Below are 127,859 nucleotides of genomic sequence, written 5' to 3'. Positions count from 1 at the left end.
CTTCAGTTAGTAGAAGTGTGTAAGCATAAGGAGTGTGACCTGTGGGAGGCTTGCCTCATTTGCTGAGGTGTGTCACTCTAGGTGGACCTGAAGGTTTCAAAAGCAGAGCCAGGCAGGTGTTTCTTTATGCTTGTCTGCCTGTGGATGAGAATGTAACACTCAGCCCCATGCCTGCTCACCATGATGCTTCCTTTCAAGATGACAGTGTACTGCCACTGTAATCAGTCCCAACAGTATTCTATTCTAAGAGTTTCCTTGGTCATATTGCATTTCACAGCCATAGAACCATCACTAAGACAGGTTGGTTGTATCATATTTTGACATATTTTCTCCTTGTTCTGTCCTGTGAAATCAAGGCAAAATGAACAGATAATGGACTGATAAAGCTCTAGACAAAATATTTAGTCTGTGGCACAGTTATTATTCCTGACTCCTAGGTTCATAGAGAAAAAGAGAATCAACAGGGACAGGAATTGATGTCACCTGTGTGGTTTGGAAAGAAAAATTCAGATGGCAGGCATGTGCTGAAACAGATTCAGAAATTATCAGTGAGACTAGGGCCCTTAAAGAAAATGCACATGCTCTTCTTTGCACATAGAGAAAATGTGTTGTGAGGGTGCTGTACCAAACAGCAAACTGTTTAATTATGGAAGGTATGTTATTCACCCTCCTTACAGATTCTCTCCCTATATAATGGAAGGTAAAATAGAAGCAATTGCTATCTGTTGAGAAGCCATTTTTCGAATCTGATATTTTTGTGTTATATTTCTGTCTTATGTTTTTCTACATGTCTTAACATTTGTTATGATTCCGAGCTTTTCCCAAATCTTGACTTTTAAACTTTGGAGGAGGCTATAATTTTTCACACCAGAATGGCATGCAGGACATTAATGCTGATCTCCAGAAACTGAAGTGCATGTTTATGGCAATCCATATGTTTGTTTTTTTGTTTTTTGTTTTTTTTTAATTTTAAAATATGCGCCCGAGTCTTTTTTCTGTATTTATGGATGTGAGCCATGTGAAACCTGATGTTCACTGAAGTCATTTAACTCTTTGGAGGAATTTTGTATGAGCTCCTATGTGCTTTCTATCATTTTGTGTGTGTGTATCTTTGGGACAGGGTCATTTTATATACCTTTGCTGTCCTGAAGATCACTCTGTAGACCAGGTTGGCCTGGAAATCATAGAGATTTACCTGCCTCTGCCACCTGAGGCTGGGATTAAAGGTGAGTTTGTGAGGCTTGAATTGGACTTCTACTTGGACCTCCTGAAATGAGACTCACAAAAGCAAAAGGAATTTTATTGTTCCAACATGATGGGGCCATCCTACTTTAAGGGGGAGAGGACTCTGAGCAGATTCTAATGGGATTATATACCTTGCAAACATTGGGGCAGAGCTTGAACAATGGTAACTAGGCAGGGTACTATGTACTTTTAATAGAGTGAAGCAACTTTCAGACTGACTCAGTGTAATCATTCAGGACATGACTTTCCAGGGGGGTTGGTTGGGAGTCATAGGTAGCTTTGTTTGACAACTGTTTTGTTTTCAACTGTTCTTGGAACTAAAATAGCTTTTTTTTTTTCTTTCTGGAAAGGAGGGGCCCTTGTATTTGGAGGTTTTGGTGGAATTTTTCCCACTGGCCTCAGATTCACCCCAACCCTGGCACTTCCAAGTGCCACCACACTAGCCCATGTATTCCCCTTGTTTTAGAAGTTAATAATTTTGATATAATTTTGCTGATGTATTTTCAATTATGCTGCTCTGTTTGTATCTCTTTCTACATGTTAGTAGGCATTTTTCCTGAAATGCAGTCTCTTACTCGGTGTGAACAGAAATGAGAGGTGTGGTTCTCCTTTACTGTTTCCTTCTAAAATGAATTGGTGATTGCATTTGAAAATCTCTGACACAGAATTAATATGTTAAACACATAGAATTACATAGATATTTAATAATGTATACATTAAAATGTACATTTAAAATGTAGTCAGCTTCACAATTTCATATATATATATATATCCTGTATACATATACATATACATGGTATACTTTAGGATGCTGTGACCTATGAGGATGTGCATGTGAACTTCTCTCGGGAAGAGTGGGCTTTGCTGGATCCTTCTCAGAAGAGTCTCTACAAAGACGTGATGCTGGAAACCTACTGGAACCTTACTTGTATAGGTAATAATGTGACTTTTCCTTCACTTTTTAAGTTAAAAAGTTCTAACAGGCATCTCTAAGCCTCTGTAAGAGATGGGTGCTCTTCTGTGATTTTGTTTGTGAAAGAGGAAGAAAACAAATCAGGCATTGTTCTAAAGTTCAATAAAAATAACAATTTAATTTTGCATAATTTCCAGTAATATACGTTTCTGTTACTGTATTTTAGGCTACAAGTGGGAAGAATGTAATATTGAAGATCATTGTCAAAGTTCTCAAAGTCATGGAAGGTAATTTTTGTGTGTAAATTGATAGATATGTTCTTCTGAAGGAATTTTAAGTTATCCTGGAATTTTAATGAAAAAAGAAAAGTTTAACCAAGCACAGCTTTGTGAGTTTTATTAAATTCTCACAACACCATTCATATACCTCAGTGTTTAGGTAGCTGATCAGTGTTCACAAATTATTCCTTTAAGAAGCAGGAAAGGACATAAAGCCTGAACAGATGTCACAGTTGTAATCACAGCCACTTGAGAACCATGTTGTAGTACTGTCCTTTGTTGCAGGATTTGATCACATTCTGAAGCCAAGATTGTGAACTGGAAAAACCAGTTTGTTGTGGTATGGTTAAGCTTGAGCACAAACCTTCTTAACCCAAGAGCTTTCTGTAAACAAGTCTTAAATAAAGTGAATGATAGGTCAAGAGGCAGAGCAATTGACCAGTGAACAGGGAGAAAACCCAGGAAAGGAAAAGGCTCTTTGAGTTCAAGGTATTTAAGATAGTATGGAGCAGGAGGAGCTTTTTACCTTCTGGGACACGGGTAGAGCAGGAAGGTCAGCTGGGTGTTTTCTCTGCCTTGAGCTAGCAGGGTTTCACCACAGCATCTGGCTCCTGAGTCTTTTTTTGTTTTAAAAACAAGTGCATCCACTTAGTTTTACACCATTCAAGTATTGGAAAATGTAAACACATTGGCTAGGGGATTAATGTATGTCTAAGACCTGTTTTAAGCAAATCCTCCATAGTAAAACTGGTGTTACTCATACACTTACAGGACGTATCTTAGTATAGTGAGAGAGGTAGTATATGTGAGTCAAGAAGGCATGGTAGTGGAGAAACTTGAATCCCTAAACCACATGTCTATGAGGAACAAAAAGTTATGTGAATGCAATGTGAACACCATACTTTTATTTGTTATTCTTCCTTTAATAGGTATATCAACTGTCCCTCTGGATATGGAAAGAAGCAGTGTACAGATCTCTTTCCTAGAACAATTAGAAGATATGTAGTCATCCCCTTTGTGAAAAGAGGAGGTGAATATGATACAAGTTTACAAGTACTTGGTTTTCCAGCTTCAGTGGGAATCTATCAAAATATTGTCATTGGAGAGAAGCCCTATGAGTACAAGGAAAGTGTAAAGTCTTCTGTCTGTCCTGGTTCACTTTGCACATGTAGTGTGACTCACACTATAGGAAAATGTTATGAATGCAGTCACTGTGGTAAAACTCTGAGTTCTTCCAGTTCTCTTCAGAGTCATGACCAAACTCATATAGGAAAAGGAAGTGATAAATGTGAGCTAAGCAGTAAAAGCTTGACCCATCACAGGTATCTTCAAATACAGAAGACACCCTATAGTGAAGAGGACCTCTATGAATGGAACCAAAGTGGTAAATCCTCTTTACAATTACACAAAAGAACTCATTTGGAAATGAAATGCTGTGAACATAATCAAGAAGATAAACTCATTACACATCAGAACTGTAATCAAGTAGGTAGAACTAATACTGGAGACACAAAGCATGACTATCATCAATGGGGTAAAGCCTTTGCATGTCCCAGTTATTTTCAAATACATGAAAGAATTCATGCTGGAGAGAATCTCTATGAATGTAGTCAATGTGGTAGAGCCTTTACATGTCACAGTACTCTGCAAATCCATGAACGAATTCATACTGGAGAGAAACCCTATAAATGTAATCAATGTGGTAAAACCTTTGCATGTAAGAGGTATCTTCAAATCCATGAAAGAATTCATACTGGAGAGAAACCCTATAAATGTAATCAATGTGGTAAAGCGTTTGCATGTAATAGTTATCTTCAAATTCATGAAAGAATTCATACTGGAGAGAAACCCTATAAATGTAATCAATGTGGTAAAGCGTTTGCATGTAATAGTTATCTTCAAATGCATGAAAGAATTCATACTGGGGAGAAACCCTATAAATGTAATCAGTGTGGTAAAGCGTTTGCATGTAACAGTAATCTTCAAAAGCATGAAAGAACACATACTGGAGAGAAACCCTATAAATGTAATCAATGTGGTAAAGCCTTTACATGTCACAGTAGTCTTCAAATCCATGAAAGAATTCATACTGGAGAGAAACCCTATAAGTGTAATCAATGTGATAAAGCCTTTGCACGTAAAAGATATCTTCAAATCCATGAAAGAATTCATACTGGAGAGAAACCCTATGAATGTAATCAGTGTGGTAAAGCCTTTGCATATAGCAGTAGTCTCAACAAGCATGAAAGAACTCACACTGAAAAAAATTCCCCAGCCATCTAAGAAATGAGGTGTAGCCCTACACACTACATGATTTTCCCATCTGAGTTTTCTCAGTGGTGTTTGATTAAGATTAGTAGATCCATTCCTTCTTTAGAATATTGTCTCCTTTCAAATTTTAGACATATTGTCACTCCAAAATACAGGAATACCAAACAATTTGAATAATAAAATCTATTTGTGAATGAAAATATTTACTTTGTCAAAATTTTTTAGAGTATTAGTTTATTCTAAGGCTTAAGCTTTGTCCTTAACAGAAGTAAACAGACGTTAATTCCAGAGAATTGTCTCAGGGAGTAAACATTGTTTCTTTTAAGGTTAAGATCGAGTTCATTCTGTTGGACATCCTTGTGGCTCATTCATATTTTCTCTGAATACTACACTTGGTTTGTATGTACACCCACATACCAGTACATAATACAAATATTGTTGACCAGCTGAGTTTGATGTCTAGTACTCACATAGGCTACAAAATCCATTCCTCCACATTGTCACTGGTTCATGCATGTCATTGCAGAGGAATACACACAGTTAAAAAGTTTAAAAGAAATGAAGTTAACCACTCAAAGAAATTAACCAAAAATAATGGGAACATGGATCACAACTCAAAATTTCAAGCAACAGTACCATTTAAAACTTTCAGTGTTCCTGTTTAAATTTTATATTGTCATTTTGTTCTTTTGTTTATAGATAGTTCATTATTATTTTGTTCTCTGGTTTATAGATAGTTCATTTTGAAAATATATTTCAGCTGGATGGAATGATGTACACATGTAATCCTAGCACTTGTGAGAGAGGCTAGTGGATCTCTTTGAATCTGAGGCTAGCCTGGTCCACATAGTGAGTTCCAGCATGCTTATAGCTACATAGAGAGTTCCTGTCTCAAAACAACACAAAGCAATAATATACAAAGCAAACAAAACAGAAAACCAACAAAAGGGGTTGGGGAAGATGACTCAGAGATTAAGAACCTGGGTATTCTTTCCGGGGACCCAGTTCAATTTCCTACTCTCACATGGAAAGGTAGAACTCGTTTGTAACTCCATTTCCAGAAGTTCCAACATCCTCACAAGAGATATTCATGCAGGCAAAATACCTATGTATGTACAATGAAATTAATGAGTCCTAAGGAAAATATATCATATTATGGAACTTTCTTTGACATAATCTGGACTCATCTCTACCTAAGTTAAGCCTTTCATTTCTCTTGGTTCCCATTCAGAGAACTGTAAACATTGACCATGTGAAAGAGTGTGCAGAGTCCATTCACAGTGATAGACATGGACTGTCACCTGCAGGTGACAGAAGGAGTAACTGGGCATCTTCATCTCCATTATAATAACATTTGGGGGCTCAGGGTTGGATTCAGTAATACTGCTGTTGTTGTGTACCCAAATTTTGATTCTCATCAGATGGCTGAGATGTATCTTTTTTCTTTAAGACTTATTTATGTTATGTATATGAGTACACTGTAGCTGTCTTCAGACACACCGGAAGAGGGCATTGGATCCCATTACAGATGTTTGTGAGCTACCAGGTGGTTGTTGGGAATTGAACTCAGGACCTCTGGAAGAGCAGTCAGTGCTCTTAACCACTGAGCCATCTCTCCAGCCCCAAGATGTATCTGTTAATCCTGGGCAAAAATTTCTTATTAACCTTTCTTTCTTAGGCACCGGGTTTGCTAATGGTGTAGATGTGTGTGCGTGCGTGTGTATGTGACTCATTTATTAAAAAGGGCTTTCTTCATGTCTATGTTACTTTTTAAAATAAAATAAATTCATATGCAGTGCTTTAAGATAGTCTAGGAATCAAGTCATGTGAATTCTGAGTCCTTGTGAGAACACTCCAAGAGAACCCTAACTAAAGTTAGGGTTTTACTGCTGTGAACAAAACCATGACCAAGGCAAGTCTTATAAAAGGACAATGTTTAATTGGGGCTGGCTTACAGGTTCAGAGGTTCAGTCCATTATCATCAAGGTGGGAACATGGCTGCATCCAGGCAGGCATGGTGCAGGAGGAGTTGAGAGGTCTACATCTTCATCTGGAGGCTGCTAGTGGAAGACTGACTTCCAGGCAGCTAGGATGAGGTTCTTAAGCCTACACCCACAGTGACACACCTACTCCAACAAGGCCACACCTCCTAATAGTACCACACCCTGGGTCAAGCATATAGAAGCTCTCATGACCTAAGTGTTTTCAAAACACAGAATTCTTCTTGGAATGTATTTTCATGTCCATCTCAGGTGTTGCAAATAGGAGTAAGTTTACTTTGAATCACTGTTTAATGTTGTTATTCAATTGTTTAAATTATCTTTTATATGTCTTGTTTAGCTCTGTGAGTTTATATCCCTTGACTCATTAGAATTATACTTGTCTTCATGGCTCTACAACTCCATTGCCCTGTTCTCTTCCTTTTGTTTAGGTATAGTCTCTGAAGACACTTTGGAATTCATCTTCCATGGGTAGAGTAAGCCTTCCAGGTATCTACAAAGGCTTTTTAGTACCCTGAGGAATAACAGGAACAGAGCCTTGGCTCCAGTGAATTACTGGATCTGGGCCATTTTATTGACCTGATTTCATAACATCTCTCATAAGGATTGTGACTGTAAATTTTCAAGGAGGGGTCCCAAAATGTTCTGCATCAGTGAGGCTTTCCTTGCCCATTAAAAAAAAAAAAGTCTTTAAACTAGAGGATAAAGTACTGTGAGGAAGCCATACCCCTTCTCTTTTACTCTTCCTTATTGTTTAATAAGCATCTCTTTTAAGATACAGTTGGCTCTTGTAACTAGTAAGATTTCAATGCATACTATCAAACCTTAAAAAAATAAAGTACTGACAAAAATATATTCATATAGTTTTAAGCCAATATGCTTTTAAAAACCTATACATGTATCTCTGTTTTTTAAAAATAAAGTTGTAAAAAAAATTGGCTCTCTCTATAACTGCTTGTCCTGTGGGATTGTGTAGCATACCAGCAATATGCTTTATATTTGTGATGGTTTAAATATGCTTGGACTAGGGAGTGGCACTATTAGGAGGTGTGACCTTGTTGGTGTAGGTTTGGTCTTGTTGAAGGAAGTATGTCATTGTAGGTGTGGGCTTTAAGACCCTCATCCTAGGTCCCTGGAAGCCAGTCTTCTCCTGTTTGCCTTTGGAACAAGATGTAGAACTCTCAGCTCCTACACCATGCCTGCCTAGACACTACCATGCTCTTGTCTTGATGATAATGGACTGAACCTCTGAACCTGTAAGCCAGCCCCAATTAAATGTATTCCTTATAAGATGTGCCTTGGTCATGGTTTCTGTTCATAGCAGTAAAACCCTATCCGTTTTAATTTGTAAGAAGTTGCCATTATTTCCAATAAGTGTATAATTATACAATCAGCCTGTAGTAATAATATTTCATAAATCCTGGTGTGGTATTACTACCTGCATCAATAGTTTCTATTTCTGAATGAAACACACACACACACAGCCTTTGTATTTTAATATGCCTTAGGCAGTACAATAGCTAGACAACTGCTTAATATTCATACTGTTAGAATCTACTTCCCACTAGTAATTCTGAGTTACTATCAACTAATTTTTATGTTTCATCTTGGCTGCTCAGACCCTCTGGGCCTTGTCCTCTTGGCCCTCTTACATGGCGGCGCTGCTTCTCTGTCCTGCACACTCCTCTGGCATGGTGTTTCCCTTTTTCTCCTTCTTGTAGCCCCTAGTCCATGAATCATAAAACCTACATCTGTCTCTCCTCCCCAGTTATTGGTGGCTAGCATCTTTATTTACTAATCAGAATTAACTGGGGACAGGTCATCAGAAGCTACATGCAGATCCTCTCATGCAAACTCTTTTGGAGGACTCAATTAGCATTAGAATACAAGCAGCTACATTTTTCCCTTTTAGTCCAATTAAAAAGGCTCTTTTCTCTCAGATATACATTGAACACAATTATCCTAACTTAAAGAGTTCACAATTCTGCACCTCACTCATGTTCAATTTCAACTTTTATTACCATCTGAAAACCATTCTTTCAAATCTTGAACATTTTCCTTAATGTTATACAACTTAAGTTCAATTATAAAACTATAATTAGTCTTCAACCCTGTCAGAGATCTGAGGAGTTAAATATTACCTGAAATGTAGGAAGCACAAAGACATAGTTTCCAAAATGTATACAATTTGTAGAGATATCTGAATATCTGAATAGTCACCAATATTCCTTATAATATTGGAGCATCTGTCTTCAGCCTTCTGGCCGAGAACAATCTGACAGGCCTTAAGTAAAGCAGAAATTATGAAGGGACTAGCTTATCCTGTCTTTGCAGAGCATGGCAGTCCACTATCCTGCATCCATTTGCCCTTTCTGGACAGTATTCTGTCTGCAGATAAAATCAGGGCATTTCTTGCTTAGTGGGTATTTTTCACAACAAGAGCAACTTCACCTGTATGTAATGATGCTCAAAATCTTCTTTGAACTGTGATGGGGGTTCTGTCCGGAGTAGGCATGTCTTCTGGTCAAAAGATCTATTAATTATGAATGCCATATTCTGTGGACCTCTGATGCTTTTGGAGACCATCTATATATAGTATAACTAAGATGTTAAACATTGATTACTCTTAACTATTTACTATTTGAGTTATTTTGAAAACACTTTATTGTAATTAAATTAGAATCTAATATTACCATGAATTTACTATCTGATCATGACTATACTTTCATTACTTAATTATCATAAACAGTTTGTAATAGCAGCTATTAAAAGGACTGGATTTAAGCCTTGTATTATTAAATGAATTGCATAGGCACAATGCCTATCTAAGAGTAACAATGTTAAGTTTCAATTTTGTATCAATATAGAAATATTTATACCAATAAAAATCTTAAACCTGTATCAATATATAAATTCTGTACCAAATGTAAGAAAATACAATTTCAATTCTGCATCAAAATATAAAGACTTCTACCAATGTAAGATTATGGCTATAAAGTGCTTTAAGAATAAAGTTAATAATTCATCTCCATATATCTAATTTTTTATATTATGTTATCCCCCTTTTTTTCTTTTCAACCCCCTTCTCTTTACTTAAAAAAAGAAAGAATAGATAAGAGGAAAGGAAAGATAGAAATCCTCAAGTGTAAGCTTGATATTTAGTTTCGTTCCTGTTCAAAATTATACCATTTCCAAATTATCCCTTAAAATGACAACTTATCTATAATTTATAACCAGACATCCCAAACCCAAGGGATCAGGATGATGACTCTCCACAACTTCTTCTTGCTGAATTGAGTTAAAGCATTCATTTTTGGGGACCCAAAAGGAAATAAGAAAAATGGTTTTGTTAAAAGGAAGGCTAGTTGTCATCATTTGCTCTCCACTCTCTGTATGCTTAAAACGTTTAGGGTTTAACTGAAGTCTTGACTGGAACGACGATCCAGAAGGCTGGATGAGCCATGATCATTGTGAATCAGCAGCGACCACTGAAGCTACTCTAGAAGCAAGTCTCTGGAGAGAGCATCAGGTGAGGCAGGATCAGACAGGAAGCTGGAACAGCAGGTCTTCTCAGTATCCCAGAGGGTTAATCTTGTCAGAGCTGCATCTTGGTGTTTCATTCTGTAATATATGAATCTTACAATCAAAGTTTTAGTTCTATAAAGATATCTGTATGGATTGTTTAAGGTGCACAGATCAGTTAAGGATGAATCTTTGCTTCTTATTTGAGCACATGAAAGCTAACTTTATTTCTTATGGGTTAGTTTGACCCCTAACTAGTTCTAACACATGCCATTTGAAGGATGGCATGATGAATTCTAAGAATTCTGTGATCAACAAAATTAATTGACTATGGTTAGCTGAAGTTTTGGGAGTAGGTTTATGTTAAGGCGATACATGATTGGACAGTGGTGACGTAGGTGGAAAAAGAGTCGGGAGGAGTGGAAGAGAGAGGAGGCGGAGGTTGAGGGAGGGAAAAAAATGGGATCCGACATGTATGTTTCTCTTGGAGAATCTCTAGCTATGATAAGGTTATTATGATTATTTCTAAGGGTTTCTATGGGTCTAATTTATCTCATATAGATGGGAAGTTTATATCTTTGTCCATTGGTTGTAAGCCTATTGTATTTGTGGATTGAGAATTTAACATATAAACCTGTTTGATAAGTTAATGAATGTGAAGTTATGTTTGTACCAGGTGGTGGAGGAAAATGAGTGAAATCAACATGCTGGGGAGGCTGTGGGTCACCAGGGACAGAAGCAGCAGGGGTGGTGGAGTGAACCCTTCCTGAGTTCTTAGAGGAGACATGGAGTGCCAAGTTAGAGATCTACATAGTGCTAGATGGCCCCATGGGAGTTGGCACTAGAGCAGGAAAAATGTTAACCACTTTTAAATATTTACTGCAATAGGCTGCTCCAGAAATTTTTATGTCTGGGCCAGTTTTAGGGTTGTTCCCCTGTGGAGGGTCAGCAGTTCACGTTACCTGTTGTATTTGGTCTTCTTGAAATTTTCTATCCTGTCTGTAGCCAAGGTCTTCGAGGGGTCTTTTCTAATCATGTCTGATCCATATTGCTTTGAAAGGAGTTCAAAGCCCTTTCTCCTTTTCTGTTAACACAAATACAGAGCCTCTCTCCCAAAATAGCATGTCCTTGGTCTGGCAACCGGAAGTTGATTCAATTCATCAGCCTCTTTTTCTTTAGGCATGTTCTACTCCGATCTCTCTCCCAGAGATTAGTAATATCATCAATACCATCAAACTTATAAATATCTTTATTTTGATAATTAAAACAACTCAAAACAATTAAAACAATTTTAAACAATTATTATTATCGGCTGAGATAGGATTTCTCTCTATTTCTGTGCCTTATTTCCTACATTTGAGATCAAATGCCTGATTTCTTTATTCTTTCATGTATACTTAAACATTTACTATTATTTCTACCTTCTCTCCTTAAAACAATGTAATTTTCCTTTATTCCTCCATTCTAAGGAGATTAATATCTGTGAATATATAATTATATCCCCTTTCTCTTTATATAATTTGAATTAACATCCTTTCTTATGTATTTCACTTTAGTTAAATTCCCTTCTATTTTCTGTATGAGCCTATTTTTAGGCTAATTTATGGATGAATGCCACATTAAGCTATCTTAGAATCCCCACAGAACCACATTCTAAGGATCAGTTGCTTGAGAACAGTGAATTCTTAAGTTTCCATTAATTTTTCTCTTTTCATCTCCTTAGGCCACTCTCCTATAGCAGGACTTACCCCACCAGGTGCTCTCAGCATCAGTGGCTTAAGCTTTGTAGCTTAGACGCATATGAGGAAGCCTTGCTGAATCCCTACCTTTCCACCCAGCTTGGATGTGCAACTGTGTTTTAATTTTAACACATGAACCCCAGAATTATGTGTGCCAATTTAGCACGAAATTTTTCCTAGTTCAGAATCTATGTGGCTTGGGGAGGGACCATGTAACTCAGCTTGGCTGAGAAAACAATTCTCTTTCCTTCCTAATTAAAAAAAATGTACGTATGTATGTATGTATATGTATATATATATGTAAATTTTTTAAATTAAAAAAATAATTGTTCTCCCACCTATATCCTCTCTCTGTCTTTTGTGATTATTTTCTTTCCCCCTTCTAAGTGGGATTGAAGTATCCTCATTTTGTCCTTTCTGCAGTTAAACTTTTTGCAGTCCGTTTGTTGTATCTTAGGTATTCTGTACTTTTTGGCTAATATCCACTTATTAGTAAGTACATACCATGCATGTGCTTTTGGATCTGGGTTACCTCACTCAAGAGGATATTTTCTTTTTTTTTTTTTTTTAAATATTTATTTATTTATTTTATGTAGACACACCAGAAGATGACATCAGATAACATTTTAGGTGGTTGTGAGCCACCATGTGGTTGCTGGGAATTGAACTCAGGACCTCTGGAAGAGTAGTCTTAAGTAGCTCTTAAGCACTGAGCCATCTCTCCAGCCCAGGAGGATATTTTCTACTTTGATCCAATTGCCTGAAAAATTCATGATGTTTTCCTTCTTAATAGCTGAATGATATTCCATTCCATTGTGTAAATGAACAGATCTGTATCCATTCTTTAGTTGAGAGACATCTGGGTTTTTTCCAGCTTCTGGTTATTACAAATATGGCTGCTATGAACATAGTGGAGCATGTGTCCTTGTGTATGGTGAAGCATTATATGCTCAAGAGTGATATAGCTGGGTCTTCCAATTTTCTGAGGACCCTCCAGATTGATTTCGAGTTGTATCAGTTTACAATCTCACCAACAATAAAGGAATATTCCTCTGTTTCCACATTCTCGCCAGCATCTGCTGTCACTTGAGTTTTTGATCTTAGTCATTCTGACTGGTGTGAGGTAGAATCTCAGGGTTGTTTTGATTTGCTTTTTCCTGATCACTGAGGACTTTGAACATATCTTTAAGTGTTTCTTGGCTCGTTGAGATTTTTCTTTTCTTTCTTTTTTTTTGAATTTACTCAAAGTGATTTTATTACTTGTGTACACAACAGCATTTATGCCACTAGAGCAGAGGCTGTAGATGACTCATATTTTCAGTTGGGTGGAAGCACCCGCTTAGTCTTATAGTAGCGAGCCAACTGGTGAATTCTGCTCTCTATCAGAATCAGGTGGAATTTAGCATCCTTATCCTTTCTGCTCCTCTCAAGCTGCTTTCAGACAGCAACTGCTTTCTTAATCAAACGGTAGAGATCCTCAGGGAGATCCGGGGCAAGGCCTTTAGACTTAAGGATTCTCAAGATCTTATTTCCAGTCACAAAACGGACCTGTACCACACCATGTGAGTCCCTCAGGATCACACCTATCTGAGAGGGAGTCAGGCCTTTCTTGGCCAACTTGTAAATTTGCTCCTTCACGTTGTCAGACGTCAACTTCAGTCACGTGGGGACACTACAGCGGTAGGGCAGCGCCGACTAGGACTGGCCTTTCCCGGGAGTATGCATGCGATCCATGATGGCGGAGGTCTGGCAGCAAAGAGAAGTCGAGATTTTTCTATTGTGAATTCTCTGTTTAGCTCTGTACCCCATAGCTCTGTACCCCATTTTAAAATTGGATTATTTAGTTTTTGGAAGTAACTTCTTGAGTTCTTTACATATTTTTGATATTAAGCCCTTTATTGGATGTGGTGTTAGTGAAGATTTTTTCCCAATTGGTAGGTTGCTGATTTGTCCTATTGACTGTGTCTTTTGCCTTACAGAAGCTTTTAAGTTTCATGAGGTCCCATTCATCAATTACTGATCTTAGAACCTAAGCCACTGAGCCACTGGAGGAGTTCTGTTCAGGAAATTTACTGCTGTATCAATAAGTTTGAGGCTCTTTCTAATTTTCTCTCCTATTCAATTCACTGTAGCTGGTTTTATGTTGAGGTTGAGGTCTATGATCCATTAGAGTTAAGCTTTATGTGATAGATATGGACCTATTTTCATTCTTCTACATACTGACTGCCATTTAAACCAGCACCATTTATGAAGATGCTTTCTTTTGTCCATTGTGGTTTTGGCTTCTTCGTCATAGATCAAGTGTCTATTACTGTGTGGGCTTATTTCTGGGTCTTCAGTTCTATTCCATTGTTCTATTTGTCTGTCTCTGTACCAATACCATGCAGTTCTAAAATCACGATTGCTTTGTGGTACAGCTTGAGATCAGGGATGGTGATTCCTCCAGAAGTTCTTTCATTGTTGAGAATGGTTTTGGATATTGTGGATTTTTTGTTTTTCCATATAAATTTGAGAATTTCTCTTTCCATATCTGTGATGAATTGTGTTGAAATTTTAATGAGGATTGTGTTAAATCTGTAGATTGCTTTTGGTAGGATGGTCATTTTACTTGCTTGATTAGAGTCACACCAAGATATTTTATATTTTTTTTTGTGACTATTGTGAAGGGTGTTGTTTTCCTGCTTTCTTTCTCAGTTCATTTATTATTTGTATAAAGAAAGGCTACTGATTCGTTTGAGTTAATTTTATATTCTGCCAGTTTACTGAAATTGTTTATCAGCTGAAGAAGTTCTCTGGTAGAATTTTTAATCATATCAACTTCAAATAGTGATACCTTGACTTTTTCTTTTTAAATTATTATCACCTTGTTCTCCTTTTGTTGTCTTAGTGTTCTAGCTAGAATTTCGAATACTACATTAAATAGATACAAAGAGAGTGGGCATCCTTCTTGTCTTGTCCTTGATTTTAGTGGGATTGTTTCAAGTTGGTTTGGTATATATTGCTTTTTTAATGTTCAGGTATGGGAATTCATGATCTTTCCAATACTTTTAATGAAAAGGTGTTTTATTTTGCCAAATGCTTTTTCAGCATCTAATGAGATGATCATGTGATTTTTTTTTGTTTATACAGTGGATTGCATTGATGGATTTTCATATATTGAACCAATCTTGCATCCCTGGGATGAAGCCTACTTGATCATGGAGAATGATGATTTTGATGTGTCCTTAGATTCAGTTTGCAAGAACTTTACTGAATATCTTTGCATCAATATTCATAAGCAAGGTTTGTCTGAAGTTCTTTTTTGTTATTGGGTCTTTATGTGGTTTAGGTATAACAGTGGCTTATTAGGATGGATTAGGTAGTGTTACTTCTGTTACTATTTGATGGGTATTGATATTATCTCTTCTTTGAAGGTCTGGTAGAATTCTGCATTAAAACCATCTGGCCCTGAGCTTTTTCGGTTGGAAGACTTCTCATGACTTCTTCAATTTCCTTAGGGGATATGGGACTGTATAGATAGTTTACCTGCTCTTGATTTAACTTTGATACGTGGTATTTGTCTAAAAAAATCATCCATAAATGGAATTAACAGATTAATAGAACATCTCACCCTAAAACAAAAAAACTCTTCTCAGCACCTCATGGCACCTTCTCAAAACTCAACCACAAAACAGGCTTCAACAGACACTGCCAAGTCTTCTAAAGGACACATATTCAATTCCCAGAAACTACAGGTAAACTTATAACTATCTCTAAATCCAGTTTGAGGGGAATAATGCCCTTCCACATAGAGCATACATATTTGGACGTATACAAGATCCTCATACACATAAAATAAAAAATTAAAGTATGTCTAGTGGAGAACTGGTTATAGAAATGACTGTGTGTGTGAAATATAGTAGCAGAGTAGTGAGGGGGCTAAGAATTCTCTCATCTTCTGAAACTATTTGTATTTGTTTAGGTGAGTCCAATTACAGTAAATCCATAGAGCATTTTGGAGTGTTTGAAAAAAAAAAAAAAAGAATCAGTGAAAGGTAAAAGTGAAACAAAATACTTTAAAATAAATGAATTTTTATTTCCTAATTAATGGGGTTTCTCAAGAATGTTAATGCATACTTATCAATTTCAAACAAAAATAATAAATAACATTTGGACATAAGCATACATGTGTATATCACTAACAATATCTGTTATGGTGCTTTGAAATTTGAAAATTATTTAACCACAGCAAATTAAATTATAAGAACTAAACATTTGTCAATAATATTTTACAAATTATAAATCGACTTAACTCACAGAGGAATGTAAAGTGCCTTTACCATATGCTTAAACTTACTTTTAAAATAACTTCTAGCAAATGTAATAGTCCCTTAAAATAATCTTGCCTAGTATCAAAATCTCTAAATGGAGGAGCATAATGCTAAGTGACTCATTTATTTATTGTTTATACCATATACCAGGCACTACATGATAATAACAACTATTCAATTATTGGTCAGTAACCATTAGGTGGCAGAACTAGGCTCAGGCAACGTCCTTCAACTTTTGTCTAAATGTTTTGCAACCTCCTCCCTGCTTCTCTCGGTCAACCCAGGATGCTTGGGTCATCACTGGGATACACTTTCAAGTGGAGTTATAAGCCAAACGTATTACTCGGCTACTCCAAGGTGTGGGTCATGGTATGTAAAAACCTGTGCAGGACCACAAAAGACAACAATTATACTTAGGCAGGCACAGGCCTGACCTAAAGAGAGGGCCAAAGCTCTAAAACACTTTCAGCAAATAACCTAGGGACAGTAAGACCTATACCATGATCAAATCCCTTCATGTCCCAAATAATACAGGTGTTGTCATTATCATAGTAATTACCTGCCAAAAAAATCAGTGGGCAAGTTTTTGCAGGTTAATAGATATCAGGGATTTGGATGAGTCCCAAAAATACATTGTTGTGCCTTAGATCCTTATATGCTCCCCTGCCAAGGTTTATGTGGTAAAGGACTGGCCCCAAGCTTGGGACTAAGGAGGAGGATTAAGACCTTTAAGAGGTAGAGCTTGTGGTAAACCCTACTGTGTCATCATCTCCCATTTTTGATTATGTTTCCTAGACAGTTCTGTTCCTTCAGCTGGGCATGAAGACTTAAGAGTATCTAGATTCAGAACTTCCAAACCACCCAGAATGGAGATGTAGCATTAATGAGAAATATGCTTTATATCACAGAAACTTGATTTCACATGTTTCTACAGATATACTGTAAAACTTAAAAATTGAAGTCTAATATCCTTGTACCATAAAAAACTTAAATCAAGGTTTCCATCTACTAACAGGAGCTAACCCTATGCTACAGCCCTCTGCACCCCACTCCTGCCAGAGACAATCTCCAATCAGAGACAGTAAGGTCAGCTAATGCCAAAGATAACCAGATGGTAAGAGGCAAGTTTCAGTGCTAATAAAGGATGTTAGGCATTAAAGTTACCGTTCAACTGTCTCTATAGAAATGTGTGATACAAACAGCTAGTATATAAGTATACCAGAAATCATGTCCTTTAAATCTTCAAGGATGTGATATAGCATCAGATGTCACCTTACAACTGTAGAAAAGGAATCTTAATTTTTTCCATGTTACCAGAATGCCATTTACTTTCTGTATCCAGCTCAAGATATCAGCTACTAAGGCAGTATGCAAATTCCCTAGCTCCTTGGTGGAAGAGACACCCCCTGGGTCTAACTTGTAACCTCCTGCAATATTAACAGGAATGAGGTCTGAGTCATCTGCTTGTGACTAGGTGGATCTAAACTTCAAAGGAGGGCATGTTGTATTCCCAATGTCTAGGTATACAAGCGGGCAGTTCCGGGGTGTGGTTGGGGAGTGGGCATCGATCCCAACAGCTCCCCCAAAATTATTTTATAAACTAGTGCCTGACTTAGGCAACACACAGATGTGAGCGCTTGCCTTACCTGTCTTTGAGAAACCCATGCGGAACCCTCAGGGCCCCATGGCTCCTCTGGCTTAGGTTGGCAAGCATCCCCGTGGTCTTTTCAGTCTCCGGCTGCCTAATTTATTCATGCTTCATGAGCTATGGGGTTGCTTACTGCCATATTCTGTCACCTGACAGCTTGGCTCTGGCCTTGTCTTCTGCCTAAGTGACATAAAGGGAAGATACACACCAAAGCTGCTCCAAGGGATAATATGCCTAGAGCTGTGGTATTAGCCCAATCTTATGAGCCTACCAAAACATATCGAGTTGTTCCTGCAACAGCGCCATCTGTTGATTCAAATTTAAAATTCCCAATTGAATGCTTTTCCAATTAAATGAATGATTTCAATTTAATTTAAGTGGAGTGGGCTTCAGCCACTTCTCCAGAAAATTCTACTGTGCAGCTGTGGCAATAAAGTGGAAAAGGGCAACCCCAAAAACTGCAGCTGCAGTAGCAGCTGCTGTACCAACACTAATAATGGCTGCAGTAATGTCAAAATTCCCCTGGTGCAAGAATCAGTTGATTCTCTCCAGTGCACTCTACAGGCACAGGTACCATTCCTAGGATCTTCTCTCTTCCAGCAACTTCTTGGATGACATTCCTGTTGAGACCAACTAAGACTATCCCCTTCATTAGTATCAATAGTATGGGAATCTTAATTTTTTAAAAATGTGGGAGACACCACAAAAAACTTGGAAAATCATTTTTTAAATCCTGATGTTTTGTTGTTACAATAAACAGTTCTATTCTAGGCACTCACCCAGTAGGCATTCATATTCCTAGCGGTGGGCCCAACACAGTGAGGTAAAAAGTACAGCAGGCAAACCATGAAAAAAAGAACTTGTTTTCAGCAGTGACTTATTTTGTAACCCATGGCCTTCAGAGTCTTTTTTTTTTTTTTTTTTTTTTTTTTTTTTTTTTTTTTTTTTTTGTGAAATAAAGTGGTGGGGCCATGGCTCAGGCAAAGCTGCAAATCAATGCATTCTGCCACTGCATGTTTAATGGTGAACATTTCTGGAGAGTTTGCTATTCTTTTTCCTTTACTGTTGAAGTGTTTTCCAAGTTTTTTCTTAAAGGAAATCAAACACAGTTGGAAATAAGGAAATCATTAACCTTGTTCCTTTTCCCTCACCACCAAGAGTAAAACTCTTTCAACCCTTAAGGATGGAAAAAAGAGTAATTAGGAATTACTGAGGACACTAGAACAAAGTTTGAAGAGTCAATGGAACACTAATGTTTGAAAAAAAAATGGCATACAAGGGATTCTATGAACCTCCCTCTTAAACTGGAGACCCCCAAAATGCACAGGATCTATGATTGTATCAAAATTTATTTTCATCCCCCAAATTTTCTTAATTATGAACATAAGCAACCCGTTACTGATTAATCTGTGAAGGTATATTCAAATATCATTTACGATTGCTTTTCAATTTAAAAATCCTGTTAGTTTACTAGACTTGACGATGACTATGTTGTTTAATTTAAAAAAGATAATATATGTAATTATTTACATATATGAAGCCATTGCAATACAACAAAAATTGAGTTCTTACAACTATTCCAACCGTTTGTTTCCTATATAATCCTATAGGTTTCATCGTATGCATTTTAAAACATCTCAGTGAATAAGGCTCTTGAGTTTTGTCAATGGGCCAATTAAGATTAACCTGGGCACCTTCAGGCTGCGTGGACGACCAGAATGAACACAACAGTCGCTGCCACTAAGGATGAGAATTACCACACTTACGCCTGGTTCTGCGATCAGAATTTCAGAGGCCTCTAGGCAGACTGCAGACTGAAAAAAGGTGCAGAATTTCTCATTGGTATGGAGTGGATTTGTCACAAATTTACCCCACCGAGAATTCCATATAGTGTTTCAGTCTAGACTTGAAGATCATGAAAATACGGCGGGGACCCCAGAACCCTCAAAAAACTGCACACAACAAGACATGTAAAGAGGCGTCCATATTGGGAAAAATATGATCAAGATGGTCGGACTACAGAAGCTCACCACCCTCATATTCACAAGAACATACCGTCAGTGAAGTTAAAGCATACATAGAAAACATTTAATAGCAAAAAATTATTTTCATCCCCCCAATTTTCTTAACTATTAATGTAGGCAAACTTTGTTACTGGTTAATCTGTGTAGTTTAAGTTTCAAATGTCATTTGCGTGTGGCAAACAAGAACTTCACTGGAGAAAAGGCAGGTATTTTTCATTACTCTGGATGCAAAGAGTAAGCTATGAAGACATAAAACGGGACCCGTTTTAGTCATGTGCTTTGCTTTGGGGACTCTGGCGACAAAATAACCAACAACCCACTTCCTGTTGACTAAACAGCACCTCCCTGCTAGAAAGCGCCTGACCGAGAGCCTCCACCACTAAATCTGAGACTTCTGAGCTCGACTTTACAGGTTTCCGGTCCGCAGTGGGTTAAGCCAACATCCGCGGTGTCGCGAGGATCATCCCACGTCTCGGGCAGAGGGTCTGTTCCTCTCGCGACTTCTCAGGGAGAGTGACAGCTCGGAAGGCATGCCCCGGCTTCTTCGCACCCCAAACAGAGACCCTTTAAGAACCTCCCTCTAGTGCGTTGTCATTTGCATCAGCGCAAACTCCACCCCCGCTCTGCCGCCTGGGTAACATTCCTGTGTGGTTCCTTGTAGCGGCGCCGTTAGCTTACGTTGAAGCATATGATTGGCTAACTATCTCTGACCGCATGCGATTGGGTACCGGTGGCCAGGCTCCGCCCCCCTACGCCTCCGTCCCGCGGTAGCTGGGTGTCCTCGCGCCGCTCGTCCGCGCGCTGCCTGGCAGTTTGCCTCTTTCTCGTCCGTCCTCCAGCTTGCGTCCATGGCCACCGCTGCGACCGAGGAGCCCTTCCCTTTCCACGGTCTTCTACCAAAGAAAGAGACCGGGGCCTCCTCCTTCCTGTGCCGCTACCCGGAGTATGACGGGCGCGGGGTGCTCATCGCTGTCCTGGACACAGGGGTTGATCCGGGGGCCCCGGGCATGCAGGTGAGGCGGCTCCGAGGGCCCGTAGCCGAGAGGGCGGAGCCTGGACCAAGCCAGGGACCGGACGGACCGGGGTGGGCCGGACAGCTCTGGGCGACCGCCGGGGCCCGTTCCCTCTCCACACAAAAGCGGCGTGGTCAGCGTGAATGTTTCGGATCGGGGGGCCGCGGGGAAGCTCTGCTGGTTAGCCGGGATGTTCCAGGCCCCACACCCCTTCAGGGTCCGCGCCCGACCTCGGCAAGGGAAAATTTTACAGTTTTGAGTTCTAAGGGGCGCGGAAGCGTGGGGGCGCCACAGATAGGGGTAACAGTCTTGAACTCCTTAGTGCTGTTTTGAGGTACTGGGGTTTGGCAAGACCAGCAAAGCTGAGTTCCCAGAATACGACCCAGTCCGCTTCCGGAATGGATCCTTCTGATACTTTTGTTCTATTTTTAAGTTATCTGCAATGTTCAGAGTCCTTGAAATCAAAAGGCCCGACTAATTTGTTTCGGGAGAACTTTTCAGGCCTTATGACCTTATGAAAATAGGCGTTTTAAACGCCTCTAAACATAGAAGAACATACTTTGATTATGGCTTCCCAAAAATGACTTCATTTTTCTTCCTGCAAGTTAGAAATCTTTAAAGAGCAGGGACCTTACTGAAAAGTAGTGTTAAAAAAAATGTCAGAGTAAAATGTATTCTGTTTTTAAGCTAAACTAGCCTCTCACTAAAACTCACTTATCAGTACTCTCTAACCTTTGTTGAAGATCTTCCTGACTAATTCTAGCGCTTATTTTCTTTCTTTTCAGTCCACCGTCAGTTTATCTATCAAATAGATATATTGGATTGCCCTGATACCATCTTATCCTTGTTCCTCACAGAAGAGGGATACTTAATAATTCCTCTTCTCCTAGCCCTTGATTTTTCCTCCAATCTTTATTTCTTTGATTATGCTGCCTGATAACTGGATAGGAAGAGAATTGACATAAAAGTTAGAGATTATTGGGGAGGATAGTAAAGAAGCCACTCTCTGGGACTCTCAGGGAGTCCTGCTTCTAAGTGTTTGTTACTTCGTCCCCTTTTTGGTGCACACCTTTGCCCTGAAGCACACGGTGGCAGAGTCTCTGATTAGAAGTTCAAGTATGAGTGCCCTTCTGGTACTACAGTTGTTCTTTTATTAATAGTAATTGCTAAGGTTTAAAACTTGGTAACAGCAATGCCACACTGAGAATTTATTATACAACGGAAATGCTTCCCAATACACAGGAGTGTATGTTTACTTTTTGTAGGGTGTGAGAGCTAGTGGCTCACTTTTTGTTGGATTGTCAGAAAACTTTGACGATTTTGGAGTAGAACTTGTGGACATTTGTGGAATTTTCAGATCTGGTTATCAGAGTGCTTTGTTACTGTAAAGTAAAAGTTTTTACCCCATAGAATTACTTGATAATCGAGAGGGTCAACTACAGGTGACGTTACAGTGCTAAAGTGTTAAATACTATTTTTTAAAGTTTTGAATAAATACTAAATGCTAGCAGAAGGAGTTCATGCTAGGTCATGGAGAGAAAATATGCTTGATATTTACATAGACATTAACATTTAGTCAATAAAACATTGAACCAAAAGAAAACATGAGATAAGATCATCAAGCATTTATTCTCAGATTCTAAACATGATCTTTTGTTTAAATTCAGCAAGGAACTTACACGAGTGACTTTAATTTTTTTCTTACCTGAGGGAATTATTTTGTGGCTCTTTATATACATCATTAAGGTGAAAAAGCAAATAGAAATAAAAAGAGAATAGAAAAGGATGCCTACGTGGCTGGCTATTTGAGTTGCCAAAAGGGATATAAGTAAAGGACTAGAGGTTACAAATGAGAACTCGGAGGAAACAACTAGTTGTCTCCTCCTTTAACTTCCTTAGACCAAGTTCTTTTTTGTCACAGCTTCTGGTGTTTCCAAAGTAGAGGGCAGAGTTAGGTGTGATAGCATACTCCTATATACGGACAGCCTGAGGAGAGTAATAATTATATAAATATTTGATATTCTCTCAGCAAGCATTCAAGCACCTGGTAGGTGCCTACAATTGCATTAAGTAATAAAGTCCCGCATACTGTGACTGTTAGAGATGCAGAGGTAAGATGACAGGATGGTTAGCTGAGATGAATGGGTTTCCTGACAAGATAAAATTTGGTCTGAGCCATATATATACACCAAAGCAGTTCTCACTGCCACTAATCTCACCATTGATCCATGGTTTGCTTTTCCAAACTTAACCATTTCATCAAAAGCAAGCCAGGTGTCAACATCTTTGTTCAAAACAAAGTCAGCTTGCTTTTGAGTAAACCTCCAATGTTATAAGGCCTTCTGACTCTAGCCTTAGAGTGCAGCCTCAGCATCACTCTTCACTTGTGTGTTTCTGTCTTTCCCAGACACCCAGATGTCTCAGGTCCTAATACATGTGTTTTCATGTGGTGTTTAATTTGCCCAACAGTTTTCGATCATTACTTGAAAACTGCTGCTTCATTTTAAGACATTGCTGATTTCATTCAGCCTTTTGCCAGCTCTACTGTAAAGGTCTGTGGCTTCAGAGATGTAAGGTCCATTCAGTCCCTGCTAACAGTGATTTCACTTTTACTCCTTTTTGATTTCCTCAAGTTGTAACTGTCCCAAAATGACTTTTTAAAATTTCATTTTATTACTTCCACTTACATTTTTCTTGAAATGTGTATATCAAGTTTATTTGATGTGAAATCTGCTAGTAATACTCATTTTTTGTTGAAAAACAGGTCTGTATAACAGGGAAATACAATTTTCTCTTGGAGAAAAACAGTTTGGGGTAAAAGGATGCAAATAACTCCTTAAAGTCTATTTTAATATGCTAATTTAGTAAAATATTAGTAACCAAATATTTATGTATATTTATACATATATACATTTATATATTTACATATTCTTATTAACTGTCTATTACTTAGGTTTAGTTTCTGCAGATTGAGCCTTGAGTTCTTAAGGAATTTTTTGTCTACATCCTTACCTCTTGGTTCCTGCTTCATAATAGGTACAGTTGAAAAACAAGTAACTTGGATTCCTGACATTTAGGATAAATATTTAGGCAATTTCTCTTTTTAGCTAGCATAGCTAGGAAGTATCTACCAGTTTCCCCCTAGGGAACAGAGGGCTTATTACTGTGGCTTTCCCCATAATTCCATTTTCCAGGTTAGCCAATCCTCACCTACGGATCTCTCCTTCAAGGACTGAGATTATATTTTCACTATTACCATATTTCCTTCTTATTCTAAAGCTCTACTGCAAAATTTACATACGATTTTGCCTTTATGTTCTTTTCTATTCCTCAATTCTGTGGTCTCTTTGAAAAATCTCCAGTGGAGTGGACAAGAAATTTAAAATTTATGCATATGTAGTTTGTTTGCTGTGTGTGTGTGTGTGTGTGTGTGTGTGTGTGTGTGTGTGTGTGTGTGTGTGTGTCTTGAGAGAGAGAGAGAGAGAGAGAGAGAGAGAGGTGGGGTTTATTTCTTATCAGTAAAACTTAAGGAAATAATACATGGTAAATAAATCATTAAATCCCATTTGGCTTTTTTTCCTCTTACTTTCTTTGCTCACATACTGATAAGAAGGATTTATTTTACTAGTTTTAATATTGACTTTTTTGTGAATTGTGATATTGAGCCTTTTGGTTATCAGCATTCTTCTAGTATAAATACCTAAAAAAAAAACCCTAAAGAATTGTTCATAAAAAGAATAGCTGAGCCTGTCAGGCCCTTTGGAGCTTCATACCATCATGATCTCAGTTTTTTTAAGGCAACATGACAAGAGTTTGATGTGGGATCCACAAGTTGTACCTTTTTTGCCCTATCAAGAAAAAAAAAATTCTCCCTTGTTTCCTATAAGAGCCACTTCTTGACTATATGTTAAATGCAAAGCTTTTCATATACTGTAGAGGAAATACTATGAGATGGAGAAAAGATTTATAGTGGTAAAAACGATTCAGTAGTAGTTGCCATTAACCATGGTTTTAAAGATTTACAAATTTTCTAGGTGGAAGAAAAGTCTAAAGAGTTTGTGGTTGTTAATTTTTGACATTTGGTATATATTTTTTTCAGACTTTGTGTTTTCATGCCTAATTCCAGCTTAGTTTGTGTGTGTGTGTACATGTATGTGTACACACAAATACAATTTTTTTTCAAGCTGTGACTGTTTATTAACTGACCAGATTATAAAAATCCATGGGCAACACCTTAGTTCATACGTCTGATAAGCCTGTTTATCTGGTCTTCCCTGTTGCCAGCATCTCCACCTTCTACAAAGTGAGTTGTCTTTTTCTTCATTCCACCTCGTTGGGAGGATAATTTGAAGGGCCACAGGAAGTTATTTGCTTCCTTGAAGTGTTTCCCAACTGTATAGATCTCATGAATTAGATCCTCCATGCAAATGATGCCAAATTTACCAAGAGATCGAGCAATCAAGGAATTATCTGTCAAGGCAATCCGCTTTTTATTAATTTTGCCATAGCCTCACTTGTAGATGAGCTCATTTACTGACTTCAGGTTGGGATACCCCCATGCAATGTATGGTTCCACAATCCTCAGCATGTTAATTGAGGCCTTGTTGAGCTTAACAAAGGTGCCTTTGAAGATCTGTCGAAGACGAAGAAGCTGCAACACCTTGCACACCTTTGGGCTCACTCCATTGATACCCCGGATTCTGATGACAAACGCCAATTTTGGTTCTGCAGGAACATAGAAGTTTCCAGCCTTCCTTGCCATCCTAGCCATCCGAATCTCAGTGCGGTACAACTGCCTGTTCTCCTTGTGACAGTGCTTTGCCTTCTCCTAGATGAGCTTCCTCCTTGCCTTCCGCAGTGTCTTCAGGGCAAACTTCTTCCTCAGGCGCTTCACCTTCAACTCTGCGAAATTCCTTCGCTTTTTCTTAAGGGTTTCTGGCACAGCCGGAACCTTTTTCTTGAGGGTTTTTGGCACAGAAGTACCCTTTTTCTTAAGGGTTTCCACAACAGCAACCTTCTTTTTCTTCTCTGGAACAGCCTCCATGGTTGCAGCCAGAAAAGGAGACACAAATACGATTTTTAATTAGTATATATATATATATATCTTCATTGTACAAAATGATGTGTTATGTATGTATATCCCAAAAGACATCAAATAATAAATGGGAAAATAAATTAGCTCTCAAAAGAACAGGGCTTGTGAGTTTGTTCAGTGGATAATATATGTCAATCCCGACAGCCTGAGTTGAATCTCCATGACCCACATGGTGGAAAGAGAGAACCAACTCCTACAAGTTGTCATTTGGCTTCTACTCAAAATCTGTGACATGCTTGTACTCACATTATATCCATGTGTACAAAATAAATAAAATGTGATTTTTAAAATGTTTGACTATTCAATAAATACATGAAAAACTATTTAGCATCCTTAGCCATCAGAGCACCAAATACTGTGTAGAGATTTCACCTTATTCAACTCAATTTCTGTCATCAAGAAAACAACAGACCCTGATGAATTGAGGACTGCAAAGAAGATCCTTGTGGAAATATATATTAGAACAGCCACTATGGAAATTAGTATTGAGGTTCCTTAAGAATTGTGTTTTCTTTAAGTATATATTGAATGTAACAACTTGCCTTTTCAAAATAACCCCCAAAGAGCCCATCAATTAATTCCTCCATGAAAATATATTACTACTGTTACCTATAGCAATAGTATTGTGTCTCTCATAAAAGTTTACAGCTAATAAAGGAATATACCTTACCAAACTTAGAGCTAATGCTAATTATTATTATTCAAGTTGGATTGAATGGAGATACCACCTGTGCCCTTAGAACCTAAACTCTAATAGAAAAACTAATGAGAGCCACCTAATGTGTGTGTCATTACAGGTTGGATTTTGTCCCGTTAAGTGAAGAGCGTGTAGTATGATGATCAAGTTTAGGACACATTGTGATCATTGGAGAGGTTTTTTCTGAAGGGGTGATAAAATTTTAACTTGATGTTTATATGCTGAGGAATGATGAAAAATACTAAAAGTTTTATTTTTTGGAATTAAACCATTAGGTTTTTAAAATAGTAGAAAATTTCATGCAGTAAAAAATACTCGAGTCTATAGAATACAATAGGATCAAGTCAGCCTGAAGTATTTCAGATATTCAGTGCACTTTGTGGTTCAATGGCATGCACAGAACAAAGCATGCGTGGTGAATGTTTAAAACCAGGTCCACAGTGTTTATACAGTGCAGCTGGCATTAAGTGTTGCCACAAACACTTTGGATTCATTACACATGTAGTTTTGAATTAAGGTTTAATTGTTGTAACCTTTTACTGTTGCCAGGTTTTTTTTTTTTTTTTTTTGTTATACCACATGAGGTTCAGTTACAAGACTCTCACAAAGAGTGAGTTTCAACTCAATTTAAGAAGCTGATAGAAACATGCAGTACAAAAGGAAAAGATGCTATTAGTTTGGCAAGTTGGCACAATGGTGATCAAAAGTAGAAAAATGGTCTTAAATTCTATGTTAGAGGAAGTACGTCCTCATAGCTGTGATGTAAGCTGTAAGCTAGATAATCAGAGAAACTTTTCTGTTTCTGGGATGATACCTAATAAGATCATTAGGAGAAAAATTTGGGAGTGTGCTACCTTTGAACTTGGAACTTTGTAAATTTCAAGTACTTGTGTGACATTCAGTAATGAAATAGTATTTACTATCCATCCCAGAGTCACTTTCCCCAGATATTTGCTCAGGTGTCACCTTCTCAGCAAAGCCTTCTTTGGCCAACCAACTTAAAATAGAAAAATCCATACCACGTTTGTCTTCTTGCTTAATTTCTCTCAGCATATCACATCTTTATATATTGTGTACTTCTCACTGCAGTATATTGCGGTATATAAAGAATTTTTGTGTCCTGACAATTGCTATATCCAGCACCTAAAAGGTAGTAAATATTAAAGAAATAAATGAAACCACTTGAAGAGTTGTACATTGTTTCCATGACTGATTCTTTTCATTAGTGTTTATTTGTTATACTTCAATTACGTTTTTAATATAAACTTTTCTCAGAGGCAATTTCTTTATATGTACATATGGATTTATATTACTTTCTTTAAAAACAATAATCAATATTTTATTTGCCTTAATTTTTAGGTTACAACTGATGGAAAACCAAAAATCATTGATATCATTGATACAACAGGAAGTGGTGATGTGAACACTGCTACAGAAGTGGAACCAAAGGATGGCGAAGTTATTGGTCTTTCTGGAAGAGTGCTTAAGGTTGGGACACTTACCTTCTTGTTGAGTGTGGTTTTGGTTTTTGTTTTTCATCTGTTTTTTTACTCCTTCCTCCTCTTTGTAATGTTGCCTCAAAACATATTTCTTTTTTAAACCTAAGCAATACAGTAGTCATTACCTGTTACTTGTAAAGTGAATTATTCCCAAACCCCATAGTTTAAAATAAGATGTTCCATTACTGTATTCCAAGAACCTAGGTGTGATCTTGATGGATGTGTATAGTTTTGGATTTATAATAAAATTGTAAATTGTTGCCCAAGGCTATGCTTTTATTTAAAGGCTTAGTTAGCTTAGGTGCATTGGGAAGTTAGCTGTTGCATGGATGTTTTGTTTTGTTTTGGGACAGGCATTCTGAAATTCTAGGTAGACCAGGCTGGCCTCAGATCAGCAGAAGTCTGTCTGCTTTTGCCTCCCAAGTGCTGGGGTTAAAGCTGCACCACTCTTCTTGTTCCTTTGACACATGGCCTCCACACAGCTGTAGTGTAGTATGGCAGCTGTCTTCTCCCAGGGCAGAGCTATGAGAAAGCAACTAAGAATGTCTTGGTCTTTTATAAGGTTAGCTTACAAGTGACAGTTCATTTGGTCAGTAAACAGGCACACACATATGGAAGAGGTATCTCATGACTGCATGCATGCATACAGTAAGATGTGGATTATGAGGGTCACTTTGGAAGTTACTTTTTCAGTAGAATATTTACAATTGGGGATTGTTTTCTTTAATTGAAGTCAACGAGTGGTTTTAAATTTAAATAGAAAACCAGAAAGTAACCACCTATATAGTTTTGCCTTCATTATTTTCTCAGTGAACCTGACCATGAAGAAATATTTAGATCCTAATACTGACCAGTTTAAATGACTGGCTTTGTTTTTATTTTGACCTTGGTAGAAAGGCATGGGTAAGCGAAGCATGAGACAGTAGCTATAAAACAATCACGGAGCTATTCATGAGTTATTGGTTAATAGATTTAGAGGATGACAATAAATAGATTTAGAAGTGATTTTTAATCTTTTAAAACAAGCAGACTTAGTTTGAAATGCATTAGTTTATTCTAGGACAATAAATCACATTTCTAGTGAGCCTTGCAGATTTAGATCTACATAATTATTCTTAGTTGCTTATTTTTGGATGGCTATAAAACCTAAACTTTAAGCCATAGGAATTGTTGTCACTAGTGCTCAATTAAAGGTAGAAATTATGTGTAAATATTCTTACTAAATAAGATAAAACAATTAAGACGGATAATTTTGCCTTTTACCCACATGCAGACTGATACCCAGTGTGTTTCGTTGCTTCATTTGCTATGCACATTCTCCCAAAAGTTGGCTTCTAGACCATCTTCTCAGTCCACATAGGGTGTGTGTGTGTGGGGGGAGAAATAGATGGTGGAAAACTAACTTCATTTCATACAAACTTTTCTGCCAGCCTTTCCCTTCTTCATCCATGCATACAGTGTACTCACAGAGCTATCCAGATGGTTTTCAGTAGTCAGGGAGGAATAATTATTAGTTACTGGTACCATGGCTACTTGGATCTCCTTAGCTCTTTAGGATACCTAGAGAGTTTACTGAAAGTAGCACAGTTTCTTTGACAACCATGTTACAGTGAAGTAATTATCTGTCTCTTTTTCTCCTTCTTCCAAATACCCTTAAACAACCAACAGAATCTCATTCTTCTGGTTTAAGACCAGGTACAAGGTAATACTTTGAACACATTGGTAACCATTGTCTACAGATGATAATGCTCTGTATAGTCTTTACTCATTTCTCCAGATCATAACCTATTTAAACTTTTGTGATAATCATTTCTTTGTTTTCTTCTATTGTACAGTTACATAAAATACATTATTTGGTTTAACCGTCTTTTCATGAATGTTCTCATTTCTATATCAGTTGTTGATGCTTCCAAGATTTGAGATTCTTAAGACTGGCCTCTATCATTATTGTAACAATAATCTTGTTTAGTTTCACTGCTGAGTAATATGCTATGGTTTCTATACAGCATATTTTATCTGCTCTGCTGTATTAAACTGTTTCTTATGTTTTGGAACTGTTAGCTAACAGTTACTTCAAAAGCATTAGGCACAGTTCTGTACCTGTGAACAGATGTTTCCAGGATGTATGCCAGAAATAGAATTGCTGAGTCATGGAGATACAGGTTTACTAGGTCGTGTGTGATAGATAGCTTTATCATTTAGCTAGCCTCCACCTCCCAAACGCTGGGATTATAGGTATATTACACCATGCCCAGCCAACTTTTAACTTCAAATACTTGGAATTTTTAGACCTTTTTTTAATTTTTAAAAACAATAATAGTAATATGTGTATCATTTTATAGGTTTAACTTGCATTTGTATAGTGAAAATTCTTTCACAGATTTAGGCTTTTAGATTACCTTGTAGTGCTATTAAAGTGCATTTGCCTTTTTCATTTTTCTGTTTTTTTTTAAAATACTCTAAGTTGTACATTGCTTTTTGACTGGTGAGTTTTTTATATATTCATTTTCTATTTTATACTTGAAATTTTTAATTTTTACATATCAATTTTATATACACATACACATTTAATCAGTGAAGACTCTTTAATTAAATTTATAACTGTATTCCTAGAAAATCGTGTTTTTTTTTCCTTACTAATTCTAGAGAATTTGACCAGAAGTGATTTTATGCTTAGTTTGAAGAAGTTGTCCTATTTTTCCCATAAGAATACCCATTGTGCCAACATCACACATTAACATTCCATTAGTTCCCAGTAGTCTTTGTGTCTTTTTACATTGCAACCTTCAAAGTGAGTTAGCAGGTTTGTCCAACCTGAGGCTCACAGGAAGCATTTGTGTAAAGCATCCAGTGAGGTCTGGGGGTAGGGTGGATTTTGGGTTGTGAAATTTGTATATGACAGTGCTATGTTAGCGATATCAGAAGGTTGGACACACCGGTATGAAGTGGAAACTTAAGGGTTCTTTGTAAAGTTGGTTGGATAGTGTTTTTCTGGGGAAAACATGTGAAGGCAAGTTTAGTTAAAGTGGACACAGGTATGGAAGGCTAAAGCTGGCTCATGAAGGAACATGTCACTGAAGCAGACACAGGAGAGAGGATGTTCTAGTAAAGCAAACACGTGAAGGATTCTTTGCTAACATGCATGTATTAGTCTGCCTTACACTGTGTAGCTGAGCGTCATTTGTTAGGACTCCTTGGATTCAAGCTGATTGGATGCATGTGTTAAGGCAAGACACATACTGAAAACACATGATATTTGGAGGATCTGAATATGATTTGATGGAGTGACAGAGATGAGCTTAGCTCCTTGTGCATTGTGGGTCTCTCGTCTTCTCTGGCACAGCCAAGAACTCATGGTCCCTCCTGCTGACTCAAGCTGTGGCTGAGGCCTGGCTGTTTTCGCTACGTTGTGTTTAAGCTGACTATATCGAACTGGACTGCTGCTGTATCCATGAAGTGTTTGTGAGTGGATCGAGCTGCTGCTTTTAACTTGTAAACTGAACTGCTGATTTCCAGACAACACAGATGGGAATTGCTCCCAAGAACTTTTCTGAACAGGTTCACCTCCTGCCCCTTCCCCCATGCTTTCTTTCCTACTACCTTTGGTGGGTGGTGGGTTACAAGGGAGGTTAAAGAACCATCATTAAAAGTAAAGGTTGAAAAAAACTAAAGTTACACCTGTAAGTCTTAATTTTTAGTTCTCTTTGTCTTCTGGTTTTCCAGTAGTTTCTCTACTCCATTCTAATTTTAGAAGCACTTTGGAAGGGAACACCATGCTATTTTCACTTTACCACATTTAAGTTAAACTTTTTTTAAGTCATCTATATTTAGTCTCAAATATTGAAGTTTTTTAAAAAGCTAGTAGTGGGAGTAGATACAGTACAGCCAGAGCAGATAGCATCTAAATATACAAAGATGTGCTTGCTATAAAGCTGGCAAGACTGAAATAACATTATGGTCATGGTATACTTGATTCATTGAGAAAATTGTCCCATTTATTAGGAACATGGAACATTTCTTTAATAGTTTCAGTAGTGAACTGTAATTTGTAATTAAAGAGATTATATACTCCAGACATAGGGAATTTGAGTTCCAGGAAAAGTGGTTTTACATATATAACAATATTCTATCTTTAAGAGACAGAGATGGGACCTATGGAGATAGCTCAGTAGATGAATCTGCCATGTGACTATGAAGACTCGAGGTCACGTCCTAGCACCTATGTAAAGTTGAACTGTGGTAACATACACTTGGAATGTCAGCACTTGAAGGTAGAATTAGTAGGATTACCTGGGTCTCAGTGGTCAGCTAATCAGTGAGCTTCAGTTTACTCAGAGACCGTCATAAAACAGTATGGAGAGCAGTAGAGGAATTCTACATCAACCTTTAGCTCTCATGTGTTCCATGTGTGCAACATAGGCATAACCCACACAGACATACATTAAAAACAGAAGAAAAATCATTGTAATTATTATATGTAGTTTGTACTATTTTAAAGATTTCTTAAAATGGTGAAAATGTAAACCTTTGCTTCTTAAAGATATCACACATAACTTCAAAATGTGAACTAAATACATGAAATGACATTCCATAATTGCCTGTTTAGACTGTATGACTTTTAATTCTCTGAGATTTTTGTATACTTTTTATATGTAGTCTACCATTAAGAAAACATATAGTTATAAATTTTGAGATGTATATGATTCCATGGACCCCAAACATTTTTTGTTTTTTATAGTTAAATTAAATCGACAACTGGATTATTTTTGTTGTGTCATATATATGCTAGCTCGTGTGATTGAACATGTCTAATGGCTTGAGAGTTTTTCTTTGTTAGCATTTCAGGGCCTTTGAATATTTTGAAGTTGTCCCTAGGCAGCACTTACAAAGGTACTCATACAGTGGGGAGTTTTGTTGCCTGATAGTGGCAGTTTGTGGCAACACTCTTTTTGTTATGTCAAGAGCACTACAAGACTATCAAGAACATGTTTTCTGAAGAAGATGAATTGGGTTCTTTAGACAGCCAGTGGATACAGAAACTTTTAGTTAAAACAAGGCCTCTAATAATTTTCATACTTCTAATTGTATGACATTTTCACCCAAAAGTTTCTACCTGACAAATAATCCCAGTGGAACATGGGAATGAGCCGGAGAGTGATGTCATACAAGTGAGACAAGTGAAGATTCTTTTGTTTATTTTTCTTTTTGGTTTTTAAAAACAGGGTCTCTGTCTATGTAGTCCTGGCTGTTCTGGAACTCATGTAAACCAGGCTGGCCTCAAACTCAGAGATTCACCTACCTCTGCTTTCAAGTGTGGAATTAAAAGTGTAAGATAGCCAGGTGTGAGTTATTAGTAATTCAACCTTGTATTTAGTACATAGATAACAGGGTTTTTTTTTTTTTAAATAATTAAGATGAATAGGAATAGTTTTTGAAATTTTAAATTGGTTGGTGCTCATTGCTTTTATTCATATGAATTATAGAGTTGGGACTCCTAGCTTCACTGTTTGGTAGAAGAGAGACATGAGTGGTAGAGCTAGACAGCCTGGGTGATGTTCTTTGAGCAGCAAATCCTAGTTTTCATGATGCATTAAGCTTTAAATAACAGGTGATCTTAATCCTGGAGAGATAGAATGTATCAACCAACAGAGACTATGAGAACAGTCGTGAACATTTGAGCCAGTCTCAAAAGTAGTTAACCAAGAAACTATGGATGTATCTTGAATTTTTATAATGCTGTTTGTGGTTAAATGACCTTGAGGCTGCTGATAGATTAGTTGTTCCCACTGTGATGGATAGGTTGTTCTCAGTATATCAGAAGCTAAGGTGCATGCACTTATATTTTCCTGTGCATGCACTAATGAAGACTAGCTTCATCATTTCACTTACTTCCTGTTTTTGTGTTTCCATGATTTATCTCTTTACATTATGAATATGCAACCCACCTCATAAATATTCATCGAAACTTCTCAAAGGCATATATGTTAGAACTGCCTTTATTATTATTATTATTAATCATTTTATTTGTTTACATTTTAAATGATATTCTTTTTCCAGTTACCCCTCACAACTCCCCTATCCCAACCGCCCTCTCCACCCTTTCCCTTTGCATCTATGAGGGGAGCTCCTCCACCTACTCACACATTCCCCACTTCACTGCTCTTGCATCCTCCTACGCTGGGGTATAAAGCATTCACAGGACCTAGGGCCTCCCATTGATGCCAGATAAGGCCATCCTTTGTTATATGTATCTGGAGCCATATTACATGTATGTAGTGATCGCCTATCTCGCCGGTAAGGAAGACGCGCCACAATAGGATCCTTCTACAGGCGTTTATTGCAGGCTTGATTGAAGTAGCGAAAGACCCCGAGCCCAGAAACCAGCCCTCCTTATATATGCTTAGGAGGACAGTGCCACCACCTGATTGGTGCATTCTGTGCGCCCTAATTAGCATACTCAGAGTCACCATGATTCAGCAAAAACAGGCAGGCATGCATGCGCACTTAGGTTGTTTATCTCAAAACTGGCCACTCTCCCTTCGGGCTGGGTGCCATCTTGTAATGGCGAATGCGGTGGCTTCCCACACATGTATACTCTTTGGAGGTTTATTCTCTGGGAGCTCTGGGTGGTTTGATTAATTGATATTGTTCTTCCTATGGGGTTACAATTCCCTTTGGCTCCTTCAGTCCTTCCCCTAGCTCTTCCATTCGGATCCTGGGCTCAGTCCCATGGTTGGCTGTGAGTATCTGTATCTGTATTGGTCAGGTGCTGGTAGAACCTCTCAGGGAACAGCCATACTAGGCTCCTTTCAGCATGTGCATTAGCAATATTGTTGGGGTTTTCCAACTCACTTTTGAGACAGCCCAGTCTCCCCTCTTCTTTTGAGTGCTTGCTTGCTTTGGCGTATCAACTTTCCTTAAACTGTGTCTTGGAACTGGTGTATTTGCTTCCAAAAACATTAGAGAGACCACATACATGCACCCCCTCCAAATAAATAGTCATAAGTCTTGGATTAGGAATATTTTCCCTTGTACACAGAAGGAAATATATCTCCTCTCACCCAACTAGAGGTGAAGTTTAGAATAGTAGCCACATTTATTTGGTTTAACATCTCATACCCTTTGAACTGAATTTTTTGGTTTTCATGATGTAATTAGATTCCAATTTTTATCTTCCTATTGTTTAAGTAATTTAATTTTATCTTTCTATTAAAATTATTTTTAAATACTATGAGATAATTTGAGAGAGTGTTACAGATCTTATGTGAAATTAACATGATTTTTATAGTGCTTTGTCTACAAGGATTTAATGAGCTTTGTTTTATATCTGTATATTATTTGTATGGTGCTGTTATAGAAGAATGACACTCTAAATAGGAAATCAGAGTGTGGAGAAAGTGCTAAGTATTGCTTTTCCTCCCCGCTACTTAATTCAAACAAGTGTGGTGAAAGGAGAGAGGAAATGTCAACAGTGTAAAGAACTGTTAAATAATTATGGTGGTTTAATGACATAATACCTTTTTAGAGGATTTTATAAACTATGAAACCACAGTTTCACTTAATTGACCACTTAGAATATTAAAAGTATTTCTCATATCCATAAGCCTGTTTACCCAGTGGGAGCCATCAGCAGATGAGATGTGAAATAGTTTGTTCTTACAGTGGTGTGTCATTGGCATTGGAAAATGAGTGAACAATTTGCTTTACCTACAGATTCCTGCAAACTGGACAAATCCTTCAGGAAAATATCATATTGGCATTAAAAATGGTTATGACTTCTATCCAAAGGCTCTCAAGGAAAGGATACAGGTAATGACAAACTCAGTATCAGCTTGCAAATGTATATGCTTAGATTGGATTTCTAACTGATACTCTCATGAGGTCTTAATCTTTGAGGGACTGAGACTTTTGAAAGACTGTTCAAGAGTATGTGTTTTACTTAAAGTGATTTCTTTTAGTCTTGGGTACATGGACTAGCTTAAGGAAGATTAAAGCAAGACCAAGCTAGAGCTCAAGCTTTTGCCTTTCGAGGCAGAGTGCAGTTGGGTAGATGATGTAAACTGAACTTTAGATTTTTTAAAGGACTTCCTTAAAGTATAGACCTCTATTTTTGTTTTTTTATTATCTAGTCTTCTTGTTCTGAGTTTGTCATCATTTAGTATTATTCTGTTAATCAGATGTAAAGCTATTGAAGTTAGTGTATAAGAAACACAAGTATGGAGCTGGAGAAATAGCTTAGCAGTTCAGAGGTCTTATTGCCTTTGCATCAAACCATGGTTCAGTTCCCAATATGCACATCAGGTGACTCATAACCACCTATAACTCCATCCACTTCAAGGGGATCTTATGCCCTCTTCTGGCTTCAATGGGTACCACCATGCATATAGTGCACAAAAAGTAACACAGAAACACATACATGCACATAGACAAAACGTGTCTATAGTTAAAGAAGACCTAAATGTGGTTAGGAGTCTGCTATGAAGTTTCTATTCAGTGGAACTTCCTTTGATGATGCAAATGTTTGAAGTTTGAAATACCTGCCCTATTAAGGGAACTGCAGTGGCTTACTATTGTATTACATAGCATTATTGGAACACTATGACACTAACCACTGATGTGAGGTCAGTACTTCAACTGTGAAACATGGTGTCATTCTTGAAGGTAATCCTGATGTGTGGATATTATCATCTAATCACAGTGTATTCTCCCTTTGATATCTAATGAACCAGGACTTATTTTAATGCACATAGCTTTGATTGAATATGAACACATAAATATAATGGCATTTTAAATTTGGTATGTTATACTCAGTTTTGGTAAAAAAAATTTCAACAGCGTGACTATAGCAGATTCTTCCTAGATAGTCCAATTTTTTAATTTAATGAAAGGGTTCTCTTATCTAGCAGACTTTTGTTAGGAGATACTATGTGATGAAGAATGGAGATAATGGTTAAGACCAATTTCAGAAGCATGGAGCCCTGTCCAATGAGAGAGGATGAAGCATGGACAGAACTGAGATATCTACCCTTCCAGCAAAGCTGAGCCTTCCTTTAGTTATCTTATCACCTTGTACTTACCTATCTGCCTTTTCTAATTTTGTGTGGGTCCAGGGTCTGTATTTGTACTTTAAGTGACAGGGAATTGAGTTTGTTTCCTGATATGATGCGCTACATTTTGGAGAAGGGTGGATATAAATTGAGGAATAACAATATAAAAGTATTTTGGTATGACTTGATAAAACTTGTTCTCCCAAACAACCTCATTAGTTAATTCGCTACTTTTATCTTCACTGCTAACAAGGCACAAACATAGCCATGTAGGTTTACCAGATTATTTTGTCTGCAGAAAGAACGAAAGGAAAAAATCTGGGATCCAATTCACAGAATTGCGCTTGCAGAAGCTTGTAGAAAACAAGAAGAGTTTGATATTGCCAACAATGGCTCTTCCCAGGTTGGTGTTACTCACTTTTATTTTTATTTCACAGAGTTATCTTAGTATTCTAAAGGATCTAGGAGACTGCTTTACATAGTGCTCTTCCCTTGACAGCCTTTTCTCAGTGGGTTAAAATGACCAGTTGACACCATTATTTATACTACGCCAATGTACATATGCACTAATGAATGTTTAAACATGGGCATGATGTCTCTCCTACCAGCTCACAGAGAAATTCCTCTACTTCTTCATAGCCACCATCTTAGTTGTCCTTCAGATAGTCATGATTCTGTTTTCTAACAGTCTAGAATGGTTTTTCTCTCTGAAGTTGTGGAATGGAACCATACAAAGTTTTTATGCAATCTCTTCTGCCAAGAACGTTATGCTGTCTTTTGTAGCCTGGGTATTACAGTTCAGTTTACTTTTATTTTCATAGATATACTACAGTATGTTCATCTTGCCCACAGGTATAGGCTTTGGATTTTTTTTTTTTTGACTATTATGAATAATGTTATTTTAGGGATTAAAGAGATTGTTCAGGAATTAAGAACACTTGCTACTTTTGAGGAATACCCAAAAGTTAGTCTGTTAATATAGTTTCAGGAGAGCCAATGTATTGTGGCCTCTACAAATATCAGACATGCAGGTGGTACAAATACAACACTATATACATAGAATTAAAATAAATCATTTAAAAAATTTATTATTGGATAGTTTAATGTATTTACATTTCAAATGTTATCCCTTTTCTCAGTTCCCCCTCTCCCATCCCCCTCTGCCAGTTTCTATGAGGATGCTCCCCGTCAACCATCCCCACTCCCACCTCAGCACCCTGGCAGTCCACTACAGTGGGGACGTGAGCCGTCACAGGACGAAGAGCTTCTCCTATTGATGCCAGACAATGCCATCCTCTGCTACATATATGGCGGGGCCATGGGTTCCCCCCCCCCCATGTGTATTTGGTTGGTGGTTCTGGAAGCACTGGGGATCTGGTTGATGGATATTGTTCTTTTTATGAGGTTGCAAACTCCTTCATTGCCTTTGGTCCTTTCTCTAACTGTGCCATTGGGATCTCCGTGCTCAGTCTGATGGTTAGCTACAAGCATCGTGATCTGTATCATTAAGGCTTTGGCAGAACCTCTCAGGAGACATCCATATCAGGCTCCTGTCAGCAAACACTTCTTGGTATCAATAATAGTGACTGGGTTTGGTGGCTGCATATTAGATGGATCCCCAGATCCAGTCTCTGGATGGCATTTCCTTCAGTTTCTGCTCTACTCTCTTGCTGTATTTCCTCCTTTGAGTATTTTGTTCCCCTTTCTAAGGACTGAAGCACTGATATTTTGGTCTTGAAAATTGCATCTTGGGTGTTCCAAGCTTTTGGGTTAATATCCACTTATCAGTGGTGCATACCATGTATGTTCTTTTGTGTCTGGGTTACCTCACACGGGATATTTTCTAGTTCAACCATTTGCCTAAGAATTTCATGAAGTCACTGTTTTTAATAGTGGAGTAGTATTCTATTGTGTAAATGTACCACATTTTCTGTATTCATTGTTGGCATTAGGATAGTCCCTTTCCTCAGCGATGGCTCCACCCACAGGTGACAGGAACCTAGCACATCAATTGCCATGGAAACAGCCAAAGCATTCCCTGAAGACATCAGTTCAAAATCCCACCTCCCCCTGGGAGCAAGTGACATCACTACTCCTACAAAAGACTGAAACCCCTCCTCCTCTCTCTCTCTCTCTTTTCTTTCTTCTCTTGACCCTGACCCCTGCCCCATCCCCGTTCTATTAAACCTCTCCACGTGGACCGGTGTTCGCTTGGTGTGGTCTGTCTGGGCAAGGCTGAGAAATCTAATTAACAGCATCCATTCCTCTATTGAAGGACATCTGGGTTCTTTCCAGCTTTTGGCTTTTATAAATAAGGCTGCTATGAACGTGGTGGAACATGTGTCCTTGTTAGATATTGGAGCTTCTTTTGGGTATATGCCCAGGATTGGGTCCTCAGTCACCTTAGTTTTTGGTCTTAGCCATTTTGACTGGTATGAGGTGTAATCTCAGAGTTGTTTCAATTTGCATTTCCCTGATGACTAAGAATGAACATGTCTTCAGGTGCTTCTTGGCCATTCAGTATTCCTCAGTTGAAAATTCTTTGTTTAGCTCTGTACCCTATTTTTAAATAGGCTTATTTGGTTCTCTAGAGTCTTAACTTCTTTTTTTTTTTTTTTTTTTTTTAAACGATTTATTTGTTATATATGAGTACACTGTAGCTGTCTTCAGACACACCAGAAGAGGGCATCAGATCTCATTACTGATGGTTGCTGGGATTTGAACTCAGGACCTCTGGAAGAGCAGTCAGTGCTCTTAACCGCTGAGCCATCTCTCCAGCCCCCAGAGTCTTAACTTCTTGAGTTGTTTCTATATATTAGATACTAGCTTTTATTTATGAGGTCCCATTTTTCAATTGTTGATTTTAGAGCATAAGCCATTGGTGTTCTGTTCAGGAAAATTTCCCCTGTGCCTTTGTGTTTGAGGCCTTTCCCTACTTTGTCTTCTATTAGATTGAGTTTATCTGGTTTTATGTGAGGGTCCTTGATCCACTTGAATTTTAGTTTTGTACAAGGAGATAAGAATGGATCAACTTGCTTTCTCTACATGCTAACTGCCAGGTGAACTAGCATTGTTCGTTGAAAATGTTTTTTCCCCCCACTGCATGTTTTAGCTTTTTTTGTCAAAGATCAAGTGACCATAGCTGTGTTGGTTCATTTCTGTGTCTTGAATATCATTCCATTGATCTACCTGCATGTCTCTCTCTGTACCAATACCATGCAGTTTTTAATCACGATTGCTCTGTAATTCCATTGAGGTTAGGGATGGTGATTTCCCCAGATGTTCTTGAGAATAGTTTTCTCTATGCTGGGTTTTTTGCTATTCCAAAAGAATTTGCAAATTGTTCTAACTGTATGAAGAATTGAGTTGGAATTTTGATAGGGATTACATTGAATCTGTTGATTGGTTTTGAAAAGATTCCCATTTTTATTATATTAATCCTGACAATACAAAATATTTTTTTTAAAAGAAAAATCATTTAAAATATTGTTGGTTGTAGTTTTTCATAGTCCATAATGATTATGCCAATTTATATTCCCACCATAGGCATATGGACTTTTTTATTTTTGTTTTATATGTATGAATAGTTTGTAGATGAAAATAATGTTCTTTTAGATATTTTTGGTTTTATGCTCTTTCTTTAAAAAGAAAAACCAAGGCTTGACAGTTTTACCATTTAGAACTACAACATTGAAAAAGCAAACAAGCTTCTTAGTGTTTTTAACTTCCCAGATTTAACTCTGAGATTCAGCGACAATAAATCCAAGGTTATTTTCATGGTTTTCAAAACGATATTTTAAAGAGTTTTGGCAGTTGTATGCTATAATTTGTATGCTATAATTTGATAGCTATAATTCTTCAAAGAATAAAATAACCTAACATTTAGTTTGACTTACAAAGAGCCCGACCCTATGGAAATAGTCAAAACATAATTTAAAGTTCTGGTCTCCAAGTGATATAACAGCTACTCATGGTACCAGAGGTAGAACTGGTGATTTAGGGACTTTGTACTGAAAATTATTTAAATCTGAGGATGAACTCTAGGGACTTCCATGGAACACATTACATATGTGAAGTCATTAATAGTAAGCATTTTGTCTTCAGTGTGAAAATAATGCGTTAATTGCAGCAACTTCGGACAACACAGGCGTGTAAATAAGTAACAAATAAAAAGTTTTTGAATTGTTCTTTTATTATGAATATATAATTTTCTTAATCAAAAGTGGAATTGTGGACTGAGGATCTAACTCGGCACTTGCCTTACATAACCAATTCCCTATATTCAGTCTCCAGTGCTGCAGAAACATTTGTTTCCTTATCGTTTTTTCAAAGTGGTTTCTGTTTGTTCAACACTGTCTTTTTTCATATGTTAATACAACTTTCAGGTATACAAAATTTTATCTAATATTAATCTGTTTTCTGACTAATAGGTCAATAAACTAATCAAAGAAGAATTGCAAAGTCAAGTGGAATTACTTAATTCTTTTGAGAAAAAGTATAGTGATCCGGGCCCTGTATATGACTGCTTGGTGTGGCATGATGGTGAGACCTGGAGGTAATCTCAAATCTTCTGTAGAGCTCTGTATTAAAAATGTTCTTACCTACACTAAAAAACTTTAATCTCTTGGAGCTGTACAGAGTTCTGGTTTATATAACCATATCACTTAGCAGCTCTGTGTGAATACCATTATCAACTTTTGTTAGTTGTGGACAAGCTTCTTAAACTTACCTACTTTTCACAGTAAATATTATACTTAGCTATTTTTCAAAAACTTACTTTATTAGCCACATTTGGCAGATTGATCACTGGGATATATAGAAATGCTCCTTGTTAAAACTGGACAATTTGGAAAGTAACCACAAACATTGCAGGACATTTACTAAAAACATGTTGAACCTGCAAAAAAGAAAATTTGGGTTTAGATGTTTTAAATAGAAATAGAATAGCTAAGTTAACTTGGCAAAATAACATGTTCTGGGTTAGGAAAAATAACTCACGTGCAACCTTACTACTTGGTAGGCTAGGCTTAGTGAATATCAGTTCATGAGGGGCTGTTAGCAAAACTATCAGTAATCACCCAAACATGCAAATACAAGCATATAAAAACAGTGTTAACCTTTATATAACATGCATTTCATTTGTGACTTTTAAATTTATTTTAACAGTATGATAATGTGCTTAAAATATGTATCTTTTAATTTTAACAGTAATAAAATGGGTAAAGAGCAGGTAGGAAGAAAGCCATAAAATTAGGTGGTAATTTTATTTTGTTTAAATATTATGTTTTTCCTAAAGTTCTGTATGACTACAAGTTTATAGTCATGTGAAGTCAGAAAGCTCTAAAGGCTGTGGGATTTACTGTGGTAGCACTAAAAATGGTAGTAAGATCCTTCATGTTTGAACCATCCTAAAACTAGTCTACACTCCAACCCAAGCTTTAGAATAACTTTTCACCTGCCCAGATGATTTTTGTATACCATCTGTGACCATCAGTGTCCTGGTGTGTGGTTTTATCATTGGCTTTTGAGAAGTTTCTGACATAAGCCTAGCTGCTTCCTCTGTGAGACAAAGGAATCTAGTCATTGGATTTGAGTGGTGGGAGAAGTGAGCAGTGAGGTGACTGAGAAACTGTAGTGTGTGATCTTAAGAAAGAGGAGTGGAATGATAAATTTTAATGCCTATTTCTCCTTCCCAACAGAGCCTGTGTTGATTCTAATGAAAACGGGGATTTGAGTAAATCTACTGTATTGAGAAACTACAAAGAGGCGCAAGAATACGGTTCTTTTGGCACAGCTGAGATGCTGAATTATTCTGTTAATATTTATGATGATGGAAACCTGCTCTCCATTGTGACCAGTGGAGGTATCTGTCTCAACTTTACTAGTGTAAGAGTCACACATGCACAGAGTGAGAGAGTGAGGCTCTATTGAACTCATTATGGAAATTTTTATTGAAGGACCAAGCCTAGAATTTTGTTTTTTAACTTATACAGTGTGTAGAAGTAGTTCATGAATAAAAACAGATGTGAAAATTCATGAATAAATATGAAATAATTTTACTTGCAAATATTAACCTTTGAGAATTGCACCTCTAGCTACAGATACTATCTCACGATAGTATTTTATGTAAGTTTTTAAAAATTTGCTACTAGATATTCATACTACTAGGTAGCTATCCAAGATAGATTCTGCATACTTATTATGATGTAAAATATTACATAATCAAAAAATATTTACAAAATGCCAAATACATGAGTTTTAGTGAAAATATATCCATCATCAAATGCTTGTACCAAGTGCAAGAGCATACTGGACGATATTGTGGGTTGCAGATAGGCTTGGGTGTTTCTGTTGCTAAAACTAAAAACAAGCGGAAGCAGCATGCTGCCTTTGGGATTGGGCAGGTGAGGAGACAGGAGAATGTAGTAAGTTATGGGCTGTGTTAAGAAAAAGATATAAGAGTTCAAAAGAAGATAATGATTACACGGTGTAACTAAAATATGATAAACATATACAAATATCATAGTGATAGTTATAATTTTGTGTGCTAACATTAGAAAACCCAATAACCTAATTTCATTCAAGGTAATTATCTTCATTTTCATTACTACATTCTTTGTCCCATATGGGATATTTGTTAAGTCACAAGTGATAAAATAGTATCAGTTTCCTCGATTTACTCGTTTTTGAATTTCATAAGTGGAATAAACTCAGTTTTTATATGAGACTAACTCAACCTTATAAACTTCATTTTAGTGCATATCAATTCATAATGATCGTCACCTCTATGGGTTAATGTATAATAGCCATTTACTTACAGTGAGCCCTAAGTTATTAGTAGTTTTGAATTATATAAATAATGCAGCCATGAACATTATTGTGAATATCTTGGTAAACATGTTTACACATGTCTGTTGGATATTGGGACAAAGGTGAGACTGCTAAACTCGTAAGTATGCCTCTGTTCAGATTCTCTAACTAGAACAGTGTGTGGTATATTCTAAACTTGTCAATCTTCAACAGCTTAGGTATGTTGGAAAGTGCATAGCGATGCTTCATTGTGACAGTAATTTGTAATTCTAAGATGACTGTTGAAGCAAAGCATGTTTTCATGTTTTGTATGCCTCGTGGACATCCTTCTTTTTTTTTAAAGATTAATTTATTCATTTAATGTATATGAGTACACTGTATCTGTTCTCAGAAACACCAGAAGAGGGCATCAGATGTCATTACAGATGGTTGTGAGCCACCATGTGGTTGCTGGGAATTGAACTCAGGACCTCTGGAAGAGCAGTCAGTGCTCTTAACCACTGAGCCATCATCTCTCCAGCCCATGGACATCCTTTTTGTGAGATGCCTTTTTACATGTTTTACCCAGTTTACTTGGTGGACAGGTGTCTCCACTCATTTCTTTCTTGGTTGTATTTAGAAGATTATTCTATATACTTTGGATAACATGTTATTTGTGAACTCTATGTATTAAACTTGTTATCTTTTGTGGCTTACATTTTTTTTCTTTACTACAGAGTTGTATCCAGAGTAGAGGAAAAAATAAACATGTAATTGAAAATTATTTTGTTTTACTTATATGAATATATTTGAGATAATATTAGATATATAATCAGGTTATATTTTTATTAAATTATTTTGTCATAATACACATGTTGAGGTGGCTAAAACTTTCACATGCGATGGTATTTTTGTCATCTTATGCACAAACATCCTGTTTCTGTCTGCAGGAGCTCATGGAACCCATGTAGCGAGTATAGCTGCTGGGCATTTTCCAGAAGAGCCCGAACGGAATGGAGTCGCTCCTGGTGCTCAGATTCTCTCCATTAAGATTGGTGACACAAGGCTGAGCACCATGGAGACAGGCACAGGCCTCATCAGAGCTGTGAGTGTCGAGGACTTCTTGATGTAGATTAATAATTTAGGAGATTAGAAATGTAAGTTTATGAAATGCTGCTTGTTTATCAAGAGTATATTTAACAGTATTTTGGTGAACAGAACAGTGTTTTTTAACCAATGCTGATTAATTCACCTTGAAGTTTTTTTAAATCTGCTAAGTATGGTGGCACTTGCCTTTTATCTCAGCACTTGGGAGGCAAAGACAGGCAGATCTCTTGAGTTCTAAGCTAGTCAGATCTGCAGTGAGTTTCTTGACAGCCAAGGCTACATAAGGAAACACTGTCTCAAAAAAAAAAAAAAAAAAAAAAAAAACCCAGCAAAATTGAAAGTTAAAAATTGCCAGGAAAAAGTTTCTTGAGTTAAAGTCTTTATAGAAAAAAATACTTTATACTCATTGTACAAAATCTCTTAGCAAACATTTTAAGATCAGTTTTAAAAATATATAATTTGATCCAATACTCAAAAAAATTAAAGCCCTTAGTAATGTAATATTCTGTATGTTTGTCATGTAACTTTAATACCTTTAAGATCTAATCAGAATCATTGTATCGCCTCTACCCATTTTCATCTTTAGTTCTTACATTCTAAAAAGAATAGTTTCACTTTTAGCTGGCAGTTCACTGAATTTGTTTTCCTGCTACCTTTTATCCTTAATTACTGTATGCCTAGAAATACCTTATAAATTAGGATTTGATTAGTCTAGACACTGTAGGATTATACTTTATTTCCTGGTTAATCTGTTTCTAAAAATGACTTCCTAAACTAGATTCTTAATCTTTTAATAGATGATTGAAGTTATAAATCATAAGTGTGATCTTGTCAACTACAGTTATGGAGAAGCAACTCATTGGCCAAATTCTGGGTAAGTTTTTTTTCCTTTTTGGCAGTTGTTACATCATAGAACTTAGCTAATGAAGATGATCAAATGTTTTAAGTAAGTGGACTGAGTTACAATAAAATATAGCCATGATTGGCAGAAGTTGTGTCTTATAAGTTAGACTCTAACTCTATTATGTCTTTGTTGTCAGGTCTCATCACTGTACCTTCCAGACCATTCCTGTCATGGTCAGTCCTCCATAATGGTCGTTCCGAGACTCAACACTTTCCAAGCCCTTTGGCATTGGTCATTACTTCTGCATTTTCCTTCCCTTCCAAACAGTTTGGATTTGTTGGGCCATCCATCACCAAAATAGCTCATTCACAGAGAGGTCCTGGGATTTCTGGGTGGTACTTACCTGACAAATGCCCAGATGTGCTCCTTGCTATTCCCTTCAGTTGCTTGACTTTACCTACAAACCTTTCTGTTGTTAGACATACTGGCTCCACTTGTTAAGCTGTTCTATCTCCTTACTATGCCACATTCTGTCCTGCATTCCCTTCTTTCTTGTTTTCTAGGGAGATGACACACATAAGACAAAAATTCAAACACCATCAAAGTGCACCTTGGTGAAGCAGTGAGTTTAACTGGAGTTATTTACAGGAGTGTAGGTGATAGGTATTTACAGGAACAGAAATGCTCCAAGACAGCTGCATCGCAAAAGCCCAGTCTAGCATGGGTGACAACTCAGAAAAGCTGGGAATTGGGAGCACACTCCATAGCATCTGGGTTCTTTCCAGCTCCTGCTTATTATAAATAAGACTGCTATGGACGTGGTGGAAAATGTGTGCTTATTGTATGTTGGAGCAATGTTGGGATGTATGTCCAGGAGTGGTATAGGTGGGTCTTCAGGTAGGACTATGTCCAGTTATCTAAGAAAGCACCAGACTGATTTCTAGTATGTTTGTGCCAGCTTGGAATCCCACCAACAATGGAGGAGTGTTCCTCTTTCTCCACATCTCGCTATCATCTATTATCACCTGAGTTTTTTATCTTAGCCATTCTGACTGGTGTGAGGTGGAATCTCAGGATTGTTTTGATTTGCGTTTCCCTGATGACTAGGGATGTTGAACATTTCTTTAGGTGCTTCTTGGCCATTGGATATTTTTCAGTTGAGATTTCTTTGTTTAGTTCTGTATCCCATTTTTAATAGGATTATTTGATTCTCTAGAGTCTAACTTCTTGAGTTCTTTCTATATATTGGATTTAGTTCTCTATCAGATGTAGGATTGGTAAAGATCTTTTTACAATCTGTTGGTTACCTTTTTGTCCTAATGACAGTATCCAAAAGCCTTACAGAAGCTTTGAAATTTCATGAGGTCCCATTTGTCAATTATTGATCTTAGAGCATAAGCCATTGTTGGTGCTCTGTTCAGGAAAATTTCCCCAGTGGCGATATGTTCAAGGCTTTTCCCCACTTTCTCTTCTGTTAGATTGAGTGTATCTGGTTTTATGTGGAAATCCCTGATCCATTTGGGCTTGAGCTTTGTACAGGGAGATAAGAACGGATCAATTTGCATACTTCTACATGCTGACCGCAAGTTGAACTAGAACCATTTGTTGAAGATGCTGTCTCCCCCCCCCCACTGGATGGTTTTAGTTCCTTTGTCAAAAGATCAAGTGACTGTAGGTGTGTGGGTTCATTTCTGCATCTTCAATTCTATTCCATTGATCCACCTTCCTGTCTCTGTACCAGTCAGTACCATACAGTTTTTATGACTTTTGCTCTGTAATACAGCTTTAGGTCAGGGATAGTGATTCCACTAGAAGTTCTTTTATTGTTGAGGATAGTTTTTGTTATCCTGGGTTTTTTGTTATTCCAAATGAGTTTGAACATTTCTCTTTCTAACTCTATGAAAAATTAAGTTGGGATTTTGATAGGGATTGCATTGAATCTGTAGATTGCATTCTGTAAGATTCCCGTTTTTATTATATTAATCCTGCCAATCCATGAGCATGGGGGATCTTTTCATCTTTTAAGATACTTCTTCAATTTCTTTCTTCAGAGACTTGAAATTCTTGTAATACAGATCTTTCACTTACTTGGTTAGTCACACCAAGGTATTTTATATTATTTGGAACTGTTGCTAAGGGTGTCATTTTTCTAATTTCTTTGTCAGCCTGTTTATCCTTTGATTAGAGGAAGGCTACTGATTTGTTTGAGTTAATTTTATATCTAGGCACTTTGCTGAAGTTTTTTTTTATCAGATCTAGGAGTTCTCTGGTGGAATTTTTGGAGTCACTTAAGTATCCTATCATATCATTGGCAAACAGTGATATTTTGACTTCTTCCTTTCCAATTTTAACTCTTTGACCTCTTTTTGTTGCCTAATTGCTTTTGCTAGGACTTCGAGTACTATATTGAATAGTTAGGGAGAGAGCGGGCAGCTTTGTTCAGTCCCTGATTTTATTGGAATTGCTTCAAGTTTCTCTCCATTTAGTTTGATGTTGTCTACAGGTTTGATGTATATTGCTTTTACTACATTTGGTATGAGCCTTGAATTCCTGATCTTTCCAAGACTGTTAACATGAAGGGGTGTTGAATTTTATCAATAGCCTTCTCAGTGTCTAATGAGATGATCATGTGAGGTTTTTTTTTTTTTTTTCCTAAGGGTTTCTGTTTTCCTGTATTGTCCTGTATTTCTTTAAGGGAGTTATTTATGACTTTCCTAAAGCCTTTTAACATCATAATAAGTTATGATTTTAAATCAGAATATTATTGCTTTTCTGGTGTGTTGGGCTATCTAGGACTTGCTGTGGAGGAAGAACTTGGTTCTGAAGATGCCAGGTAGCCTTGGTTTCTGTTGTTTAGGTTCTTGCCATCTGCTTATCTCTGGAGTTAGTTGGTTGCTGATTCTGACAGTGGCTTGACCCTCCTGTAAGCCTGTGTCAGCACTACTGGGCGACCAGTTCTGTCCCAGCAGGGTCTAGGTAGAGAGAGCTGTGGCACAGTGTCAGCACAGGGCATAGACAGAAACCTGAAGGATCCTGTCCCAGACCTTTCCTTGGTTCCTGTGTTCTTAGGGTTTCGGGCAGGACTCTCAGAGCAGAAGTGGTGGTCTTACCTGTGCTCTCATGTATTTCAGCACTTATGGGGGACCAGTTCTCTCTAAGTGGGGTTTGGGAATGGAGAGCTGTAGCTGCTGGATGATTCATAATCTCCAATTTCTTCATTAATCTAACATCAACTCCCTTAACTAATACTAGTAAACTTTCTTGTTTGTTGTCAATCTTTAACTAGATTTCTTTGATTTTAAATTTCTTACCTTTTCTACTAGTCTTTCCCCATCCCACCGCCCATGTAACTTTGTCACAAAACATAGCTAACTTTTTTAGTCAAATAATCCCTAGTCAGAATGCATGCAAGAGTCACCTCAATGTTTTTCCTTCCCTTTGTTTTTTTCTCTCAAATGTTACCACTTCATAACCCCTGTTAATATTTTAATGCTGTGTAGGTCCCCCCCCCCCCATTAAGATTTGTTTGTTTGCTTGCTTGCTTATTTTGAGAAAGGGTCCCACTATTTACCCTTGGCTGATCTCTATGTAAACCATATCAAACTTAAATTTGTAAAGCTATTTTTCTTACTGTTTCTGTAGGGCTGAACTAAAGGTGTGCACCATCACCCAGGCTACATGTTATGTTATTCTTGCATTTAATCTGATTGTTCCACTCTCATGAACTCAATTAGGGTATACCAGTTGTAATAGCATTGTGTCCTACTAAAAGCATACCTGTTCATGTATAGGAATCACATTACTGAATGCAGCTGATACTCATCTTCTCATTTAAAAACATGGCTTGGGATCAGTGTGATTTGTCTGGTTATAAATTAAATGGAAGTTGTATTTGCTCAAAGTAATTCTTTGTTTTTCAGGAGAATTTGTGAAGTAATTAATGAAGCAGTATGGAAACATAACACAATTTATGTTTCAAGTGCTGGAAACAATGGTCCATGCCTTTCTACAGTGGGTTGTCCAGGAGGAACTACATCTAGTGTGATAGGTTAGTAAGCTTTACAATTTGAGAAACAGGTTTAAATACAAGCAAAACAAGAGACTAAAGGAGGAAAAGCACAGGTTTGAGGTTAGCCCATGATACTAGAGAGACCCTGTATCTAAAAACACATACATTAAACAATAAACCACTGTTTAACCATGTAATATATCCTATCCGTGTCTAAAACACTGGAGGCCTAGGTATTTTCAGTTATTTTCTATTGTCATAGGAAGTTTTCATCTATAGAGTCAAGTTATGTAGACAAACCTTCATTATTGTTTTAAGTATGCTCACAGTTTTGTGGGCTGCCTTTGTCCTTTGAGCTGTGGGTTGGACATACCTTCACGTAGACCTTAAATGTGTCCTAGGAAAGTCTGAGGAACTGTATTACCTAGAATTCATTGTAAATTAGGAAAAGTAATTTAATAGAAATATGTGCACGCTTTTTTGCAGTTTTTTAAATGAGCATAATCATCCTGGAAGTTATTTTATGTGTGCAATAGCAGTATACATAGTGTAACATAAATTTTCTTTGTTTTTGTATTAAAGAGTTTCTCCTTACATTTATAAGAGAGAGAGTTCTAATGTACATATTAAACACAGTGTATTTCACTGGGAAAAATTAGGATGCGTGAGATGAATTGTGTTCCCCTTTGTTAATGACAAAACCGTCCTAATAGGTGTTGGAGCTTATGTTTCTCCTGATATGATGGTTGCAGAGTATTCACTGAGAGAGAAACTACCTGCAAATCAATACACATGGTCTTCTAGAGGTCCAAGGTAAGTACAAGTAATTATTGGAAGTAATACATATATTTGATTAAATTTTATACTTTTGGGAAGGGGGGCTTGTAGATAATAAATATTGATAGCCTTGTTTTGAGCAAATTTGATGTTAAACTTTGGTGAAACAAATGTTGTGCATTTATTACAGATCACAGTAACAGATCCCATGTTCATTTTCAAGTTATACACTACTTTGATCATTTTTGGTTAGATCTATAAGCAAGAAAATTCTGATTGACATGTTCTGGTTCTCTAACTGCACTATCTGTATGTGATTCTAGGAATATTTTTTTATTAAGATATTATATGTCTTAATTTTTAGTAATACCTCATTAGGACATCAGTGGGTACTGGTACCTGATAAAGTCCACTTTAATTTGTCTCTTTATTTCTTTGGAAATAATTTAAAAGAATTTTGATTTTGATTCAGCAACTGACATTGTCAGCTGGTAGGGCAGTAGGAGTAAGGTCGGTTCATTGAACCCATTCTAGAGGAGGTGGTCATAGTCTTGGAGGACTGATTGGATGTTAAGATAGGAAGAAGTTCTATATGGAGCAGTGTATGGAGTCTGAGATAAGCATGCTTTGGGGCAAAACTAATTTACTATACTAAGCTAACTTCTTATGTATCAGGAAAGTTTGTCTTGTACTACCATAGGCTGCCCTCCTCTATCCACTTGATGACAGTAACAGTAGTTATAGATGAGAATCCAAAGTAGGAGCTGAGGAGATGGCTCAGTAGCTAAGAGTACATGGTAAGAACTCTAACAGAAGACCTGAGTTCAGTTTCTCACACTTAATGTCAGGCAGCTAACAACTAGCTGCAACTCACCAGAGAACCTAATACCTCTGCCTGACAGACAGATAGACAGTTATACACACACACACTTAAAATAATAAAAAATTTTAAATTTTTCAAAAAAAAAATCCTAAGTTCACAAAGGTTGTATGTTTAGTTATTACAAAAAGTTTGTTAATACAAAAATTATTAAATTCTAAATCTGATTCTAAGTTACAAGTTTTATGTTGAAATTTAAAATGAAATCATATTTAAAATAAAAACAAAGTATTAAGGACATTATTTAAGCCAGCCTTTGCAAATATCACTTGCTGTAGAAAATGTCAGGATTTTGTTCGGGTGACTAGGGTATAGTGCGGTGATAAAATGTATGCTTAGTGTATGTGAGGACTTAGAGTTGATCTCTAGCACCAGAACCAAAACTAATGCTCAAAGAATTATTTTAGTAAAATCTATAATAAACTAATTGATCTAAGAATTAACTTTTTAAAAAAATCCGGCATATAACACATGAAATACCTTAGCAGATACTTGGTTAAATTAACAAAGTATAAAGTACAAGATGTGGGCTAATAATTACTATGAAAAACATGTTTGCTAGTGCTCTCTGAAAAACTGTCCTACCTCTTTCTCAGCATTTAAGATCAGATATAAAGATCTGTTTTTGATTTCTTGGGTTCTCTATTGCAACCGAAATTTCAAACAGTGACATATGAAAGTCTGTTTGCAGGAATTCAACCCCTACCACAGTGTCTGGTGTCTGTTGTTTGTTGTTGTTCTTTATTATTATTATTAGTAGTATTTTATTTTCTTAATGCAATTGTATTATTTATTTACATTCCAAAATACCTCTATCACTCCTCCCCTTTGCATCAAAACTTTACAGGATTAGGGAAATTCTCTCCCACTGAGGCTCGACAAGGCAGTCCTCTCCTACATATGTGCCAGGGGCCTCAGACCAGCCCATGTATGTTCTTTGGTTGGTGCCTTAGTCTCTGGCAGCTCCCAAGGGTCCAGGTTAGTGAACACTCTTGGTCTGCTGTTGGTCTACTGTTGCCATCCTGTTCAGTTTCTTCAGTCTTCCATAGGGGTCTTTGACTTCAGTCAAATTTTTGGCTGTGAATTTCTGCATCTGCCTCACTAGCTGCTGGTAGAGCCTCTCAGAGGACAGAGGGTCCTGTGTTTAAGCACAACATAGCATCTGGAATAAGCGTTAGAAGAAATTTTGTAGTGTTCCTTCTGATTTTAGCTTGTGGAATAGTTTGAAGAGTATTGGTAATAGGTATTCTCTGAAGGTCTCATAGAGTTCTGCACTGAATCCATCTGTTCTTGGGTTGTTTTGTTTGTTTTGTTTTGTTTTTGGTTGAGGGACTTAAAATAATGACTGCTTCTATTTTTTTCTTTCTTTCTTTTTTCTTTTTCTTTGCATTTATTTATTTATTTACTTATTTTTAGGGGTATGGAATGTTTTAGATGGTTTATCTGATCTTGATTTAACTTTGATACCTAGTATCCATCTTGAAAATTGTTCATTTTCTCCAGATTTTTCAGTGTTGTAGATTATAGGCTTTTTTAGTAGGATCTGATAATCTTTTGAATTTCCTCAATTTTTTTGTTTTGTCTCCCTTTTTATTTCTGAATTTGTTAATTTGGATTCTGTGTCTGTGCCCTTTAGCTAAGGGTTTATCTATCATGTTGATTTTCCAGCTCTTTGTTTTATTGTTTCTCTCTATAGTTCTCTTTGTGTTTACTTGGTTGATTTTAGCCCTGAATTTGATTATTTTCTGCCCTCTATTCCTCTTGTGTGTATCTGCTTCTTTTTGTTCTAGAGCTTCCACGTGTGCTGTCAAGCTGTTAGTATATACTCTCTTTAGGTTCTTTTTAGAGGCACTCAGAGCTATGTGTTTTCCTGTTAGCATTATTCAGTGTATCCCCTGATTATGGGTATATTGTGATTTCATTATTATTGAATTCTAGAAAGTTTTTATTTTTTATTTCTACCTTGACTGAGTTATCATTGAGTAGAGCATTGTTCAGCTTCCATGTATATGTGGGTTTCTTGTTGTTTTTGTTGTTATTGAAGACCAGCCTTAGTCAGTGGTGATCTGATAGAATGCATGTGATTATTTCAATCTTCTTGTATCTGTTGAGGCCTGTTTTGTGACCGATTATATGGTCAGTTTTTGGAAAGGTACCATGAAGTTCTGAGGAGAAGCTATTTTGTTTTAGGATGAAATGTTCTATAAATATCTGGTAAATCCATTTGGTTCATTACTTCTGTTTGTTTTACTGTGTCTTTGTTTAGTTTGTTTCCATTATCTGTCTATTGATGAGAGTGGGGTATTGAAGTCTCCACTATTATTATTGAGTTGCAGTGTATGCTTTGAGCTTTAGTAAGGTTTATTTTATGAATGTAGGTGTCCATGCCTTTGGAGCATAGATTTTCAGGATTGAAAGTTCATCTTGGTGGATTTTTTTTTTTAAATGAGTATCAAGTCTCCTTCCATATCTTTTTTTATAACTTTTGGTTGAAAGTCCATTTTATTCGATATTAGAATGGCTATTTCAGCTTGTTTTTTGGGACCATTTGCTTAGAAATTTTTTTTTTCAGCCTTTTACTCCGAGGTAGTGTCTGTCTTTGTCACTGAGGTGTGCTTCCTGTATGCAGCAAAATGCTGGGTCTTGCTTCCATATTCAGTCTGTTAGTAATTTTTTTTTTTTTTTTAAAATTGGGAATTGAGTCCCTTGATGCTAAGATCTATTAAAGGATAGTGATTGTTGCTTCATGTCATTTTTGTTGTTCAAGGTGAAATTATGTTTGTCTGGGTATTTTCTTTTAGGTTAGTTGAAAAAAGATTACTTTCTTTTTCTAGGTTGCAGTTTCTCTCCTTGTGTTGGGAGTTTTTCATGTATTTTTTGTATAGCTCTATTTGTGGAAAGATAATGTGTAAATTCGGTTTTGTCATAGAATATCTTGGTTTCTCAATCTATGCTAATTGAGTGTTTTGCTGGATATAGTAGTTTGGACTGGCATTTGTGTCCTTTTAGGATTTGTATGACATCTGTCCAGGATTTTCTGGCTTTCATAGTTGCTGTTGAGAAGTCGTGTGATTCTGATAGGTCTGCCTTTATATGTTACTTGACCTTTTTTCCTTACTGCTTTAAATATATATATATATATATATATATATATATATATATTGTTTTTGGTACATTTGGTGTTTTGATTATTATGTGGCAGCAGGAGTTTCTTTCCTGGTCCAGTCAATTTTGAGTTCTGTAGGCTTCTTTTATGTTCATGGGCATCTCTTTCTTTAGGTTAAAGAAGTTTTCTTCTATAATTTTGTTGAAGATATCTTCTGCTCCTTTAAGTTGGGAATCTTCGCTCTGTTCTATACCTATTATCCTTAGGTTTGGTCTTCTCATTGTGTTTTGTATTTCCTGGATGTTTTGGGTTAGGAGCTTTTTGTTTTTTGCATTTTTTGTTGTGTCATTGTTTTCTATGGTATCTTGCCTCTGCAGTTGTCTCTTGTATCTCTTGTATCCTTTGATGTTTGCATGTATAGCTCCCGATCTCTTTTTTTTTCTTACAACTTTATTTAAAAAAGAGAGATACATGTACAGATTTTTAAAAGCATTTCGACATAACACTATATGAATATATTTTTGTCAGTACTTAATTCTGTTAGAGGCTTGATAGTTTGCATTGAAATCTTACTAGTTACCGTAAGCATAAAGTACATGTAGAACAGAACGTAAAATGGAAACAGAGTTTTTTGGTGTGTATAGATTAAACATAATGGTTTTTCAATACCAAAAATTGCCACAAGGCTATATTCTTAGCTCTTGGATTATGAATGATTTAATGTCCAGGTGTACCACACTCTTGAGAGGGTGCTATACACTTATTTTTTTTTTTCCTAAGAAGGACTGAGGCTTTCACTTTTTGGCCTTTGTTTTTTCTTGAGCTTCATATAGTTTGTGAGTTGTTTCTGGGGTATTCAGAGCTTTCTGGGGCTAGTATTCAACTATCAGTTATGTCTGTTCTTTTGTGACTGGGTTACCTCACTCAGGATGATATTCTCTAGATGCATCCATTTTCTTAGGAATTTCATAAAGTCATTGTTTCTAATAGCTGAGTAGTGCTCCATTGTGTAAATATACCAAAATTTTTGTATCCATTCATCTACTGAAGGACATCTGGGTTCTTTCCAGCTTCTGGCTATTATAAATAGGGCTGCTATGAACATGGTGGAACATGTGCCCTTATTGTATGTTGGAGCATCTCTGGTGTATATGCCCAGAAGTGGAATAACTGGGTCTTTAGGTAGGACTATGTCCAATTTTCTGAGGAATCGCCAGACTGATTTCCAGAGTGGTTGTACTAGCTTACAACCCCACCAACAGTGGAGGACTATTCCTCTTTCTCCGCATCCTCACCAGCATCTACTGTCATCTGAGTTTTTGATCTCACCTATTCTGACTGGTGTGAAGTGGAATCTCAGGGTTGTTTTGATTTGCATTTCCCTGATGACTACGGATGTCAAACACTTCCTTAGGTGCTTCTCAGCCATTTGATATTCCTCATTTGAGAATTTTTTTTTGTTTAGCTCTGTACCCCATTTTTTAATAGGATTGTTTGATTCCCTGGCGTCTAACTTCTTGAGTTCTTTGTATATATTGGATATTAGACCTCTATCAGATGTGGGGTTGGTAAAGATCTTTTCCCAATCTGTAGGCTCCCGTTTTGTTTTCTTGACAGTGTCCTTAGCCTTACAGAAACTTTGCAATCTCATTCAGTCCCATTTCTTTTTTTTTTTTTAAACGACTTTATTTTGCAAAACAAAGATAAATGTACAGATTTTAAACATTTTTTGCTTAAAATTATACATTTTTGTCAGTACTGTTTTTTCAGACATTAAAATAAATTTTACATAAAACCATGTGAATATATTTTTTAGTCAGTACTTGATTTTTTTCAAGGGCTTTACAGTATGCATTGAAAACCTACTAGTTACAATAAGCGTAAAGTACATGTAAAACAAAACGCAACATGGAGATAGTCAAAGTCTTCTTGTTTTGTGAATATATGTATATTTTTTGTTTTCTTTATTTCTTGGACTTCATACAGTCTGTGAGTTGTTTCTGGGGGAGTGCAAGCCTCTGGGGTTAGCATCCCACTATCAGTGACTGCATATTATGTCTGTTCTTTTGTGACTGGGTTATCTCACTCAGGATGATCTTCTCTAGATGCAGCCATTTTCTTAAGAATTTGGTTAAGTCATTGTTTCTGGTGGCTGAGTAGTATTCCATTGTGTATATGTACCACAATTTTTGTATCCATTCGTCTTCTGAAGGACATCTGGGATCCTTCCTCAGTCCCATTTCTTGATCCTTGGTCTTAGAGCACAAGCCATTGGTGTTTTGTTCAGGAAAATTTCCCCTGTGCCTACGTGTTCTAAGGTTTTCCCTACTTTCTCTTCTAATAGTTTCAGTGTACATGGTTTAATGTGGAGGTCTTTGATCCACTTGCACTTGAGCTTTGTACAAGGATATAAGAAAGGGTCTATTTTCATTCTTCTGCATGCTGAGTGCCAGTTGAGTCAACACCATTTGTTGAAGAGGCTATCATTTTTCCATTTAATGTTTTTAGCTTCTTTTTCAAAAACCAAGTGACCATTGTATGAGGGTCCATTTCTGGATCTTCTATTCTGTTTCATTGATCAATCTGCCTATCTCTGTACCAGTACCATGTGGTTTTTAACACAATTGCCTTGTAATACAGCTTGAGGTCAGGGATAGTGATTCCCGCAGTTGTTTTCTTGTTGAGGATGGATTTCAATATTCTAGGTTTTTTGTTATTCCAGATGAATTTGCAAATTGCTCTTTCCAACTCTGAAGAATCGAGTTGGAATTTTGATGGGGATTGCATTGAATCTGTAGATTCCTTTTGGTAAGATGGCCATTTTTACAGTGTTGATCTATCCAGTCCATGAGCATGGGAGATCTTTCCATCTTCTGAGATCTTCTTCCGATCTCTTTTTAGGTTGTCTATCATCAGTTTTGTCTCTGTGATTTCTTTATTGTTTCTATTTCAATTTTTAGGTCCTGGATGGTTTTGTTCAGTTCCTTCCCTTATTAGGTTATGTTTTCCTGTAATTCCTTCAGGGATTTTTGTGTTTCCTCTTTTAGGACTTCTACTTATTTACCCGAGTTTTCCTGTATTTCTTTAGTGGAGTTATTTATGTCCTTCTTAAAGTCCTTTATCATCATCATGAAATTTGCTTTTAAATCCAAATCTTGCTTCTACAGTGTGTTGGGGTATCAAGGAATTGCTTTGGGAGAAATGGATTCTTATGATGTCAAGTAGTAGCTTTGGTTTCTGTTACTTAGATTCTTGCCCTTGCCTATTTTTTTCTGGTTATCTCTGGTGTTAGTTGGTCTTGCTGTCTCTGCCTGGAGCTTGTCCCTCCTGTGGGCCTGTGAGCCTGTGATTTTAGCTGTGAGAGCACTCCTGGGAGACCAGCTCTTTCCAGGTAGGACTTGGGTATGGAGGGCTGTTGGATAGCCTTAGATCTGGGCGCAGTAGAAGATCAGAAGAAGGGCCTTTCCCAGGCTGCTGTGTGGTTCTTGTGCCCTGTATGATTCTGGCAGGCCCCTCTTTGGGCAGTTACTGATTGAAAGCAGGGTCTCACCTGTGGGCTTAGGAATGAGAGCACACCTGGAAGACCAGCTCTCTCCAGGCAGGATTTGGGTATTAAGGGCTGTGAGACAGCTTTAGCTTTGGGTACAATTGGAGATTGAAAGGCTCGGTACTAGTTTCTTTGTTTCCTTTTCTGTTGATGGGTAAAAGACCCTGACAGAAGCCACCTAGGAGGGAAAGGGTTTATTTTAGCTCTCAGTTCCAATTCAGGTCCATCAGACCAGGGAAGTCAAGGGTCCAGAATCTTGGGAGAAGAGAAGGGAATACATGCTTCTTTGTAGTACTCAGTTCACTATTTAATTCCAGGGCTTTGCCACAGGAAATGGCGCCACCCACCTTCAGGCTGGCTCTTGTATTAGTCCCCTACAAACATTCCAACAGTCCAACCCCATATAAACAGTTACTCATGATTCTAACCAAATGATTCTAGATGTCAAATTGACAATTAAAAGTAACCACAGAAAATATTTTCCCAAAATTTACACATTTGTTGGTTCTTCATTAAACTCTTATTTTAGATTAGCAATTTAAGCAATTAAAGGTACTTTATGATTAGATACTTTACAGGATAGTGAGAAATTAGTTAAAAGAACAATAGGAAATCATTACATTTTTGTATCTTTTGTAATTACTTTCTTCTAGTTGCTAAACACCTAGCATTGTGACTGTTGGTTGATTCCACAGATATTGTGAGCAAAAATGTGAAAAAATTCACTATATATTCACATCTTGTATATGAATTTATGGATGACATTTTGAAGAACATAGGGTTATTTTTGATATTATCCAAACACTGTTTTGTTTCAATAAGTGAGTGGTTTTTAACAGACTAACTGGTACCTAGTCTAATCATATTTCAAATAGGTTCTGAAAGCATAGCCACCAACCTGTTTGTGTATAGGTTGAGTGCCTTCCACTTTCTGCAGAACTGAAATCAAATCACCTTACTGGTCTTACCTAGCAGTTTAAAAAAAAAACAAAACAATAACAACAACAAATCACTCACTTTGGGGAAGATCCAACAACCTCTGTGGGGAAATAGCATGTCCCTCATATCTTTTCTTAGGACAGAGAATAGAGCTGTGCTGGGTGCTGCATGGTGAGATGAAAGGTACTCACTGCTAAGACATACCCCTGGAGTTTAGTCCCCAGGTCCTGCACTATGGAGAGAGCTAAACTTGTATGTTGTCTTCTGACTTACACAGGTATACCATGACTCCAGCTTATGGCCTGCTCCCAACAGCATGTCTTTCTATTTATTTTTCTGTATCTCTTCTTTCTCTCACCATCCCTCCCTTCTTTCCTTCTCCTCTGTGAGCGTATACACACACACATACACACACACACACACACACACACACACACACACACACACACACACACACACTTGTGCGCATGCGTGCGTGAGCTTGAGAGAGAGAGAGAGAGAGAGAGAGAGAGGGAGGGAGGGAGGGAGGGAGGGAGGGAGGGAGAGAGGGGGAGAGAGGGAGGGAGAGGGAGAGAGAGAGGGAGGGAGGGAGAGGGAGAGAGAGAGAGGGAGGGAGGGAGAGGGAGGGAGAGGGAGGAAGGAAGAGATGGAGGGAGGGAGAGAGAGGGAGAGAGAGGGAGAGAGAGAGGGAGGGAGGGAGGGAGAGGGAGAGAGAGAAAAGGAGGGAGGGAAAGAGGGAGGGAGAGGGAGAGAGAGAGGAAGAGAGGGAGAGAGGGAGAGAGAGGGAGGGAGGGAGAGAGAGGGAGGGAGAGAGAGGGAGGGAGGAAGAGATGGAGGGAGAGAGAGAAGAGAGGGAGAGAGAGAGGGAGAGAGAGAGAGGGAGGGAGAGGGAGAGAGGGAGGGAGGAAGAGATGGAGGGAGAGAGAGAGAGGGAGGGAGAGGGAGAGAGGGAGGGAGAGAAGAGAGGGAGAGAGGGAGGGAGAGAGGGAGGGAGGGAGGGAGAGGGAGAGAGGGAGGGAGAGAAGAGAGGGAGAGAGAGAGGGAGAGAGAGAGAGGGAGGGAGGGAGAGAGAGGGAGGGAGGGAGAGAGAGGGAGGGAGGGAGATAATGTGCCAGGTGGTGGTGTTGCTTACCTTTAATCCCAATACACAGGAGGTATAGACAGATCTCTGTGAAGTCAAGACAAGTCTGGTCTGTACAACAAGTTCCACAATAGCCAGGGTTATACAGAAAAACCCTCTCTCAAACTTAAATTTTAGAAAATTTAAAATTACACCTAAGACAATGTTATGTTTCTATTAGACAAAGTGAAATTTTTCTGGTATAACTAAAGAAATACCCTCATTAAGGGGTTAAAGCATTCAAATAGCTGACCCCTATGCCTTTCTCCTATAAAAATAGATATATAGCACAGACATTTCACTTAAAAGGAAAAAAGTTAAGTGTATTAAGAAATTATCAATGTTTGGTCATTTTCCTTCTATTATTGCCTCATAATATCTTTGTTTTTTTTTCCAGTCTTTTTTTCTTTCATAATAACTGCAATTATGATATCACTTAGGACTTTAGTTGGGACTCTTTAAAGATTGTTTATGCTCAGCTATCCTCACCTTTTTTCTCTTTAGTGCTGATGGGGCCCTTGGTGTGAGCATCAGTGCACCGGGAGGTGCTATTGCTTCTGTGCCTAACTGGACATTGAGGGGGACTCAGCTAATGAATGGGACATCAATGTCTTCCCCTAATGCCTGTGGGGGCATTGCCCTGGTACTTTCAGGTAAAGATATTACATTACATATAGGCTGTGCTTTCTGAAGTTCTCATGGTGAAAGTTGGAGAAGAGAAATATCCTGGATGCAGAATAAAATGTAAAGTAGAAAATAAATTATGAGATAATAATCTTTTAAGTGTGTATTCAATCATTCAGGAAAAAATGTATTGGCTATTATTAATGATGATCAAATAATATTTTAGTTCTTTAGCTAAATCAATGGCTAGAACATCAAAAGTACTTTGATATGGATTTTATTGAACAAGGTAGACTATAAACAAATTCAAAATGTTTATACTACATTACTAGGTGTTGAATGCTGTGCAGCATTAAATAGGGTGTCACCAGGTCACTTAGAATTCAGACTTCTGCCTCAAACTTGTCCTCTTCAAGTCTTACCTTCTACCTGTCTCTTCTAGTCCACTCCTTTTCTGACTCTTGTACCTTTCTCCTCTGGCCAGTATAGAGGAGCCACACTGGGGAGAAGTAGTCTGCCTCCAATCCCCAGTCAGTAATCACCTGATGGTGAATTTGACCTCAAGGACAAATCCTATACTCTACTTATTTCTACTCCTGCAAACTCACCAAATATTTCAAGGTCATATGTCTCTGCATATTTAGCTCTCTTGGCTGCAAATCCTTTCTACCATGTTTCAGGTTTGAAAACTCCTACATTCTACAAGAATTAGCTCATCTACCAGTTGTTCCTAGTGGACTTTCATCTTTTCTGGATTCACATGAATGTGATTATAGCTTCCTTAGTTTGCATCATGGAGTACTTACTTGTTTTTTTGTTTTTTGTTTTTTGTTTTTTTTTTTGCATATTACAATATCTTACTGGTAAATAGTTGAAGGATTTGGGGACAAAAATAGTATATTAATTTATTAACAGTGAGTAATATGTTGGCAAGAGCCTTCTGTGTTTGAAATCTGGCTATATACACTGTAATCACATGGTATATAGTCATTGAAAATTCTGATCTGCCATAAAACATGTCAGGTGTTTTAGAATTAAGGTCCACTGGTGATTATGAAATATAATTGAGGTGAAGATTGCTGCCACCAACCACAGTGCTGAATCTGATATTTTAAAGAAAATGCCATTAGAATGCCCTAAGATGCCTGCTTGATACATCCGTGATATATCTACATAGCCTGCCTGCATTGATATAATTGCAGATTGGCATGCAGTGAATTTTTTTCTTAAGTATTTGTGTTGATGCAAGCAGTTTAATTTTTAAGAAAACAATTAGAAATGGATGTTAAAAGAAGGCAGCAGAAGAGTGTACATGTTAACTTCTTGGTGAGTGGGTTGTGTTCTAACTAGTGAGTTCATTTCTTAGGTTTTTGTTTGTTTTTAGGGCTGAAAGCAAATAATGTTGAGTACACTGTTCACTCAGTCCGAAGAGCTCTAGAAAATACTGCAATAAAAGCTGACAATATAGAAGTATTTGCCCAAGGACATGGAATTATTCAGGTACCGTTGTCTGTGTACAGAAGTAACTAGAAAGCATTGAGATAACGTAAATATTGCTCTGTAATGGTGATTCATCATGTCTAAACTCTAGCTGTAGCCATTATAGAACTATAATAAAAAAGGGCACAGAGACTCTTTGTAGGTAAAAGAGATGAACTTCATTTAAGCCAAAGAAATATTGAGGGTGTGTAGAGATTAGAAATTGAAAGTGGTAAAAGTCAGTATTGGTTTGGTCAGCCATAAGTTACTGAGTGAGCTCAGAGTGAGCATGACTGAATGCAGACTGAAGTGGAAAGTCTTCAGAAGGTGTTGTCTTAACAGTGTAACTGTTTCCATCCTCCCTTTCTTGAAAGGGTTTCAATGTAGCCCTGGCTATCCTGGAACTAGCTCTTAGACAAGGCTGGCTTCTATACATAGAAATCTTCCTGTCTCTGTCCCACATGCTGGGATTAAAGGCATGGGCTACCACCATACAGCAGGTTTGCCATCTTAACTGTGGTACTGATTTAGTTTAGAGCAGTGAATATAGAAATTAGCTTTGTTACAGCTGAAATTTAACAGATTCGTAATTTATAATAAAATATTTTCTTCACCTAGCCATTTACATGTTACCATTTATTTTCTTTTAGGTTGACAAAGCTTATGACTACCTCATCCAGAATACATCATTTACTAACAGATTGGGTTTTACAGTTACGGTTGGAAATAATCGTGGCATCTACCTCCGAGATCCTGTTCAGGTGGCTGCTCCTTCAGACCATGGTGTTGGCATTGAGCCTGTATTTCCAGAGAACACAGGTAAGTACTAGGCTGGCAGTAGACAGAAGCATTTGTATTTGTGTTTTAAATGAATGGTAAATAAAAGGAGAATGTTCCTTGTCTAATGTTCTAAAGCAATGGTTATCCATGTTCCTAATACTGTTGCCCTTTAATACAGTTCCTCGAGTTGTGGTGACCCTCAACCATAAAACTAAAACTGTAATTTTCTTCTGAATTGTAAAATAAATATCTGTGTTTTCTGGTGGTTTTAGGTAACCCCCGTGAAAGATTTGTCATGACCTAAACCACTCACTGTCCTTAGGAGAAGGTACAAATTAACAAGTGATTATTATAAAATATTAGAGATCTCAGTACCAGGGCAGTTTTCAGTCAGCATCTTCACAATGGAGGAAAAGCGTGGACCCAGGCCTTCAGTGGGCCATAATTTTATTAAGCCAGTAATAAAATTACAGATTAATTTTTTGCCCATATCTCATTCCTTGGACAGAAAACAGAGCTTTAAGTGCTTGTTGGAAGTAAACTGTGGGGAGGTGATTTGGTATCTTATTTTAGTCAGTTGCTTGATCTCTATGTGCAGTGACAAAAGGATCCACTAAATTGTTTATAAGGCTTAGAAGTGTTGGATGAAAATATTTGTGAATCACAAGATGATTCTACATTTTTGTTTAAGTTGTAATTTGGGTGTCTTGTCTAATGCATATTACAGCTGACCTAACTAAATTTTCTTGATAGAAGATAGAATTTACCAGGAAAAAGTGGAAATGCTGAGTTTAATTTTTTTTTTTTTTAATGCCAGAAAACTCTGAAAAAATATCCTTTCAGCTTCATTTAGCTTTAACTTCAAATTCATCTTGGGTTCAGTGTCCCAGCCATTTGGAACTCATGAATCAGTGTCGGCACATAAACATACGTGTGGACCCCAGGGGCTTAAGAGAAGGGTTACATTATACAGAGGTATTGTTAAATCTATTGTTTTTTATTTATTTTTTTCAAAATGTTTTAAGAGGTAAAAGTGAACAATCCCTGATGTATTTTTCTCTCATTAAAAACAATAACAACAAAACAGCTATATACCTTTTCACTTGCTAGATTTTTTAAAGTTTTTCTGTATACATTGTAGCAGTTATATAGTGGTGCATCCTTCTGTGAAGAAGGCTAGGGGCAGATATAGCAAAGCCTTTTTGATCAGACCTCTACTTTGTTAATTATGCAGTGTAGCTAAACTTGTGCTGTGGTTAACCTTTTACTATTCAGAGGAAACATTTGTTAAACCTGGCAACTGTAAATAAACACAGATTAGTATCATATACCTAGTCTTTCTACAAAAGTATTTATAATACTAAGTTTTAATTTAGGTAGAGAGTAATTAAAATGTTATTTTTTAAACTTGATACCTTATTACCTGTTTAACTCAGTCATGATTTGCTATGTGATTGTTGGGACTTTTGGGTTATTATGTGAACTTTTTTCATGAATGTTGATTCTTTTTTTAAGGTTTGTGGCTATGATATAGCATCCCCCAATGCTGGTCCTCTATTCAGAGTTCCAATCACTGCAGTTATAGCAGCAAAGTAAGTAAGAGGTTTAGTTTATGATTATGTATAAATTGTTAATGCCTATATGTTCTATAGTGTTGATTTTGGAGGATTGCCCAGAAGCAAGTAACTAGAAAGATTAGGACAGAAGCAGGTTCTACTCCTAGCTAGCTAGCATTAATGTTTCTATTAATAATTAGTTGAGGGCATCTGGCATCTGCCCATCCACTATTGAAATGTCTTTGCTCATACTACCACTGGCTCCATTGTGCCCAATTGAGAGTCTGTTTCCACCTTCATTTTACCTCTTTTCTTACTTCTCAGTAGTGATTCGTCATCCTCTTCCTTTGCTCTGCTTTATACTTCTGTGTCTGTGATTATGCTTCTGGTACTTTGTACTTCAGCCTTATTCTTTCCATCTCTCACATCCTGGAATCAGGGACGTTATCTTTGATAATATTCAAACACATCAGGAGCCTTCCATAAGGATCAGGTTTACATTCCTTAAAAAAGCCCACAAGAATAACTTACAATTACAGTCCCAGATGGCTTCCTATCACTGAGTAACCAAAGTACACATTTTTAGCCAGCTCCCTCTCCTGACGCTCATGGTTTCCTCCATATTTATGCATTTGTACTCTTGGTTTCTTTGCCTCATTTGCCTGTCTGTTAAATAGCCAGATGTATTTTTGGTCATTCTAGGTGAGGGGAGTTCCTTCTATACTTTTAACACTTTACAAGCTCCTGGACACTTCAGCTAATGTGTTTCTTTTTTTTTTCTTTTAATTTAATAAATATTATTTGATTGTAAGTCCTCTGAGGATATAAGTTGTATTTATACATTCTAAATAAATAAATACTTTGGGAGGCACTGAGTTAAATGTTAAAATTGATGAGATTAAAATATGGCATGCATACTCATGGTTAAATTGAAATTCTTCATTATATGTTCTGTGTAAGTTCAGTGGGAATTTGGACAAGATTTTCAACAATCTGTAGGCTCACTTTCAGGATCTAATCATTTTTCTATTTTTCTCTTAACAATTTTTTTTCTGGAGCCTGCTCTACTAAATGTTTTCTCTGTCCCTACCAGCTGTCAGAGTAAAGAAAGGGTTATAATTTACTCATTAGATGACTCCTAGTTACAAATAACAGTACCTCATACATAGTAGGTATTCATTTCTTATTTGTAAAATTAAAGACAATAGAATTGCAACCTGCGTTTTATTTTTATAGCACATAGTTACCCATTTGATGTTTACATTTTTTGTATTGCTGTGGAAGTAGTTTGTCTTGGAGGATTTTGCAACTTCAAGTGGAGACTTTATTATGTTTTACTCAGACATCTGTAAAACTATTACTCACACAAAATATAATTTGATTTTAACATTAAAAAACCATAGTTGGGTGTGGTGAACACCCCTTTAATTCCAGCACTTGGGAGGCAGAGTTAGGCAGATCTCCTGTGAATACAGGACAGCTAGGGGATACACAGAGAAATCCTGTCTCAGAAAAAATTTATCTTTTAGAAATCAGAGTTAAGAGTCTGAATTTTGTAAAATTCCTTTAAAGAACAGGAGACAGCATAAGCTTTTTACTGTTGTGTTACAAGGTCTGAAAGCAGGTGAACAGATGATGTGGTGCTGCTGTAGGGGTTATGTCCACTGCTGTGCCACGGAAGGAGGCAGTATTGATTTACAGTGCTCTCCTACCTCTGTTGGAAAGTGTCTAGGGTGTTGATGAGTTTTAGAGTATCATGTTTAATTTTTTTTTTAAATTTTCAGAGTAAATGAATCATCACACTACGATCTAGCCTTTACAGATGTACATTTTAAACCTGGTCAGATTCGAAGACATTTTGTTGAGGTTCCTGAGGGGGCAACCTGGGCTGGTAAGTAAAATTTGTCTGTGATCTTTTTATTTTTTAAATCTATTAGAGAGTTTGTAAACTGGTGCTGATGTGTTATTGCTGTGTTGATTTTCTGCTAAGAGTACTCAGGAGTTACTCTTTGTATATTCTATTTCTATGATTGGCCATTAGGAGGGCTGCTTCTAGAGGGCTTTCTATAGAATATCAACAGAGCTCTGACTGACTTGTTGAAAAAGAGGTAGAATGAAGTTGTGGGAAGACCCTGCTTTGGGGAACGAGTCTTGGCTCAGGTGTAGGCTACTACTGAACTTGGAAGACCTAGTTTTACATAGCTGAATTTCTATCTTAGGTGATACTGCTTACCCTCTTCTGTAAGAATAGACAACTACAAAGCGTTTCATCTATGTCAAGGTCACCTTCATGCTCCTAACAGTTCTGTGTATTCAGTGTCAGAAAGCTATTGATAGCTGTAATTGTTAGCTATCATTGTAGACTGTTTTACGGTCACATTGTGGAATTCCCTGTACCACACTATTTACATAGGGCCTCTTGGGGTTGTATAGCTCACGGCTTTGATAAAATTCACTAATATTAGTACTTAAAGAGTCTTACTCACAGAAATTACTTGTTTCAGCCCAGTACTTGCAGTTTATCCAGAGTCTGTTTTCTTTAATTAAAAAAAAAACACTTTGTTATTGATAAGAGGCAGTAAATATAATTCTCTTATGATACATAGTTGTTGAGAACATGTAGGATTTGAGACGGTGGTTGTTATAAAACATTGAATGGTATAGAATGGACATGTTGCCACATCACTTCACAGCTTAGATTACAGATGTTCTGATGGCTTCTATTTCATATCATTCAAAATATTATCAAAACATTATATATGTACTCTTAGCAGTTGATCTCCCCTCTGCTCCCTGGTCTGTAAGAACCAAAAAACAACCAAACCTTACTTTGGTGCCCTTAAGTAAGAACAGTGCTCCTTAAGTAATCACCTCTCCATGACTTTGTTTACCTCTGCCCACGCAGTACAGTGCAGCTAAGCAGCTGTGTTTCTGATGGTGCTAATGCGGGGAAAGAAATAGAAATATATACAAGAGTAAGCTAGGACAAAAATGTAGGCATGACAAACAGGGATCTATAGGTTTATATTATTTTATTGTGAATTAATTTGCTTCCAGTTAAAACTAGAGAAAGGAGAGTTTTTTTTTTTTTTTTTTTTTTTTCAAAGTCCTGGTTATAATTGTGTATAGATCCAGAACAGTTTTGTTCTTTCCTAATGTCTGTAGTAAGGGTTGTTGCTTACTCAATAATGGTTTATTTCTTATGAATATCATCTATACACATACTTGTTCTTTGTTTCATGAAGCTTTTCTTTAAAAATACCAGTTGAGGGAGTGGAGGGAAGAATGGTTAAGAGCACTTGCTGCTTCTCCAGAGAGAACTGGATTTGATTCTCAGCATCCACACAGAGGCTCTCAACCATTTGTAACTCCAGTTTCAGAGAATCCAATGAACTCTTCAGCAAGCACCAGATCTGCACATGTTGTACAGACATACATGAATATAAACACCCACATATATAAAATATAAATAAATCTACAACATAATAAAGAAGATATTTTACTTTTTATTATTACATAAACAGGTGGAATTTTAATAATTTTATAAGCATTTTCATTCTAACCAGTTTAAAATTTAATTTCTTTATTTTAGAAGTTACCGTGTGTTCATGTTCTTCTGAGGTATCAGCAAAATTTGTTCTTCATGCAGTACAGCTTGTGAAGCAGAGAGCATATCGAAGTCATGAATTTTATAAGTTTTGTTCACTTCCAGAAAAAGGAACACTGATTGAAGCCTTTCCTGTTCTGGTAAGTTTATCTAACACTCCCAAGACATTATAGGTTGTATCTAAACCATGTTAGAGATTCAGATTCTGTTTCTAGCTATCAGATAAGGTAGGATGATTGGTGATTTAATGAAGAATACTGAAATCCAGGGAGGAGAGAAGACTCAGGGCTTACGAGTCCCAGCTGTCCTTGTGGAGTGTGCTTCAGTTCATAGCACCCACGGGGCAGCCTACAGCCATCTGTAACTGCAGTTCCAAGGGTCCTATGTCTCTCTGATCTCCTCATGCACTGGGAAATGCAAGCAACAATTTATATCCATAAAATAAGAATAAATCATCTTTTAAAAAATACACTGAAAACCAAACCACTTATCACAGTTCTTAACTAATCCTAGCATTTGGGAGGCAGGAGAAGTAGGAAGAGCTCCAAGACCAGCCTGATTTACATAGTGAGAATCTGTGCTAATAAATAAAATTGAAGCTATGATTCAGAAACAAACGTTCCTACTCTATTCTCCCCTTAAAGTTCTATGGTGGAACTCAGGGTCTGTGCATCTAAGGCAAGTAGATGGATTGTACCCCAAACAATACTTGTATCTCTTTAATTCTGATACCTCTGTCAAAGAAAAGTTCTAATCTTGAACCTTCATTTACATTGGCACTTGTTATCTTACTTAAAGTCCTACTGTTAAGAATAAAGTAGTTTAATTTGCAGGCAACATTGTTGTGAGGTCTCTATTTTTTACATGTGTTTGTGGGACGATTAGTCTCTTCTGCATGAAAGGTAAATGTGCTTCTGACCTTGCCATGATTGGTCCTCTGGGTTTTCACTTTCTTCTATCACATCATTATGTCTCTTACGTCTGTTTCTTTCAAATGGGGTGATGTTAGCTTTACTTATCTTAAATGTACTGGTACAACAGGGCTTTAGGATACTCATTTAAAATTGATCCTTAAGAGAAGGATATGACTGTAACTATTGATACTTAAGTTGCCAGGTGGCTTTGAAACCAAAATATATTCTATCCATGCCTATTGAGTATGCCTTATAAATTTTGTAATATTTCTTCTCATTATGAATCTTAGTTATGTTTAAATTGGTCCTAGGGTTTTTATTATTAATGTGTATAAATATAAGTAGATAATGAATGATAAAATATTTTGTTTCTTGCTATAAATAAAAATTTTGTTTTGAAACAGGTAATATTTGGTGATATGAGGAAGAATTGAAAAACAAATTTATTCTTTAACATTCTTTTATTTCCAGGGCGGGAAAGCAATTGAATTTTGTATTGCTCGTTGGTGGGCAAGTCTCAGTGATGTCAATATTGATTATACCATATCATTCCATGGCATAGTGTGCACTGCGCCACAGTTGAACATTGTAAGTACTAGAACATTCTCATTATATAGTTTTATACTTTAGTTTTTTAAAGATTTATTTTATGTATGAGTACATTGTACCTGTCTTCAGACAGCACCAGAAAAGGGCATCAGATCCCATGTGATTGCTGGGATTTAAACTCAGGACCGCTAGAAGAGCAGTCAGTGCTCTTGACTGGCCAAACTATCTGTCCTGTCATTCTGTGGTAGATGTAAAACTTAATTGGAAAATAATTTTTAAATCTGAATATATTCATTCATGGGTCTTTAAAACTTGCATTAATGAACGTATATATAAAATATTGTCTATTAATATTTGAGAAATTAATATTTAAATATGTTTTGTAGCATGCATCTGAAGGAATCAATCGTTTCGATGTCCAGTCCTCTTTAAAGTATGAAGATCTGGCTCCTTGCATAACTTTGAAGAGCTGGGTGCAAACACTCCGGTATCTCATTGTTTTAAGAGTTACAAAAGTTGAATGTTAATGGAAGAATTCTTTTTATTGCTTTTTGTTTGTTTTTCTAATTTTTATCCGTGTGATGCTAGCATTAAAAAAAAAGTTTTATTTTGCTGTCTAGGAATCCTACAGAGCTTCTCAAACGTGGCTCAGCATTGGTCTCTACCCTCCCTGATCCCCTCATCAGTAGTGTCCCTATATGTTTCATTTCTTGACAAAACAAATTAGCAGTTGAGACTGAGGCAGGAGAAAAGCAAGTTCAAGGCTACTTGGGATAATTCAAAAAGTATGAAAAAAGGATTCAGAAACTACTTAACAATCGTGTTCACTTTCCACGTGTAAGGCCCTCAATTTAATCTTAGGTCTTACAACAAAGCAAATTAACAGTGTCTCATTTTTATTTTGTGAATGCATTGTTCATTGCTTGAAAAATTTAGGACCAGAAAATCTCATTGACAGTAGAAGGAATTTGTGTCCTGAGTATGTGACATAATCTCTCTGTGGAAGCAGGATTTTGTCAGTCTTGGTGTTCTGCTGCTGATACCTTGGCAGTATAATCTCCTTTGCACAAGGACCAGCTATACCCCCAGCATATGATGTGGCCATGCCTATGCCTAGCATGTTCTTTAACTCCTGTTGGTAATCATCCCAAGTGTTAGGGTTTGGCTGTGCTAAGAGTGCTCTGTGGTAACATTTTTAAGTGTTTTTGAATATGAACTTTTCTGTTTCTATCTTTGTAGTAATGCAGTATTACACAGTCAATATGGACTGTATATTAACAATTAAAAGATTGTACAGTTTACTATAAAAGAAAGTTTGATGAGTAGTCCTCACCTGGCATGTTTAACTGCTTTCTTTAAATGAAGTCTTAACTTAATTCAGTGATGCAGTTGCCTTGTTATAGCCCAGTAAACGCAAAAACCAGACCTTTGGGATCAAGAGATGTTTTGCCAAATAATCGCCAGCTTTATGAGATGGTCTTGACATACAGCTTCCATCAGGTATGTGTTTACTAGTAAAATATACCTGTGTAGTATATTCCCATTTTGTACTATGAAATCACAGATGGAAAGATGTGGCTTGTCTTTGAGACCTAGTTTTTATTCATAATTTATTGAGATTTTTTTTTTTGTTGATAGAATAGGTAACAGGAACAAAGAAAAACATGAAGGAGTTGTTACTCTTCCACAGTGTTTCAGAGGGCACTCTTTGGGCTCTATATGTCTGGGCTTGTAGTTTGGCAGTACACTACCGAACGGAACCCACCAGCATAAAAGTTGAATATCTCTGAGGAGAGAGCAATGATTAAATAGGAAAGGCAGAAAGAAAACACGGAGACGAGAAAGAATTGGGAGGACTGCTGGTCAGTACCAGAGCAGCAGCCAATAAGACATCTGTTCCCATCCAAATGCCTTCCTGTTCCTTCCACTAAGGTCAATAGAATCTTCAGCCCATCACCTTGAGCTTCAAGTGTACATCCTCTTCTTGTTCCATGCCTCATTAGGCCAGGAAATGTACCAACATAGGCTGACCCATTTTGACTCTCCCTGGCAAGCAGATTATTATTATTTTTTTCTTTCTCTCTGCTTCAGAGAAACAGGCAAACTTTCACTTTGCTTTTAAAAATAGGCAAATGGCTCCTGATAGTACACTATGGCAGTATGACCATTTAGCAGAGGCTACTCAGCTGACAGAGGACAAAGAAATAAAAATTAAGAGCATGGCCCCTGCCACCTGACTTCCTCCAGTGAAGCCCTACCTCCTAGAATTTCAGGGATCTCTAAAACAACATAACAATACTAGCTGAGTACCAAGTATTCAGCATATTTGAGAGATACTGCACCTTTTGACCATAACACAATTCTCCATTTTTAATACCTAGCCTGATTTATGTTCTGCAAAGAGTCAGTAGTCAAAGTAATTGAGATCATTGTCAATTTTGGATCCAGGGGGTTTTAGTCAATGAGATTACAATTTATATTATGCTTACTTTATTGAAGTATAATGTGAATTTAGTTTCAATGTTACTACATTAAATTACTACAGTGTTACTATAGTAGATTTTAATAAACTATTAGATTCTAGTTTTATAAAGAAATAAACTATATGTTAGAACTATATTTGTTAGAAGTGTGTGTAGGAAGAGCACTACGTCTGTAGATTTTAAAGTTTTACAAAAGTGCATCTATTTAATGCCAAGATAGTAATTACTTTGAAAAAAATGGTTATAAGAATGAAATTTGAATACTTTTTTGAAAGTGTTGGGTATTATATATAAATCACATCAATAATTGGTTTTTTTTTTTTTTTTTTTTTTTTAGCCCAAGAGCGGAGAAGTAACACCTAGTTGTCCACTTCTTTGTGAATTGTTATATGAGTCAGAATTTGACAGTCAGTTGTGGATTATTTTTGACCAGAACAAAAGACAGATGGGCTCAGGCGATGCCTATCCACATCAGGTATAAATTATTAAAAGTAATCATCCTAAATTTCTTGTTAAGGTATAACATTTAAAAGGTACTTTTTAAAATACCATAAAGGTACATTCAGGTTTCTGACACCTATAGAAATTTCTTTTGCTTATTGTTAGTTAAGTAACAGACTTGACCGCTTTCCTGCCACATACTAGGATGCTGCTTACAAGTGCTGGCCAGCAGAGCATTTCTGGTTGAAAAGGGACTACAGCCAGGACTTGACACATGCACATGAACTCTTCCACGAGATTAGACCTCCAGTCCTAGTATATATGTGTGTTGCAGTATTTCTCTCTCCTACACTGTTTCTACTTACGTAAAGGTAGATCGTGAATGGGAGACTGGAGAGTGATCCCAGGTCTGGGTGGAACACTGGGGTTAATAAGGCCTGGCGGCTTCAGTTTATTAATACCTTCAGATCTGAAATTGTACCGAGCATTGAACTGCATGCTGTGCACTTTGTTTTCTACTGACACTAAAGGAAAATAAAATCTCTTGACATGTAACTGCTTGGAAATTTGTCTCTAGTTGAAATTGTATTTGTAGAAATATGAGATATTTTTCCTGAAATGCTTATGATTTTTTGCTGAATAATGTTTATGGAAGCTTTTGCCTTTAGTCATTTGAAGAATGATCCCAATTTTCCCATCAAGTAGGCAGCAGTCTCATCATTATAGTCTTGACTGTTACTTGAGTTACATTTCACATTGGCTCCGAAGGTAGTATTCTGCAGAATACCAACAGCATCTCTGTTCCATGAGCATGTTAGCAAAGTGAGATGTAGTAGCTTTACATTCCTTGATTTTTACTGGCTCCTTCTTCTCTCTGATTTGCATAAAGGACTGTGGCACTTCACAGTTAAAATGTAAAATTTAACAGAAGTCACAAATGTGCATACACATGAGTGTTGGTTTTAGATAATATACAAATCTAATTTTGATTTTTTGACTACCACTTCATGTTTCTTATGAAACATAAACAAAAGTATACTTGCTTTTCTTAGTTATGTTATAAACATTGATTGTGTGAATGTGTAGATAACCCTGTGGTACAAAGAATGAGGACATTGGTGTCAGAAAGTACTTGAGTTCCTTGTATAACTCTGACAGGCAAGCCACTTGGTACTGCAAATTGGGTCTGCTCACTAGCACCCTAGACACTCTGAGTATAGGTGTCTCATACCTGTACATCTGTAAATGGAACTGTTTTTTATCCTTTTACTCTCATTTTACTGAACTAATGTTACTTTTTCCAAATGTTTTCTTTTTTAGTATTCTTTGAAACTGGAGAAAGGAGATTATACAATTCGATTGCAGATTCGTCATGAGCAAATCAGCGATTTGGATCGTATCAAAGATCTTCCGTTTATCGTTTCGCATAGGTTGTCTAATACCTTGAGCTTAGATATTCATGAAAATCATAGCCTTGCACTTCTAGGAAAGAAGAAATCAAGCAGTTTGACACTACCACCCAAATATAATCAGCCATTCTTTGTTACTTCCTTACCTGATGATAAGTAAGTGGTGATGTTGATGAACATTATGGTTCATATGTTAATCTAGATTTATAATTTATCATTTTAGTCTGAAGTTACTTCTCAGTTTGATTTTTGAAAATTTGGACATGGGAAATATTTTATTTTGGAATTATTTTGATGGTTTTCCTCTAAGTATTTTTGTGAAACTTTTTCTTTTGTTACTTTTTTCCTTTTTAATTCTCTCATTAGAATACCTAAGGGGGCAGGACCCGGATGCTACCTTGCAGGCTCCTTGACATTGTCAAAGACTGAGCTTGGAAAGAAAGCTGTAAGTACTAGTGTTTTGCACTGAAAGTACCTGTTTAAAATTTCCCATCTCTTTGAAGATGGGCTTTAGTTCATGGTTCAGAAGGGATTTGCAGGGAGGGAACATTAATTGCTCTCTTTTTTTTTTCTTGAACTGTTAGTGAAGGTGGATTAATATTTGATACATTTTTAAAGTATTTATTGTTCTTTCTATAAGCCTCATGCCCTAAACCTATCCCACCTCAGTTCCTAAAGTTCAAATTTGGTTGAAACAAATGGGATATGTAAAATTATATCTAGTAATTATATATATTGAATCTAGAAATTCAACCAAAATATTGTAAATATTGGAATAATCAGATTCTCTTTATTTGTTTATAAACGAAGAAAATCTGAAGAATTTTTATTAATGGATATTGACTCATTTGTGAAGGCTTGTTGAGATCTTGTATAATTATGTGGATAATGTACAGTGTTTCTTGTGGTATTGCTTTTTATAGTTCCAAAATGATGCTTTTTGGTTCTAGTTTAGAGATAACTGTTATTAGAAATTTAGAGGTATTTATTTCAGGTTTTTCCATCTTGTTTTTATTACAGATTTGTTGCAGAAAATTTTTTTATGTGGATCTGTCACCCTTTATCTTAGGTCATTTTGCTATAATACAATTCTTACATCTGTACATTTCTCATTTAGCATTAGTTCATACAAAACCATGTAAGTCTACTTAATCTAGTCCTGGGTTCTATAAATGCTGTTGTCAGGGTGAATTCATCTCATTAATCTTGAAATGTATTTTTCTTGGCACTGTTCAACCAAGGTCATATATTCATAGCCACCGAGGAATAATTTGGGGATTTTGTGCTTAGGAAACATTTACTTTGCCATCTCTCAGGGTGCATTTCAGCGTGCACCCTTACTCACACATACTTCAGTGTCATTTGAAGTAAATCAGCACTTGATACTGGACTTTGTTCTTGAACTGATTTAAGAAATCCTTATAGATCTTTTTGTAGATTTACCTAGATAGCTGCTTCTAGGGACTTCAACTGAGTTTTTCACCCAGTTGATAGATAACTCATCTCACAAGTCCACTTTTCATGGGAAGTGTAGCAGGAAGAATTACTGGCAGAGGTATTCTTGTAAGAATTCAGAAATAGAACTTCTTGACTATATCATTAGAGGCAGTATTGCAATTATAAGTGCTTGGAATTGACTGTTGCTAGCTGACTATAGATAGAAAGGTTGTTTAAGAAAACAGCAATAATCTAAGTTACTGAGTATAATTTTCATTGGGTTCTTTTTTAAATTTTCTTCAGTGGTTTTATATTCCTGTATTTTGGAAGTTGGAAAGGAAATGTCATTTTACTTCACTTCGCCTTTCATTGTAGCCTTGAGTGTTACTATGGTTTTCTCTTTCTTGTTTTTTGTTTGCTTGCTTTTCGTTGTTTGCTTTTTTTGTTTTTGTTTTTTGTTTTTTTTCTAAGAATTACTTAGGCTTGTGTAATGGTCATGACCTCCTGTATACAATCAGACTCTGCAGACTGTCAGCTAAATTTAAGTGTTTTTTAAAATGTTTTATTGATAATGGAGCTTAATCACTAAATATTTTAAAACGCTGGAAAGAATTTTGCCTTAAAATGGCATATTCGATTGCATTTTTATTTTTAAAAGTAGGCATGGCAGTGTTGCTTTCTTTAAAAGCATGCCATTTTGGTCACAGATCTGACCCTCTGAGTACTGTGACATACAGATGGAATGTTAAATTAGAAGAAAGTTAGGCAGAGGTGGTATCTCCATCCTGTGTAGATTATGCATGTTTTCTTACAGAATGTCGTTCTAACTCCCAGGGGCAGTCTGCAGCAAAACGACAAGGAAAATTTAAAAAGGTACTGATTGTCAGTTCTTAAAAACGATGTCTTAAAGCCTTATTTACGTAGTTCTCACTATTATAAATCTTTATTTTTAAAGAATCTCTCCCTTAGTTTCCTTTCTTTACATTCTGCAGTAGTTAATATTAATACCTACAAGCAGTATTGACATATTGCCTGTCTATAAAAGGCTTTTAAAACCATAACCCTATGGTTTATTTCCATATTTATGGAATATGGAAACCATTTTTATTAAACCATATTTTCCAATGGTATGGATGATTTATATTGCTTCTCATTTATTGGTATAAATAAGATGTCAAGTTGAAAAGTTTGAGATTTTGCATATCAAAGTCACAAAGAAATGAATGCAATGGAAAGCAAAGTCATTATTTTTAAAATCTAGATCTGGCAAGATGACTCAGTGACAAGTCTGACAGCCTGAGTCTGATCTCCAGGACTCACATGATAGAGTCGTAGTCTGACCTCTATATATGTACCATGCCCTCAGCTGTACACACACACAAAGAAAGGAAGGAAGGAAGGAAGAAAGAAAGGAAGAAAGAAAGATTTTAAATGTAAAAAAATATGTTTAAAAAACCTATTAGAATTTAAGTCATTTTAAATAAACTGATTTTGTTAATAAACTAATCTCTGTTATGGAAGGATAGATTAAACAAAATAGGGAATAAGAACTCCTAACTAAAAGTTGAGTCTGTAATAAAAATACAGACAGATTTTATGCTATGAGTAGTTGATTCTACTTGGTTTTTGTTAGCATATGAGAATCTGTATTGACTGCTGGACCCACATTTAACTTAAAGATCTGTACTCTGAGTACAGAAAAAGGGATACATTTGAGGAAGTTGTTTTCATCCCAGAGTTATTATAATGGAAGAAACACTTGTGTTTTACAGTATTGAAATGTCATCCATCATGTTCTTGTTGTGGATTGATACATACCATGAAGACTCTTCTAGTTAAGAAACTGAACAGTCATATTTCTCATATGGTTTATTTGATCCTTTTGGGCACAATCTTAATCTATTTAATAGATCATAACCAAGCATTTAAAAACATTTTATGCATTGATATATACCTCTGAGTTGCCATGGAGATAGTTTGAAAAGGTTTGCCAGGAACTCAACTACAAAAGGAAACATACTTCAATAAGGGTTTGGGCATTGCTTTTCTTCCACTTGTAGTTTTTAGTTGGCCTACAAAGTTGGGCTAAGGCTGTACAAGGTGTAATCGCTAGTAATGAAGCCTGAAGTTATTACTGAAGGTTCAGTAAAGCTCGTGTGACAAACGTGGGAACTAGCATTACTTTTGTTCATCCCTGCCTGTCAGTACAAGTACAGGCATAGCACAGCTCTTTTATAAAGTTACAAAAAGAAATACTTACATGTATAAAATAATTTAGATACTTTTAATAAACCACAAATGGCACCAATGATATTAATCTTTAAAATACTTGAACTTTTATAAAGCTTTTACTTTGATAACTAAATTAATAATTGAAGCACTCAAGAAACTGGGCCTTTTGAACCAGATCTAAGTGATGTATTATGCTGTCCACTGGGTAGTTACTGGTTTTATAGGTAACATTGTTTCTGGAAAATATTGTACAGTTTGAACACTGTTGAAATACTTTGTAGATAGCTTACAAAAAGGTTTTTTTTTTTCAATTTTAATACTAAGTTTATTTTATTGAGAACTCTATAGCTTTTTCTACTGAGTGTTTTTTAAATATCTTTTTAAAAAATCACAATCATTCATGGTTTAAGGTACAAAAGCATTACTATTAAATTAACCATATTAGTCCCTTAAGTGAGTTGAAAAAAAAAAGGTTTATTAAAGAAAGAGTGTGATCATGATAACACAGTATAAAACAACTCCCATTTTCCTTTTGATTAGGGTTTATAAATACTGCATTTGTAATTTTAATAATAGAAAATTTTTTGTTGTGAAGTACTTTTATAAGGTTTTATCAATATTTTAATTGTACTGGTTATTGATTTTTTTCTAAGATTATAAGCTTTTTTACTCATTTTTGATGATAGTTCAAGCTTGCTATAGTAGGGTTTTATATTTTCATAGGTGTTATCTTTTAATTGTACATTAACATATTACTCAGATTAAATTCCGTTTTCTATTTTTCATACTAAAACAGTAATAAAACGTGCCTTATCTTTGAAATTCAGCAGAGAAATTGCCATCTAAAACATAGGTTTCTCTACATAGAAATGTTTCCCACTTTCTCGCCTGTTAAATGAATAGGGACTTAGGCAAGTGGTGATTTTTTGTTTTTTAAATGGGCCATGACAGTGGTTATTTGTAGGGAAGTGATAATAGAGCTATAGCAGTTATTCTTCATGTGCCATTGCACCACTTCATATCCCAGAACTGAGTGTTAGGTATTGTTAAAGCGGATGGCTTGTTTACACAGAACGGTAGTATATGTCCCTTTGGTAATACAAGTTTGATCTAATGTTAGAAACTTTATTAAAATAAATGTAGATATTAACTTAGCACTTTAATATAAACCTGAAAATAGAATTTGAAAAGCTGACTTAAATAATGACTTAATTAAGGACAGTTTATTGGCCAAAAATTAAGTCTAAGCATTGGTTAATATTTCCCAAGCAATGTATGGCTATAGGAAAGATTTAAACACCATAGACAAAATAATAAACTACCTTTTTCTGCCATCTTCAAAGCAAAATGTTCTCAAAGAGTTGTAGGCTTATTTACTCCCTTGTTCTTTGTGTCTTTGGTTTTGTCTCAGGACAGTACTCTTGCCAAGGTGATTAGCAGGCTCCTTGCATCCAAGTCTCTTCTCCATTATTTACATTCTTCAATGTGGCCTAGCAGTTGATTATTCCATTCTTTGTTTGAAACTCACTTATTCTGTGTGAGGAGTACAGGAGAAAAAGAGAGGAAAGGAAGGAAGGAAAGATACCTAACAGCAGTCAGTTTTCTTCTTTTAGGTAAGATCAGGAATCAAATTTAGGTTATGCTCAGTAGCAAGCACCTTCGCGGTTTTGGCCATTTTGCCATCCTTACTGCTTCTTTCTGCATGGACATCCTCATGTCTCTGTCTTTAGAGCATTTTTGGGACAAGCAATACTGCCAGGTCTATTCTCTCCTACTCTCTGTTAGTCTTATTCATGTCATGGCTTTTAGCACAATTGACAAACATTCTTAGCTCTACCTTCAAAGAATATCTATTCATTTTCTTTTGTTTCCACAACATATTACTTAGTTCCACACAGTGTAGAGATTATTAGGCTTGTTTCCTGGTTTGTTTTCCTATCTCTACTTTTCCATAGTTTGTTCTCAAGACTTACATCATCAAGAGTTATAAAACATGAGCCCAATTTTTAACAAGTCATTAAAAAGCAAAGTCTTTAATCACTGCCTTGCATAAAATATCTGGTAGGCTTCATTTTAACCACGTCCCACCACTCTCTATGGCTGTAGCCTGCTTTCTAGGTTTATATAACTTTTCATATATTGGTTTCAGGTTTTTGTACTTGTTCAATTTCTACTCCTAGGCTGACTCTTGGGGGAGGGGCTTTTCCTCTCTTCAGTTAGGGTATTCAAATTTATTCATGTTTTCACTTAGCTTTGCTGATCTTTCCATATCTACTCTGCATGGTTTTTCTATCTTACCCAGAAGTCACTGCCCGTCCTTCATTGATTTATTTTTGTGTGTCATATGTTACTATTAGAAATTATTTACTTATGTTTTTATTGTCTGACTCTCTAGGTAGAACATGTATTTATAAGTGCTAGAACAGTACTGGTCTGCTCTGCCCTCTTACTAAGATTAAAAAAAAAAAAAAAAACCCTTTTTTTTAAGTTTTAACTTGTTTTCTTCTGTTCAGCTTTAGTTGTAAAAGTACAAGGTATATTATCCTTAAGGTGTCCAGTGCAACTAAGAATGCGAAAGACACTCAGAGAAAAATTCTTACCTCTTTTACTTTAATGGAATAGGAAAAAAACTTCAGGGGGAGAACTCCAGTAATTGCACATTGGTATTTTTTATGTTTTTACCCTTCAGATGTAGAATACAATGTAATACATCTCAGGCAGGCACAACCCATATTACAAGACACTCAGCTTTTGACAGTGATTTTTAAAGTGTATGAAATGAAGTGTATTAACCTAAGGCTTTCTTTCACCTTCCTAGGATGTGATCCCTGTTCATTACTATCTAATACCTCCTCCAACAAAGACTAAGAATGGCAGCAAAGATAAAGAAAAGGATTCAGAAAAAGAGAAAGACCTGAAAGAAGAGTTTACTGAAGCATTACGAGATCTTAAAATTCAGTGGATGACCAAGTAGGTCATTTTAGTGGATTACAATTAACTAATGTGTGTGTGTGTGTGTGTGTGTGTGTGTGTGTGTGTGTGTGTGTGTGTGTGTGGACTTTACTCAAAACTGTTGACTTGGATGAGAGGATTTCAGGTCTTTAAGCTTTTCTTCTGCTTATACTTTATATAAACATATACTATTTTTGATAATAAAATATGTAAAATTTTAATTTGTTCCACAGGAGAATTTTATTGACGGGCATAAAAAAAGAAAAAATAACTTTTAAAAAATTATCACTGCTTTTATTATCTGTTCTCTCTCTGAGCATGTAGCAGTGAGAGTAGTTATGTACTCTATTTTTCCAATTAATTTTGGTGTCATTCGATGATTTAAAATTCTATTTTTAGTGACTATATACTCTGTTATATTATAAGTAATTTTTGTATAGTCATATACAAGCATACTTGGCCTAATGGACATATTTTTAAATTTTCTGTCAGATAGTATAGTCTGTTTAGATATTTGTAAAAGGTACCTTGATGTGTTTGTCAGATTGGCTTCTGGTCTGAATGTAAGGACTGTACACGATGGAACAAGCTGCTGTTGCTGACAGTTGTGGCTCAGATACTTCTTGTTCTCAGCTTAGCCCGTTCTTCATTGGGACGTCAGGCTTTTCTTACCTGCTTAAACTTTTAACGTGAAGGACACTATTCGCTTACCACCACTTTCTTTCCGTTTATTCTTTTGGCTTTTAGCTTAGCTTTTAACACAAGACTTTATTCTCTGTGGCTAAATCAGTTGCTTTTTCCCATTGTTTTCTCTTACTGATAGTTTTCTGGGTCCTCTTTCACAGATTGTCTATACATCTTTGTGGATATGTAGCCTCAGAGGGAACTTTTATGATGGGAATACAGTTGCCAGGGGTTAAACCAGTATTGTGACAGTCTGTATTCATATTTGCTGGTCCATCTAAAACTAAAGGTATCTCACCAGATTTCAAAGAACCATGACTGCTTTTGGCTGCTACATATAAATAGCAGACAATACAATTTAAATTTCTTCAGAGTTGCAGAGATTTACTTCTCTTAGGAGAGCCTGTGAAATCTCTTGATTCTGTCATCCAGTGAAACTGGTGGGGGAAATGTTTAGATAAAGAAAAACTCTTAAAAACTTGTGGAAATGGTTCTAAAGGCAAGCTTCTAATCAGGAATATATATATATATATATATATAAACTATGGTAGGTGGTCAAGATAGCTCAGTAAAATAGTTACTCACAAGCATGAGAAAACCTAATTCAATCTTAAGAGCTCACATTAAGAAGGGAATGCCAAGGCACTGAGGTGGAAGAGGGTGGTGGGAGGGGGAGGGGGCATGGGATTGGGGAAAGGGATAACATTTGAAATGTATATACAGGACATATCCAATTTAAAAAAAAAAAAAAGGCATGGTGGCACTTGCTTATAATCCTACCACCGATGTAGACAGATATATTTTATGGGGGTCACCAGCAACCAATAGAGCCTTAATTGGCAAGTTCCAAATTCAATGAGAGACTTTGTCTTAAAAGTAAGGGTGCTTGAGAAATGACCCCAAAATTGAACTATGGCTCTTCACACATACAAGCACACAGTTTTTTTTGTAAGAAAGTGAAAGTGTTAACTACAGCCTGCTGCTTCCTCCCTGCCAAATCTTGATTTAGATTGGCACCACCAAGACATTTTCTTCCTTTTGCCTTAGTTTCATTGTACCATTCCTTTCCCTGCACATATTCTTATTGTTTGCTGGGGGCTTAGGTCCAGCCTAAAGACATCATGTGTCCTCCAATCAAAAGCACTGCTCTTCTAGAGGACCAAAGTTTGGATCCCAGTACCCATATTAGGCAATTCAGTACTACCTGGAACTCCAGCATATATATGTCACCCTCTTCTGGCCTCTGTGGACACCCAAATACATGTGCTAGACGTCCACACAAGCAAAAGAGCATTGTGAGTTCTTAACCACTGAGCCATATCTCCAGCCCATGTTGATGCCTGCTTTCATCTAAATGTTTTATAGGACTCTGAAGTAATTATGTGTAACTAGTCCCTCTACTTAAAAAAATATTTTAATGACTACAACTGTTAAGCATTGATTACATTTTTTAACTAAAGTTTGCTTTTAATTGAAAATTGCTAATATGTCTCTTTTACATAGACTGGATTCTACTGACATTTACAATGAATTAAAAGAAACATATCCTGCTTACCTTCCTTTGTATGTTGCACGTCTTCATCAATTGGATGCTGAAAAGGTTGGATTTACTAATTTTTTTTAATAATTGCCTTTTGAATAATAGTAGCTAAAGTTTGTATTTTTGTGTGAACATGTATCTCTTTCTGCCTTTTCCTGCTTATCGAAAGTGAATCTCTTCCAATTGAATATGTCATTAAGATATTTATAAGAACTGGCCACTACTGAGTTCAGTTTTGCTAATGAAATGCAGCAATTATGTGATGATTGTACTTGAATGGTTAGTGCAATCTTAATACAGGAAATGGTATAGGGTCTGGTTTTTGGCCTTCATTTAAAGGATGAATTGTCCTGGGCAGCTGGAAATCTAAACACTTTTAGTAACTACTTTGTTACCAAAGTTTTATAGTTCCAGATTATCTAACATGGACTATAAGCCAGTTATTGTTGTTAATGAAAGTAGGAACATGCCAAAATCATGAAGTTTTAGAGTGAGCTAGAATAGAATACTTAAAGGAGGCCTCTCAAAAGCAGTTTGACAAGAGAGAAAACAACTAAGTAAACTATTCAAGATGGTCATAATTAAGAGTGTTGGTTATAATCTTTGTGTATTCTTACCTTTCTTATTTTAATAATTGTTTAGAAAGAATTTGCTTGGGAATGAGGATTCGGAAGATTTTTAATTTCTGCTTTGTCATGTGAGGTGACATAGAACCGAGATTGATATCTAAAATCCTAATGCTGCGCTGGGAAGGGATTTTCCTTGTTTACAAAGAAGGCATTTTAGTAAACTCTGTATATTTATTTTCAATTCTGAACCACAGACTTAAGTTAGGTATTGTCACACCTGAGCTTGTTTTCCAGGAATACCAGAAATGGTAAAAGTCACATTAGAAGATAGCAAAGAGCTCTAGGCCTACAAGGAAGTGGCAAAGTACCCATTCAGTTTCATAGCTGAAATGGTAGAAATAGAAAGTTGCAATGCACTGTTTTATACACTCTTTTCTTTCCTACCCAGGAACGGATGAAAAGACTTAATGAAATCGTGGATGCTGCCAATGCCGTTATTTCTCACATCGACCAAACTGCTCTTGCAGTTTACATTGCAATGAAGACTGACCCCAGGCCTGATGCAGCTACTATAAAAAAGTACCTAACCAGTAAATAATCTTTCTTGCATCTCATTTCATAGTTACTTGTTTAGTAACTAGGGACTAGTATTGAGGATTTACTATTTCTTTTAAAACATAGTTAGGATTGACAGTTTTTTCAGCTCTCAGAAATTTCTTAATTTTCTTTAGCTTTTTAAAACACAGCCCAAGAAAATAACTCTTTGGTTGGTGGTTTAGTCTCTGAGCCCCAATGACTGTAGGTGAGTTGACTCTGTAGGACTTCTTATGGTGTCCTTGAAACCTCCAACTCGCTCAATCGTATTTCCCACTCTTCCCCACAACTTCCAGAAGTCCTTGTGAAGCTTTAGATGTGGGTTTCTGCATCTGTTTTATTGGCTGCTGGATAAACCATCTTAGGAGACTGCATGCCTAGCAGAGTATTATTCATAATGTCAGGGCTTGGCTCTCTCCCATGGGAAAGGGTCTCAAGTTGGGCCAGACATTGGTTGGCTATTATCCCCCCCCCTTCTTTTTTTAAATAAAGATTTATTTATTATATATAGCTGTCTACAGACAAACCAGAAGAGGGCATCAAATCTCATTACAGATGGTTGTGAGCCACCATGTGGTTACTGGGATTTGAACTCAGGACTTCTGGAAGAGCAGTCATGGCTCTTAACCAATGAGTCATCTCTCCAGCCCTTGGCCATTCCCTTAAACACTGCTCAATCTATATCCCTGCAGATCTTGTAGGCAGGATAAGTTTTGGGTTGAAGGTTTTGTGGGTTTGTTGGTGTCCCCCTCCCTCCACTGGAAGTCTTGCCTGGATACAGGAGGTGACCGCTAGACTCTCCATGTCTCCAGCTAGGGAGCCTCCCCATCCCAGAGATGTTCCATATTCACCGATATACATTCTCTTTCCCATTCCTCAAACCTTTCCCCCACCCCACTCCCTCTCACCCAGCTCTCTTGCTGCTTCTAACTCCATGACCTATTTTATTTCCCCTTCTGAGAGAGATTTAGCCATCCTCCTTGTTACTTAGTCTCTTTGGGTCTATGGATTGTAACATGGTTATCCTGTACTTTATAGCTAATGTCCCCTGATAAGTGAGTACATACCATGTTTGTCTTTCTGGGTCTGGGTTACCTCACTCAGGATGATATTTATTTTCTAGTTCCAATTTGCTTGCAGATTTCATGATGTAGTTGTCCTTAATAGCTAAGTGGTATTCCATTGTATAAATGGATCACATTTCTTTTTGTATTCATTCTTAATTTGAGGGGCATATAGGTTGTTTCCAATTTCTTGCTATTGCAAATAAAGCTGCTATAAACAAAGTTGAGGAATTGAACTTGTCGTATGGTGGAGTATCTTTTGGGTATTGCCGAGGAGTGGTATAACTGACTCTAGAAATATTCTCAGTTTTCTGAGAAACTGCGAAATTGGTTTCCAAAGCAGTTCTACAAGTTTGCATTCCCAGCAGTAATGGAAGAGTGAGGAGTGTCCCCTGTTCACAGCCTCACCAGCATGTGCTGTCATGTCACTTGAGTGTTTTGATCTAGCCATTTCTGACAGGTGTAGAATGATCTCAGAGTCATTTTGATTTCCATTTCCTTATGATTAAAGACCTCAAACATTTCTTTAAGTGCTTTTCTTTGTTGAGAATTCTGTGTTTAGCTTTGTACTTTATTTATTAATTGGACTATTTGGATTGTTGATGTCTAATTTCTTGAGTTTTTGTATATTTTTGAATTAGTCCTCTGTCAGATCATTTCCCATTCTGTAGGCTGCTCTTCTGTTTTATTGATGGTGTTCTTAGCCTTTCAAACCCTTTTCAGTTTTATGAGGTTAATTCAGTTAATTCAGTTTTTCTTAAGTGTCTGAGCCATTGGTATCTGTTCAGGAAATTATCTCCTGTGCCAATGAGTTGAAGGTAGTTCCCACTTTCTCTTTGTATGCTGTTTTATGTTTAAGTCTTTGATCCATTTAGATTTGAGTTTTGTGCAGGGAAATAAGTATGGTTCTGTTTGCATTCTTGTACATGCAGACATCCAGTTAATCAACAGCATTTTGAAGATGCGTGGGTTTTTTTTTTTTTTTTTTTTTTAATTGTATGGTTTTGACTTCTTTCTCAAGCATTAAGTGTCCCTGGGTGTCTAGGTTTATTTCTGGTTCTTCAGTTTTATTCCATTGATCAACCTGTTTGTTATTATGCCATATGGTTTTTATTACTGTTGCTATCTAATACAGCTTTAAATCGGGGATGGAGATTTTTACAGAAATTCTTTTGTTGTACAGTATTGTTTTAGCTATCCTGGGTTTTTTGTTTCTTTCCATATGATGTTGAGATTGCTCTTTCAAGGTCTCTAAAGAATTGAGTTTAAATTTAGGTGGGAATTGAATCTGTAGACTGCTTTTGCTAAGATGACCATTTTTATTGTTAGTCCTGCAGACCCATAAGCATGAGAGATCTTTCAGTCTTCTGATATTTTCTTCAACTCACTTTTTTAGAAACTTAAAGTTCTTCCCATACAGGTCGTTCATTTGCTTGGTTAGAGTTTACATCAAGATATTTTATATTATTTATGGCTATTGTAAAGGATGTTATTTCCATAATTTCCTTCTTGGCTTCTTTATCACTTACATGAAGGAGGGAGGGCTACTAATTTGGCTTTTTTTGTTTTTATTTTGTTTTGTTTTGTTTTGTTTTGTTTTTGAGTTAATTTTGTATCAGGCCACTTTGCTGAAGGTGTTTATCAGCTAAGAGTTCGCCTGTAGAATTTTTGAGGGCCCATATGTATACTATCATACCATCTGGGAATATCAGTATTTTGACTTCTTCCTTTCCAATTGTATCTCCTTGATGTCTTTTAACTGTCTTATTGCTCTAGCTGGAACGTCAAGTACTATATTGACTAGATAGGGACAGAATAGATAATTTGTCCCTTCTTTTAGTGTAATTGATTTAAAGTTTCTCCCCAGTTAATTTAATGTTGGCTACTGGCTTGCTGCATTTTGCCTTTCTTGTGTTTAGATGTGTACCTTGTACTCCTGATCTCTCCAAAACTTTTAATATGAAGGGGTGTTAAAAGTTGGATTTTGCCAAAGCAGTCCAGTAAAATGATAGTGTGGTTTTAATCTTTCAGTTTGTTTATATGGTAGATTACATAGATGGATTTTTGTATATTGAACCACCCCAGCATCCCTGGGATGAAACATAATTGATCATGGTGAATGAAGATGTGATCTTGGATTCAGTTTGCAGGGTTTGGTTTATTATTGCATTGATGTCCATAAGCAAAATTGATCTGAAGTTCTCTTTTTTGATATTCCTGTGGTTTAGGTATCAAGAGTAACTGTGGCCTCATAGAATGAATTTGGTAGTGTTCCTTTTGTTTCTGTTGTGACCAATGATTCCTAGTTCCTATTATTTTGTTGTCAGAAGTGGTATTCTGTGTGTGATTGTGTGTGTGATTCTCTTTTGGATTTGTGGTGAGATGATTAGTTTTGTGTGTTTCGTAGGTGTAGTTACCCTTCTTGTGTTGGAGTTTTCTTTCTAGTATTCTCTGTAGAGTTAGATTTATAAAAACATATTATTTAAATTTGATTTTGTCATGGAATTTCTTGGTTTCTTCATCTGTGGTGATTGAGAGATTTGCTGGGCAAGTTTCCTGTGGTCTTTTAAGGTCTGTATGACATCTGTCCAAGATCTTCTGGGTTTTAGAGTCTCCATTGAGAACTCAGGTATAATTCTGATAGGTCTGCCTTTGTACGTTACATGGCCTTTCTCCATTACAGCTTTTGATATTCTTTGTTCTGTACTTTTACTGTTTTATTACATGATGGGAGCATTTTCTTTTCTGGTTCAATGTATTTGGTGTTCTGTAGGATTCTTGTACAGTTTATGGCCATCTTTTTCTTTAGGTTAGAGAAGTTTTCTTCTGTGATTTGTGTTGAAGATGTTTTCTGGCCCTTTGAAGTGCGATTCTCCTCGCTGTTCTAGTCCTGTTATTCTTAGGTTTGGTCTTTTTATAGTGTCCCCAATTTCCTAGGTGTTTTGCCCTAGGAACTTTTTACACGTGGCATGTTTTTTGATCGCTGTATCGATATCTTCTGTGCCTGTGATTCTCTCTTCCATCTCTTGAATTCCGTTATCGATGCTTTTGTCTGTAATTTCTCTTGCCTTTCCTAGGTTTTCCAGCTCTAGGGTTGCCTCCATTTGTGATTTCTTTATTGTTTCTATTTTCATTTTTAGGTCTTGTACGATTTTGTTCATTTCCTTCACCTGTTCAGTTGTATTTTCCTGTGTTTCATTAAGGAATTTGTTTCCTTTTCAAGGACTTCTAAATTTTGCCTGCATTTTTTTATGTATTTTCCTGTATCTCTTTAATTGATTTATTCATTTTCTTTTTAAAGGCCTCTATCATGTATGTAAGACCTGATTTAAGGTCATCTTTTTGCTTTCACTCTGTTGGTACCATATTGCCCTGGTTTTGTTTGTTGTGTTCTTACCCTGTGCCATAACCATCTGTTTGTCCAAGTGTGGTCAGATGTTCCTGATGGCAAAGCTGTGGACCTGTATCTTCCCGGTCCCTTCAGGCCTCTTCAGGAAGGCAGACACTGGAGGCTAGGTTACTGAGAACAGTTTACCTTTGTTGGCTGCACTGTAGGTAAACCAGGTAGTCAGGGAATTGTCGGAGAGATCTTCACTTTTTTTTTTTTTTTTTTTTTTAATGTAAAGACTTAACTGTCCTTAATTTCTATAGCTGACATTACAACTAGATAACCCCTTAGCTCTGTTGCTGTGGCATTCTTCTTAGGCAAGTACAGTTGCCCTAACTGATCTCATCTGTATACATGATGAGCTTTATACTTTCTAATAACAATGCCTTTTGATGTGTAACACAGTTTTGTTACACATCATAGATATTACTTTTATTACACAGTATGGATGTACAAAAGTTATGCATGGTAATTTTTAGAGAAAAGAACATATATTTCAAATAAAATAATCCCTTGAAAAACATCTAACTGATGTGTGGAAAAAAAAAATTATTTGCTCTTTAGTGATATGGACAAGCAGAAATCCACCCTGGTAGACGCCCTCTGCAGGAAAGGATGTGCTCTTGCAGACCACCTTCTTCATACACAGCCTCATGATGGGGCAGCAGCTGGAGATGCAGAAGCAAAGGAAGAGGAAGGAGAAAGTACCTTGGAATCTCTATCGGAAACCTATTGGGAAACTACAAAGTGGACAGATCTGTTTGACACTAAGGTAACTTACTCTCCTGCTATTGGTCTTGGTAGTGATCTCAGGCCTTCTTGTGGTCTGTCTGCCAAAGAGGATGAAGATGAGACTCCACTCTCAAGATCCATTTTAACTTAAGTACCTTACATTTTTCTGACGTATTCTAAAGTGTTCAACAATGATTTTGAAAACAATTTTGAGAATATTCATAATAGTCTTTAAGACAGTTACATGGTCTTCTAGAAAATTATCCATTTTTTCTTCCCTGTATTTTTTGTTAATTTTTAGGGTGAAAAACCCTTTTAAATTTACATATTTTTTTTTTCCTTAAAACTGTAACTCAGTTTTAAGCTACTAATTTTAAACAAATGTTTGGAAAAGCAAAGTTGAAACTTTTTGGATTGGCTTTTTTCCCTCTTTTTTAAATTGGATATATTTTATTTACATTTCAAATGTTATCTACTTTGCTAGTTTCCAGTCCATAAACCCCATATCCCGTTCCCCCCCCCTTGCTTCTATGAGTATGCCCCATTACCTACCCATCCCCTCCAGCCTTCCTGCGCTGACATTCCCCTACATTAGGGCATCAAGACTTGGCAAGACCAAGGACTTCTCTTCCCATTGATGCCCAACAAGGCCATCCTCTGCTACATTTGCAGCTGTAGCCATGGGTGTGTACTGTTTGGATAGTGGTTTATTCCCTGGGACCTCTGGTTGGTTAGTATTTGTTGTTCTTATGGGATTTCAAACCTCTTTAGGTCCTTCCATCTTTTTTCTAACTCCTCTATTGGGGACTTTGTTCTCAGATCAGTGGGTAGCTGTGAGTATTCACCTCTGTATTTGTCATGATACAGCAGAGAGACTCAGGAGACAGCCATATCAGCCTCCTGTCAGCACGTACTTCTTGGCATCAGCAGTATTGTTTTGTTTTGGTGGCTGTATATGGACTAGATCTTCATGTGGCACAATCTGTGAATGGCCTTTGCTTCAGTCTCTGTTTCAGGCCTCTGCTTCAAACTTTGTCTCAGTATTTCTTCCTGTGAATATTTTTGTTACCTTTCTAAGAAGGACTGAAGCATCCGCACTTTGGTTTAACTTCTTGAGCTTCATGTGGTCTGTGAATTGTATTTTGGATAATCTGAGCTTTTTGGCTAATATCCACTTATCAGTGAGTGCATACCAGGTGTGGTTTTTTTTGTGATTGGGTTAACTCACTCAGGATAATATTTTCTTGTTCAATACATTTGCCTAAGCATTTCATGAAGTCGTAGGTTTTTTTGTTTTGTTTTGTTTTTTTACACATTTTATTAGTATTATTTTTTAATGGTATGGCCATTTTAATATTTGACAAAAAATAATTTACTCCAAAACTAATCAAAAGACATGAAGTTCACGTCACATTTATCACAGAAAAAATCCACCTAGAGGACATTACAATTTTTAATATCTATGCATCAAACACAAGAGCAAACAAATTCATAAAAGAAACATGACTACAATTTACATCATGTGTTGGCTCTCACATAAAAAGTGAGAAAACCCACCCTCACCAATAGACACATCATGTAGACAAAAACTAATCTGATATGCTAGAGCTAACTATTACTATGAACTAAATGGACCTATCAGACATTTACACATCGTTTCACTTAAAAAAAATACATATAGCTTATTTTTTATTACTTATTTTTATTTATTTATTTTTTATTTTAAAGGTTTGATAGTGTGCATTAAGATCTTGCTAGTTACAATGAGCTAAAGTACATGTAAAACAGGATGTAACCTGGAATTAGTTGAAGTTTTCTTGGTGTATAAGGATTAAGCATAATGTTTTTCTTTTCTTTTTTTCTTTTTTTTTTTCCCCCTTTTTTTTTCTTGAACTTCACACAGTCTGTGAGTTGTTTCTGGGGTGTTCAGAGCTTTCTGGGGTTAGTATCCAATTTTCAGTGACTGCATATTATGTCTGTTCTTTTATGACTGGGTTGTCTCACTCAGGATGATATTCTCTAGATGCATCCATTTTCTTAAGAATTTCATAAAGTCATTGTTTCTGATAGCTGAGTAGTACTCCATTGTGTAAATGTACCACAATTTTTGTATCTGGGTTCTTTCCAGCTTCTGGCTATTATAAATAGATCTGCTATGAACATTGTGGTACATGCATTTTTGTTGTATATTGGAGTGTCTCTGGAATATATGCCCAGAAGTGGAATAGCTGGGTATTATAGCTGGAATAGCTTCAGGTAGTACTATGTCCAATTTTCTGAGGAATCACTAGACTGATTTCCAGAGTGGTTGTACCAGTTTACAACCCCACCAACAGTGGAGAAGTGTTCCTCTTTCTCCACATCCTCACCAGCATCTGCTGTCATCTGAGTTTTGGATCTTGGCCAATCTGACTGGTGTGAGGTGGAATCTCAGGGTTGTTTTGATTTGCATTTCCCTGATGGCTAATGATGTCGAGCACTTCCTTAGATGCTTCTCAGCCATTCGATATTCCTCAATAGAGAGCTTTTTGTTTAGCTCTGTAACCCATTTTTTAATAGGGTTGTTTGATTCTCTGGTGTCTAGCTTCTTGAGTTCTTTGTATATCTTGGATATTAGGCCTCTATCTGATGTGGGGTTGGTAAAGATCTTCTCCCACTCTGTTGGCTGCCAATCTATGAGCATGGGCAGTCTTTACATCATCTTAGATCTTCGATTTTGTTCTCCAAAGACTTGAAGTTCTTGTCATACAGATCTTTCTCTTGCTTGGTTAGAGTCACACAAAAGTATTTTATATTCTTTGTGACTATTGTGAAGGGTGTAGTTTCTTTAATTTCTTTCTCAGCTTGTTCATCCTTCGCGTCAAGGAAGGTTACTGATTTGTTTGACTTAATCTTACATCCAGCCACTTTGCTGAAGTTGTTTGTCGTCTCTGGTAGAATTTTTGGGGTCAGTTAAGTATACTATCATATCATCTGCAAAGAGTGATATTTGGATTTATTCCTTTCCAATTTGTATCACTTTGACCTCCTGTTGTAGTCTAATGGTTCTGGCTAGGAGTTCATAGGTCAGGGGAGAGAGTGGGCAGTCTTGTGTAGTCCCTTATTTTAGTGAGATTGCTTCAAGTTCCTCACCATTTAGTTTGAGTTAGTTACTGGTTAATGTGTATTTGTGTTGTGGAAGGCTTCAGTAGTACTCAAGAAAGCAAACAGACAGAATTGTGCAAGGGTTAGAGATTAGGACCTGAAATTAAGTTTGATTCCTGCCTCTGCCATTTTTGTCACACGTTAGTGACCTTTTTAGTACCTAAATGCTATGAGTAAATATTAAGTTAATGGAAAATCCTTGGTGGTATTGCTGTTGTTAACAATTATTAATGGTCTACTGTTTGCTAAATACTACTTCCTCCTAGAAACTGAGATAACTAGCCTTGGTCTTTGAGAAGTGTAACAGGGTAGTAAGAACTTAGAATCACAGTGAGATTGTTATGCATATTTCTGTCTTTACCCTGATACTGCTTACCAGGGGTGATGCACTGCATTTCTGACTGTTTACCCTGTTAAGTGAACATTTTGTAATACTTGTCCTGTAATGAACAAATCAGTATAATAGGATTTCTTTCTTTGAAGAAGGTGACAATACTTCACAGTTCAGGCCAAACATAGAAACAGAGTGACTTAAAGAATATGGTTTTTTTTTTTTTTTTTTAAACAAATTTAATGATTGATGATGGCCATTCTTATTTCTACTTTGTTTTCTATAATTATGTCAACTATGGTTTATTTTGTACAAAGTAATGGCTTAAAGTGGATTTCAGTAGTTTATGACTTCTCCTTATTTACTTCCTATATTCTTTTATGTAATTTTTTGCCCTTAAAAGAAATCTTTTTAAATTTTCTCTGATATAATATACTCAACTTAAAAGCTAAACTTTCAGAGGTTGGGGAGATGGCCCATTCAGTAAATTACCTGCCACAGAAGTATGAGGTCCTGAGTTCAATCCCTTGCACCAGTGTTTTTTTAAAAAAAGCCAAGCACTATGACATGCATCCATAATTCTAGAGCTGTGGCAGCAGCATTGGGATGATCTGTGTGACCACCCACTGCTCTAGCCACATCAACCTTAACAAGGTAGAAAGCAATTAAGAAAGATACCTTGTACTGATTTCTGGCCTCTACATACATACTACATGCTACATGCATGCCTACATACAAGAAAAGCTGTACTTCTGTGAAAGCCTTAGTTCACTGCTAAAACTGTGTGCCTTCAAAAAAAAAATATATGCCATAAATAATCTTTATTTTGTTTTATAGGTTTTGACATTTGCATATAAGCATGCATTAGTAAATAAGATGTATGGGAGAGGCCTTAAGTTTGCAACCAAACTTGTAGAAGAAAAACCAACAAAAGAAAACTGGAAAAATTGTATCCAAGTAAGTAATTATACTGTGCATTTCTTCCCTACTATGTAGTGTGGCCGATTGTTACCTTTACTGAAGCAGTATGAGCTGTTTAATAAGTAGATTATTTATTTGTAGCCATCCAACTTTCTAAAACATTTTCACTACTATTCAGAGACCCTTATTAGCCTTGAATGTTTTCAGCCAGGTTAAAAATGAATTAATTACTTTCTGTGGTTAGAAGACAATATTTTCCTTTTTGAAGGAAGAAGCATTCCTTAATGTGTATTGCCTTGATGGGTGAATTCGTTGAGTTTATATTTTACTTTTTTGTCTGAGGTGATTTCCACCTTTTATTAATTTACCATATATCACATATGCAAAGGAAAACTAGTTGGATCTTCTTCCATGCGTTAGCTTGAGATATGAAGGACATTATTTTAATGACATCTTGTTTTCTGTCTATGTTCATCTCTCAGTACAAATGGTAAGACAGTTTGATTCCCTTTGGGTCTTGAGTAGGTTGAGGGAACTCTTTCTGGAGTCCCTGTTACTGTCTGTACGCACTTGTGCTCCCATGAAGAAGGCTGTGTTTTGTTAGGAAGGGTCAGGAGTGACAGACTGATTTCTTTGCATTCTGACTATCATTATTAAAGTATTCTGAATTTTGGACTTGGGACCTGTCACTTTCTTTACTAATGCTTTCTTTTATTATAGCTGATGAAATTACTTGGATGGACCCATTGTGCATCTTTTACTGAAAACTGGCTCCCCATCATGTATCCTCCTGATTATTGTGTATTCTAAAACAAGAACCAAATCTTTACATTTCAAAACAAAATTTTATAGTGAACAGATATATGAACAAATGTGTGGCAGTTTTGGTCTAACTAATGCATGTTTTCATCCACTATCCAATACTGATCATTAAAACTATATATTTATCAGAGAACTCAACGGCGTGTGGCTCAGTACATGTGATATAGACCTCTGACATCATGCTTTCCTCCTGCCTCCCGCACTGGGCACGGGGACGGCACGTTCTGCCTGCCAGCCCCAGCACTGCGTGGGATGCAGCTGCTCACTGCATGAGAGGTTTTTCATCTTTTAATTTTAACTGTAAAACGTCACCTTTTTTTTTTATTTTATAAATCATAAAGGCTAAAACATGCTAAATTTTTCCAAGTGTATAGAGGCCTTAAAAATGCTACATTGGGTGTAGCTAAATTATTTATTTGACTAAAAATTACGAGAACATAATTTCCCGACTTTTCTTATAAAAATAAATTCAATTAATGGGGATGGTGGGGGCATAACCACATGGCAACTGGGAAAAGAAACATGTTAAATCTTCACTAAGGAGTCAAAACAAACAAGTTGTTTTTACAGCATCCTCAAGTACACAGCATCAGAATGAGTTAAAATTTCATGTGTTGGTGCCAGACAGCTGAATCTATCTGGTTTTGTAAAGATACACAGTATGTTTATAACATTGAAATCATGTAAAATACATGAATAAATGTGCAAAACCACAGGCACAGTACACCATATGCACTCTGATACTTTTTTTTTAATATAAATAAAAGTAAATATTGAAGCTATTCAAGATTGGTCTTAATTTTTCATAAAGTTTGGGGTTATAACACAGACTAGTTTATTAAATCTATAAGCCAAATAGTGAGGTAATTTATTTTATAATGTTTCCTATGGGTTTGCAGTTATTTGATTGAATGTATTTCCAGTGCTTATCGTGTGTTTAAGTCTTAAGTCTTATGTATGTTTAACTTTTTATCTTTATATCTAGTATTCTTGCATCCATAAAATAGATAGAAATTGGCAATATTTAAAAAGCTATAGTTAATCTAATAGCGGGGGGGGGGGTCTCGTTATTCCTTGGTTAAGTGCTTTAGAAGATTTGCCAGTGAATCTCTTCTAGTCATCTGTAACTGTTTTTAATTTGACAAAAACATTAGAGCTTTATGAAAAACTGCAAATATGCTTTAAAATGTTTTGCATTAGAGTCTTAATATCCAGTGGATAGCTATCTGAGTGCACGAACTCTTGTATGTGCTTTCACCTGTACACATACAGGACATATAGGCACAGAATCAAGTTTTACCAGCCAGGTCTACCCCTTCATCTGAAGTACCTCAGGCAGGGTCAGTAAGCTTTGGTCATTGAGCCATATGTAGATAGTTTTATTGGTATGGTTCTGTAGCTGGGTGAGTCAGGGTGCTATCATGTATCATTTTCTGTCGGGATCATACTGTGCTTCTTGAGAACAGATGATCTCAAGTAAGCTCTACACTAGACCATATCCTCAAACCAAAAAAAAGTAAGAAAAGCTGCATGGATGAGGTGGTGACTGAAAGTCATTGTATCAAATGTCTAAACTACTCACACTGAAAACAACCGAAGAACTAGAGAAAGATAACTTTGTAAGGAAACGTTAGAGCTGCACCGTGTGCTTGGATTATTTCTTGAGTATATTTCCAGTTATAGGCAGTTTGTCATGGGATGTTCTATTCCTTCTTAATACTGTTACCTTCATCCTAGAATTACATGTTCTTTACCTTTGAAAAAGGCCAGTCCTATCCTTAGACACAAGACTCAAATCTTGTGGTGCCCATTGCCTTCTTGACTAGAGACTGGATAACTTGACACCTACCTACCCTTGGAGTCTAATCTATAGGCGCTCAAAAACCCTTGAATTGCCCACCATGTTCCATGAGAAAGCCAAGGTGCATTTAGGGTGATACTCATTAAAAAACGGCTTATTTGATTTAACGGCAGCTTTTGTGCCATGTTCTCTTCTCTGCTCTTCAATAAGCCAATACTTGAAAATGCCTGCATCTTCAACCTCTTGAATGGAATATCCTTTTTGAAGAATAAGAAAGTTATAAATAAGCTAGATTTGAGTCTAAACATATAAACCAAAAATAAGAAGACATGAGTACTGCTCCACCAGGGAGGGTTGGTGGCAGACAGCTCTCCATGATGGAATTTCCAACTGCACTCAGGAGGCAGAAACAGGTGAGTTCAAGGCCAGCCTAGTCTACAGAGCAATTTCCAGTATAGCCAAAGCTAGACAGAGAAACCTTATCTCAAAAAAATGTTTACATCTTATAATTTGATACAAACAACTTGCAGAAGAAAAGATTTTAATGTAATTTTCTTCAGATTTGTAACAATGAAAAACTAACTGGAGGTTTAGAGGGGAAAAGACTTTGAGTTAAAATCACAGGGGTGGGGAGACCAGGAGGCTGTTCTATGTCTGCTATTATGGTGAGCTAAGTCGGCTCTGATGAACTGTGTATGAGAGACAAGGCAGTAGTTTTTCTCTTACTCAACTATCGTCAATAATAAGCCTTTCTAAAAATTCTGTCCATTACAGAATAGTGTGGAATTTGAGTCCTATCCTGGAAATACAAATAAGATATTTAGAAGACAATCTATTTACCATAATTTTATTTCTCTACATTATATACTTCAAAGGTACTGCATCTAAAAAGAAATCGCTTTTTTTGTTGTTTTGTTTTTTTAAACATTATTATTAAATGTTTTGTTTCACGACATTTGTTTGTGTGGCATGTGCACCCATACATATCGGTCAAAGAACAGCCAGTGGGAGCTGACTCTGACCCACCTGTGCATTCTGGAGATTGAACTGAGGTCATCAGGCTTGGAGGCAACCTTGTTTACCCCGAAATTTCCATTCTTACCCTGTCCCTAAACCAGCCATGACCTGCTTCTAGTCATTACAATTTTGGGTTTTCTTCCAGTTTTGCACTGCAACCCCACAGAACGAACAACAATATCAACCAACCAGACCCCCTCACCTCCCCCAGAACTCCCAGAGACTAAAACACCTACCAGAGCATACACACATATGTATCAGAGGATGGCCTTACCAGGCATCGAGGAGAGGAAAGGCCCTTGGCCCTGTGAAGGTTCAATACTCCACTGTAGGGGAAGGCCATACATTGTGCATTTACCAAAAACACTGTCCTTTTCTGTTTTCTTCTGTAAAGCTTACTCCTCTGATTTCTGTAGCTTAAAGAAGAGGACTGCAAAACGCCTTCCTTTTGCTCAAAATAGAGAAAATACAGCTATGGCATTGGCAAAGATTGTTTTTATTTATTTGGTGAAATAGAGAGTACATTGTGTGTGTGTGTGTGTGTGTGTGTGTGTGTGTGTGTGTGTGTGTGTGTGTGTGTTTATGGAATCCTGGGGATTAGAACCCCAGGTGGTTTTTTGTTTTTTTTTTTTGTTTTTTTTTTTTTTTTTTTTTTTTTTTTTTTTTGGTGTGTATGATTTTTCAGAATTTTGTGTGTATGTGTGTTTTCCTGTGTGTGTTTGTGTGTGTGTGTGTGTGTTTGTGTGTGTGTGTGTGTGTGTGTGTGTGTGTGTGTGTGGTTTTGGCATACCAAGACTAGAATGTGTTGAATCCTCTGCAACTACAATTGTGAATTTCCATACAATGCATTTTGATTATATTATTTTTCCCCCTGAACTATAGGTCCTACCTACTTACTCAATTTCATATTCTTTTTCACCTTAAACCTGCTTGCACACACACATGTATACATACACACAAACACAGACAATCTAGCTACGGAGTCTGGTGTGTGTTGGTCAGTTGTTAAACCCAGTGTGACTCCATTGAGGAACAGTGAGTTTCTCTCTCTCGGTAGCTATCAGTTACAAATAGCCTCTTGGCTAGGGATAGGACTTTATTTGTCAAGTTTTTATAAAAAAGCAAGCCTTCCCACCATATTCTTAAGGAGTATCCTGACACCTGTTGGCCTTTTCATTTTAGTGTAATTACAATCTACAGAACAAATTCATCTCACAGGAACATATGTTGGGATTTTGACAGTAAGTGACTTCACATTATATATTGATAAAACTTGCAGAAAGTAATCTTTGGAATGCCTTCTAGTGTAGGAACCTGTTCTGTCATCCCATTTACTTACTGTCTTTAGTTTTTCTCAATACTGTAAAATTGGGTAGGGTTCTAGCATAGCTGTTAATAGATCATTGTAAGAATTTGGTACTGCTATTGTAGGAGAAGCTGTAGTTCCTGAGATCTGCAGCGAGAATATATAATGCGCTTTGCACTCTGATGTATAACTATCTTGGCTAAACTATTAGAACTCCTAAATGAACTACTGCAGATGACTTACACATCCATGGTAAGCCACATCCATCTATAGTCTGCTTTTACAAGCAGTTTTTATAAATGATGCTAAAGCAAAAAAAAAAAGGTGCTATTCTATAGTGTGTAGCATGCTAATCCAAAAGTATTATCTGATCCTGACCCAATAGCATCATATCAGGCATGTATGTTATATTTTTATTTGTATTTGAAGTTTTCTTTGCTATAGAAGCTAAGATACACATAGGCACTGTGTGTGTGTGTGTGTGTGTGTGTACATGTATATATGAAATAATGGTAGAGTTCCCTTTCTCAAGCTTTGCTCTGTAATTGTGATAATGCATGTGATTAGTGTACATGTTCATGTCTGTTCACATGTGTGTGAAAGCTAGAGAGGTCAACACTGGATTTCTTTCTCAATTACTACCTTCTTTGAGACTCTCAACTTAAAGCTTACCAATTAAGATAGGACTCACTGTCCACTAAGCACCAGGGATTCTCCTGTCCCTACCTTCCCAGCACTGGGATTTCAGGGGTGTGCCCAGCTTTTTATGCATGTGGGGGGGTGTGTGCACCTGTGGGGCTTAGAATCCAGAAGAGACCATCAGATCCCTGGAGCTGTAAAGAGTTAAACAAATTATTTTATAGATACTGAGATCTGAACTCTAGGCACCATGATTGCATATCGGTTGATCCTAACTGCTAAACCATCTTTCAAAGGCCTCAAGGCAGGTTCTTAAGACATCTGTTTTCTCATTCCATCAATTTCTACGTTTTCCACCTTTAGACAGTATTACCCTCTCTACAATCCGTATAAATGTTTTAGCACAGTAAGGCAGTCACTGAGCACATGCTGTAATAAGCTGCCATGGACTACACCGTGAGACCCTGTCAAGCTCAGTGTCAGTAATATGGCAAACATTGGCACATGTAAAACTTAGGTACTAGAGCAGAAACAAGGAGGAGCCCGCCTCTTCTTTGTGTAAGCCCTTTTTTTTATTTTTATTTTTGGAATCATTTTTTTTTAATTGGATATTTTCTTTACTTACATTTTAAATGTTATTCCCTTTCCCAGTTTCTCCTCTGGAATCCCTCTATCCCATACCCCTCCCCTTGCCTCAATGACAATGTTCTCCCACCCACTCACCCACTTCCTCCTATCACCCCTCCCTGGCCTTCCCCTACAGTGGGGTATTGAGCCTTCACAGGGCCAAGGGCCTTTCCTTTCCCCTCCCCTCCCCTCCTCTCCTTGATGCCTGGTAAGGCCATCCTCTGCTACATATGTTGCTACCTCCGTGCATATGGGAGTTCTGGGGGGGTGGTGGGGGCATCTGGTTGGTTGATGTTGTTCGTCCTGATGTTGTTCCCCTTCAGCTCCTTCAGTCCTTGTCTAACTCCTTTATTGGGGACCCCATTCTCAGATCAATGGTTGGTTGAGAGCATCTGACTCTGTATTAAAAGCTTAATACATTGAGAAGTCAGCAAGGCTACTTTGATGTATCTGTTTACTTTCTGCAGATACCAAGAATGACCACATAGTCTTACCATCTTTAGAAAGTTGAATATCAAATTGCATTTATTCTAGTATATTTATACTGTATACTGGTATGGATTAGTGTACCTTCTAATAGCTTCACAAAACACTGGTGGTTTCAAAGGCTCTTCACGTTTCAGTCCCATTTTAGTCTTCCTTTAAACAGCTTGACTGATGACTCTGAATGTTCGGCCAAGAGAGTGGTATCAAAAGCTTGCTTGAACTTAGCTAAAAATTCATAATCCGTACTAAATCTGAATTTGTTTGCCCAGAGCACCACAGTGCCTGGCTGGGAAAGGTACACCATGGTAGTGAGCAGCTTATCAAGGAAGTAGTGGTGGTAGACAACATCAGAGGCCAGGACGTAATCATAATAGAAGGTTGACTTAGGGAACTTCTGGTCCAGGTCTTCCCCCCATACCAGTTCTTTCACTTCAGGTAGATGAGCTGAGCATTCTAGTGTGTTTTTAAAAATATTGTATTGAAGGTTTCCTAGAACATCAGGCAGGTCTGTTGCTGTGACTTGAGCTCCTATGAGAAAAAGAAATGGTAATGCTGCTCAAGATATGGGCAGCCACAGTTCTCTTTATTATGAGACAGACAAGAAACATCTACATGTCTGACCCCTGCCGGAATATACTCTGTTGGTATATAGGCTGAGAAAACTGATGAAATCTAAACAGCTTCCTCCTATAGTCCTGACCTAGGATGATCAGCACCACATTTAATGTCAGTAGCACCCCAACTTAAACATCTACCACCACTCATGAATGTCAGAGGGATTCAGTTTCATAACTTTGGACTCTAAACTTCTGTGCATGAAAATTAGGTAAATTAACTACTTGAAGACTAGTGTCTTCAAGACTTTGAATAATAATGATGCTTGTCAAGTGACATTTAAAGGCAGTTCAATAAAATTGTGGCCAAGCCACACCCTGCCAGTAGTAAGAATCAGAATTGTCACAGAAGAGAGTTTTGTTTTTTAAGCGAGAACAAGAAAAAACAAACCTAAAAGACTGGATACAATGGAAACAAGGCCTGGGCCAGCACCAATCTCAAGTATTTTAGCATCTTGGAGATTTAATTCCTCTGTATGGTCTTCTAAATATTGACACAAAGCTGTAGCCTAAAAGACACGAACAACAATTTTTCTCTTTGAAATTGGATCGTTAGAAACCAAGAGCAAATCGTTGTTGCTTATAGTTAACATTAAGCATAACCCTAAATATTAGTTTAGTAAGTGTTCTATAAGAACCATAATACCCAGATATAGCGGCTCAGACCTGTAAGCACTGGGCGCTTGAGCAAGCATGAGCTACTATGCTATTCTTCCCCTTGGTCCAAAACCAAACAAAACAAAAACTTAATGTAAATCATCTCTGCCACGAACATTATATTTCAACCTAAAGATCTGGAGAGTCAGTTCTACTCTTAAGTCAGGAATATGCTCTGAAAAATAGCAAATCCTACCAGCTTTTTCATGTTGGGTCTCTAAGTGGTTTGTGTAGGTTTTATAATTATACATTTGAACACTTTTCTCCCACCTCTTTTATGAAACTATAGATTAATTAGGTTGTTACATTGAACAACTAACCAGTTTGGGTTTCTCCATTTCTTCTCCCTCTCCTCTCCTTCCTTTTGGGTGACAAACATTGTCACAATAATACTTCTCAAGATGTTCAGAGTAGTTTGTTAGATACGGATCCCTAGTTTCTGTAGGTTTACATGTCTAGACCATCTCCGATGATACCAGTCTGGACTACAATATGAATGAGCAAATTAGTTTTTATTCATGATAATGTTTTTTTATTCTTTGTTTCTACTTTTCATAACTTTTCTATAATGAGATACATTTCATTGATTCATAAAAATGTTATTCATGTCAGCTGTGCATGGTAGCACACACCTTTATTCCCAACACTTGGGAGGGAAAAGGAGGAGCATCCCTAGGAGTTCAAGGACAACTTCAGCTACATAGTGAGCCCCGGAACAGCTAGGACCTTGTTGCCAAAACAGTGTTTGCTGTGTGGGGGATGGAGGAGGATGCACACATATATACACATTTTCAGTATGGATACAAGACAGATGGACAGTGACTGCCCATGACCACACAGCCTGAAAATACAGAATTTTGTCTGCTTCAGTACCTCCTTAAAATTACTGGAAGTGAGAGGTAGAGAAATGACTCCTGAGTGTTTCTTCTGAGGTACGTACCGTTTGCCATGTGACAGACTTTGAAATTACTGAATGCCTGAGGGTGAAGGGAGACCAAAAGTGCTTATTGCAGATTCTAAACTATAATTTTAAAGTTTTTTTTTCATACAGTAGCTTTATCAGTTTTACATCCTATTTTCAGTGTATTTTACTTATATCAGTTGAAGGACTGGGGGTGTGTGTGATGGAACACTTGTCAATCATGAAAATGGAGGGAGAGGATGGGCAAGGAGAAAGAGGAAGAAGGTACAGGAATGGGAGAGAAGGATTTTACTTCAAAGCTAGTTCTGCTGGAAGAAATGCTGTATGTCTGAGGAGCTCAAATCTCGGGGAAACCAGGCAGTTATTCATTAGCTGCAAAAGCACAGAGGTAAGAAGGCACACGGCCAGTTGTAGGCAACACAGATATTTCTGGAAAGCTGGACCACAAATGGAACACTTCTCACCCCTGGCCACACCACTGTGCCAAAGTTCTCAATGGATTCTTGAATGATGATCTTCTTGCCTGCGAACTGATAATGCTCTTGTGTGTAACTGGCATAGTCTGTAGGAACAAATTTCGGGATGCTACGACGAGATGATTCTATCCTGTCAGACTCTGTGAAGCAGAAAATGAGAGGGGCCTCAGTAAGATGATAATAGATGAAACGGTTGCTCTATGGGAGGGCAGCCGTCACTAGCTATGACTGTACATGGAACACAAAACAGTTAAGTAGGATGATAGGGACATGGAATTCACATGTGACAAAGTGACAGAAGTATACCTCTGGTCTTTCCACTGGAGAGGACAGAAGAGGTGAAACCCCATTCCCACTTTCTTGCCACCAAGAGGAAGCAACATTATCTGATTATCTACAAAGTGGCCCGAGTGAGCTTTCTGAACAGAGGAACTAGATAAACATGCATATGGCTATTTTTGGACTTAGGGTGAGGTGGCATTTCCATGAGCATGTTCTCTTAAATCCACAGCTAACCCTCAAAAGGCCAAAGCTACCCACAGTCAAGCCAGCTTTCTAAGCCTGGGGGGTATTCACCGAACTCCAGATATTAAATTACAACTGCTTTAAATACTCCTTGAGCCCCATAAACCATGGTAGCAGTGCTCACATCATAAAATGGGAAGAGAGCACCTGACAGGGCTGGGCCATGCAGTCACAAATCTTCGTATGTTTTCCAGTGTTTAAGAGGAGCAGTGAAGTGAAATGTCAGGAGGGAGGCTGAGGGTGCTGAGCATGTGTCCCACTGTTGGCAAGAGCTAAAGGGGCCCCAACAATGGGGACTATGGCTTGGAGCAGAAGAGTCGTGTGCAACGCTTGTCCTTGTATTCTGGAATATGACTAGAGTTTGACAGAGGAGTAGAATCTGGCCTCTAGAGAAGGGTTGGGAGAGTAATCAATAAACATTTGATATCTTTCAGAAGAGCTACTTAAGGTGACAAAGGAGGGAGATGAGTTTGGAAAGAGCCCTACATAGTTGTAGCTTCCTTCAGGGCAGGTCCTACCATGACTTCAACATTGACTGTTGCATAGAATTTTAAAAATAAACTAGGATCATGGTTTATGTGTCTGTATTTTTTTATTTTTATTTCCTAGAAGTTTGTTGCATTTTAAGATGGTATCAGTAAGGGACCTATTACGAACAGGTTCTTACCAATAGTAAGGGTGATTGAGTCATTTATAGATTAATCTAGGGGAAGCCTTGGTTCCTTTGATGGTATCATGGTTCTTAACAAGCAGGCAGTTCTGATTTACACCACTCAAAAGAAAGAAACTTGTACTGACCCAGCAGCTAAGCTTTAATAAACTTGTAGGGACTGCTTATCAAGAGCCAGTACAGCCATTCTCTCCACGGTAAAGCTGTAGAGCACAGACCACAGCCTCCACAGTGACCTGACAAACAGGCGCCATATTTCTGAATGACTGAGGAGCTTTATGAATGAACCATGGGGCTGTGAGCTGATACTGAATCTGGTTCAAATAGATAGAAAGTCAACAAACACAATGGGGAATGTTTTTCTCCCAGGTTCTACAAGGAAGAAAAGACACTGATTCAGAAGTGTCTACAAGGACCCTGTATAAACCCACCGTGTATAAACCCACCATGAGTGGTGTATGTTCCAACAACAGAAAATGGAAGTAACATGGAAAGCATGTGTCACAGTGAGATATGTAAGATGACTAAAGGTGAGATCTGAGTAGTTTTTAAAATGTGTTTTCCTATAAGTATTCAGGTATGTCTGTGTGCCATGTGGGTTCAGTGTACGTGCCGTATCTGCAGAGGCAGTAAGAAGACAAATGGAACTGGAGTTAAGATGGCTATGCTGAGTCAGCTGTGGGTACTACAAACCAAACCTGGATCCTCTAGTGCCTTAACCACCGAACAATCCCTCCGGCCTAAGATTTGAGTACTTGTAGTTAACTTTGGTCTTTAATCTATTCAATTGTTAGTTACGTAACATCAAATGTTTCTTGGTCACAGGTAACAACCAGATCCAAAGTTGATAAAATTCACAGCCAGAATAGGCTGTCTTCAGTACACCAGGCCATCAGTGATTCCTGCCAGCCCCCTCAGGTTCCTCTAACCCTAGCAAACCTCTGTCCTTTTCTCCCAGGACCACTTCTGACAACAGTTTTCTCTCCGAGCTACAAATAAGTTGGTAGGCTGATTTTGTAAGTAAACAAGTATTAAGTTTGGCAGTTACACTATCCCTATCAGTATTGTTAATTATTGTTATTTACTTATTTTGAGATAAAAAACAGTGGGTCTTGATTTCTTGATTCCCGTCTCAGCTTCTGTACTGGGAATACTGGTGTGCACCATTGTCCTTGCTTCAATCAGTTAACATTGCTTTAAAAATTGGTTGCTACAATTTTTTTCTCCAACCTCTACACACATACTGTGGCGTGCACATACTTACACAAACATAATTAGGAATATATTAAAGTAAAAACTGCCGTTGGGTGCATGAGATAGCTCAGCAGGTAAAGGTGCTTGCTTCCAAGCCTGCAGACTTAGACTGATTCCAGAACCTTCATGGTAGAAGGAGAGAACTAACTGGCAAGTTAACTCCTGCCTTCTACATGTGTGCCAGGGCACGCACAACAGAGCATAATTAAATGTGAAAACTTTGGACAGTTCTGTAAGTTGTTTCATACATTTGTCGCTCTCAGACCTGCGCACATAGTAAAGCGCTGTAGAAGTGATGACAGTGAAAACTAGGAGGCAATTGGTTTTGTCTTCTGCTCTCATAATTAAAAAAAACCCTAGAGTCTAAAAGAACACACATCCTTGTGTCCAGGAAATGCTTTAAGGGCTTACCTACTGAGGGCCCTGCAAGCACATCCTCCGGGGGGGTCTCCAAACGTAGGGGCTGCCGGGCTGTGTGGGGATGCTGGTCCATGGCCAGAGCCTGTGGAGAGGGGAAACACTTTAGACTCTTCAGACCTTGCAGAGTTCCCAGGAGTCAAACAAACAAAACCCTTGCTTATCAGCCTGGTTCCTAGGTATGAGGAAGGCAGCCACGCAAGGAGCTGGTTTTACAGAGTAAGATGCACCCCCTATGATGAAGAAGAAATGCAATCCAGAGCAGGTGCACCTGGGAGCATCTGCTGCTGTTCTTTGTCATAATCTAGGATGTCATTAAGTTCTGAAGTTAAAATTATTTCAAATAACTTTCTGAAGACAATTTCAGTGAAGAAAGCCTGTCCAACATTGTGTGCCACTGGGCACACTTGTGGATTGTGGTTTAATGAACCATGGATAAGAAGCCCAGCTTAGATCTCTAACACTATGTTGCTAGGAGACTGATCTGGCTCTCCACTTTCAGTACTTGGAGTCTCTTTAATCCCCTCACTCACATATAAGAAGACTGATTTGCAACAAGAGAATTGGCCAGGGACCACGAAAGCCACAGGAGTGTTGAAACTGGGAGATTCGGGGCACTTAGTGTTTGCTGACTATAAAAGCAGATACTGCCATTTGAAGGTTAGTGAGATAAAATAGGAACAGGACCAGCACTTGGAGTGTTCAAAATCACAATAACCTCCATTGTTATCCTACCTAACTAGGAGGTTGAGTCTATTGATTCACAAGTTCAAGGGCAGCCCAGGCAATATAAGAAGTCCTGTCTCAAAACAGTGGTGGCTGAGTGGTAGACACCTTGGCGTGCGCCAAGCTAGTGTTCAGTCAACAGTTAAAAGAAGGGTCAGGGAAGAGAATCTCAGATAAAGATGAAGTCGGTCAGTGACAGAGCCGGGAGTCTAAATGGACATACAGCTGCAACCCACACTTTGCTCTGTGAGCTACCCGTATCACCATGGCTTTCCTTAATGATACCAGCACTTAGTCTACACTATGCACTGACATCTTTAATCTTTCTAACAAGTTTTTGTCATCTGCATTTATTATCCTGAGTTTGTTACCATGCTCAGGAACTGCCCCGTTCTACTGTTTCGGTTACTAAGGGAACCCCAGCCAAAAGCACTACTACAGAACTTGCTTAAATCCAATCACTCAGGCTCCAACCATGAAGCATCTGTAACTCCACATATGCAGAGTCCCTATTTATTTCAAAGGAAATTTTGGTGGCGGTGTGGCTGCATGTTCCTGGCTTCTGTGGTGAAGGGAGTGTCTAAGAAACTGGGCTGCAGCAGATGGGTGTGATGTGGTGTTTTAATCAGCTCAAGCACGCAGGCCACCAAGTAATTCCCTCAATTCTCCAGTTTACCAAGCTACTCAGGAGTGTTCCACCCAGGTGCCTCACAGAATCATCTTTCCCCTTGCAGACACTTTCCTAGCTTTTAATTTTTCAGCTATTCAATGACCTCAGCAAGTTAATGGTTCTACCTTTAAAAAGTAACAAATATTATTGTGAGGTTCAGACACTATCCTTGATGTGATGAGAAGCTGTGTTAGAATGTTGGCCCTGTTAATGCAGAATCTGCTTTGAAAATGCATTTAATTGTGACACTTACCATGTGAGGTTGGAGGATTGAGAGCTATAATCCAGCAAAGCCTCTCACACATGCAGTCCCCACTGCTGTTTCCACCCCCAGGGCAACAGAGTGGACATTCAGTATGACTACTTCCGTCCGGGGCTGTGGGGTGGACATAGTGTATAACCACCTCCAGGGTTTGGAATAAGCGTGCAATATAATGTAATAAAGTGCCTGCCTATCACCATGGGATGCCACAAATGTAACCTAAAACACTGTTTTACTTTACAAAGGAGGGAGACCATGTTTCAGATAAAGGAATAGTTCTCGAGAAATCAAATGACCCCTCCCACCACGGTTGTTGATGTCAACAATTTTCCCCAAAGACAGCTTGTGTATTGAAAGATCAATCTAGTATAACTGCTGTTACCTTTTTAGAGTCTTAAATCAGCTTGACATATATTAGTATTTACTATTAAAGAATTTGAATTTTCTTAAAGCAACTCCTGGTTATTGCCTCCAAACCCCTCCAAACCATCAGTTTAAACATGCCTTTACCTTATGAAGCAGAGATGGCACAGCTTGTGTCCTCTCAGGTCCCCAGTGTTTTTATATAGGTTCACACTTGAAATGATGAGCTCTTATGACCAAAGGCCAGCCAGTTGGAGTTCAAGTTATTTATGGTAGCATTACCCAGAGTTCACACAGACACATTACTAGACTGACCCCCCCCTTTTCCTCCCCCTCCCTCTCTACTTCTCTTGCTCCATCCCCTCAGTCTCTGTCCTGTCCCATCCAGCACACATGTAGCCCTTGCAACTGAAATTAAATGTCCCCCAAAGATCCATATTTTCTAAATAGGGATTAACTCTCTAGTTATTGGTACCCTATAGCTGGGGGCAGGGTAAAATGGAGATTTCTGTTTCAGTTCTAGAAAGAAATGGGAGGTCAGCTGGGGAGGGAATAAATGGGATCAAAGTGTAACATAAGTATGAAAATCCCATAATGAAACCCAGAACTTTGTAGCTAACTTAAAAGAAATTTAATTGCAAGCAAACAGGACGAATATCTTGGGTGGTTGGGGTTTCACACAGACCTGCAAACACTCCTGAGGCCTGCCTGGGGCACTGCCCAAGATGCTGAGCCAAGACGCAGCCAAGAACAACCTGAGCCCCTACCCAGAATAAGGGCAAGTGATTTCCAGGAAGAGAGAACATCTGCTCAGTGGAAGGGATGACAGTTAAAGATTTAAACCTGTATGAAGGGTGTTTGAAGTGGGTCAGAGGGAAGAGAACTTTACAAAGACTCCTGGAAAAAGCTACGGAGAGAAGCTCCGTAACTCTTAAAATAGAATCCAGGTCATGAAAAGTAAAGCGGCGGGCAGGTGGGACTTACTGAAGTCTCCAGAATAAAAGTGATTGACCTGAGTACACATGAAAGCCGACATTCTGGCTGGAGAGATGGCTCGGTGATTAAGAGCACCGACTGCTCTTCCAGAGGTCCTGAGTTCAATTCCCAGCAACCACATGGTGGCTCACAACCATCTGTAATGGTTGCCCTCTTCTGGTGTGTCTGAAGACAGTGTACTCACATACATAAAATAAATAAGTAAATCTTAAAAAAAAGAAAGAAAGAAAGAAAGAAAGAAAGAAAGAAAGAAAGAAAGAAAGAAAGAAAGAAAGAAAGCCAATGTTCACTTCTCTGTCCAGCCTCAGTGCTGGGTCTGCTGTCATCGGCATTGTACTTTGTCACATTCTCCGGATTTCTATCCTTGACTGATTCCTGGGGCTCCACGCTGGATCTTCTTTTTTGTAACTTGAGGGGACAAGATGCTCTGGTATTTTTCCCAGCCTTATCAGTTGGACTTTCCGTTTCTCCCAATTATGCCAGTTCTCTGTCTGCACTATTTAATACTTATTTATAGCAGTTGTCCTTTATCTCCACAAAAACAGTATCAACACAATCACATTTGGTTTAAAAGATAAGGGAAATTTTGGAAAATGGATTACTTGGTGTCACTCAACTGTAATCTGGTTGAAGGAAAGAGAATCAAAAGTTAGAGGCCAGGCTGAGGAATTTATGGCATGTTATTTTCAAATAAAAATAAAGGGTTAGAAGTGTTGCTCAGTGGTAGAGTACTTGCCTAGCTTGCAAACTTTAAAACTGACTGCAGTACATATGTTATAAATAATAAAACATTTATTCTAATATGAAAAAAGGGAATAAAAGGAAAATTAAGTATACTTAATCCTAATATAAGAAAAAATCAACCTAATTAGTATTTTATTTTTGTATTGTCATTTTTGTATACTTTTTTGTATAAAATTTTAAAACTTTATTAAAAAGGGGAGGATTGTTTACTATTTTAATTTTTTGTAAAACTAGAAAAACAACTGGATGGGGGTGTGTCTTTTAGTGTTTGTAATAATCTTTTTGAAAGCCTCTGGAGTTGCTTTTTTAAGTAATTTATTTCTTTATCACTTTATACCCTGATCACAGATCCCCCTCCTTGCTCTCCTTCCAGTCCCCTTATTATCCTCTTTTTCTCTCCTCAAACGAGTGGAAGCCCCGTTTGTGTACCTGCCCTGAGACATCAAGTTGTAGCAGGACTAAATTCATCCTTTCCTACTGAGGCAGACCAGCCAGTCCAGCTAGAGGACAGGAAGCCAGAGGCAGGCAACAGAGATAATACCTCCTCGTACTCAAATTGTTAAGGGACCCACATGAATACCAAGCTGCACATCTAGTACAAATCTGTAAGGCCTAGATCCGGCCCATGCATGCTCCCTGATTGGTGGTTCAGTCTCTGTGAGCCCCATGGGCCCAAGTTAGTTGACTCTGTAGGTCTTGTGGTGTCCTTGATACCTCCAGCTCATTCAATCTTATCCTGTACTCTTCTCTAGGGCTTCCTAAGCTCCGCCTGATGTTTTGCCCTAGGTCTCTGCCTCTGTTTCTATCATTTGCTGGATGCAGCCTCTCAGGAGACAGTTATGCTAGGCTTCTGTCTATAAGCATAACAGTATCATTAATAGTACCAGGGTTTAGTTCTCTCCCATGGGATGGGTCTCAAGTTGGGCTAGTCATTGGTTGGCTATTCCTTCCATCTTTGCTCCATCTTTATCTCTGCACATCTTGTAGGTGTGACAGATTTTAAGTAGAAGATTTTGTGGGTTGGTTGGTCTCCCCCTTTCCTCCACTGGAAGTTTTGCCTGGATATAGGAGGTGGCCATTTGAGTCTCCAAATCCCCAGTTGGTAGGAGTCTTAGCTAAGGTCATCCCATAGACTCTTGGGAGCCTTCCCAGCTCCAGGTCTCCAGCCAGTCCTAGAGATGCTCCCTGCCACTGATTTATGTTTTTTCTCCCACCCCCTCCTCTTAGCACCGGATCCCTATTCCCGTTCTCCTCCTCATCCACTCTCCCACCCAGTTCTCTCCCTCCATCCATCTAGAATTCAATGAAAATGAAGGCATAACATGCATGATGGGTGCTTAAAGAAGTAAATCACAACTGTTTCCTGAGTTGAGAATGACTTAGATCAGAGTTTCTTAAACATGAGACCATTGGAAACTATGTCAGAAATTTGTAGAGGTTTTAAAATCCCTGGTAAGTCTTGCTTAGAGGTTTGAACTGGAGCCTGGAGGCGTGAATTTTCCAACCAAGAATTATCCACTGACCTCCCGACAGCTGCAGTTGCTATTTTTGTTCTTGAACCTTGGAGTGCCAGGGGTCCACAGCAGTCTCAGGGAGATGACAGGGACACACTATTTCAAGTGCCAACCCATGAAGGATTAGGACTATGCAGGGCACACTGATGAAGTAAGATCCCTGAGTTGGCCTCAGGCTCAATAGGAAAGAACTTTCTAACAAGCACTACTCAGAACAGCTGTTCCTGGGAAGCCCCATGACGATGGACATTGTCACTTAAGTCTCTCCCTCAGCACAAACCTGATTTCCACTTGCTTTTCTGCCCTAACCTTCCTCTGTCGCCCCTGGTGCTCGTAGGAATCCATCCTCCTCTCCCATAGAGTACAAGTGAACCATTTGTAGAGGCATGCTTAGTTGCCACATCAGTGACAGGTTCTATTAGCATTGAGTGCCTGGAATCCAGGATGTGGCTCAAAATCCCACAACACACAGGGAAGCACCTAGAACAATTATGTGGTCCCAAATGTCAACAAGGCCAAATCAAAAAGCTCCACACAGGCTGTGAATCAGAATTTCCATACAGGAAAATTATAGTGGGCATCCTCAAAAACCCATCTACTGTCTGAGTAAGTTTGGTATCCTACCTCCCCTGCTCCTCAGTGTCCTCATGTATGAAACAGAGATAGGCTGGCATTCACAGAGCAGTTAGAACATGAACAGTTGTCAGCTATGTCTTCCAAGTATCCAGCAGCCCTGGTATTACTGAGTTTCCTTTCTCCAAGAAGCAAAGACAGAGACAGTGATTCAGATGAAAGCATTTTATTTATAAAGTGTAATTAATTAACACAGTAAAGAAAGGTGAAAAATTAATATCATATGAGTGATCTGCCACCAACACAGAAAACAGTATTGAGAGTGGAGTTGTTGGTGTGATAAACGTGACATTTCCCACATGGATGAACTTCAACTTCTGTAACCAGGTCTAGGTGGAGTCTGGCCTCCATGAAGCACAGTTACAGCAGCTTTTGTATGCATTTGCCTTTTGTTGGGGTATTTTATCACATCAACAGAAAACTACAGTCTTTGTTCAAGATTGTTTTAGCTAACCTGGCTCTTTTTCATTTCCACACAATTCTAAAGATTTTTCCCATTTCTATAAAAAGATAGCATTGGGCTTTGTAACTGATGTTGCTTTGGATCTGTAGATTGTTTTTGGTAGGATGGTTACTTTTACAATATGAATTCTTCTGACCCATGATCATGGGTTGCTCTAATTCTGAAAACAGACTTCCATGCTTTGTTTTGACTGTAATAGTGAAGCAACTTCAGCTGTGTGTAAATCACAACTGGCAATCACCAGGTTGCATGTTACCATAATAGCCAAAAATGCACTGGGGCTGAATTATAAACCTAAGAATTAATTACAAGGAAGATACCATTATTTAGAAACAGATTTGGATGAGAAGTTCTGACAGAAAAAGTTTCAGTGACCAGAAAGATGGTTCAGTGGCCACAAGTACATTCTGAAGACTACAGATTTGATCCCTGAAACCCAAAGTAGAAGAGGAGGACTCACTCCTGAAAGTTGTTTCTGACTCTCATACATGTTTGTGACATACATACTTTTGTGTTAATGCATGAAGTATAATAATATATATATAACTTGAATATTTAATAAGACTGAATTTGATAGCAATACTTTTTCTGTATACTTTAATAAATGGTATGTTTCTGACAATCTAAACCAAGCACATGCTGTGCCAAATATATACAAGAAAACACATTTTCTACTGAAGCCTTTTTTTGTGAGCTTGAGAACACAAGCTACTCACTACTCTGCTGGGGCCAAACACCTCCAGCAATACCTTTTTTTCTGTAATGCCTCCCATAGCTTGGGAGTACAGCTTTTTAAAAGACTTGATTGTAACTGACAACGCTCTGGTTTTAGCTACATATATTGACCACTGTTCAGAAATATAATTTTTTTCCAAACAGATTTTTAATGGGAAAGAATGTGTTTATCTGGCGGAATTATTGTGTAATGTTCAGTGGTATATAACATGCCTTCCATTCTCCCCCCACTCCTTGTAGAGTAGACTTAGTTTGAGAGGAAGTTCTGTGAGAGTACACGGTCAGAGATTGGAGGGTGCACTTAGTTTTATTCAAACACCAATCCTGCCTATAAGAACTGAGAAAGCTTCTGTTCATGGAAGCTTTGTCTCCCACACTCTGACTTTGTAATCTCAGACAAGCCAGTCTCTAAGGATCTCTCTCCTTCTATCATAGACATAAATGCCTTAAGTATATCTACTCCAAAATGTTCTGAAAGGAAACACCTCTGGGCCAATCTCTTGTTTTTCTTTTCAGCCCTAGGTGAAACATAAGGCTAGGCAGAGAGATGATGGAATCCATCAAGCTGAGCTGCCTTATGAAAAAAGCTGCCCCAAAGAGTTAGTATTGCCACCATCCTATATGGTCAACACAAAAATTATAGGAACACATGGGAACAGTAGTTATCACAATTGATTCCAGGGTAAACTGACATGATTAATATGTGTGCAGCTGTCTATGGTCTTGTCACTGTAATTATGTGAGCATGCAAAAAAAAAAAAAAAAAAAAAAAAAAGCAAAAGATATTAGTGGGAAGGGACAATAGTGGAAAGTGATGAAGAAGGAATTAGGTGGGAACAAGGAAGAAATTAATAAGTAGTCCAAAGTAATAAAAATGATGATGATGATAAAACCTACAGTTATAAAAATTATTGTGGTGTGATCCCATACATGAAGAAATGATAATCCAAATGCCAATACTTATTATACCTGGATGGTTGCATTTTGGGTTTTTGTTTGTTTGTTTGTTTGTTTTTCCTTCACTGTCTTAACCTGTGCTCCTTGTAAGGATTAGTTAGAAGTGTTCTTAAGACCAGGGAGAGAAATACAAAGGTAATTTCAGTATATGGATGGATTTCCAGTTTCTTATTGCTATAGGCAATCAGAATTCACATCTGAGGAACTTCATAAGATGCACATCAAAATTAATCTCCAAGTGGACCTGTTGAACAGGGCTATTCCAGGAACAAATTCTGCATATTTCCAAGTTGCTTCAACCTCACAAGAGGGCTCGGTTATTTTGTATCTAAAACAACATGTAGAGAAGCATGTCTGCTGTGCTGATCAATCTTGACTATCAACTTTCTCGGATTTATAACCAACCTAGGAGACAAAACCTCAGAAGGAAGGTTCTAGATTGAGCTAAATGAAATAAAAATGTTTATATCCTGACCCCAGTCTGGATGACACCAGTGTATGAACTGATCCTGAACTGAATAAAAATGAAGGAAGCTGATCATCAAAATCCATCTCAATTTGCTTCTTGGCTACAGATGCAATTTGACCAGCCATCTCAAGCTTCTGCCTTTGAGCTGTTAGCCAAAACGAAACCCTTCCTTCTGATAACTTGCTTTTCTTAGGTGTTTTGTTACAGCCACGAGGAAAGTAACTACTTGACATTTTTAAAGCAAGAAGAAGCAGAGAGATGGATGAAGGTTCGACGGTCAAGATAAACCCTTAAAAAGAAACACGCCCAAGTATTGTTATTGTCTAAATATAAAACATCCCCATAGCTCATATGTTGAACATTTAGTGATCTCAGCTTACAGTGCCTAGCTAGCTGGAGGAAATAGGTCTTGAGGGTGCTAATTCTTTCTGATCCTCTATGTTATAAAAAGTCTGTAAAAGCTCCTGCAGAATTCCTCCCCATTTTGATGACCTGGTAGTACCTGAAATGGAAAACCAAAATAAATCCTTCCTCCCTGGAGAGCTTCTGTCAGGCTTGTTGGTGTCCTAATATAAAAGTAACCAACAAACCCATCTAATTATGAACTTGTCAAAGGGTTAATCTACAGGTGAGGTCAACACTTTCATTGCAGGGGAACTTTAGGACAGCATAATTACTCTGCAATACTAAAGCAGTGAATACATACCATAGCATTTATCCCAACCCAGAGAATATGCAGCATTAAGAGTTAGCTGCAGTGTGCACCAGAGACTTTAGTTTTTAAGTCTTAATGATGTTAATAGCAGTATGCCCCTGTGGTGCAAGGTACTGGCAGTGACGGCTGTGAAAGTATCTATCACACAATTGTGTTGCAACCCAAAACTTCTATTTTAAAAATCTATTTGAAAAGCTTCATATTCAACAAAAGTGGATGGCAATAGAAATCAAGGTCTCTTGTTTTAGTTAAGAGGTCTTTACCACAATAGTAGATTCTGTTGTAATTCTCCAAGGGAACAAAAAACGAAACAAAAAAAAAAAAAAAAAAAAAAAACTTACGCAGGTCAAGAAAGGACCTCTACCAAGCTTAACAACCCAAAGAGGGTTTTGGGTTTCCTGAACCTGGATTACAGGCGGCTGTGAGCCACCTTGTGAGTACTAAGAACTGAACCATCATCCTCTATGAGAGCAATAACTGCTCTTAACCACTCAGCCATCTCTCCAGCTGCATATGCCCTGATTTAAGATGGAAACCAGAGAGCTTTCCTTTGGAAAACTGTACTTTCCATTCCAATATCTTTCATATCTTTCCTTGCCTATATTAAAATATGTTTATTGTGTCAGCATTAAAGTCACTAGTCCTAGTTTGGTCTCAATCAAGATCCTTTAAGCTTAAAGGACTCCTCAGAATGCTAATGATAACTATGTGGAGCTAGGAGTTCCTTGTCTCTGGAGGTTCGTGCTGAGATCTGTCTTGAAGCATTGATGGTGTTTTCCTATTGCTTGATTGACCTGTCCTGGTAAGTGTGGCTTTTGTTACTTTGCTTCTGTTTTCTTCCTGGCCAAAACCTCATGAGTTCGATAAGTGGCACTGGCAGTAAACATGCAGACAGTAGCTGGTGGGTGGGAGTGCACACCTTCAATCCCAGCACTCAGGAGGCAGAGGCAGAGACAGGCAAATCTCCGAGTTAAACACTGCCTGGTCTATAGAGCGAGCTACCTGTCTCATAAACAAAAACAAACAAACTACAAATGCCCTAGATGCATCTATACCTTGTTCTGGGTCCTAAAGTGCATGGCTCTTCCAGGAAAAGTCACCATAAGAGCTGATCCCCTAGAGGGCATAGGTCACTCTCTTGCCTCCTTGTGTTTCCTCATCTTAGAGAGCAATTCAAGACACAGTGGGGAATATAACCAAAACAGCACATTCTGGGCTGAGAACACTACATAGGAATAACTGTCTGTACTTAATATTAACTTGGAGATTCATTGCTCCTCTGCCTGTAAAGCTCAGACAAGAGGAACTCTACCCGCTTCCATCCTCTATGGTGGTGTGAGGAAGGGGTTGATTTTTATAAATTTTGAAGTAAAAAAAAAAAAAGATAAATCTGGGCTCAAGAGATGGCTCAGCAGTTAAGAGTGCTTGCTGCTCTCTCACAGACCTTGGTTTGTTTCCAGATTCCTCATGGTGTCCCACACGATCATAATTCTCTCTCTGATCTCTGTAGGTACTGTACACACATGGTGCACATACATATATGTACACAAACCACTCAAAAGCTAAAATCTAAAAACTAAAATAGATTAATTTAAACTCTGTGTTCTGACTTTATGGGATGATAACAAAAAACAGCCATTCCATGTTTCTGTGACTTCAAACTTTACTCTGAACAAGAACATTTCTGAACAAGGGCCTCTGGGGGATTTCCAGAGGGAAACGTAACCACTTGAATATTGTGGCAATAGCCAAATTCTGGGTAAATGGATATAGAGGACAGGCCAGTATTGCCTAATCCAAGAAAAAAGATAGACCAGCATTGCCAGATGTAGGAAGGGGCTGATATCCCAGATTGCCTTTGGGTCAGTAGATAAAGTCTGATCCAAGAACCTATAATTCTCTTATTTCCTTTCTTTCTCTTTTAGATACATAAGCAGATATGAGAAATATAATTTAGCTTCACTATAAATTTGAAATAACACTTTAAAACAAATCATTGTTTTCATTTGAATAAAAGTCTGTATGCAGAAACAAGTGGTAATGGAAATTTAAGCAATAATGAAGGCAGTCCTCAAATCATAAGGAAATTTGGGGTTATTTAACAAATGATCTCCTGCTGTTGTCTTAGTTTTTGTAATATGTCACTGTAATAAGCACCAGAGAGAACCAAACAGAGCACCTGATATAGAGTTATGGTTGCAGACATTGGCCCTTTGACTCCAGTGCTTCAATCCTGCGACTAGGCAGAAAATGAAGACTTATAATGAAGTTATAAATAGAGGTTTTAGGGTTGGTAATAGCAAATAACAAAAGGTAGAGGGTTCAAATGCTTAAGATGGTAATGAGAAAATGATCTATATACAGAACTCCGAACTCACCAAGATAGAATAGATGATTGAATATTTTGTCCAAAGTTTTCCACATACAAAACAGAATGGATTTTTTTTAAGTATAACTTTTACCTAATAATTTTTATAATGGTTCATACTGTAGATTCTTATAAGAAAAAGAGCCGTTTTATTTACCAAAAAGTGGAATAGGGATTGATGTGGTGCTTGTACTCAAATTCTATAACCCAAGATCTAGTTGCTCCAAGACTAGTGGATCTTCATGTATACCAGCCTCTGTGTGTGTAAGCGTGCGTGCCTGTGCATGTGCATGTGTGCTTGCATGTGCACATGTGTATCTTGATCCCCAAGTTAATCTGTCAATAAAAGGCTAAAGCTTGTGATTGGGCAATAGATAGATATAGACAGGTTTTCAGTTACATGGCTAGGCTTTGCAGGTAGAGAGCAGGAAAGGATAAAAGACAAAAAGAGAGGAGGAAGCTGTCATGGGAGTAGATGGATCATGAGCACAGGAAAAGCAGCAAGTAACAAGGGACATATGACTGGATATAAGTTAAAATAGCCCCAAAAGCTGCCCTATCTAGGCTAACAGCTTGTAAATAAAATACTAGGATTCTGTGTCTTTTATGTTGGGTAGCTAGAATTTGTAATTCCTCTTACATGAATAACTTTGATAAGAATATCTGACGGAAGAGCCTTCAGTGAAGATGGGAGGAGGGGGCAGTGTAACAGTATATGTGAGTAGGATCCTATAGTTATCTAGCTTTCTATCCCTCTGGTTCCTACCTTGTTGAAAGGTGCTGCTCACAGTCAGGGCATGTCTTTCTTCCTCAGGAGCTGTCCTACATTTGAATACTCTCTGTAAATACCTCTTTGCACAACTAGAAGTATGCTTTATTAATGCTACAAGTCTCCTAGTACATTCAGGTTGACACCCAAGGTTGACCTTCACAGATATTTCAGAGGAGTATCCCCAAGGAAACATTCCTAATGAGTAAACTGTACATTTAATTTAAAAATACTAGAAACTTAAGTACTAGAAACAACCATAATCCAGTTTCTTTCTGAGCTTGAATTAAAAAACCATTTTAATAATGGTTTAGTTTAAAGACAATTTACAAAAGATAAATATATTTAACAACATAATATTTAATAATACATGAGGATATGAGGGGACTTAACAAGCAGGAAAGACATTATTAAATCTCTGATAACTTTTAAAAGACACCTAAAATAGATTAGCATTCAAGTTTTAGGAAATGTAGGAAAATGTGCAAAATATGAAGTTAAAAAGAACTGTTAAAAACACGTAAATGTGACTGTAGTGTACTACCTTTAGTTATAGCACTTGGGAAGCACAAGCAGACCAATCTCTGGGTTTAAGGCCAGAATGGTCTACTGAGTGAGTTTTAGAACAGCCAAGGCTACACAGAGAACAACTCTCTTGGAAAAAAAAAAAACCAAAACAAATAAATGACTTATTATGGCAGGACTACACAGCAAGACAATCTCCAGAAAAATGAAAGTGAGTATGAAACTCTCAAGATATCAGAAATATGTTCAGGAGATACCCCACACAGTTAGAGACCCGAAACCATTCTGGTTAGCACCTTTATCTAGAGCAGAACCTCTGATCTGAATCCCAACCCACTTAGCCAACACACAAGTTGTAGTTCCTCCCAGGGGTTCTTACACATTCAAGATCACAGGATTACAGGCTCAAAGGCTTGCAGGAGGAACAGGATCCAGTCAGAGAGGGGAGGCCAGTTAACACCAGAGATAACCAGATGACTAGAGGCAAACACAAAGACATAAGCAACAGAAACCAATACTACTTGGCAACATCAGAACCCACTTCTGTCTTCACAGAAAGTCCTGTATATGCCAACACACTTATAAAGCAAGATTCAGATCTAAATTCTCATCTCATGAAGATGATAGAAGACTTTAAGAAGGACATAAATAACCCACTTAAAGAAATACAAGAGAACACAGGCAAACAAGTAGAATCTATAAAAGAGGAAACACATAACTCCCTTAAAGAAATACAAGGAAACACAATCAAACAAGTAAAGAAATTGAAAAACCCTCCAGGATCAAAAATTGGAAATAGAAACACTAAAAAAAAAAAAAAAAAAAAAAAAAAAAAAAACAAACAAACAAACAAACACACACACACACACACACACACACAAAGGGAGACAATCCTGGAAATAGAAAACCTACAAAAGATCAGGAGTCATAGATGCAAGTAGGCATCACCAAAAGAATACAAGAAATAGAAGAGAGAATTCAGGTGTAGAAGATACCATAGAAGACATTGACACAACAGTCAAGGTAAATACAAAAATCAAAAAGCTCCTAACTCAAAACATTCAAAAAATCTAGGACATAATGAAAAGACTGAACTCGATAATAACAGGTATATAAGCGAGTGAAGATTCCCAACTCAAAGAGCCAGCAAACACCTTCAACAAAATTATAGAAGAAAACTTCCTAACCTAAAGAAAGAGATGGCCTAACCTATAAAGCCAATTAATAAAAACAATGATAAATAATAGATGGTCTTTTGAACAGGAAGAAATGTGGAGACAACATGTAGGTAGGGGAGGCACATGGTTCAGATGGCAGGTTCACTGGGATCTGCTACTGGAGGATTTATAATGTATGGATTATTACAGGACAATCTGTCTTATATAGGTAGGCAGATTGTATCAATATCAATTGGCTTTGAGATTATTGTGTGGTGTTTTCTTTCATGCAGTGACTCAACTGAGTTCAAGAGAAAGGTCTGGTGGCAGGATGCACCAAGTCTGTCATGGAATCGGGATGTTGTGGGGCTGGTGTGGCAGCGACCCACCATGAGAACTTAGTGAGTTGTGTGGAGAGGTTTAGAGGGCTCTGGGTCAAAGAGTCTGATTGAGATGAAAATACCCTGTAGATGTCATGTGGCCCTACAATGCCAGTGATAGTGAGGGTGAATGCTTCCATTTTCTAATATTTACTACTATAGGACATTTTAGTGGAGTGATAATTTACTGATATAAATATGATTAATAAATTACAAACTTTGAGAGTTTTGATTTTGTCAGTTTACTGGGAATTGTTACAATAATTCACAGGGGGCAGTTGCTGGAAATGTGAGCAGAGTTTATGAGCAGAGAGTCTCAGGAGGGTAGCCACTGCTGGAGACAGAAAGGAACGGGGGGGGGGGGGGGGGGCGTAGCATGGTGTGGTGAATGGAACCAATTTCCAGTAAACTAATATTTACTGCTATAGGTGGAGAACCAACATGTTAGGCAAGAATCCACTGAAAGTTAAAGATTATCAGCCTGAGAGTTAGGGTTAGTTAGAGTTTTATTTTCTAAGAAAGAGCAGGGTGTCACCATGATGAGTCACCACGTGGTGGCTCAAGCAGGGGAACCTTAAATAAAACAAACACAGGGGCAAACTCAGCTCACAGGCTCTGAGGTCCCCTGCTGTGAGAAGATACAACTGGGCTGCTCTAGGCAGAAAGCCAAATTCATTTCCTGCAAACAGATGACCATAGGACAGATTTTTAAAGTTTAGTTTATTTGCTTTAAAGACGGTATCATGGGAATTGTGGGTCAAAATACTGGTTTGGCAAGCTGTCTGCTTCTTATAAGCAGGTATTAATAGAAGTGTGTTTAAATTGTTTTTATGGTTAGAAGGAGAGAATTCAGATTTCCCCCAATCAACCAACTAAACTTCCCAAAACTCCCAGAGACTAAACCACCAACCAAAGAGTAAACATGGGGGAACACATGGGTTCCCTTATTGGGCGTCACTGGGAAGGGAGGCCCTTGGTCCTTTTGAAGGCTCCCAGGGTATGAGAATACTAGGGCAGTGAGGCAGGAGTGGATGGGCTGGTGAGGGAGCACCTTCCTAGAGGCAGGGGGAGGAGGATGGAATGGGAGGTTTGTGGAGAGGAAACTGGGACTGGGGATAACATTTGAAATGTAAATAATAAAACAACCAATTAAAATATCAATGTTTGAGAAACTCAAAAAATTGAATACAAATTCAAGTAAATATAAAAGGTTTGGGAGAAGCAGCTCTAAAGGGGAGACTAAAACATGTTATCATGGCGTAAGAAAAGTTATAACACCATAGACAGATAACAGCCTCATTGCCAAAGACAGAAAGAGGAATGAGTCCCAGTGGTGGAAGTGATGTCTTTTCGTTTCTTCCTGAGGATGAGGAGGCCTCACAGCAGAAGGCTATAGTCAGGCAGGAGACAGAAAAGCAGGATACCCTTTGGTGTCAACTCACTTTGCCAGGTGAGAGAAGTCTGCCACCTAGAAACTTACAGGTAATTAGTATCTTAGTAGTACCTGAGAGAGGGAAAAGGCTGCTTCAAATAATGTGACCTTAACAGCAGCTGGGTTCAGTCATCACAGTCTTACAAAATGAATATTAATGAATATAGCATTGAGAACATAGTCACCTGCAGCAAAAACTTGTTTCAAGTGATTTTGGCACAAACAAAAATTTTAACTGTTGACCTTTATTGAAATATACAATTGAAATCCAGATTTAATTCTAGAGTCAATCTTAAATATGTATATTATTATGCTTTTAAATTTTTACATTTTAATGGATAATGCTATAAATGATAGAGTTGCTACAATTAGCACAACTTTTAGTTTGACTAAAGTCAGACAAACATAAAATCAGCTTGGATACTAAAAACACAAATCATCCAACTAATTAAACAGAGAGATGGGAAGAAGAGGCTGTCAGAGGCAGCACAAGAATTATCAGGACAAGTTTTCATTGTGGAAATTGACAATTAATATGCATGGATTAGGCACTAGTCTTGCCTTTCAAGGTGTTCTAATGGAGAAAAGAATCTTTATTTACATTATATTATATTAGAACAAATAGTGATAGAATCCACAAACTACCACTGTGATAATTAAGTAATTGAGTCATACATCAATAATCAGAGGATAATATCACTGGGAAAAGGTGGGGGAATTACAATGCAGGTATTAGGTTGTCACCACATGAATCCTTTGGTCAATATTTGTACCACTAAAAGTTAAAACCAGACATTAGTTGTCTCCTGGTGTAATTCAACATTAAGCACACAGCACCAACTATAATGTATTCTTGCCAAACAAACAAGAATAAAATGAATTTGAAATTGATTTAGCCAAGCCTCTGTAGAAACACAAAGGAAAGAGAAAGAAGTTAAATTAAATCACAGGTAAGCAAAAAAACAAATCAAAATGTAGACTATTCTATAACACAGTTGGTTTTGGTGTACCGAGTAGACAGTGTCAAGGGAAAGCAGTGTTACAGGAAGCCACCAGAGGCCTTCTACAATTCCCTCTCTCCTGCAGGGCTTCCATAGCTCCAAAGGACAGGTCCCACAATTTCTGACCTGTCTTGACCTCCAATGTCAATATTTATGGGCCCATTAAGTTATTAACTCATGGATTAGGTCGGTGGACTTTTGTTGCAAAAAGGACGATGGAAGTAGTTGGCAGTGGAAGACAAGTAAGCTTAGTTTTAGATGGAGGGAATGGCAGTATAAATGTTCTGAGAAGTGACTTGGTAATGGATTTCCTTTTTAAACAATGGAGTTATGGAGAGAAAAGAGAAGTGTCAGGTAATCCCTGAAGGACATGATTGCTATGGTTTGAGTGTCTGTATCTCTGGAATGTTTGTGTTGGGGCATGAGTCCAGTGCATTCGTTTTGAGAGGAAGAGTCTTAAGGAGATGTTAATATGTGGAGCTCATGAATTCAGTATAGCCTTTGTTAAAGGGACTGAAGTAGTTTGTTAGCTGTGTCCTATGAGGAAACAGAAAGAAGGCAGCTCACCTAACAGCAAACTTGCAAAGTGCCAAGATCTTGGATTTCACAGCTTCCAAAGCTGCAAGAAATCAACTGAACAATCAAAGTTCTGTACTATTGCAATGAAGATGTGCTTCATAGGTCAGTAAAAAACATTATAGCTCTTCTTTGAGAAATACAGAGCAGGTGCTCTTTGTGTGTGGTGTTCAAAGTTTGAGAAAGGAAGTGAAGGGTGAAGATGTTTAGGTGGACTGGGAAGGGAATAGACTGAGGTGAGACACTAAGGCCGGCCAGAGTTTGTCGCACTGAAAGTAATTTCAGTAGGCTGGACTAGGGTGATCTGTTGGTAGAAAGCAGTGAATCCAGCTCTGATGACTCATTCTTTTCAAGTTTCTCTTTGATACAGTTTTATACCACCTTCCCCACCCCCCTTTTCTGGAATATATGATTGTACAAAGTACAGAAAGAAGGGTATTGAATGAGACACAAGACAGAAACTGCAAACATGCAATAAGGCAAATGGACTTATTTTAACTTGTAAGAGAAACACAGTGTCATCTGCTGGACATGCCATAGATTGCATTCTTGGAATCCTTTCTCCAAGCAATCAAATGCTAGTACATTTTAGCCTTTGCTGGAATAGGAACACTGATAACATGGCATTTCAAGTCATTCCAAAGCATGAGAATTGTTTACTAACAGGCACACATTCTATTAAGCAATTTCAGTTAAGAATAAACCTTTAAAATTTTACCTATATTATCTTTTTCAAGCTAATAAGATATTAAGGCATGGGAGTTTAATGATTGCCAACTTAGACACACACCTATAGGTTGGGCTTAGAGGATATTTCCAGGAAGGTTCACCCTTGGAGAGGGTGACAGCTTCCACTTCCGGGAAAGGCTCACATAGTACAGGAAGTTCAAGGAAAATTCAGCGCTGCTTTTGTCTGTGCGCCTTAGCTTCCTGCTGCTGAGTGCACCAGCCCCTTTGCTTCTCCTGCTCTCCCTCACTGACATCAGAACCAGCTTCTTCAGCACCACCGTGTTCTAATAGACCAAAAGCTCTCCTAGAATCCTTTAGGCTTTCAGTGCCAGACTGGGAAGCACCTAACCTTATGAATTACACAGGTTGTGGCTTCTCAGCCTTTCCAGTATGTAGACAGCTGTGGTGAGACTATATTCCTATACTGTTGAAACCAATCGAACAGGCACCTTTTCATAATATACATTCTTTCTATCTGCTCTTCAGAGAACATTGAGAAGCACAAGATGTAGATTTAAATGAAGTCTTTTGGGCCGAAGTTATTTTAACATATAATTGTTACTTATTGTTGTTTAGAAACCCAGTAGTAAAGTTCAGACTGTAAATCAATGGTTTTCTTTTTTCCTGTTGCTCCCCCACCCACCCATGCTCTCCTGCTCAACGGCTTCAGTACCTGCCTATGCTGTGGCATTAAACCTCTACAGGACCAAGGGCCTCCCCTCCTATTGATGGCAGACAAGACCATCCTCTGCTACATATGTATGTGGAGTCATGGATCCTTCCCTGTACATGCCTTGGTTAGTAGTCTAGCCCCAGGGAGCACCGGGTGGTTTGGCCAGCTGTTGTTTTTCCTTTGGGGTTGCAATACCCCTCTGCTCCTCCAGTCCTTCTGCCAGCTTCCCCACCAGGTTCCCTGAGTTGAGTCTGATTGTTGGCTCTAAGCATCCACTTCTGCATTGGTCAGTTGCTGGCCAAACCTCCTAATGAGCAGCCTTACTAGGTTCCTGTCAGCAAGTGCCTCTTGTCAGATCTTGTGTCTGCAGACAGGATGGATTTCTGGTGGGGCAGTCCCAGATAGCCCTTCCTTCAGTCTCTGCTCCAGTTTTTGTACCTGTTTTTTATTTGAAGAGAAACATTTCTGGGTTAAAAATATATGGTCCCATCCCACCATTGGGGCCGTGCCTGTTTACTAGAGGTCATCTCAACTGGTTGTATCCCACTTCTCTGTGCATTACAACAAAAGACATCCCCGTTGGGTCCTGGGAGCCTTTGTTTCCCTGGTGTCTGGGACCTCCAGTGGCTATCCCCAGTTTTTTTTTTTTTTTTTTTTCCTTACCTTCTGTAATCCCCTTATTTCTTCCCCCTCCTCTCTCCCTCACAGGTCCCCTCTCCCTCCACCTCCCATGATCATCCTGTTTCCCCCTTAATACAGGACTGAAGCAGGACAGCTATATCAGGCTCCTGTCAAGCACTTCTTGGCATGAGCAATAGTGACTGAGTTTGGCGACTGTAGATGGGATGGATCCCCAGGTGGGGCAGTCTCTGGATGGCCTTTCCTTCAGTCTCCGCTCCACACTTGTCTCCGTACTTCTTCCAGTGAGTATTTGTTCCCCCTTCGCAGAAGGACTGAAGCATCTACACATTTGTCTTCCTTCATCTTGAGCTTCATATGGTATGTAGATTGTATCTGGGGTATTCTGAGCTTTTGGGCTGATATCCACTTACCAGTGAGTGCATACCATGTGTGTTCTTTTGTTCTTGTGTGTTTCTTTTACCTCACCCAGGATGATATTTTTCATCCATTTGCCAGGAATTTCATGAAGTCATCGTTTTTATTTTTTTTAATTTTATTGGATATTCTCTGTATTTACATTTCAAATGTTATATCCTTCCTCCCCACTCCTCTCACTCCTCCCCCTCAACATTTTTCCATGAAGGTGCTCCCTCTCCCAGTCACCCCCTCCACCTCAGTGCCTTGGCTGATAATGATGTTGTTCTTCCCATGACGGTGCAAATCTTTCAGCTATCTCAGTCCTTTCTCTACCTCTTTCATTGGGGTCCCTATGTTCAGTCTGATGTTTAGCTGCAAGCACCCTCATTTGTATCTGTATGACTCTGGGAGAGCCTCTGAGGAGACATCCATGGTTCCTGCCAGTAAACACTTCTTGGCATTAGCAATAATTCTTGGGTTTGGTGGCTGCATATGGGGTGGTTCTTCAGGTGAGGCACTCTCTGTAGACCTTTTCTTCAATCCCTGCTCCTCTATATAACCTTGTATTTCTTTCCCTGTTTTGTTCTCCCTTCTAAGAAGGACTGAGGCATCCACATTCTGGTCTTCCTTCTTTTTGAGCTTCATAAGTTCTGTGGATGGTTTCTTGGGTATTCCAAGCTCTTTATTGGGGTGGGGGCTAGTGTCCACTTATAAGCGAGTACATACCATGAGTTTTCTTTTGTGACTGGGTTACCCCACTAAGAATAATAGCTTCAAGTTCCATTCATTTGCCTAGGAATTTCATGAACTCATTGTTTTTAATAGCTGAGTAGTACTCCATTGTGTATATGTACCACAATTTCTGTATCCATTCCTCTGCTGAGGGACATCTGGCTTCTTTCCAGCTTCTGGCTATTTTACATACAGCTGCTATGAACATTATTGGAGCTATTTTTGGGTATATGCCCAGGAGTGATATCACTGGGTCATATCAGGTAGCACTATGTTCAATTTTCTGAGGAACTGCCAGACTGATTTCCAGAGTGGATGCATCAGTTTACAATCCCACCAACAGTGGAGGAGTATTCCTCTTTCTCCACAACCTCTTTAACTTCTGCTGTCACCTGAGTTTTTGATCTTAGCTATTCTGACTGTTGTGAGGTGGAATCTTAGAGTTGTTTGATTTGCATTTCCCTGATGACTAGAGATATTGAGTGTTTCTTTAGGTGCTTCTCAGCCATTCGATATTCCTCCATTGAGAAGTCTCAGTGTGGCACGGTATCCTATTTTTTAATAAGATTCTTTGATTTTCTAGGGTATATAGCTTCTTGAGGTCTTTGTATGTATTGAATACTATCCCTCTATCAGATGTAGGATTGGTGAAGATCTTTTTCCAATCTGTTGGTTGCTGTTTTGTCCTTTTGACAGTGTCCTTAGCCTTACAGAAGCTTTGTAATTTTATGAGGTCCTATTTGTTGACTATTTGATCTTTGAGCATAAGCCATTAGTGTTTGGTTCAGAAAAATTTTCCCTGTGCCTATGTGTTCTAAGCTCTTCCCTACTTTCTGGTCTATTAGTTTCAGTGGAGGTCTTTGATCCAATTGGACTTGAGCTTTGTACAAGGAGATAAGAAAGGGTCTATTTTCATTCTTCTGCATACTGACTGCCAGTTGAACCAGCACCATTTGTTGAAGAGGCTGTCCTTTTTTCATAGAATGTTTTTAGCGCCTTTGTCAAAGATAAAGTGACCATATGTGTGTAGGTTCATTTCTGGGTCTTCGATTCTATTTCATTGATCCACCTGCCTGTCTCTGTACCAATACCAGGCAGTTTTAATCACAGTTGGTCTGTAATACAGCTTGAGGTCAGGGATGGTGATTCC

The 127,859-nt window shown here is 37.6% G+C and overlaps 3 protein-coding genes and 2 pseudogenes across 6 annotated transcripts in view; 2 read left to right on the top strand and 3 right to left on the bottom strand.

Moving 5' to 3' along the window:
• The window catches only part of LOC308421118 (uncharacterized protein), a gene marked incomplete at its 5' end in the record, with an annotated part of 7,060 nt that extends 2,209 nt beyond the window's left edge, over positions 1–4,851 (top strand). Inside the window, 3 exons of the mRNA XM_080917426.1 lie at positions 2,053–2,179; positions 2,385–2,445; positions 3,366–4,851. Coding sequence (XP_080773552.1) covers positions 2,053–2,179; positions 2,385–2,445; positions 3,366–4,719 — 1,542 coding nt within the window. The 3' untranslated portion in view covers positions 4,720–4,851. The remainder of the gene's footprint in view (positions 1–2,052; positions 2,180–2,384; positions 2,446–3,365) is intronic.
• Positions 4,852–13,246: 8,395 nt separating this feature from the next.
• Positions 13,247–13,702, bottom strand: LOC308420759 (small ribosomal subunit protein uS15-like; annotated as a pseudogene). Its single transcript has one exon. The product of its transcript is annotated as a small ribosomal subunit protein uS15-like (transcript).
• Positions 13,703–20,795: 7,093 nt separating this feature from the next.
• TPP2 (tripeptidyl peptidase 2) lies at positions 20,796–94,804 on the top strand. 2 transcript variants are annotated; one of them, XM_080916680.1, is made up of 30 exons: positions 20,796–20,963; positions 28,115–28,243; positions 35,968–36,063; positions 37,600–37,704; positions 41,732–41,856; positions 43,001–43,164; positions 45,041–45,195; positions 45,995–46,071; positions 49,962–50,089; positions 50,764–50,863; positions 60,924–61,072; positions 62,428–62,543; positions 63,173–63,341; positions 64,120–64,277; positions 64,818–64,894; positions 66,643–66,749; positions 68,451–68,605; positions 69,851–69,967; positions 70,315–70,415; positions 71,332–71,428; positions 72,749–72,886; positions 74,173–74,417; positions 74,628–74,706; positions 76,533–76,571; positions 80,749–80,900; positions 83,070–83,166; positions 84,124–84,254; positions 89,286–89,493; positions 93,766–93,885; positions 94,570–94,804. In XM_080916680.1, the coding sequence occupies exons 1-30, from the start codon at positions 20,799–20,801 to the stop codon at positions 94,657–94,659; spliced, it is 3,789 nt and encodes a 1,262-aa protein (XP_080772806.1). In that variant the 5' UTR covers positions 20,796–20,798; the 3' UTR covers positions 94,660–94,804. The 2 variants fall into 2 exon arrangements, with proteins under 2 accessions (XP_080772806.1, XP_080772807.1); XM_080916681.1 differs by lacking the exon at positions 76,533–76,571.
• Positions 25,149–26,007, bottom strand: LOC308420938 (large ribosomal subunit protein uL30-like; annotated as a pseudogene). Its single transcript has one exon. The product of its transcript is annotated as a large ribosomal subunit protein uL30-like (transcript).
• A 5,476-nt stretch (positions 94,805–100,280) lies between the features above and the next one.
• LOC308420546 (protein-lysine methyltransferase METTL21C) lies at positions 100,281–108,317 on the bottom strand. Its single transcript, XM_080916622.1, has 5 exons — positions 108,251–108,317; positions 106,077–106,167; positions 103,205–103,356; positions 101,553–101,670; positions 100,281–101,075 (listed from the first exon to the last, which is right to left on the bottom strand). The coding sequence occupies exons 2-5, from the start codon at positions 106,156–106,158 to the stop codon at positions 100,681–100,683; spliced, it is 747 nt and encodes a 248-aa protein (XP_080772748.1). The 5' UTR covers positions 106,159–106,167; positions 108,251–108,317; the 3' UTR covers positions 100,281–100,680.
• Positions 108,318–127,859: the final 19,542 nt, after the last annotated feature.

The sequence above is a fragment of the Micromys minutus genome (genome assembly GCF_963924665.1).
Source record: "Micromys minutus genome assembly, chromosome: 5".
In the NCBI taxonomy this organism is placed as follows: Eukaryota; Metazoa; Chordata; class Mammalia; order Rodentia; family Muridae; genus Micromys; species Micromys minutus.
The sequence above is the reverse complement of the archived record's forward strand: the minus strand, read 5'-3'. Positions and strand labels throughout refer to the sequence as shown.

Excerpts from the sequence above, each read along its gene's own strand:
- TPP2 (XM_080916680.1), top strand. The coding sequence starts at position 20,799 with ATGGCCACCGCTGCGACCGAGGAGCCCTTCCCTTTCCACGGTCTTCTA. Across the intron at positions 70,416-71,331 it reads AGCTGGGTGCAAACACTCCG|CCCAGTAAACGCAAAAACCA; the intron begins GTATCTCATTGT and ends GCCTTGTTATAG. Across the intron at positions 74,707-76,532 it reads CTGAGCTTGGAAAGAAAGCT|GGGCAGTCTGCAGCAAAACG; the intron begins GTAAGTACTAGT and ends TCTAACTCCCAG.
- LOC308420546 (XM_080916622.1), bottom strand. The coding sequence starts at position 106,158 with ATGGACCAGCATCCCCACACAGCCCGGCAGCCCCTACGTTTGGAGACC. Across the intron at positions 103,357-106,076 it reads GCTTGCAGGGCCCTCAGTAG|AGTCTGACAGGATAGAATCA; the intron begins GTAAGCCCTTAA and ends TCTGCTTCACAG. Across the intron at positions 101,671-103,204 it reads GCACAGTGGTGTGGCCAGGG|GCTACAGCTTTGTGTCAATA; the intron begins GTGAGAAGTGTT and ends CGTGTCTTTTAG.